General features: G+C 54.7%; 4 protein-coding genes across 12 annotated transcripts; 2 read left to right on the top strand and 2 right to left on the bottom strand.

Annotated features, from left to right (window-relative positions):
- Window positions 1-9,044: 9,044 nt before the first annotated feature.
- Window positions 9,045-24,443, bottom strand: UMAD1 (UBAP1-MVB12-associated (UMA) domain containing 1). 3 transcript variants are annotated; one of them, XM_043969083.1, is made up of 5 exons: window positions 24,338-24,443; window positions 22,154-22,263; window positions 14,087-14,208; window positions 10,594-10,805; window positions 9,045-10,408 (listed from the first exon to the last, which is right to left on the bottom strand). In XM_043969083.1, the coding sequence occupies exons 2-5, from the start codon at window positions 22,233-22,235 to the stop codon at window positions 10,393-10,395; spliced, it is 432 nt and encodes a 143-aa protein (XP_043825018.1). In that variant the 5' UTR covers window positions 22,236-22,263; window positions 24,338-24,443; the 3' UTR covers window positions 9,045-10,392. The 3 variants fall into 3 exon arrangements, with proteins under 3 accessions (XP_043825018.1, XP_043825017.1, XP_043825019.1); XM_043969082.1 differs by having other exon boundaries at window positions 9,045-10,805; XM_043969084.1 differs by having other exon boundaries at window positions 9,045-10,805; window positions 14,138-14,208.
- A 77-nt stretch (window positions 24,444-24,520) lies between these two features.
- Window positions 24,521-26,890, top strand: RPA3 (replication protein A3). The gene is made up of 4 exons (XM_043967770.1): window positions 24,521-24,682; window positions 24,849-24,923; window positions 25,080-25,188; window positions 26,607-26,890. Exons 1-4 carry the CDS (start codon window positions 24,584-24,586, stop codon window positions 26,687-26,689), a joined length of 366 nt encoding a protein of 121 aa, XP_043823705.1. The 5' UTR covers window positions 24,521-24,583; the 3' UTR covers window positions 26,690-26,890.
- Window positions 26,891-31,967: 5,077 nt separating this feature from the next.
- MIOS (meiosis regulator for oocyte development) lies at window positions 31,968-44,783 on the bottom strand. 2 transcript variants are annotated; one of them, XM_043967891.1, is made up of 11 exons: window positions 44,670-44,783; window positions 42,869-44,179; window positions 42,575-42,673; window positions 41,269-41,529; window positions 40,743-40,912; window positions 39,047-39,112; window positions 38,109-38,267; window positions 37,759-37,911; window positions 35,484-35,688; window positions 34,405-34,534; window positions 31,968-33,142 (listed from the first exon to the last, which is right to left on the bottom strand). In XM_043967891.1, exons 2-11 carry the CDS (start codon window positions 44,163-44,165, stop codon window positions 33,046-33,048), a joined length of 2,637 nt encoding a protein of 878 aa, XP_043823826.1. In that variant the 5' UTR covers window positions 44,166-44,179; window positions 44,670-44,783; the 3' UTR covers window positions 31,968-33,045. The 2 variants fall into 2 exon arrangements, with proteins under 2 accessions (XP_043823826.1, XP_043823827.1); XM_043967892.1 differs by having other exon boundaries at window positions 41,269-41,517.
- A 7,121-nt stretch (window positions 44,784-51,904) lies between these two features.
- Window positions 51,905-115,160, top strand: COL28A1 (collagen type XXVIII alpha 1 chain). Of its 6 annotated transcripts, XM_043969425.1 has the most exons (36): window positions 51,918-52,033; window positions 58,864-59,062; window positions 59,543-60,099; window positions 64,780-64,800; window positions 66,934-66,990; window positions 67,775-67,828; window positions 68,574-68,615; window positions 68,903-68,929; window positions 70,874-70,918; window positions 72,410-72,454; window positions 72,890-72,943; window positions 78,781-78,849; window positions 80,362-80,430; window positions 81,505-81,573; window positions 82,016-82,084; window positions 84,087-84,155; window positions 87,887-87,955; window positions 88,533-88,601; window positions 89,162-89,233; window positions 90,056-90,124; window positions 92,516-92,587; window positions 94,058-94,126; window positions 94,716-94,784; window positions 96,307-96,375; window positions 97,696-97,764; window positions 102,842-102,910; window positions 104,892-104,960; window positions 105,358-105,426; window positions 105,922-106,002; window positions 106,091-106,126; window positions 107,107-107,143; window positions 108,035-108,589; window positions 110,311-110,477; window positions 112,629-112,827; window positions 113,980-114,155; window positions 114,675-115,160. In XM_043969425.1, the coding sequence occupies exons 2-35, from the start codon at window positions 58,930-58,932 to the stop codon at window positions 114,150-114,152; spliced, it is 3,462 nt and encodes a 1,153-aa protein (XP_043825360.1). In that variant the 5' UTR covers window positions 51,918-52,033; window positions 58,864-58,929; the 3' UTR covers window positions 114,153-114,155; window positions 114,675-115,160. The 6 variants fall into 6 exon arrangements, with proteins under 6 accessions (XP_043825365.1, XP_043825360.1, XP_043825361.1 ...); XM_043969430.1 differs by lacking the exon at window positions 58,864-59,062 and having other exon boundaries at window positions 51,905-52,033; XM_043969426.1 differs by lacking the exon at window positions 66,934-66,990.
- Window positions 115,161-121,976: the final 6,816 nt, after the last annotated feature.

The raw sequence follows: 121,976 nt of genomic DNA, 5'->3' as shown, positions 1-121,976 counted from the left end.
CTTAGATTGTCAGATTTATTGGCATAAACTGGGCAAAATGTTTCCTAATAATTGCTTTAATTTACTCTTCATCGGTGGTGAATTCACTCTTTTCATTTTTGATCATGGTAATTTAGTTTTCTTCTTTTTAAAAAAACAAATTAAGGGGCAGCTAGGTGGCGCAGTGGATAGAGCACCAGCCCTGGAGTCAGGAGTACCTGAGTTCAAATCCGACCTCAGACACTTAACACGTACTAGCTGTGTGACCCTGGGCAAGTCACTTAACCCCAATTGCCTCACTAAAAAACAAAAAAACAAAAACAAAAAAACAAAAAACAAATTAACTAATGATTTATCTATCTTATTAGTTTTTTTCATAAAAATCATCTCCTAGTTTTATTTATTGGCTTGAGTTGTGGTTTTTTTTACCTTTCAATTTTATTAATCTCATCTTTAGTTTTCAGGATTTGTGATTTGGTGCTTAAATTAGGAATTTAAAATTTGTTCTTTTTCTAGGATTTTTTTTAAAGTGGTATTGTCCAGTTCATTGATTTGTTCTTTCTCTATTTTATTGATGTAAGAATTTGGAGAAACAAATTTTTTCTCTAAGTGCTGTTTTGGTTGCATCCCATAAATTTTGGTATGTTGTCTCCTTGTTGTAATTCTCTTTGATGAAATTATTATTTCTATGATTTGTTCTTTGACCCACTTATTCTTTAGAATTAGATTATTTAGTTTCCATTTTTTTTTTTGGCATGGGGCAATGAGTGTTAAGTGACTTGCCCAGGGTCACAAAGCTATTAAGTGTCAAGTGTGAGGCTGGATTTGAACTCAGGTCCTCCTGAATGTAGGGCCAGTGCTTTATCCACTGAGCTACCTAGCTGCCCCCTCCAATTAATTTTTTTTTTTTTTGGTGAGGCAATTGGGGTTAAGTGACTTGCCCAGGGTCACACAGCTAGTAAGTGTTAAGTGTCTGAAGCCGAATTTGAACTCAGGTTCTCCTGAATCCAGGGCCAGTGCTCTATCCACTGCGCCACCTCGCTGCCTCCCCTTCAATTAATTTTAATCTACCTTTCCACTGTCCTTTATTGAATGTATTTTTATTGTATTGTGATCCCAAAAGGATGCATTTAATATTTCTGCCTTTCTACATTTGATTATGAGGTTTTTATGTGTGGTCAATTTTGTGTAGGTTCCATATACCACTGAGAAAAAGGTATATTCTTTTTCTGTTCCCATTCAATTTTCTCCAGAGGTCTGTCATATCTAACTTTCAAAAAATTCTATTCACCTCCTTAACTTCTTTATTGTTTATTTTGTGGTTAGATTTATCTAGTTCTGGGAGGGGAAATTGAGGTCCCCCACTAGTGTGGTAAAAATTATTGGAGTTTAGCTGACTCATTTGGGAGGGACACACCTGGCCCACCTGGCCCACCCTGAAATTACGTATGCTACTGAGGTCAGAAGGAGAAACCTCTCCATAGGCAGTTTTTGAAGGACCTCCCTTTTAGGAGAGGAAGATTGAACACTCCCTGAGGGGAGGCTGAGTGGCTTCCAGAACATGGGCTTCTCTTCTCTCCTCTGCCTTCCCGGTGGCACTAGCAACTAGCAGACTTCCCAGGTGTGGTGAGTGAACACAATAGCCCTGCATTCCTTTGAATTAGCTTAATTAGAAATGAGCTGGGGATTGTATAGACTTAGGTTAGAGCTAGGAGAATTTATCTGTATTTCTTTTTCCCTACTTCCTTATCTTTGATTTTTATTAATTTCACCTTTGTTGTTTAACTAATTCCCAAGGAATAAAATCTGATCCTTTTGTGGAAAATAAGCTGCAAAGCTCCTTTCTTATTGTCCTGGGAGAAACATCTAAAAGGGCAGTTCAGAGGAAAGGGAGCTTTGATCCTAGAGGTCCCTCATTATTTCCAGGACCCCAATATTTTGGTGAGTCACCCAATTAACTCTCCATATATTAAATTTGGCCCCCACACTAGTATAGTTTTGCAATCTGTTTCCTCCTGTAACTCACTTAACTTTTCCTTTAAGAATTTGTACGCCATATCATTGGGTGCCTATATGTTAAGTATTGACATTACTTCATTGTCTATGGTACCCATTAGCAAGATGTAGTTTCCTTCCTTATCTCTTTTAATTAGATCTATTTTTGCTTTTGCTTTGACTAAGATTATGATTATTCTTGCTTTTTTTGGCATCAACTCAAGCATAATAAATTCTATGCCAGCCCTTTATTTTATTCTATGTGTATCTCTCATTTTAAAATGTGTTTCTTGTAAATAACATATTGCTGGATTCTGGTTTCTAATCCATTCTGCTCTCCATTTCTGTTTTATGGGTGAGCTCGTTCCATTCACATTCAAAGTTATAAGTACTTCTTGTGCATTTCCCATTACCCTATTTTTCATCACTGTTTATCCCTCTCTCTTTTTTTTACCTTATCCCTCCTCCAAAATCTAATTGACTTCTAACCACTGCATCCCTAATCTGTACCCCTTCTAAGAATCTCTCCTTTATCCTCTCCCCTTACCTTCCTATTCCTTAATTTCCTTACCCTTCTAAAAGTCCCTCCCTTATCTTATCCCTCACCCTCTTATTTCTGTGAGCTAAGAAGACTTTTACACTCTTCCAAGTGTATATATTATTCCTTTAATCCAGTTCTGATGAGAATAAAGTTCTAGCACTACTAGCCCTTCACCCCCTCCACTGTAACAGTTCTTCTACTCATGCCTCATTGTATGAGATAATTACTCCATTTTACCTCTTTCTACCCAATTTTGTTTTTTAGGATCATCCCACCTTACTCAGCTCAACCCCAAGCCTTCTATCTATTATGCTTTTTCAAACTACCCACGATAACATTTTTAACAGTTACAGATAACATTTTCCCATATATGAAGCAAACATTTTGACCTTACTAAATCCTTTATAATTGGTCTTTAACGTTTACCTCATTTTCCCTGAATGTAGCGGATCTTTTTTTGTTGTTGTTGTTGTTGTTCAGTTCTGACCGTTTCTTCACAAATACCTGAATGTCCTTTAGTTCATTAAATATCCACTTTTTCCCATGCAGAATTACAATCAGCTTTGCTGAGTAAGTTATTTTTGGTTGTAAGTCCAGATCCTTTGCTCTTCAAAATAGCATGTTCCATGTCCTTCAGTCTTTTAATGTAAAACCTGCTAAATCCTGTGTTAATCTGACTGTAGCTCCACTATATTTAAATGTTTTTTTTCTAGTTCCTTGTATTATTTTCTCCTTCACCTGGGAGCTTCAAAACTTTTATAGTGTTAAACAAAACAAAAACAAAATTTCTATAGTGCTTCTGTGAGTTTTCATCTTGGGATTTCTTTCAAGTGGAGTTTATCTATTTTTATTCTGCTCTCTCATTCTAAAACTTCGGGGCAATTTTCCTTAACAATTTCTTAAAGTATAATGTCTACATTATTATTTTTTTATTGTAACTTTTAGGGAGTCCAGCAATTCTTATATTGTCTCTCCTAGATCTGTTCTCCAGGTCAGTTGGTTTTCTAATGAGATGTCTCACATTCCCTTTTAGTTTTTCATTCTTTTGATATTATTACATTTTGGGGGGGTATCTTTTGAAGTCATTAGCTTCCCCTTACCCAATTTTAATTTTTAAGGAGTTATTTTCTTCCATAAGTTTTTGGATCTCTTTTTCCAATCGATTGACTTTCTTTTCATTATTTTCTTGATTTCCTTGCAGTTATTCTTATTTTTTCTCCTAGTTTTCCCTCAACCTCTCTTATTTCATTTTTAAAAGTCCTTTTTCATGAGTGAGATGAGCAGAACCAGAAGAACATTGTACACAGTATCATCAACATTGAGTGTTGATCTACTGTGATGGACTATATTCTTCTCACCAATGCAATGGTACAGAAGAGTTCCAGGGAACTCATGATAGAAGAGGATCTCCAAATCCAAGAAAAAAAAAGAAAGAAAGAACTGTGGAGTATAGATGCTGATTGAACCATATTATTTCTTTTGTTTTGGTGCTGTTGTTATTTTTTTCTATTTTGAGGTTTTTCATCATTGCTCTGATTTTTTCTCTTATAACAGGACTAATGCAGAAATAGGATTAATGTTATTATGTGTGTGTATAGATATATATGTATATGTATGTGTATATCTATATGTATATGTATATAGATATATAGATATAACCTATATCAGATTACCTGCTGTCTAGGGAAGGGGGGAGGGAGGGGAGGGAGGGAGAAAAATCTGAAATTGTAAAGCTTGTATAAACAAAAGTTGAGAACTATCTTTACATGTAACGGAAAAAATAAAATACCTTATGTAAAATAAAAAAATTAAATTAAAAAAAGTACTTTTTCAAGCTTTTCCAAAAACTCTTTTGGGGCTTGTGACCATTTTGCCCTTTTTTGCTTTGAGAAAGTAGCTGTTTTAATTCCACTATTTTATTCTGAGTTTGAACCCAGATCTTCTCCATCACCATAGATATCTGTGGTCAGGTTCTTTCTCTTTTGTTTACTCAGCTTTTAAAAAGTGGCTTATTTCTTGTCTGTTATCTTTGTGTTAAAGTCAGGCTCTAGTCCTGAGGTATGGGGGATAATATCTCAGGCTTCAGGTATTCTGTGCTATTGTTTTATGAGATCTATCCTGGGGCACCCTCTTTTATTATTTTGTTTTCTTTTTTTCCAAAGGAGATGAAGTTTTGAGACATGTGCCCATATTGCTTTCTATTATTTTTTGTTCATTATGACCTTGAAAAATCAACATGAACATTTTTATATCCAAAAGCATTATATATGTGTGTATAAATCTATTATATAGAGCTTATCAACTTTGTACACGAAATCAATAATATTCAGTCTCAGTAGGCAGTCAGAAAGATGTCTGGGTCTATACTAAACAAAAGAATTTACTAATTTTCTTTAAGCCACTAGCCCAATACCACAAAACCTCTTGCTATAAAACAGCTGCCCCTGTTATTCCTGGCAGCACTCTGTCCACTCCTCCTTTATGCATTTATCATGGTCTAGAATGAATTTTAGTCTTTTGTGACCCCTCTATTAGTCTATTGCTCTATTGAGACCCCTCTAGGGGCAGCTAGGTGGTGCAGTGGATAGAGCACCAGCCCTGGAATCAGGAGTACCTGAGTTCAAATCTGGCCTCAGACACTTAACACTTACTAGCTGTGTGACCCTGGGCAAGTCACTTAACCCCAATTGCCTCACTTAAAAAAATAAAAAAAATTAAAAAATAATTTAAAAAAAGACACCTCTATTAGGCTATAGCCCTATTAAAACAGGGACCGTGCCTTCATTGATCTTTTCAAGAATTCTAGAGAGATTGGAGCAGACATTTTAGAGATGTTGAACCAAAGGGATTCAAGAGCCCTTAATGACATCCTGGGCTAGGTAGGTGGGACTCTAGAAAGAGCTCTGGGGGGTACCCAATTCCATATCCATCACAGACAATGAACCAGCAAGGATACTGAGAAGAGGCAGTTGGACATATGGGAAGAGAAGCAGGAGAGAACAGTGCTCCAAAAACCTAGAGGAGTATCCAGAAAGAGGAGGTAAAGAGTATAGAAAGGTCAGAGAGGATTGGGCCAAGAAAATGCGATTGGGCTGAGCAAGTAATAGACTGTTGGGAGAGGGAAGGTTCTGCAGGAAGAGGAGGCGGCAGGGGGCAGCTAGATGGCGCAGTGGATAGAGCACCGGCCCTGGAGTCAGGAGGACCTGAGTTCAAATCCAACCTCAGACACTTAACACTTACTAGCTGTGTGACCCTGGGCAAGTCACTTAACCCCAATTGCCTCACTAAAAAAAAAAAAAAGAGGAGGAGGTAGGCTGCCCAGGGTTTAGAGGAGAATGAAAGTGGAGCCATCTAGTATAGAAGGCTTTCCCGTGGAGTTTATCCATGAGGGGGAGGAAAGATAGAGCATCATAGCTGGTGGTGCTGGACAGTTCAGATGAGGAAAACTCGATTGTGTTTGTGAACAGCAGGGAAGGACACGGTAGATAGGGAGAGACTATGTAAAAATGGCTATTATCACAGAGGCCATTCATCAGAGATGCCAGAAGGGGCTTATAGAAGGGTGTGCCTTAGGGAAGAAAAGAACCGCCTTTCCAGCTGAGATAAGGGTGAAGGAGGAGGCTGAGTGATGAAGACGAGATCTTTGGCCAACAGGACGGGCGGGCGGAAGGCTTAGGAAGAGAGGAGACATTGGAACAGCCATGGTGGAGAGGGGGGAGAGAATGATTAAGAAGGAAGAGACTGTTTGCCTCACAGCATTTAGGACAACGTTCAGATCAACAGACATAAATTTGTAGTGGGCTGTTAACATGAGACTCATGATTGTCTCCAGCTCCTTCCTCAGCAAAAGTGAGAGGCCAATGGTCAGAGTAAGGAGGTTGGCACTTGGTGAGGTATGACCGGCAGTAGGATGAGGGAACTAGAGAGTCAAGGGTAAAGGGTGGGGTAGAATTCAGCCAGTTCACCCCGGGGTCACAATCAGGAAGAGAGAAGGCAGTGCAGAGGTGATGGCCTGAGGAAGAGCTAAGGGACAGCCTGTTAGTGACCGAGTGCCTGGCTTCCTCTTTGTGACCTTTCCCTTCCCGCTGTCCATCACGGTGCATCCTGCTGATGCCACAGCAGCCAATCTCTCATCTTCACATGCTCCCCTCTTACTATACACACTTATTTCTTCACATTCACGTGCCAACCCCAGTCTGCTCGGCCAGGCCCCATCTGGGCGCCTGCTTTGCTTCTTGTTCACTGGTGTAGACAAAGTGCTAGTGGGACCACTTGGGTCCACTAGAGCAGGAGGGGGGGGGGAAGCTTACTTGCTTTTCTGCAGTAATTTCTGCATTTTGTAAAGATCAAAGCCAGATATCATTCTCTCCATCATCATTTCTACCAACCAAAGCTTGAATCTTTGGGGTCAGCTGCGCCCAGCATCCCCCTTCACAGGAAGGCCGGGCCGTAGGCAGAGAGCAGAGCCAGTACCTGCCACCAGTCTGCTGTGGCTGGGTTTCAGAAGGCTAAGATATCCTGCAGTTGCCCCTCTTCCTGGGGCTCCCCATTTGGAGGGACTCCAGGAAGTAGCAAGTCCTTCCTTCTCAGAGTGAAGCCTCCAGGGAAGGCTCTGGTCTGCCCCAGAGCCCTAAAGACAATCCCTTATGTGCTTCTCAAAGTCAAAGTAAATACAAAACCCCACCCAGTGCTGGCACATTCCCTTCTAACAGGACCTCACTGCAACAGCCAGCATTGGTGGCTGCCCAGCCCTGGCAGCAGCACTGACCTCAGCAAAAGCCTATGGGGAGGGGGGCTCCACATCTGGGTGGGGGGGGGCTCCACATCTGGGCGGGGGACTCCACATCTGGGCGGGGGGCTCCACATCTGGGTGGGGGGGGGCTCCACATCTGGGTGGGGGACTCCACATCTGGGCGGGGGGGCTCCACATGGGGGGGGCTCCACATCTGGGCAGAGTCTCCACATCTGGGCGGGGGGCTCCACATCTGGGTGGGAGGAGGTCGTTGGGGGCTGGCTCAGGGCAGGCTGATCTGGAGGCAATTATCCTTTGACTTACCTTTGATTGCAGGGAATGATGTGTTCCTTTTGTGGGCCTGGGCAGTCTTGAGAAGGAACTAGATTCAGGTTTCCCTCAAGGGCAAAACAAAAAAGTTCTTTCACTTTGTGTTTTCCCCGACTAAACTGTAATTTGATGAGATCGACCTTGTTCCAGAGCACACGCTGGGTCACTGCTAACCAGGAGAAACCTTGAAAACTTTTCTGGACAAAAACAAGTGATGGTGTATGAGGTAATGTGAGGAATTCGTCTCCTCGGGCACAGAGAGTGCTCCCGGCTCTCACAGGGTGGCTGCAGTGAGCTCTCTGAGTCCTCTCTGGGGAGAGGACCAGGGCCTAGCCCAGAGCGGGGCGGGAAGTGTGGAGACATTGCACAGGCAGGAGCAGTGGAGAGGGAGTGGGGGACGGCACCATGAGGCGGAGGGGAAGCAGGTCAGGTGCCCAGAGGGGAGATGGATCCCATGCAATGACAGCTGGGAGGGCCTTGGGGGCAGGGGTGCGCAGTGATCAAAGCCCTGGCCCAAGTGTCCCGGAAAGTTCTGGGGGGACGAGCTATCTGGAAACAATCGTGACACAGAACCAAAGGCAACCACCAAACCCACCCCCTGTATTTAAAGGGAGCAGAGCGTTTGAGCGACCTCACAACCGTCCGGGGCTGGAGTTTCCAATGGCAGACTCTTCACATTCTTACGCAGCAATGAAGAAACTCAAGCCAGACCCTCCTCGGTCCCCGGCACGTGAGGGAGAGCCTCTCTTTTCTTTCACTTCACACTGATCGAGTGCACTTTTAAGGCGAGTGAAGAATATTCAACACCATCCCACTCATGGCTCCCATTAGAAGGTGCCAGAGCCGTGATTATTACCATTCTACAGATGAGAAAACAGGCTCAGGGACATTCAGGGACTCGCCCACAGCCATTAAACCAAGGACTATCAGAGACCTCATTCAAACCCAGGTCCTCTGACTCCAAGGCCAGCAGGTGGTCGATCCGTCAGGCCGCTCAGCCTCTTACTGCTCTGCCAACGGCCTGTGGCATTTATGTGAAGTGCTGAGGGTGACTTCTCTATCCGTGGAACTTGCCGATCCAATGTCTTCACCGTGGAAGGTGCAAAGCGAGGAGCTCAAGCTCCCAAAATGCTGTGGCCTGGGGCAGTCGGAGGTCTGTAAAGCAGAAGGGCCGGCCTTGTCCTCAGAGCCTCTTTAGCTACACCCTCCTGCTCCAAAGGCCCGGGTGGATCCAGGCTTTCCACACACTAAAGCCTAAGCCTCCCATCTGGAAGGGCCCAAGCAAGGCTCCCCCTGCTCGATGCTGAGCTGGCGACCTTTGCCCACCCAGGAGGCCACCCCTGGAGGGGCCCTCCCAGTCCTAGAGCTCAGTGGGGGGTGTTTTTTGTGGAAGACGACTACGCTCTGTTTCTCTGTAGCGTGCCCACCGCTGAACACAGACACTGAATAATACAAAAGAAACTATTCTCTTAATGCTCCATATTTTAATTCTCATTTACTTAAATAGAATCGTAAATGTTTGCTGCAAATAATAGCAAATTCACAACATAGCAGAGAGGGACGAAATGCATGAGTGTTTTAGATAAAATCTGACAAAACATTCAGGAGAACTGGTTAAAGTGTAAAAATAGATCTATTGGGGCATGTGAGACCAGGACATTATAAAAATAATGCTTTCTGCTGCTGATATAAATAGTAAGCCAGGTCCTTTCCGGTCACATCCTCAGGGCTCAGTTTTAACAAAATAATGCCACTCCCTTGTGCGTGTACAAACATCCAGCCTGCCTGCCGCCCTCTCCCAGCAAGTCCACGTGAACCAGAGGTGCCACGTGAAGTACAGGCGCCTCTCTGGGCAGTCTTATGTCTGGCAGGACGCCTCGCTTCTGATGCACCCATGCGCATCCATGACAGGGGCACATCTCCCAGAAGTCTTCTCTCCCTGCCCAAGCAGCCGCTGGCCTAAGAGGGCCATGCTGTGGCACAGGTGGAGGTCCACTGGAGGTTTGCACAGTTGAACAACAAACAGTCTCCTGGGGTTCCTGTCTGCCCCGTGCCCAGCGCGGTCGTCCTGGTTGACGGCTGATGATCAAGATGGAGGCTGACCCAAACCAGCTGATCCATACATAACCTGGGGATGTGTGGTGGTGACGACAACAATAACAGGAACAACGTCTACTAGCGCTGAGGCAGCGCTCTGTCTGCAAATCGCTTAGTGCAGAGTCTCTTACTGAATGCCCAGAACAACCTGGGAGCAAGGGCTATTGTTCTCTCCATTTGAGAGATGAGAGAATGGAGAAAGGCAGAGGGCCAATGACTTGTCCAGGGTCATACAGCAAAGCGAGTATGTAGGGCCAGATTCAAACTCAGGTTTTCCTGACTCTAGGTCTAGCGCTCTCACACACAGGGAAGTGTCAGCGAAAAAGTCCTTGAAAAAGCAAAGCCAGTGACAGAAAGGACAGAGGAAGAAGGAAGGTGAGAGAGACACCGAGGGGTGTGAAGGCAAAGAAAAAAGGCAGGTGGGCCCAAGTCAGCCAGCCTTCCCCGCAGGGAGGAAGGGTGGGCCTCCAAGCCCAGCCCCAGCCCAGCCCTGGGCCTGTGGACACTGAGGTGAACCCACCCTTCCCTCTCCCAGCCATGAGCCCTGTAGTGTGTTGGTCACCAGGATGTCACGTGTCGCAGCTTCTCCAGAACAAATCGGAGGCGCTACATTCAGGTGGCGAATTTCCCATTGAGCTTTTCTCAAACACTGAGGAGTGATTTCAAGTCCCCTTTCTTACAAGGGGAGGGGGCGGAGAACTGAGCCTGCGTCTGGATATCAATGTCTCCAGCTCCTAAACAAGGCGACAACATAAATGCCGATGAAATGGGTGATTCCTGAAGGTCCTCGAGCGAGAATCATGACACGCAAACACTTAAGCAACAAGGTCGGACACGAGCATTCCGCTGGGGCGAGCCAGACGCCCCCAAGGCCCACTACGGGTTGCAGAGCACAGAATTTTCCAGAGTAAAATCATACCAGAACCGAGACAAGTTGTCATTCAGGGCAGAGGTCAGCAAGTGGTTTGGGAGGTCGCTGATGGTGCCCTGCACCGCCAACACATGGGGCGCCAGGGTGAAGGGCACGTCCCTGAGAAGCTCGGATGCCAGGGTGTTGTTCTCCAAGGTCTGGTCTTCCACGGCCTTTGGAGGGTCCGACCCACTGCCACAGGGCTGGTCTCCCACGTCTGCCTAAAGAGAACAAAAATCACCTTGTGGCTGCCGAGCCCTCCCCAGGAGGCCGTGGCCACCCAGATGATGATCCGGGGTCCACAACGGCCACAGACAGCCCCAATCTTCAGGGCGAGCAAAGAGCTCCGCCCTGGAGGCTCCCACAGAGGCCTTGGGGACACCCACCCTGGTACCACCACCCCCAGGGACCTCCTGTCTGTCCTCTCTGGCTGCCTCACAGCCAGGGCAGCTTCTCCTCCCCCGGAACAGCTGCACATGCACGCGTGGCCCATCCACTCACAACACACTCTCACAGACACACCTACGCACACCCACACACTCACACTCATTCACTGTCACCACGCATCCACACTCCCCACTCATGCACGCCCACAGCCATCCATTCACACAATGCACTTTCACACACATCTACATACCCACACCCTCTCATATGCACATGCACACTCACACATACCATCACACACACACACACACACACACACACACACACACACACACACACACACACACACACGCTGTCACAGTCCCTGTGGGAGCCCAGAGGACGCTGTCCTGGGCTCTCTTCCCTTCTCGCTCTATATTCTGTTCCGTCCCTCAGGGACCCACCAGACGGGGGAGGAGGCAGACAAAGCCCCCTGCTCATGGCAGCTTTGTGAGCACCATGTCCTTTATGGGTGAGGACAAGGAAGCCCATGAGTGTGAAGTGACTGACCCGACTCCACAAGTTACAAGGTGGCGGGTTCAAAGCCTGAGCCTTTGGCACTCGTTCACTCTCCCCATCTAGTCTCTCACAGCAGCCTCTTGTTCCAGCCAGACACTGAAGGAAGCCCCGCTGCCAAGTGCTCGGAGCTCGGCCGGGCAGCCCGGCCCTGAGAGCACGTCTGTCTGTCTCTTCACAGCCCCCTACCCCCTGGCTGTTCCGGGTTCTGCCCTGGTTCTGGGACCACGTAGGACAAGCCCAGTCCCTCCTGCACACACAACCAAGCCGGCCCCAGGTTCAGGCTCGGGCTTCTCTTCTCCAACAGGCTCATTTCTCTGGACTGATTTTCAATACCCTTCTCTGACCCCTCTGGCTGAGCCATGGAGCCAGATGTGACCCAACACCAGACACGAATGAGCTCTGGTCGGGCTAGAGAACAAGGCTATGCGACGCCCACGACGCCGCTGCTGACTCAGAACAAGCATATGTCCAGTTAAGCCTCCAGATCTTTTTCAGAAAAAAAGCTATCGATCCCTACCTCCCCTCATTAGACCCGTAAGTTGATTTTTTGTGTCTAAGTGCAAGATTTTCCATTTATCTCCGCTGAATTTGCCATTATCATCCCAATGCTCAGGCCTGCCCAGCCCCATTTGGAGCCTGCCTGTCATCCCCACTGGACCAGCTTCCCCTCCCAGGTCATCCAAGTCATTGATTAAAATGGCCAAGTGCAATCCCTGGGGCACTCCACCGGAGACCTCCTGACACCCTGAATATCTAGTTTGGAAGCCGTGTGATGGTTCGATCCCTCTCCATCTTCTCAGAAAGAACTCTGTGAGACACTATATCAAAAGCTTTGCTAAAATCTAAGTCAACTACATCCCCAAAGGAATGCCAGGACGGCCCCCCACACCACCCGCAGGCCAGACTGACCCTCACTCTCTCCTGTGTAAACTGCCAACAGAGCATCCCACCGCCTCCGGACATTCTGTCTGCACCCCCAGTCCTGCGCTCTCACCACTGTTTTCATTAGCCTTATTCCTCATGAGACCCACAGCAACTTGCTCCTGCTACTGTCTGGCCCATTCCTCCGTGACCTCGGGAACCCACTTTGGGTTCTTAACAAGCTGACCTTGTGGGCTTTTCAATGATTTCTCACCCTTTTAAAGAGATCTGGTTGTTGGAGAGTGAGCCCTAACTAATTCTCAGGCAACAATGGGAGGAAGCGCATAGACCTGGCTTTGACTTTGAGTGCTTATTGTTGTCAGGTGGCTTGGGATTCTGGGACGTTGTCAGCATTCAGAACAAGAACGCTCTGGAGAAGGAAGCACAATGATGCCACCCATGTTGAAAGGCATTAGGACGCCACGAGGCCTCCGTAAAAACCAGGGCGATTCCGAGAGCAATGACCGACCGTGCGTGAGGAAGCCACGGGTGCCCTGTGTTTACAGTCTACATTGGCAGGACAGCAGGACGAAAGGAGGAGGGGATACCAGGAAGGGCGAGGAAAGACCTCGCTGCCCCTCGCCCCCATTCCCGTCTCCCACACAAGTGACCAAAGCCTGCAAGGAAATCCCTTGTTGACCTCGGGGTCAACTGGTTCAGGCCAGTAAGAAACGCTCCTGAGCACAGATCACAGCCTCCACTCGCTTTCCCTTCCTCTTTGCTCCCCATCCATGCAGTCTGCTTTGCCGTCCAGGCACCTGGCCAAAGCAGAGCGGTCATGGAGAGCAGGCCACAGCCCTCACCTGTCTCTCTTTGGGATGGTCACGGAGCAGCTGGAGTATGACCACTTGGGCCTACCCTCTAGCAGGGAAGAGAGGGAAAGAAAGTGGGGAGAGGAGGCCCATCAATGCAGAAAGGGTGGGGTAGAGGGGCAGTCTGACTTCTGACATCCATCGTTTCGTTCATTCATTCATTTGTGGAGGTGTCAAGAGTGCACCCCCAGACCCCAGTAAAATCTGTCCAGCGCTGACATGTGGAAGTTGTGAGTAGAGAAGGAGCCAATGGTGCAGAGGCCTCGTCGTGCCTCCTTCTCAAAGCACGAGAGAGCAAGAGCGAGCGACAGCGAGAGCGCGCGAGAGAGCGAGTGAGCGATCGTGAGAGAGAGAGAGAGGGAGAGAGAGAGAGAGAGAAAGAGAGAGAGAGGGAGAGAGAGAGAGAGAGGGAGAGAGAGAGGGAGAGAGAGAGAGAGCGAGAGCAAGCTCGGAAATGAGTCAGGCTTCTAGGCCAAAATGCCAAGAGCCACAGAAAAAGGAGGGGAAATGACTGGAGCAGGCAGTTCTGGGCACAAGCTATTGAAGAAAGGTCATCATGGAACAAAAAATGAACCCAGACACCCCAAGTTTTAGGGGCTCCCCAGAAATAATGGATGAAAAGACAGATAGGAAAACTGAGGACAAGCAGTGAGTGCCTTCACTTCATGCCCCCCCCCCCGCAGGTGCCCTCCCTCCAACATTAAGATGGGTGCCTAAGACCATCTTCAATAGAGAGGGAGCAAGCCGTTGGCCTGTACCCCCATACCTGACTTCAGAGGAAGAGCAGAAATCAGCACACAAGCCAGCTGCCGCCGCTTGTCCCTCACCTTCTGAGAAGGCTCGTTGCCAAAGGCCAGCCGAGAAGGGGCCCCTCTTACCTCGGAAGGCTGCTTGGCCTCTTCTGAGGGGCCATCTTGTGGTACGGCTTTCTGCTCATTTGCTGTGTCACCTTCAAAGCAAGACAAACAAAGGACTTTACTTCTCTGGTCATCTCTTCTTTGTTGGCTGCAGCTGAAACGCCTTTTCAAGACTTTCTAGAAATCAGCCGGTGGCCAATGTCATGTTTCTCAGTACTGACGGGGGCCTGGGGACACTCAGAAGTTTTTTCTTTGAGAAGCTAAAGGAAGGACACACCTAAGAAGTCAGGGGAGATACGCAGCACCTGGGACATAGATAACTGCAGAAGTGAGGACACCCCCTACCCATTCAACCCTTTCCCCCCACACCGAAAAGGATCTGTCCATTGTCAGGTAGTCACTCCATTCATCCTCTGTAAAAGCTTCGCCCTTTCTCTGTTCTGAGAGGAGAAGGTTTCTAAGCCATCTCCTTCCCTTGTGGAGAAGTCTTCAACTCCCCTCCTGGTCACTTTCTCTAGCGCCCAAATAAAAGCCCATTTTATTCTTTGTGTGTGTGTGGCAATTGGGGTTAAGTGACTTGCCCAGGGTCACACAGCTAGTAAGTGTCAAGTGTCTGACGCTGGATTTGAACTCAGGTCCTCCTGATTCCAGGGCCGGTGCTCTATCCACTGTGCCACCTAGCTGCCCAGCCCATTTTATTCTAATTGGACTCTGTGCAAGAGTGTAATTATTTTTTTTTTCTCCAGTGAGGCAATTGGGGTTAAGTGACTTGCCCAGGGTCACACAGCTAGTAAGTGTCAAGTGTCTGAGGCCGGATTTGAACTCAGGTCCTCCTGATTTCAGGGCCGGTGCTCTATCCACTGCACCACCTAGCTGCCCCAAGAGTGTGATTCTTTAGAGAAGAATACCTAAGGATCCCCCACCACCTACTTCTCCTGTGACAACACCAAGGAACACTGGAGCCCCTTATGGAAGACGTGGGTAAACAGACGTATGAGAAATTACTTTGTAAACAACTCACACAAACACGAGGGTGGACTTTGCTATTGGCCAGGAGCAGTGATGTAAAAGAAGCTAACACCTTGGGGAAACTCGCTGTCTGGCCAGTCTCTCTGTGTAGACAGGAATCTAGGCAGAGGCTCCCTCCAGCATCCTTCCTGGGCAAGAGGAGGTCTGTGATTTCTGCCACATGGAGGGAAGCACCCCTTCTTGAAGTCTTGTAAGAACCAATCCCTGAACCCCAACATTGTGTTCTCCCTGGCACACACTCCCTTGGGAATGTCTGGTCAAGGTCAGAAGGCCTTCTTATCTCTTCACTGTTACTTCTACTTTTTCATGAAGCACATTGGGAATAACAATGAGAAGATATAATATGAAACTAAAGAAGTTCCAACCTAACTGCTTGAACAACTGTGGAAATCTAAAGAGTAGGGAACTCCCCTCAGCCAACTGACACCTCTCATTCCCCTCCAGACTCCCACCATGCTCCCTCTGGCTTCTCCCTGCCCACTATGGGAGGGTGCCCAGGCCGGCCAGGTTGATTCCCCTCCGGGCCTCCTCTGCCAGGTTCTGGTGCTCTTGTCTCCCCGCCCCACTCCCCCTTCCTTTTGTGTGTTATCTTGCCCATTAGAGTGTAGATCCTGGGCAACAGGGGCCATCTCCCCATCTCCTGGCATTTGTATTCCCAGCACTGAGCAGTGCCCCACACACAGCAAGCACTTCGTGGATGCTCACTAACTGGCTGAGTAGTTTAGTGTAGAAGGTGCAGAGGGTGGGAGGGATGGGAGAGTCCACGTGAGGTCACTTTGTTAGAAGGGGAGAAGCAGAAGGAGCGGATTCATAGAAGACCTTCACCTGGGCTAAACAACTGCCAAGGAACTTGCAGCGTCTACAAACCATGAAGCCACTCGAGATGTTCCCAACCAAGGCCCCGGTCTGTGTTCAGGGGAGAGGTGCCTGCCATCACGCCCAAGCCAATGCCCCGAGCTCCTGGTTTCCAGCGGTCACAAGGCACCCGACCTGATTTCACTGACAGATGAGACGAGATGAGCAGGGGTCAGTCTTTGCTAAAGGCTGAGACCTTCGACAACCAACTCTTGACAGCCCATCACAGAGGGGATCAGGATCCAAGTTTTCTGGCAAGAGGGACCAGCACAAGACTCACAACTGAACGTTTCTGTTGCCACAAGAGGCCAAACCAATGGATTAACCAGGATTAAAGTCTTCTTTTCTGGGAAGCTGGACGGTCAAAGCTGCGTTTGTATTTCTAGGCCCCTCACAAAACCGGCTTTCAGAATGACAGTGAAAGGACTTTGCTCACAGTAAATTCTTCATTTACGTTGACTCTATATCTAAGTAAAAGGGACAAATGGCTTAGTTCTCTTGTCTCTGAAAAAAAGTTGTCTACATGGAGAGAGATAGAACAGGTGAGGTGTGTGCGCGCGCACACACACACACACACACACACACACACACACACAGCGAAATGAAGCGAAGAGTCAAATCATCTGGCAAGTCAATGAGGCTTAGAAGAAAATTACAAGAGACGAGCAAATGACTTCTTTTCTCCTCAGAATTTAGGATTTGTCCCATCGCATAGACACCAACTCAAGTGAAGCCGCGGTTACTCCCTCTCTATCTGACCGTGATGTCTTTGGCTCAGTGGAGATAGAGAGGTAAACAGGACATCAACCCTGCTCGAGAGGGTTGGAATCCAGTAGAGGAGGCAGGACAAATACAGGAAAAAAGAAATACAAGCTACCTGCTGAGTGCCTGAGAGGGACAAAAGAACAAGGAAGGCAGTGCTCAGAAGGTCCCTCCATCATTCTTCTCCAGTTTCTCCCATCCCATCTTGTTCATACACAGTTGTTGTGCATCAGACTGTTGCCTCTCTGTGTACCCCAGTGTCCAACATAGTGACTGATATGAAGCAGGCACTGACTGGGCCTTGAAGAAAGGAAGGAAACCAACAGAGAGACCCGAGAAGAAATCATTCCAAGAGTGGGACTTCTCCACACAACATTTTTTGTGTGTAAACAAAGGCCCAGAAAGAGGAAGAGAGGGGAAGATGACAAAAGGCAGAGCTGCCCATTCGAGTGGGCTGGAACAGAGAACTCCCCCCAAGGGGGGCACACAGGGCTGAAAAGGTCAGCAGGATGGAGTAGAGGGCTGAGCACCTCAAGAAAGAACATTAACAAGAGTGGACATTCACGTGGTACTCTCATATCCTCACAGGGCTCTAACGAGGGGATGTCGTTTGCTCCTCACAACCACCCCAAGAGGTAAAGCTTGAAGACATACATAGTCACCCATTTTCTAGATGAGGAAACTGAGGCTGAGACGGGTTCAGTGACTTGCCCAGGGTCACACAAGTAGGAAGTCTCTGGGGCTGGACTTGAACACAGGTCTTCTTGATTCTAAGTCCTGCACTCTGTCCGCTGCATCGGCTGGCCTCCTCTACTTTTGCCTCTCTGTGTATCCCTACCGAGTTCACAGTACACAGTGGGCGCACACACAAAATGCCACCCGGCTGGCTGGCACAGTCAATGATTCATAAACGTTTGTTGGCCGACAGCCCCCCCGACTGGACTTTCCCTCTCTAACGGGATGCTTTTTTCTAAAGCATTGCTCCGACTACAATTCTCCCGGTGGCAGATTGGCGGGTGAGCAAGGGTGGCAATGGGGACATGGGGGCGGGGTGGAATGAGGCAATGGGCTTTCCAATCTGTGCTCTTCTGCTTGGCACTGAGAGTCCTGCCCCAGTGGGAACCCGCTCCCCGGCTCATCGAGACAAAGAGCTGGCAGCGTCAGCAACTGCATAGCCGGGAAATTTGCGTTTGGCACCTGGCGTCTCCACAGCCTCACTCCAATCGTTTGCAGATGTTACAATGACTCAGTCTGATCATGCTGGTCCACATGAATGACACTCATCTCCCACCTCAGGGCTTTTGCCTAGGCTGTCCCCCCTTCTGACCATCCCCTCCTGGAATTCCTAGTCTCTTTCAAAGCTCAAACCCCTTCTTCTACGTGAGGCCTACCGACCCTGACCTGAACACAAATGTGTTACCTTCCAAATGACTTATATTGACTTAAACCACCAGGAAAAATGCTGTATTTGTGAGAAGACAGGTGCGATTCTATTCGGAATTCTCCGCCCGAAGCTAGAAGGCTCATCATCCTCCTCCCTGGTAAGGGAAGAGAGCCGAGGGACAGAAGGGACGTGGCAGGACGAGCCCCTCTCCTCTACCTCCTCTTTCCTGGATCCCCCTATAGCCAGGCTGATTCCCAAAGTGGGTGATCGTGCTTCTGGCCCTCCATTTATCACAGAAGCTTCAGGAATCCCCACAGCCGTGAGGACCCAGCACAGAAACTCCTATGGACAACATGGTCCCCATGTCCTCAGCTGCACGTGCACATGCACACACGCATGCACACACATATACGCACGCACACATACACACACACACGCACGCACACACACACACACACACACACACACGTGCACGTGCGCTCACGGTCTAGCACTCCCTACAGTCCAGCCAAACAGGACCAGCCGCTGTTCCCATAAGCCACAATCCATCTCCTCCTAAGTCTGTGGAGCCTCACGCCCATTGCTGCAGTGTTCCAGCCTTCCTTCCCCTTGGGGACCTGACTCCCCCCAGGCTCAGCTGAAGTCCCTCTTCCTTCAAGGAGTGCCCAGCGTGGGGGGTCCTCCCCTCACTCTGCCCATCTTGTGTGTGCCCCACCCTGACACATATGTGACAGAATGACCGTGGAACCTCAGGTTCCCTGGAAGGACCTCAGAGATCATCAGTATGAACCCCCTTCGTTTCAGAAACAAGGAAATGGGGGCTTTGGGGAGGACATGGGTTATGGGGAAAGCATCTGAGTTCTGTTTTACACATGCTGTACTTGCAAAGCCTGTGGCACCTTCTAGCCGGCAGCTGGCGACACAGAAGACAGGAGAGGGCTCACGGTGCAGACTATTGGATCCTCCAGAGAAGCAGCCACTGGTGATACAGTGGCTAAGAGTGCTGGACCTCAAGTCAGGAAGACTGGAGTTCAAGTCTCACCACAGATACTAGCTGAATGACCCTAGGCAAGTCACTGCAGTCCCTCAGCTCCCTCCTGGGGCTTCACCAAACATAAAACTTCTCTAACGGCAAGTTTTTAGTCGCAAAGTTTCTTTGTTCATTTTCTGTGAGATCTGAAGTTGGTTCCATAATTTCCTTCCTGGTAGGAAGACAAACAGACCTTGGCTGCGCTCCGTGGACACTCAGGGCAGGGAGCAACAATGGGTGAGTCACAGCCCAGAACCCTGACAAACATGTGGCCAGAGCATTCCCAGCATGGCAGCCCAGGGGCAGGGAAGGACGCTCTTGTTCCCAGGGCCTCTGAAGAGAATGGCTGCATCTCCAGCTGTTGGCTGGCAAAGCGCTTCACTGTGCACCGGCCGAGTCACTCCAAAGCCCCCCCACTTGTTTCACATGGAGATGAAGTGACTTCCAATTTATCCAAGGAAACGTGCGACTGGTCACTCTGCTTCTCGGGATCCCTGACCCTGGCTCTCAGCAGTGATTTCTGAAGATAATTTGGAGTCTTCTATGACAGAGCTGGTCTAAGAAGCTGCAGCGTAACCTTCAGAAAAGGAAAAGGCACTTTCTCAGCATTTGGAAAACCTTCCCTGGGGAGGGAGGGCCCCAGGAGGGATGATGTCAAGATCACCCCGTTGTTGGAGCTCGTAGCAAAGGAAGCTCCGGGAGCCCCTGGCTTTGCCAGGGCCCAATTCCAGGCTCCACTTGGGACAAAAAGAGGCCAGCCTGCCCCTCGTTCAAAGACCGACGGGTGAGAAAGGATCCATCTCCAGGCAGGGAATCACGTTTGAACCATGGAACTCAATAATTACAGGGTGAATGGGCATCACTCCCTGGGACTTCACCCCCATCCAGCCCTCTGCCAGGTTTTGTGAGTCAAGTCCAGAGTGGTGCCCCTGGTCAGCAAATAAGAATAAAAGTGAGAAGGTAGGGCATGCGATTCAGCCAGATCCAGACCACTTAATGGAATGAGTCACTGACACTGAACAATGGCAAGTGGACCCAGCAACAGAGAACAGGATGGCAGAAACCATCACCGCCAGCAAAAACCTGATCTTCTAAGTGGAGAGAATGGGCAGGCAAGGACGATAGCAACTCATTTGTAAAACCCACAGGCAGGATGGTGGAAGATCGTGAGGAGTCTCTCATCTCACAAACATTCACAAGAGGTGGAGGCAACATGAAGTGGGGAGCAGTCAAGATGGTGGAGTGAGAAGAAGCCCCTTGACCCAACCCACCTCCTCCAACGCAGCCTAGAAAATGTGCCAGAACATTCTGGTCAGGAGAGCCAAGCAGAGTCACAGGAAGTCATGCGTCCGGCCCAGAGCAGCTTAGGGAGACAGACAGGGAGAGTTACAGACATTGGGGAGCCACTGTGGTGAGGGGAGCCTTCCAGTGCCAGAACACCAGGGCGGGAAGCCCTGGAGCAGAGAGGAAAGTTCAGGCCAGACATCCGTCCAAGGTCTGAGCAGAGTCCAACATTAACGTCAAGTCCAGGGTCAAGAAAACAGTCGAAGGATAAGCAAACACAAAGAGAATCTGACCATAAAGAGCCCTCTGGGGACGGGGAAGCTGAAGACGCAAACACAGAAGGCAATGACTTGAAAACACCTACAAGCAAAGCCTCCAAGAACACTGCAGGTTAGACACACACCCAACCAGAATTCTGCAGTTAAAGCGGCATGACGGGGAAAATTCAGACCGCAAATCGATGAATGAATGGATGGTAAACCAGTACATTCAGGTCACGGTTTCTTTCATTGAGCTCATCAGCCCTCCACCCCTTCCCCCCAACTCAGTTTCCTGTTCATCTTCCCTTTTTTAAATGCTCAGTCAGCCTTCTGGTCCCTAAAACTGTTTTTAGCGGAAGAACAAAGACACCTAGAACATTTTTCAATTAAAATTCCTGCACCGTGCTTCACAGGTACCTCATGAAAGGGAACCTGAAAAGGACCCCAAAAACCATTTCCCAGGATTCCAAACTGAGCTGACGATGGGAAAGAGAAGGAGCCCTCAGGCATTTTGCACTTTGTTTAGGATGTAACGGGAGTGATATCAGCCCCCAAAGAGGGGCCTTTAAAAGGCAAACACAAGAGTCCAGTCTCATCACGGAAGCAGCTCCTAGAGAAGGGCCCTCAGTCAGTCCTCAGCCTGAAGGCCACCACTCAGTGTGGCAGCCAGCTGGGCGACAGGACAGAGGAGAGAGAGGCGAGGCAGGGAGGCCAATGAGGAAGGGACCCCATGGAGTTGGTAGGAGAAGGAGGTGGTGTTGGCAGGTTATTACACGTGGGGGGAGGGGAGGCCGCTGGAAGGATGGCGGTACCTTGGACAGAAGCAGGGCAGCCCCAGTGAGGAGTGGCCTTGGCTTGGGGGTCTCCTGGACCAGCAGATGGAGCTGTGCTGGGGGTGGGGGGGAGGATCCCGGGCTGCAGCTCAGGAGGAAAGGTGAGGGCTGTGCGGGGGGTGTCTGGAGGGGTACGGCCCCGGCTCAGGTGCCCCACGGAGGTCCTGGACAAGGACCGGCCTCTGGCCTTGTTTCCTCTTCTGCCATGTGAGAGACAGACTAAGGGCTCCCCTACAGTCATAAATCTAGGAGCCAAGGGCAGAGCCCTGGAGGTGCCAGAAGGAATGGGGAGGGCCTGGGGGGGGGTGGCGTCTGCTATCAGTCTGCCATGAGTCATGAGCCCTCCGGGCTCCGGGCTCACTGAGGGGGCTCTGACGTCCGGGGGGTCACTTCCTGAGGGTCCCCGGGGGGAACTTCTACTGGGGGCTCACAAAGCACGTCAGCCCCCATCACTCTGAAGTCTAAAGTCCTGTTTTCATTCATTTCCATCCCTGCCCTGCCCTCGGCTTCCCAGAGAGCTACTTCAGGTGACTCAAGGAAGGATGGACAGACGGAAGGGAGGAGAGGAGAGAAGGCCGGACAGCCCGAGCCAGGCCTCACCCAGAAGGACGAATCCATCGGCTTCTCTCTCCACCACCGGCACCTTCTTGGGCTCGGGAGTCTTCCGGAAGAAGTGAAACATGGTCAGCGGCTTCTTTCTCCACTGGGATCTGAAAAGAGAGCGAGGCTACAAGTGTGGGGAGAGGCCAGAGGAGAATCCTCGGGCAGCCCAACTGCTGGAAGAGGAGAGGCCACTGTCCAGTTCTCCATCGCGGTTCCGGATGGAGCAGGTGGGCCTAAGAAATTAAATGGGAATGTGGGCGGACTTCTGTGGGAGCCGCAGAAGGCAGGCCGAGGCCCGAAGGTCACTCAGCCGTGACCAAAATCAGAGCCCCGATTTTACAAGAAGGTGCTGTGAGCACCCCATAAAAGAAAACATTCAGACTCTGGGGTGGGGGAGGCAATGTGGAAGGGATACCTGTGGGGGGGCGTGGGGGTACACAGGAGAGAGGAGGGGCACATACACGCACACACCCTCGCACATCCTCAGACTTCTCTAACACACACGTGCACACACTCATGATCACACTCAGAACATGGTAAAGACACACGGAAAACGAAAGGTGGCCGTGGGGAGGGGGAGGGGGAGGGGGAGGGAGAGGGGAGCAGCCAAACAAACTTGGGTTTGTTAGGGAGGGGCAAGGGAGCAGAGGGAGGTGGGCAAGGCCCAGAGATGCCCCAATTCAGTCCCAGGCCCACCCTTGCCCTCCAGGCTCTGCTGCTTCCCTCCCCCACATCTTTCCTCAGTACTGGGGCCCCTTGGGACCCTCTCCTCCCTTCAGCTCCCCAGGGGGTCTCCTCTTCCTGCCTTAGAATGTGACCAGGGACTCGACCTCGGCCAAGACATGGGAGGCCTGGCTACTACCTGGGGCGTGGCTACGGGGGGGGGGGCACAGAGATAATTCCAGAAGTCAGTCCCCCCCATTCAAGCCTTCCCCCCTCCCCAAAGGAACTGTCCATTGTCAGGTCGCGCCCCCCCCCCCTTCCATAAAAGCTCTGGCCTTCCTTTTGTTCGGGTTCAGATAAAAGCCCATGTTCTTGGGCTATGCCAGAGTGTGATTCTTTGCAGCGGAATACCCAAGGGACCCCCCCGCCCACACCCCAGGAGGGCAGGGACCTTTTCCTTTCTGCTTGTATTTGTCTCTCGCAGCTTCGCACACAGTGGGTGCTTAATAAATGCTCACCGACTTCACTGTCTACACTGACACCACATGGGATTAGCTCCTAAGGGTAGGCAGGTGGCTCAGGGTTAGAAGCACTGCCTGCGGAGCCTCAGATGCTTCCCAATGGGTGAGCCTGGCCAAGTCACACAGCCTGTTTGCCTCAGTTTCCCCATCTATAAAATGGGGGGAGCACCGTGCCAGGTACAGGGACATGCTACACGCCACAACTCCCGTGCTCGCTTCTCTTCTTCTCCCCCCCCCCATTCCTCTTCCCACTGGGGAGAATCAGTCAGGTGAAAATCTCACACGCACATACACACACGCACACACGCACACACACATGCATGGTTTCCTCAACTTCACACAATAGGCAGTTAACATGGCTGACACACAGCAACTTCACACACCTATACAGATGCACACCTACACACCAAACATGCACGCACAGTGCAATATGCCCACACACCACACCTGCATGTACAGTGCAATGTGTACACACCACACATATGCACACTGCAGTGTGTACACACATACACACACCTGCATACCACACCTGCACGCGCACACACACACGCACGCACGCACAATGTGCACGCACGCACGCACAATGTGCACGCACGCGCACACGCCTACACCCCACTGTGGTCGCTGTCTCCTCTCATCTGGCTCTCCCCACCCCCCCAAGGGCCCTCAGACGCGGGAGCAGGCCAGGTGGGCAATGGGCAGCACCCTGGGCCGGGGCCGAGCCCCCTCCCCTCCCCACGCGGGAAGGGAAGCTGCGTGAGGGCAGGCACCGGGTGCCCAGGCCTTAAGAAGAGCTTGTTAAGACCGGACCCCCCTCCCTTCTAAGCGGGGCCCCTCGTGGGCCGAGCCGCGGGGGGCGCCGGCGAACACTCCAGTGGTCTGCGTCCCCGTGGGCCGATGGGGACACTGAGGCGGGTGCGTGGGCCCAACACCCACGTCAGCTCCCAGCCCACTCTCGCGACCTGACCCCGCCCCGGCCGCCCCCGCGCCTCGGTACCTGGCCCGGCCGAGGTCCCGCCTCCTTCGCACTTCCGGGGCGCCTCCCCGTCCCGCTCCTTCCCTCCTCGGCCCGGTGGTTGGGGCACTTCCGGGACGCCGGTCGTCGCCAGGAAACCGACGCCAACTTCCGGCGGGCTGCGGAGGAAGCGGCGGCGACTTCCGGGGGAGGGCGGGCCGGGTTGGGCGCGGCGGCCGGAAGTCCCGCCCCTCGGGCCGGCCCCAGGCCCCAGGCCCCTTTCCCGCCATGGCGGAGGTGCTGGAGCTCCCGCGGACGCGCATCGGGGCCGCTCACATAGCGCACTTCATCGACCGGCCCGTGTGCTTCGTGGGGCGGCTGGAGAAGGTGCGGGGGGCCGGGGGCGCTGCGCGCGCACTTAGTCAGCGCCTGCTGGATAACGGGGCCCCCCGGGACGCGGAGGAAGGGCCCGGGGAGGGGGCCGGAGGGGCGGGGGGGGGGCGCGGGGCGGGGGCCGGGGGGGCCCGTCTGGACCGAGCCGCCGCTCTTTCAGATCCACCCGAGTGGGAAGTCCTTCGTCCTGGCGGACGGGGAGGGCCAGCCGGTCACCGTGGAGCTGACCCAGCCTGTGAGTGGGGGGGCCGAGGCAGAGGGGGGCTGTGCCCCGGGGGGCGGGAGACCCAGCTCCCCAGGGGCCCCGGGGGGCGGGGGTCTGAGGTCGGGGACCCCCTCTTGTGCGCTGAGAGACCCTGGAGCACTGTCTGGGGGGGCTCGGGTTTGTCAGCTGGAAGAGGAGATTTCCGGCGTCCTGGAGGTGATCGGGAAAGTGACGGCCAAGGGCACCATCCTGTGCGCCTCCTACCTGCCCTTCCGAGACCACAAGGGCAGCTTCGGTGAGCGGGGACCCCCACCCCCCCAGCGGCCCTGCCCCCCCCCAGCGGCCCTGCCCCTCCCCCTCCCTCCCTTCCCTCCCCTCCCCCCTTCCTTCCCTCCCCCTCCCTCCCTTCCCTCCCCCTTCCTTCCTCCCCCTCCCCCTCCCCTTCCTTCCTCCCCCCTTCCTTTCTCTCCCTCCCCCTGCCCCTCCCTCCATATCTCCCTCCCCCCCCTCTCTGACACACACACACACACACACACACACACACACACACACACACCCCAACTCTCCGTTGGGGGGGGGGGAGTCTTGGTCCTTACACTAGTGGCTGCCCAGGGAGCGGGGGTGCTGGTGGTGACCAGTGTGATTCACCGCAGGACTTGTCCAGGTTGTTCTGTGCTTGTCCAGCTCCAAGAACGCCTGGTGAGTCGCTTGGAGTTGCCAGGGGGTGAGGTCATCCCAAGGGTGGCTAAGGGTCATTGTTCTGCCAGCCTCAGGGCACCACTTGCCCGTTGAGCCTCAGCTCTAGAAAAGGGGGTTCCTGATGTTTGACCACCAGCTTTAACTTGCCTTTAGCAAAGTAAATCATTCAAGTGAATCTGACCCCTCGGTGAGCTTGTGACCTCGGAAGGTGTAGGTGACCCCTCTCAGGCTCTCCCCACCACCCACCCCATCAAGGAAGAGAGAAGGGAGCACTTCCCTCCCGGGCCGTCTCCTTCCCTCACGCTGCCTCTGAGAGCGGCTTGTCCTGGGCGGTGGCGAGGCGCCCTTCAGCCCCACTGGTTCCTGTACTTGTGCCCAGGACGGCCCTTTCCGTGGCATGTGAACAGGGCTGCTGGTGCCCAGCTGGCCCAAGGGCGTCCTCCACAGAGGAACTTTGGGGTCTGGGTCTGCAGATTGCTGCAGGTCTCCTGGGGGGGCCTGGTGCCCCCTCCTCCCCCAGCCCTGCCAGCCCCTCACGCACCTTTAGGGGCCGGCGTGGCCGCTGATGCTTTGCTGATGGGGGGCGGTGCCTCAGAGCTGGCTTCATTTGCCTCTCTCCCACGGGCCGACGAGGGGCCTTTGTCACACGGCCTGCCGCCGGGTATCTTCTGGCCGCCCCTGCCAGAGCACGGAGCACCAGGGTGATGAGCCCCTGGCGTACCCTGGAGGGGAGCCCTTTGTAGGGGAACCTGATGCAGTAAATGTCAGCTTTGAGCCTTCTGTCTCGGGGTCCATCCTTTGCCTTGTTTGGCCTCGGCTTTTCTTCCATCCGTCTGTCTGTGGGTCATTCTTTCCACCTTCCGAGCTTATCCGGGATAAGGTGCAGGCAGGCCGGGCACTGGCCAGAGACTAAATAACCCAGTGCTGAGATCGATGGGGAGTAGGAACGACAGGTCACCTCGTCAGAGACGTGACTGTCCCCAGCTGATGGACCAAAACCCTTCCTCCCCTTAGATCTCAGGCTCTACAATGATGCTCTCAAAGTCATCCACGAGTTCCCGCAGTATTACCCCTTTGGGGCCACGCAGCAGGACTGATGTCTCCTGATCCGCCCAGACCTGCCCCCACCCCGGACAGGGGCCTTCCGCAGCTCCAGGGGAGCCAGCCCCTCCATCGACCACACACTGAGACCCTGCAGCAGCCTCGGGTGACTATCTGTCTAATGAGGTTAGCTTTGGGTTCCTTTGCCCAGCCAAACAATTGTTTTACTAATAAAAAAGTACAATTATGCTCTTGAATGATGAGTGGAGTCACTTGGTGGAATCCCTCCCCCAGCCTGGTCTTGGCTCGCTCTGTCCCAGAGGGGGCATGAAGCCTCGTGGCTAAGGGCACCCCATGCGGTCCTTGAGGTCCTCTGCTAGGCTCGAGCCCAGCTTGATTTCCCCTTCCGGGTCTCTTTCCTTAAGCCTCCAGACCCTTTTGCATTGCCAGGCCAGGCCAGGCCAAGATCCACAGCACTGCTCGTCCTCATCTCTGGCCCCTGAGGCTGCACCGGCAGCCTGGGGATGGTTGGTGCTGACTCTGAGCCCGTGTGGGCCAGCCAGAGGCCCCGGGTCAGAAAGGAAGTGTGTTCTTCAATGCTTGGGTTTTGGGGCCTTTTCCCCAAGGGTGGGAAGCCCACAATGTTGTCAGGGATGACAGTGAGCTCTCAGTGGGCCCCCAGGCAGGTGAAAGCTGCAGGTGACTGCCACCCCATGCCCAGTTTGCGGGGGCTCTGGAGAGCTCAGCAACCAAAATGGGATGTGGGCGTGTCCTTCCCAGGAGACTCGGTGCCCCCTGCCAGGCAGAAGGTGGCTTTAGAGCAGCCCCGGCTTCTTCCCCTAGGGACCACGGATTTTTTTTTAACATTTTGATCACTACAACAGAAATGCTCAGGGGCCCCATCCACTACGATAGTCACAGAACGCTCAGCCTGGTGGCCCCCATGCCCTCGGGGCAGCTTGCCTCCTTGATGCCAGACACCCGCGGCGGGCAGAAGGGAGCAGACTTCAGACCTCAGGCGAGCAGCTTCATGTCTGCCCCACATCTGTAAAACACAGGGCTGCATTTAAAGGGTGAGCTAGAGGGTGGAAAATGGAGAGCGCCACCTCAAAGCAAAGCCATTGCTCCAAAAACATGGGGCCGGAGGAGGGAATGGGCTGATAGGAGCTGAGGGATGGCCATGGGCCAGTCACGGAGAATCACCTCCCGCTTCTTACTGAGAGCAGATTTAGGAGATGTGGCACTGATGAATGGAGCGAGGCAGCCGGTCAGCGGGTCAGCGGCCAGGGCAGCCTCAGGCACCCTCTTCCGTCCTCCCTGGATTCACAGGCTGATTCCTGACCTGGACCTCTTGGAGGGGCCTCATGTCCGCTGACTTTAATGGGCTGCAGCAGGCCCTGGGCCTCCTTGCCCCAGACCTTCCAATCCCCTCTGCCTCCGGCTCCTTCCCTCTCCTGAGCCCGCCCCCCACCCTGTTTTATGTGGATAAGAACTGCTCACACACAGCACCTACTATGTGCCAGGCACGCGCTTTGTGCTTTATAATATGGTCCCCTGGGACAGAGGCGGCTTTGCTACCCTTTTACAGATGAGCAAACTGAGGCAAGTCGAGGTGAAGTGACTGGCCCACAGTCACCCAGCCAGCAGGCATCTGAGGCAGGATTTGCACTTGGGTCTTGCTGAGTGTGTGTCCTGTGCTCTGTCCACTGCACCACCTGTCTGTCATCATTTAGACAGGCACACAGTAGGCCTTCCCAAGTGCGTGCTGATGGGTTGGTTGACTGAATCAGAATGCCCTTCCCCGCTAATTAGGAATAGAAGACTTGCCTTTAGCAGCAGCTAAAGGCTGCCCTTGTCCTGCCCCCCCCACCCCCACCCCCATAGTCTACAGAGACAGGCGAGCAGCAGCTCCCAGGCTGAAAGCACGCACTCGAGGCGGCTGCAGCCCCGGCCTGGCCAGGAGGGGGCGGGGCGAGTCCTGCAGCTGCCTGCCTGACCACACTGCCTTATTGGGGCCCTGCCCCCCATCAGTCCCATGACTGATGGCGATGGCCTGTATAAGCACCACCCACTGAGAATCCCTAAGAAGGGCTATCTCCCCATTAGAGAGGCCTGGCTGCTGGCAGAAGCAGCGAGCTTGCACATACTCAGCTGCCACCAAGCTCCTGGGACTTCGGGGCACGGGCCTCCCCTCCCACCTGCGCCATTTGGTAAGAACTCAGACACGTTCCCAGCCAGCCGCAGGGCAGCGTGAGCCTCCCCCCCATGGCCAGGCAGGACCCACGGGGAGGCCTGAGCACTGGGCCACCAAAGCCACTTGCCCCGGCAGACAGACTGCACAGCCCCAGGACGACCCAGCCAAGCTCTGCTGGGACACGGCTTACTGCTCTGTGCCCCTGGGGCAGAGGGGAGGGGGCCGGAATTCTGCTCTCAAGGCCCAAGATACCCTGAGCCTCAGGCACCATTCCCTTCATGCTTCTCATCCCAATGGACCCTGAGCCCCTGGTGTGCCCAACCCAGTGCTGGGGGACAGGAGTGGCAAAACATCCCAAGCTGAAAGCCCGTGAGGTCAAAGAGAGTGCACGTGTGTGTGCACACGTGTGTGCATACGTGTGTGCATGTGCGCTGTGTGAGTATGTGTGCATGTGCTGTGTGAGAGTATGCACATGTGCATGCGCGTGCGTGTGTGTGTACGCGTGTGTGCATGTGCGCTGTGTGTGTGCACGTGTATGCACGTGTGTGTGCGGTGGGGCATGGGGAAAACTATTTCCCCAAGTCTCCATACCCCAGCAGAAGCTCACTGGCTGCCAAGGCCTCATGCCTTCACTCTACCTAGGAGGTGGGTGGAGGCAGAGCCAAGGCAGCAGGTACCAACCCTGAAACAGAGCCAACCTTGGCCCAGGAGATGGCTCCCAGCCGGGTTGGTGGAGGCACCTGTCCTGAGCCTGCCTCCAAGGCATAGTCAAACCCAAGACCTCTTCATCGCAGGCCCCTGGACCTCCAAGCTCAGCCCTGTCTGTAATAAGAGCACTTGTACCACCCACAAAATCACAGGCAGGACATGAATTTTGTGCTGACTCGGTAAGTAGATCCCAAACCCCCCCTTTAAGAGGGAATCAGCTGCCAGACTTAAGGGAAACAGTCCTGGAAGCCCACCCACGGGCAGGCAAGTGGGTCCTGGCCAAACTTGTGAAGACCCCTCTGGGGAGGCCACCACATGCCCAGGCCCCAGGCCTAAGAACCAATGTTACTCCTTAATCTGAGTGCCCAAGTCAAGGGCAGACACATGAGCCTTCTCCAGACTTCACTCCAGCCCTGAGAATGGATGAGAGATAGAGTGGTCAGGGAAAAGAAGCCAGCATCCCCAGTGAGGCCAAAGCCTTAGGAAAGAGCGCCCGAGCTCTTCCTAAAGAGGGTTCCCTCAGCACCCTCCCCCACAAGCACACAGATGGCAAAGAGAAAGCCAGGCGCTAAGGAAAAGAAAAGGGAGCCGCCCAGGCCAACGCATCATGTTTGAAGAGGACTGAAACCCAACCCAGTGTAGGCCCCAGAGGCTACTCTGGCCAAGGACCCAAGCCAGGGGCTTCATATCCGCCTCTCTAAGGAGACTGAGGCTGGACTAGCAAAGCAAGGGAGAGAAAGAGCCAGGAACAGGGAGACGGACTCAGGAAAACCATAAAAGGGGGAAAAGCCCACTTGGGGGAGTGTGAGGGAAGGAGAGCCAAGACTTGGTGATGAGAGGCAGGCTGGGACAGACTTCAGAGAGCTTGAACAAGGACATGAATGGAAGGAGGGACGGCCTCAAGGCAACATTAAAAGCAGTCACTGAGACATTCCATGTGAAAAGGTGAATTGAGGCAAGTTCTTCACTAAGGACTGTGGCCACATTTCGTTTCAGTTTTGTTTGGAAAGAGGGATTTCAGGTGGAAAGACCTCAGCTCCCCGTCACAGCCGTCAGTGGGATGCGAGCTGGATCCAAGGGCTGCCTTTCCCTTCCTATGGCCCTCTATGTACTTTTGGGCTCATCACCAGTTTAAGGGTGCTGGAGGGGAAAAGGTCGAGTCTGCCTGCCTTTCTCTGCCCCTCTGCACTCCCCCAGACCCCCGGGCAAGCTTGTGTACAAGCGCACACGAGTGTGCACGAGCGCTCACAAACACGCAGGGATTTGTGAGGGAGGCCTGCAGGGCAGCCAGTTCAGTCACCCACAGAGAAAGGGGGAAGTAAAAGGAGCCAGCCTGTGGCCGGCAATCAGAGCAATGAAGCTGAACTCAACCAGGAACCATGTTTTAGCCTCCAGGCAAAAATGGCCCATGGCCTCACAGGGAATACAAGGAAGCATTTAACCCTATAAAGGACGAGCAGCTCATTGTTTACTCAAGCATAGAGTCAGGAAGACTCCTGGCTGAATTAGATTCTGGCCCCAGACATGAGCTGGGTGACCCTGGGAAAGTCACCTCACCATTTGCCTCAGTTTGCTCATCTGAAAAGTGAGTGGAGAAGGAACTGGCCAGCCACTGCAGCAGCTTTGCCAACAAAGCCCCAGCGGGAGCCATCGAGAGTCAGACAGGACTGAAAGCCGACTGAACAGGAACCCAAAAGTTACCTCTCGTCTCCTGTCGCTGAATCCCTCCCCACCCAATGGCGTGAGGCTGCACCGGGAAACTCAACTAGCACAGGAGGCGTCAGGTCCAAGGTCCCCTTAGCGACTGCTCTTTGTGGCCCGGGTCTCCCGAGTGCCACACCCAACTCAGATCAGTGAAACTCCCTGAAGCACTTGGAAATTGTGAATACCCCCTTCTCACCATCTCCCAGCCTCCTTTGTCTCGAGGCCAGGCTGGAGCAGTTTTAGCGGCATCCCCTTCCTCGCTCTCCCCGCCGGGGGTGGGTGGCATGGCAGCCAGCTTTGTGGGAACGACTTCCTGGGCTCTCTGGCACCGTGTCGTGGAGGGGCGTCTCTCATGCCCTTGGTCCTGAACCCCCTCCCTCTCATCGAAGGCAGAGAATCCGACTGAGCCCCTCGTAGGAGTCTTGCAAACACTGGGGTGTCAGCCACAACTCCTTCTGTGGGCAGGGGTCTGCCGATGCACACGGTGAGCGCGCTGCCCAGTGTGCCCTGAAATGGTCTTTCTGAAGTGATTCGAGGAAGAGGGCGCCCCTCCTGACATGAAATCAGCACAACTTCCTCCCATGCGGAGAACGACTAAAACAATGTCGTCTTTATTAACAAAACCACTTTTACAAAATTTATAAATATCGGCCGTCTAAAGTCAGATTGTCACCTCAGTGACAGAGGTGTCAGCTCCTCTGCACCTGTTGCCCGGGCCCAGAGCCCAGAGCCCAGACCCTCCCCACCGCAGCTGCCTCCAGGTCCCTTGGCTTTGGTGCTGGGCTTCTGAGGTCACCTGATCAGCAACAATGACCTCATGACCTCACCAGGGAGCAGCTAAAGTAACAGCAATGGACAGTCTGAGACTCTGCGCCCCTTCACTCTCAGTGTCTAGCGGTGATTGGCCGCCCTGGGCTGGTTAAGCCAGTTCCCACCCCGATGGTGCCCCCTGCACACACACAACTGTGCGAGAGACCAAATCGTCGCCCCCGGCTGGGCTGATCACCAGGCCCCGCCCCAAGCGGAGAGAAAGCCCGTCAGCAGCCATGGGGAGGCCGATTCCTCCCCCTCTTGTGCTCTACGGCCTGAGAAGCTGCCTGTTTTCAGGAGGTTCCAGAGCAGGAGATGATTCGGTCGTTGGCATCTGAAGGAGACCATCCCCCTAGGGCGGCCGGGGGCAGGGGGAGGTCAGGGGCTGGCTGCACACAGTAGGCGCTCTGCAGATGTTCAACAATGACCGTGGATGGGGGTGGAGGGGACTGCCAAGGGAACCGTCAGGAGCTTCCTCACCTGGAGAAGCTGCTTTGGGGCCCTGTGCTAAATAGGGGGCTCTCGATCCTGCCCTAGAGAACTGAGGGCATACCCACCCTGCCGTTCACCATCTGGAAATGAAGGCCCTTGTGAACGGGGACCCATCCCCCACCAGGACAACGGATCCCTTTCTGCAGGTGTGTGTGTGTGGGGGGGGGGGGTTATTGACAAGGGAGAGGGAGGGACCAGATTCCCCGGGGCCACTTTGATGAGGCCGGCTTTCTGGCCACACTGCTGGGAAATCTTGATGAAGCGTGTCCTGCTTCCCCAGGACAAGTTCAAGGGTCTTCTACGTCATGGGATCAGGAGGCATTCTGGGTTTCTACAGGAATCTCCAAAATGCACTGCTTTGGCCAGTGAGCGGGCCGGTCACTCACTGCAGGAGGCCCATTGAGGGGATGAGGCGAAGGTCCGAGGGACTCGCGGGGTGTCTTGCTGTGTGTTCAGGATGTGGGAGAGCCCTAGCAGGAAGCCGCCCCCTCGAAAGGCTACAGTCTAGGGCTGCACAGTCTCTGCTGGGACAAGATTCCCTGTCGTATCCAACTGCATACACTTACAGGAACACGCAGACACGGGACACTCGGCGTGGTCCCTACACAGAGGGGAAGCATCCGTTAGAAAACCCACTTAACCAGATACAGACAGCTCTCCCTCGCATTCGCTCCCCATCTCCCCCACACTACCAAAAGTCTTTGGGATAAGTGAGAAGAGAAGACCCCAAAGCAAGGAGCCTCAAAACTTACATGACTCACAAACTGAATGAGATTAATTTTCTTTCCAAAAAGCCAAAACTAATTTTTTCCTGAAAGTTTTTTTGCCTATCTGATGAAAACAAATGTTGAAAACTATTGTTCTGGGGCAGCTAGGTGGTGCAGTAGATAGAGCACCGGCCCTGGAGTCAGGAGTACCTGAGTTCAAATCTGGCCTCGGACACTTGACACTTATTAGCTGTGTGACTCTGGGCAAGTCACTTAACCCCAATTGCCTCACCAAAAAAAAAAGAAAAAAAAGAAAACTATTGTTCCATGTAACCGGAGTAAAAAGAAAATGCCTTCATGTTCAAATAAAAGCCAGAGAATTTGGGAGATAAAAACAATGCGAGATACCAATAAAGGGATAAAGAGCAGGGAATTATGAGCAAAGGCAAAAACTGCTGATAAATTTTCAGAAGTTATTACAAGTTATGCAATAAGCCAATTGTTCTTTTTTTTTTTTTTTGGTGAGGCAATTGGGGTTAAGTGACTTGCCCAGGGTCACACAGCTAGTCAGTGTCAAGTGTCTGAGGCCGGATTTGAACTCAGGTACTCCTGAATCCAGGGCTGGTGCTTTATCCACTGTGCCACCTAGCTGCCCCAAGCCAACTGATTCTTTACAAGTTTATCTAGAAGCCCATTATCAATACGCTACGTATCCTAAAATTATGACTAATTATAAGGTATCAGTGGGGAAAATAGCTTACACACACACACACACACACACACACACACACGCACACACACGCACACACATATGCAAACAACCACCCACACAGACCTCAAGACATTGGTCAAAAATTAAATCCTTCTGAAATTCAGCCATTTCTTTGATAACTGACTCAGTTTGGATCATCTAGCCTAGTGGTGTCAACGGCCAATAGAAACGAAGGCCACTATCAGTCCAGGGGATGTGGGCCGCATGCTAACTTAGTTTTCAAATGAAACGTTTCTAGGTTTTCTTGCCTTTTTATTCCCATGTATGTTCCCAGTAACATCTGAATCTGGTCAAGTGGTTGGGAGAACAGAAGAGCAGGCCCCTGGGGTCCTGGGAGCCCAGGCTGGCGGCAGCACTGCCAGCAGCCTCCCTGGACGCAGTTACCTGAACCAGCTGAGCATGTGGCCGGCGTGACCCCCGTGCCTGCAGTTGTGGCACCAAGTAAACCAGTTATTGAATTGGGCGAGCTTTTTGTCCTTGCTGAGGTCCACTTTCTCGTCTGACTTGGATCCTCCTATAAAAAGGAAGGTCTTTCCGTTACTGTATCAAGCCACTGCATTCCGAGGCCTTTAAAAAATGATTCCTAAACATACTGTAGACAGAAAAGCGGAAATCATCCCTAACACCTGTAACCTAGTCACCCACAGGGTCCCGTGCTGAACGACGGGCGAGAGTTCCTCGGCACTTCTCCTAACAGTTTCTAAGACAGTCTGTCAACATGCATTTTTAAAGCGCTTAGTGTGCGCCAGGCACTGCTCTGAGCACCGAAGACACAAAAAGAAGCTTCTGTCCTCAGGAGATCACAATTTAAGACAGGGTTCGCCATGACTGAACTGCCTTCTCGCCTCCCCCAAGTCTCCTTAAATCTGGATATTGAAACCCCATCTACCAACGTGGGCAGGAGGCAGGTCTAAAGAGAGACATGGCTTAGAGACTAAAAAAGGAAGTCTCAGAGCTGGAGACCCTTCAAAGTAACACCACCTTGAGAGCGGACGCACTTCCAGCCCTGGGCCCTGGGCCCTCGGCCACCACCCGGCAAAGACACAGCCTGGGGCCTGACTGCTCCTGCAGGGGCCGCAGCCACCGAAGAACCTGGAAAGAAGGTGCCGGCCACCGGGGTCCTCAGTGGGGCCGTCCAGCGGTTCAACATCAGACGCTGGTGTGAAAGAAGAGGCCCGACTACTGGCTTTGCTACTGCCCCCAAGGACTCTGGGACATCTCTGTGACCGGCAGCTGACCCCTTCCCACAGTGAGAAGGGGAGCTCCCTCCCAGACAGCCGTGCTTGTGCCCCAGTGCTTTGCACATGGTATAGACTTCATGAACAGTTCACTCATTTGTGTGGACGTTATTCTCACTGCACATTCCCAACCTGACTTCAAGGGAGTCAGGTCACTGAGTTATTAGCAAATGAGGCACTGACGAATCCTGGAAGCACCAAGCACTTCCTGGCATCCAGACCTACCTGGACAGCTAGACACGGGCGTCCCCATATTGATGAGGCAGAGTGCGCATCGCGGGAGGGGCTTCCGACAGCCGGGACAGCTTGTGACTTTGGATTTGGTCGGGGAGCCGCTCACGCCATACTGGCTGAAACCCCGGCCCTGGTGGGGCACAGCGGAGCAGCTGTAGGAGATGGACTTCCCACAGAAATTGCAGCTCACAAACACCTGCAAAACGGCCGGCAAGAGAGTCACAGGGAAGCAGGGACGCAGCACCCTCCCCTGCCTGACGGAGCGTGGCTATGGTGAACGGAATCCAAAAGTATTGTGATGAGGACTAGAGAAGCCTGGACAAAGCTCTGGGACCTGCTGCAGAGCCAAGAAAAAACACACAGCAAAATGAACCACGCACACACCCCAGATCCAAAGCGAAGGCGACAGACCATGACCCAGCAACGCCACGACTAGGTCTGAATCCCAGAGAGATCATGAAACAAGGAAAAGGACCCACATGGACATGGCAAAGAACTGGGAGTCAAGGGCATGCCCATCCCTCGGGGAATGGCTGAACAAGCTGTGGTATACGAATGTCACGGAAAACTGCAGGAAACAATGAGCAGGAGGAGCTCAGAGAAACTTGGCAGGACTTAATGGGACTGATGCTGACTGAGAGGAGCAGAACCAGGAGAACATCGCACACAGCAACAGCAACGCTGTGTGATGGACAATGGGGATAGACTTGGCTCTGCTCAGCAGTGCAATGGTCCACGACAATGTCAAAAGACTCATGGTAGAAAATGCTTTCCACGTTCAGAAAAGGAAGTCTGAATGCAGACCGAAGCAGACTGTTTTCACTTTTGTTGTTGTTGTTTATTCTTTCATTTGGGTTTTCTTCCCCTTGCTCTGATTCTTTTCTTACAACATGGCTGATGTGGAAATATGTTTAACATGATAGTAATGTATAACCTATATCAGATTGTTTCCTGGCTTGGAGAGGGGAGAGTGGGAGAAAAATTTGGAAATCAACAAATATCTTTACATGTAATTGGAAAAAAAAATCTTTTTTTAAAGTAAATAAAATTTTTAAATAGGGGAAAAATTAATGTCAAGGAATCCTGAGACTAAAAAGTTGTGCAAAAACACTGGTGTGGTAGGTAACGCTATGGACTTGGAAGTAAAAGACGTGAGTTTAAATACTGGCTTTACCACTTATGAGCTTTGTGACCGAGTAAATTACTTTAACCCCCTGAAAAAAAGAAAGAAAAAAAGGTGACCGCCACAAAATTTAGAAATGAGAAAAGCAGGAGGGGCCAAGGTGCAATCACACACTTTTCTAGTGTCTCGATCAGTCGTGCTGGTTTTATTTCTTCTCTAAAAACACTATTCATGATATGGGAAGGTTCTCTGTGAGGGGGAGCAGGAGAGATACTGGGAATAACTACGGTGACCTAAGAAACAGAAAACACCAATAAAAGGAAAAATTGAGATATAGACCAGACTTGTGATTTTCCTGATGGAGGCAACTCCCTTGACCAATGAAGGTCTACTCCTTCTCTGCAAAGTATAATCTTCGAGAGATACTTGGGTCCTGCAGCCAGTGTGTCAGAGGCAGGATCTGAACTCAGCTCTTCTGAGTCTGAGGCTGGCTCTCCTTCCACCATGCCAAGTGGTGCCTCTCACTCTCTCAGATGAGGCAGACAAACATACACACACATAAGACTCTGCTTAAAACATGATCTTGTTTCGTGAGTCTTTCCTTCCTGAGTACTTCAATATCCTGGACAAAATATGCCCTGGGAGATCATCGAATCATGAGAGGGCTCAGAGTATGTCCAGAAAGCCTTAGAACTGACCTCATCTCGTGAAGAGCTTCCAGACTCAAAGCCTAAGGCCTAGCTGGACCTTCCCAAGTGGTTCTGGGCCACAGACATGCCCAAATCCCAGACCTGTAGCCCCTGGGTGGGCCAAGGATTGTCAAGCTAACAAACATGAATGAAGCTGGCGGTGAGATTCAGAGCCGTTTCCCTTAACGTATTCCACCCTGTTAGATGACAGTCCACGCTGCTAAGAGTACGGCTAGCCAAGTCACGAGACCAGAAAGCAGTGCCATGGGCATAAGCAATCTGGATAAAGAGGTCAGTAGCACTCAGGATGAAGCAGTCCTTAGTAAAAATGGTGGCTTTTTGTTTCTAAGTCTTTAACCTTATCTTTTAACTTCTAGGATGAGCCTGTGCGTCTTTGGTTGCCATAGCAGGTACACTTTCAAATGACATTATCTCAAAACCCGCCATCATTTACCTGGGCTAAGGGCTTGGAACTGGGATCCAGCTTGCTCCTATGAATGTCAAATTCTGCCCGCTTGTGCCAGAAGCGCCATGCATCCAGCAAATTCCTATAGTTTTCAATCCAGTACTGGACCCTCTCATCTTTGAGTACATCCAATGGAGAACCCTAACGAAGGAAAAACAATCATTAGCGTTTGAAATTCCTTAGAATATACCGAAGCCTTCATTGGGCTTCAGCTCCAAGTAAATGCTCTTTTGGTTGGCACGATCCAATGACGAAACGAGTCAAAGTGAACACCAGGAAGAAGTAATTCCCTGTGTAAGAGGAAGAGGCCCAAGGCCCAGGACGGCAGGTACACTGACCTGGAGCATACAGTAGCTTGCGGTCTGGACGTCTCCAGTTCTATCCACATAGCTTTCCATTAAATCGACCCCATCCTTGGTCAGCCCCGTCAGCAAGATTCCTTCTAGGTTTCCTGCCTCTTTCATTTCATTGGTCAGCTTTTCAATGTATCTGTTCAACTGGAAAGTGCCAAAGTTATTTTTTGTTTCCTTTTGTTCTACCAATGTCAGTCCCACTGCATAGCTTCCTTTCAAAACTTCAATGTGTTCTGGACAAATGATCTGGAGAGGGAGGACCCCAAAGCCCTGCCTGGCCTCGTGAGCCCACGGCTTCACACCCATAGAAAGGGTGCCTGGAAGACCATTGGGAAACTAGCTGAGACAAGGCCTGGAATGCTCTTTAGAAGACAGACCCGATTTCCTTGGCTCACAGCTGACTAAGCTTCTGAGCTCAGTCCCAAGAGAGATGGTCAGCTAGGCCAACCTACCCTGTAGGCAGGAGAGGCATCTCAGACACACAATTCTGGTAATAAAGTGGGGCAGCCTGTTAATTCAAGGGAAAGTAAAGTGTGACGCCAGCTGATAAAGAGGAAACGTGAGCTAGACGAGCCGCACCGTCCAGTGAGACGCCTCCGTTTTCCAGAAGAGCCAATCGGGCCTCATCAAAGTGAATGACTCAGTTTCCAGAGCTCGTTAGGGGCAGGTCCTTAGAATCCCAGCACAGTGATTCCACTTCCATTCCAGATGTCACGATTATGAACGGAATGAAGGCCACCTAAGCACCCCTAGAGCCCTAAGAAGGCCTATTCAATCCAGCAGACTTAGCAGCATCGCCCATGGAAGATGTCCTGCTCCAGCGAAGATCACTTTGCATTCTAGGAGAGCCCCGTACAAAGTGCTGGGTCCCTGTAACAGTCACCTTGTGTCCAAGGGGCCCCAACCCTTCCACACGGTCTCACCTGAGCATCACTGAGGAACTTGCAAGCAAATGCCACCCTGTCTCGTACCGCCACTTTATTCTCATACTGAGAAGAAAAAAAGCAAGCGATTACTCAGAGGCGAGTCTGAGCGCATTCCTCCTATTTGTGCTTTCCAAGGACCACTTCCTAAAGTCAGGAGGACGGATCTTCTCCCCGCCATCCTCTCATAGCACCAGTGGCTGGGAGCCACCCAATGACATAAGGGACTCATCCTGGCAACACCCCTACCTCAACATTAGCTTGGGAACTCCCTGTGACTTGGGTGATAGGTCTGAGGCTAAGAGGATCTGACACTCCAAGTGCCAGGTCTATAGACAGACTTCCTTCCACCCCAGCACCCCAAGGAGAAACGCCAGATCGGTGTCTCGGGAATGCCAAGACCCTCCAACGACTGCAGATTTCAGGGATGTGAGCAGCCCCCTCTCCCTGGAGATGGCACTGCCTGTCCACTTCTCCAGGTCCTCCCACACATTCACCCAGGAGGCCTACCCAGCACACTCTGAACAACGCTCAAGGTCAGGGGCACAGTACTTAGATGTTTTTGAGGTTCCACACACAGGTGTGTCTATGGTTACTAGCCAACAACACTGCGGAGGCTTCTCCTGAATTACAGCTGTCTTCCTGCTAAGGCCCCGCTGCCTCTGTGCTGAAGAGGAATGGATCTCGTGTGACCAGGAGGGTGGAGCGGGAGCCCATCAGAAGAGGGCACCCCGAGGGCCTGGTCTCTGGTTGTGATCATGCCCGCTCCCTACGACTGGACTGAACCCTGCAATCCCCACATTTCTACTACTGAAAGACATCGGCGACAGTGCCCACCCCTGCTCCCTCCTTGTGTAGATGGCGATAACTGACCAAGGGCTTCGGGGTCTGGGAAGCCTTTGAAAACACGACCTCTGAGGAGCCTTATGGTCGCCCTACGGGTATCATCCACACCCAGTTTGCAGGTGTGGAACCTGAGAGGCGCAGGGCAGTTAGTGCTTAGGGACAAAAGGCCCTCTCACTGGTCACGAGTAGACCCCCCTCAGGCTGGACCCTGTCCCCACTGAAAGAGGGGCGAGGCACTTCCAAAGAGGCTGCGAGTCTGAAGAGGAATGTTCTAACACTTCTCCTGTAAAATGAATGGGGAAGGGGCAGCTAGGTGGTGCAGTGGGTAGAGCACCAGCCCTGGAGTCAGGAGGACCTGAGTTCAAATCCGGCCTCAGACACTTGACACTTACTAGCAGTGTGACCCTGGACAAGTCACTTAACCCCAATTGCCTCACTAAAAAAAAAAAGGCCCCGGGCTGCACCCAGCCCAGGGCTTCCCACATCATCGGTGCTTAATAAAGACTTGGTCACCCCTTCTGGGGGTACTACGTCTAGGAGAGCTGCGTGAGATTTTTAGGGGCGTTCATGGGTGGGGGGGGCCGCAGAAGGCAGGGAAGTGAGGTGTGGCACGAGGGCGGCCCTGGGAACGGATCCCAGAAGTCACACAGGATGCTGGGGTTTGGGGCTTCTATTAGGCTGCCCCTGTCCCCGCCCCCGCCACGTGTCACTGTGCTACAGGAGCCAATCTTTACCTCCTCCAAGTGCACAGACGGGGTCATGGGCATGAGACAAGTCTAAGTGGGCGCCAGATCTGCCTCAGTGTCTAGGAGCAGAGAGGAATGACCACACAGTCAATCCCGGGACTTACCAAGACGCCGTCGTAAGAGCCGGGCTCGCTGGTCAGAAAGGCAAACATGACGCAGAGATAAGGGTCGCTGAGCTGTAAGCGCAGGGTGCTGCACATCTCCCTCCACAGGGAGTTCTTCTCATCTGTGTACCCCGACAATGCCATGGCCACCACATTGAGGTTCAGGTCGCCTGCAGATGGGAGATGGCCCCGGGCAGAGTGAGGAGTGACCCCCACCTCACCACTGGGCCCATCACGGAAGAACGTGCCCTCTCCCCTCCTGCCATGCCCTGTCCCTGCAGGTGGCCCTTCCTACGGGGGTCCCTGGGGAGCAGCCTCAGGGGCTGGGGGGTCAGTCTGGACCCACTGTGGCTCCTGATCCTTTTCTCTACCACAAAAGTCACCCCCCACTCCCCTCAGACCCCCATGGGCCCTTCCTCTGTCCCTCAGACAGTCAGTGGACTCCAGGAGGGCGTTAGATGATGTTCAGACTGTTGTGCTTCCCCTGGGCCCGAGAAGCCGTCCCCCGCAGTGGGCCCAGCCCTACCTTTCTCAGAAGAGGCCCCCTCGTTGAGGATCTGGATGGCACGCCGGATGTCCAGGTTGAACAAGGCCACGGCGGCGGCTCGCTCCCATTCTCCCTCCTGCACGAGGGAGTTCAGGAAGGGCCCCACGTCCACGTCGGTCCCCTTGGTTATCCAGCCGCAGAGCTGCAGGGCCAAGACCCTCTCGTCGCTCAGACTCTGGCCCTCGCTTGGCTTCTCAGACGCCCCGCTCCAGCTGTGCCTGCTGCCGCCTTCCGCCATGCCTGCAAGAGGCCGGCTGAGAAGGGGCTTCTCTGCCCGGTGGGAGTGCGCCCTCTCACCAGGAGGAGGGGGGATCACGGGGGGAGGGGGGGGGGCCTGAGGGCACCAGTCGCACACAGGCCGGGGAGCGGGCATCTCCTCAGGTACCCTCCATCACGGCACTGCCACCCAGATCAGAGACCTGGTCTCTTCAAAGGGCAGATTGGATACTTTTAGGCAACTTTAAAGCCTCCAAGGCTGGGGCCGGCCTAGTTCTGAAGGCGGCCACTCTATTAGAGGCCGGGCGCACAGGGTAACCCTGTCATTACAGGGCTGGGGAAATGGGCTTGTAATTAGGCCTGCTGGACCTTTGATGACAACCAGCACCGCCTGCCGTCTGAGGGCGAGGTCCAGCACCCCAGGAGCCGGGGGGCCTGACCAAGAGAGCCACCAGCCCCTTCTGGGCCAAAGTCATGTCATATGGGCACATGTGTGTTGCTATTTCACTGATCATAGCAATGGGGATAGTAATAATCATAAGAACGATTATTATTATATAAAACCCCCCAGGCAGAAGCTTCCTGCACCCCTGCGGAGCCCAGAGAAGTAGGGTCACACCATCAGCAGGTATTGGGGTAGGACTTGATCCCAGAACTTACTGCTTCTCTATGCACTATGACACACTGCCTGTCTCCTTTACAGGACAATTCCTAATTAGGAATCAACCAAGAGTCTCGTCCTTTTCTTAACACAAAAGGGAAATGATTTTAAAATTCTCATGTGGAAGCCAACTCTCGCTGACAGGGGCCAACAGCATGAAGGGAGGGGAGGGGGCTGAGAGCAGAGTGCTTACGAGAAGCCCATCCTCAGGGGGTCTCTGTGAAGGCTAGGCACAAAGCTTGGGCGGCCAGGAGGGAGCGTCATCTGCGGCCCGCCAAGGAGGCGGCGTTTTGGTGCTCCTGGGAAGGGGCCCGCCAGGCAGCCCCCTCCCCCCCAACATCCTCCCTTCGTCGCTAAATCACTCTCCCGGCCCGTCTAAAGGGTGCTGCGGAACAAGAAAGAGCTCACCCAAAGAGGACTTCACGATGGTTTTGATGCCTGCATAAACCAGGGACCCTTTGTGGCCTGGGGATTTGGGGTCCAGCTCCTCTGTGTACTGCTTCATGAGTATTGAAATACATAGGAAACACTGCTTCCTTCTGAAATGGGGCAACCGCAACAGACACCCCCAAGGCCTTGCCACGCCCCCTCTCCCTCCTCCACACTCGGGGCAGCCTCCTGGGCCCCCGCCCGCCAGGCAGAGGGCACTTCCCTAGACGCCGGCCGGCACCCAGAGCGCGCCGGCGGTCACTGAAAGGATATAGTACAGCGTGTACCAGAGCGACTTCAGCTGCGGGTCTTCGTTCCCGGCCAGCACGTGGTTCCTCCAGACTTGCTCGGTATCGAGGCCGTAGCGGGACAAGGCCCGTAGGCGCATCTTGGTGGCGATGTCCTTCTCCAGAGAAGGGTCGTTCCCTTCCTCGGCACATTCGTAGAGGTGCCGGCCACAGGCCCACATCAAGGAGGTGACCGGACTCCAGGCCAGCGAGATGCGCTCAAACACGGTGAAGTCGGACATGGCGCGGTTGGGCGTCACCACAATCATGCGGTTCTGGCCGGTGGGGTGCCAGGCAAAGGAGGCGATGTAGTTGTCGCACGGCTGCACGCTGCGCTCGATGATGGTGGGTTCGGTCTCATCTGCGATGGGCGTGGGCGTGTGCTGCATGTCGTAGAGCCTGATGATGTCACTGTCCCTGGTGAGGGTGGCCAGCAGCCCCGTCCTGGTGGGGCACCAGGCAACCTTGGTGAGGGGCTTGGGCTGCTCCGTCAGGGTCAGGACGGGCTTCTCGAACTTGCGGAGATCCCAGATGGCCACCTGGCCTTCGTAGAAAGAGGCCACGCGGTCGTGGAAGTGGGGGTCCACCGTCACGCCCTGCACGGCCTTGGTGTTCACAAACATCTTCTGGCTGGTGTTACGCAGGTCGAAGATGGCCAGGTTGCGGTGCATGCCGGCCAGCAGCAGCTTCTGGTCCCGGGGCAGCCAGCAGAGGGACAGGCAGGCATCATTCTGTCCTAGCTCGTAGAGGGGCTTGGTGACCACCAGCCCCGCCTCGGCGTCGCCCCCCGACAGCCTCACCTTCTCCAGAGGGACCGCGGCTTCTGGACTGTGCTTGCTGCAGATGTCCCAGATGAGCACGGAGAAGTCGGCGCGGTGCTTGTCCAGGCCGGCGGCCAGCCAGCTGCTGTCCAGGGGGTTCCAGGCCAGGGTGTTGCACTGCCGGGCGTGCTTGGGAACAAACTCTTTCCCGATCAAGTCTCTGAACTTGGAGTTGTGGTCCTGCCCCAGGCTGGTGAGCACCACGCGCCCGTTGGCCTGGCCCACGGCCAGCAGGCACTCGGGGTCGTAGCTCAGGTACCAGGCCACGCACTTCATGTACGGGGTGTCCGAGTTGATGGACAGCAAGGTGGCTGCCGTGTCCTCGGACAGGCGCAGAGACCCCGCTTTGAGTTCGGAGCTGCCCGCCGGCTCCACCTGGTAGAGGCTCAGCTCCGAGTCACACACGACAAAGCGATCCGCCTGGTGCGGGGCCCACAGGATGTCGGGCTTGGAGCCGCTCATGCTGGCAGGAAATCCTGCACGGAAGACGAGAAGGCGGTCAGAGTGGCCCCTCGGTCCCAAACCACCTGCTGAGTCCCAATGAGCCCCGCCCCCACCCCGCGGGTCTCCCCAAAACAGATCACTGCCCCCCCCAGGGGGCCTCCTCCAAAACTGACCCCCGCCCCCACCCCGGAGTCACTCTGGCGCCCAGCCCAACGCTCATCCCCATCTCCGGGGGCTGCTTTAGCCCGGCTGTACACAGCAGGCGCTCACTAAGTGCTGGTGCCCAGAGAGGTCGAGGCATTTACTCCAGTTCAAACCCAGCTGGGGGAGGGGGAACGAGGAGTGCGGCATGAGGAGGAGTCCGTCCCGGGGTGGGGCCTCCAGGACACCCGCGGGACCCCCCGGGGCCGGGGGCACTGACTCCGGAAGGCTCTCCGGGGCCCCGTCCCAGCAGCCGCGAGCCCCGGCCCGAGACTCGCCGCACCCCGCCTGGGGGAGGCTCAGCCACCCTCTCGGACTCACCGGACGCAGGAGCTCCGGGATCCAGCGGGGCCTGGGGCCGACGGGGCTCCACAGCCCAGCCAGCGAAATCCCTCCCCAGTAGCCCCGGCCGCCTCCGGCGGGGCCTCGGCGCACGCGCACAGCTCACTACGGAAGCCGAATAGGCCGGAGGAAGTCATCGAGCATGCGCGCTCGGCCGCCACGCCCCTCCGTGCATGCTCACTTTCCACGTCCTTACCCTTTTCTCGTGGGTTGGAGCGGAGTCGGACCTGTGCACGCCCCGCTGGGTTCCGCCCCTCGGTCAAAGCCCCGCCCCATGACCGCCCACGCGCTCTTCCCTTGCTCCAAGTCCGATCCTGGACCCCGCCCCCATGCCTGCTTCTAGTTCCGGGCCCCGCCCCTGGAAGTCCCCGAACTCTCCTGTCCTTCCAGGCCCCGCCCCCAGAACAGCCCAATGCTCTCCCCTCGCCACAGGCCCCGCCCCTCGGTATGGGCCCCGCCCCAAAACTATCCCCATGCACTCCTCCCCTCCCTCGCACTCTGGTCCGCCAGTCCAACTCCGAGACCGGTGTGGTGTGGGGGGCTGGGGGAGGGCACGGTGTGAACTCCCCCCCCCCGCCCGAGGAAGGTGGGGGCTGGAGGGGCCGCGGAGCCCAATGGGGCCCTCCCCAGGCCACATGGTCAAGGACGAGCTGACCACGCACTGCAGCCGGGGCCTCAGTTTCCTCCTCTGTGGATCTGCTGCCCCCGATGTGCCCGAGACCCCGCTCTGTCCCGCCCCGGCTTCCCCGGCCTCCGGTCACAGTGTGACCTCCCTTCAGTCTCACCCCCCCCCCCCCGCCCCGCCTGCGGTTCAGCTGGGGCTGCGGCCTTGGTTGGCAATGCACACAGCAGGTGTTCCATAAATGTCTGTATACGAGCTGAATTCAAGGAGGTGCCTCGAGCGAAGCCCCGAAGCTCCAATATGGAGCAGTCTTGCATGACAGCGCATTGCTGGGTGGGGAAGGGGGGGCGACCGGCCCGGGAACCCCCGCCCCATTGGGCTCAGGCCCTTCACTGAGTGCCCACTAGGTGGTGCCCAATCCATTTCCAAGGCAGTCCAGCCAAGCCCTGCCAAGGGGCGATCAGTAGGAATGGTCAGGAAAGTTCTTGGTCCTTCGAGGTGTGCCCGGGCCAGCCAACCCCGAGGCCCGGAGGGTCAAGGCCAGGATGGGCATCAGCCAAACAAAGGGAGCTGGGCCTTAACCCATCTGTGCAGGTGGCTGAGTGAAGGTACATACTCAGTATGCCACGTGTGCACATAAGCCACACACCCCCTGTTCCTTAGCCAGCCCCCCCCCCAAGGTGTTCACATAAGCCAGTCCCACCTCCTCACCTGCACCTAGAGAGGGTATGTTGGCAGGTGCTGTGGCCAGTCATTACGCCCTTGGCTGACCCTCTGCAGCTGGCCAGAATATTTGGGGCGGGGCCCATCCGCAAGCCCTTCCAGCCTGGCTGAAGTAGGCAGAGCCTGGGCTCTGAGCAGCCTTGAGGACGGAAGAGTGGCTTCCTACGGCCTCCGTCCTTTCCCAAAAGCCTTCTCTTCTTCTGGTCTCAGGGAGGCGGCCTTGCCCTGGGCCTTCCTACCTCTGGTCTCTCCCCTCCCTCTGCCAGCCCACCCTGTGCAGAGGTACTAAGGTTGTCTTGGTAATGGACGGGCGGGTTTGGCCATGGGTGTTGTCCCTCTTCACCTCTGCCTCCAAGACCTAATTCAGGCTGTCCTGGGGAAACACTGGATATCCCTGTTAAAGAATTCACTCTTGCTCACGTTCTGATCAGAGATAGTAAGTTTTTGATTCGGCACGAGGGGATGTGGTGGAGAGAGGGCTAAGACTTCAGCTCCAGGGGAGGAGGAGATGTAAGACATCTTCCTCCCAGGGCCAGAGAGAAGACGAGAGTTTTAGTGGGGATAGATGGAGCAAGTCCCAGCTACTGCTGAGTGGGGATGCTCGCCTGCCTAGGGATGGTCATCACCACCTGGTCCTAGCCAGGCAGTATCTGGGGGGTTAATGCCCTGCTTTTCCAAGGGAAGAGCACCTCTCATTGACCCCCACAAGTTGAGCCTCGTACTTGGTCCAGGCCTCCCACTACAAAATCACACCCGTGCTTCCCGAGGAGGCTTTTCAGTGTCGCCCCAGTGCCATCCCCTGAGACCACCTTCTCCTTGGTCCCCATCCGCCCTATATGGACCTACTCACCTGCATAATAACTGCACTCCCAGAGGGAGGGGACTTTTAATGAATGCTTCTTGACTAAGTAACTGATGGTACCCTTTCGCTCAAAAACATTCCTGGATCCCTACTACTTACCAAAACAGGCACTCCTTGGTTTGGCATTCGAGGCTCACCAAAATCTAGCTCCAACCCATGGTTTCCCTCCATACACTCGGTTTCAGCCAAAATGTTCTCCTGGGGGGCAGCTAGGTGGCACAGTGGATAGAGCACTGGCCCTGGATTCAGGAGGACCTGAGTTCAAATCGGGCCTCAGACACTTAACACTTACTAGCCATGTGACCCTGGGCAAGTCACTTAACCCCAATTGCCTCACACACACACAAAAAAATGTTCTCCTGCCTTGCCTATGCCATCTCCCTTATCTGGACCTTGTCTCCCCCTCCCTTCCCCAGCCGCTGCCTCACCCTGTAATTCTGAGAGGCCCTCTGGTTGAGAGACCAGAATATGGACTTGGTGATGGGAGACCTGGGTTCAAATCTGGGCTCTGCCATCCACCAAGGGCTGATTTAGTTCAATTCTACAAGTGCTTATTAATCACTTCCTAGGTGCCAGGCACTGTGGATATGAGTGGGGAGGGAAATCCCTGCTTCAAGGAGCTTTCAAAAGGCTCCACTGGGAAGTGTGGAGTTCAGTTCCTCATCTGTAAAAATGGGGACAACCATCCTTTCGCTCTGTCTCTCACAGGGCTGCTGCATGATCATGACCCTTCCTCTGCTTTAAGTTCCACCTCCTCCTGCATGAAGCCTTCCCTGATTTCACATCCCACCTCCCCCAGCTCATGGAATCTCTCCCACCTCTCTCTCTTTTTTTTTGCAAGGCAGTGGGGGTTAAGTGACTTGCCCAGGGTCACACAGCTAGTGAGTGGCAAGTGTCTGAGGCCGGATTTGAACTCAGGTACTCCTGAATCCAGGGCCGGTGCTTTATCCACTGCGCCACCTAGCTGCCCCCTCCCGTCTCTTTTTGAGAGTCCCAGAATCCCAGGGCTGGAAAGGACCTCAGAGACTGTCTGTCTGCCCTCCCTGACACATTCTCCACAAGTCGGTGACCCAGCCTCTGCCAGTGGAGACTTGCTCTCTCAGGAAGAAGGCGCAAGGAGTGGGTTAGGAAGATGCGAGCTTGAATCTTGCCTCAGGATGCACTTACTAGCTAGCTGAGTGATGCTAGGCAAATCATCCACCTTCCGTCGGCCCTGGTTTTCTCGTCTGCAGAATGGGCTTGATAACAGCACCTCCTAGCCTTTTGTGAGGCTCAATGGGACAACCTGTGAAGAGTCTTCTTTGTCATTAAAGTTCTGCACGAGGAGAGCAGACTTATCGGCTCCCTCTCCTCCCCCTCATCTTCCCAGAACTGACCGCAACCTGCCCGGCCTGCTCCCAGCCGGACAGCGCGTCCCGGGGCTCCCGGCTCCTTCCCCTCCCGCAGCGGCTCGGCCTCCATGAGGGCGGGGATTTCACGATTCCCGAAGCACGCCCATGGTCTAGCGAGGGAGGCGGCATGGAGAGAGCTGGGCGCACAGATCTCGGAGTGCGCAGGGAGGCGGGCGTCACAGGGGAGCCCCGGTGCTGGGGAGGAAGACTGCCCGGGCAGCCGGGAAGGGAAGAGGTACAGGCGAGGGAGAAGGGCGCTCTGCCACCAGAGGCCGTCGAAGCGCCTCCCTCCGTGGCAAGCGAAGCGCTAGGAGGCTGCGAGTCCACCCATCTTCTTAGACTGCTGACATCCCAGAGCCTTGAGTGGCCGCGCATGCCTTAGCGCCTCTGCCCGGTCGTGTCACCTGCATATTTGATGAATATGCTCATTTAAAATAAACATTTTAAATGTTAATTTTTATTAATTAAAAATGCCCCGTATTGGCCTACAGTCAATCTTACAACATTTTATATCATTACAAACATGAAATATATAACATAACCTCCTTTTGCTGTAACCGCTACTTGGTTTACACAATTTGGCTCTGAGTCCATCAGAATTTGACCCATTCCTAAAATCTTCACCACGAGGGTTACCTTTGTATTTATTATATTAGATATCATGTACACTTGGGGAAATCTTCATTTTTCCAAGGCTAGCTTTGAGGATAGCTCAGAAGCTTCCTTTTTTCTTTTTAATTCAATTTTCTTTTCTTTCATTTCTGAATCCTCTCCTCTGACCCCCATTGAGAAAGCAAGAAAAACAAAACCTGTTACACATATTTATAGTCAAACAAAACAAGTCGCCACATTGTCCATATCCAGCTCTGTGTGTGTGCATGTGTGTATGACTATGGGACGGGTGCATGATGTGAATGGTGTGTGTGTGTGTGAGAGAGCATATCTGTGTGTGCATGTTATTGTACGGGTATATATGTATTGCAAGAATGTGCTGTGTATTTGTTGCACATGGATTTGTTTGTGGCTATGGCGTGTATGGTGTGTTCTTTCTGTGTATGTGTGATTGTGTATGTTGTTTGTGCATGCATTGTGTGCATATGTGTGTAGCATAGTATGCATGTGTGCATGTGGGTGGTATATGTGTGTATTGTGCATGCAGAATAGGTGTGTGGTGTTTGTGTGTAATTTATGTGAGTGTGTGGGGTGTGTGTGTACGTGGTATATGTGATAGTGTGTGTGCTCCCGTCTCCCCTCTGGGTCTTTCAGTTCTCTAGTTGGAGGCAGGCAGCATATTTCATCTTTAAGTCCACTGGAATTGTCGTTGATTCCATTGTGTTGCTCAGAATTCCTAAGTCTTCGAGCTTTTTGCTTTTATAATTTTGTTATTGTATAAAGTGCTCCCTTGGTTCTGCTCACTTCACTTTGCATTAGTTCATATAAGTCTTCCCAGGTTTTTCTGAAACCTTTCCTTTTATCATTTATTACAGCGCGATAGTATTCCCTCACAGTCATTTACCACAACTTGTTCAGCCATCCCCCAAGAGATGAGCATCCCCTCAGTTTCCGATTCTTTGCCACCACGAAAAGAGCTGCTATCAATATTTTTGTCCATGTGGGTCCCTTTCTCTTTTTTATGATCTCTTTGGGTACAGACCTAGTAGTGATACTCCTGGGTCAAAGGGTATGCACAGCTTTATCGCCCTTTGGGCATAGTTCCAACTTGCTCTCCAGAATGGTTGGCTCAGTTCACAGCTCCACCAACAGTGCACGAGTGTCCCAGTTTCCCCACATGCCCTCTAGCATTTGTCATTTTTCCTTTCTATCACATTAGCCAATCTGACGAGTGTGAGGTGATACCTCAGGGTTGTTTTAAATTACATTTCTCTAGTCATTAGTGATCTAGAGGAACTTTTCATGCAACTATTAATAGTTTTGATTTCTTCTATTGAAAACTGTTCATATCTTTTGACCAATTCTCAGTTCTCTTATTTTTACAAATTTGGTGGTTCCTCATATGTTTGAGACAATTATCAGCAACTCAGTTGTTGCCGAACATCCCCTGGATACAGCCCTTGGAACAACACTTTCAATAGATGTTGCCATAATGATAGGTAGCATGTATATACTGTTTTAACGTTTGCAAAGCATTTTACAAACATTGTCTATAACTGTGGGAATTGGGTGCTACTGTCAGCCCCATTTTGCAGATGAAGAAACTGAGACTGAGAACTAAAGGGACTTGCCCAAGGACACACAGCTAATAAACGCCTGAGAATGGATTTGAACTCAGATTTTCCTCTCTCCAAGTCCCGTGCTCTATCCACTGCTCCATATTGCCATCCCAAATACTCATCATTTCTAAGCCACATGGGATGAGGAACTTTCAGAGCAGAGACTTAGCAGGTAACACAAAAATCAGTGGGAGCAGGATGAGGAACACACCATCCTGCCTGCTTGAGAGGCAGGTCAGAAAGCTAAAGAGCAGTGAGCTCACAGTCCACTCGTTTGAATTAATGCCAAAAGAGCAGCCATTTTATCCAACTCCACAACAGTCTTCTGACCATCTCTCATTGGTTTACTGCCTCTGGGGAAGGCTTTGTTCATCTGTGGGCACTGCTGTGGGCTTTGATGTGAATTTTAGGAACAAGTTCTCCGACTGGTCAGTTCATGGGTTTCTTTTTTGAGCTCCGTGAGCTGGATGCTTGTAAGGGGACTTGGTGGCAACCTTCCATCTGGTTTCAGACAAATAATTGTCAGGAGAGGTGAGTGGGGACAAGGAGCTAGAACAGTTCTGTCAAACTCAAATAGAATGGGGGGGGCATTAAACTGTACATAAGGGTCCCTGTGAGCTGCATATTGACTTAGAAAACCACGTTTATAGATTTTTTAAAAAAATCAATATGTCACCACATTAAATCCAGAGAGGAACTACATTTGAAGTGTGTTTGGGCCACATTCTGGCAGCGCGTTTCAACCTATGAGCTAAAGAAGAATGCCCACAAATTGGTGCCCAGTTTATTCATGTCAGAAGAAAGACTCTGCACAAGGGATGGATACAACTAATCTGTACACTCCCCTAGGGGAGGATTAGCTAGCTGATAAGGCAGCTAGTGGCACAGTCCATGAAGCACTGGACTGGGAAGGGGAAGACCCGAATGCAAATGTTCCCTCATGTGCGCAGGAGCTGTGTGACCCTGGTCAGGTCTCTTAATCTCTGCCTTCCTGTAAAAACAGGGTTAATAATAGCCTCTAACTCTGAGGGCTTCTGTGAGGATCAAATGAGAACATAGGTAATAGCACTTTCGGTCTTGAAGGTTCCAAGTGAGTATTGTTGTTGTTATTAATTATTATCTGAGACTTCAGCCGTAGGAATGGCAAACAAGAAGAGCTGGTCTGCCACAGTTGGACACCCAGGCAGAGATGCAGGGCAGAGCCCTGTGGTCCATCTGGAAATAAGGCTGGGAGCACAGCCTGTTCCTAAAGGACCCTGTGCCTTTAAATGGCCTGGTGCTCCCACCCGAATCTCCACCCTGGCACCCTGCCTGACCACTCAGCATCCAACTGAGGCTAATGAGCTGACCCAGGCTCACCAGAGTCCAGAATCAAAGCTCATTCTCACTTCCAACAGACCAGACTGTGCCTGGGGCTGTCTCTCCATGCACCCCACTCCTCCCTTCTTGGCTGCTGACATCTGCTCAGAGGCCAGAACTACTCCGTAGGCAGGACTGCTGACACCTGAAGCTAGGTAAGCCTTGCTATGACCTATGTGAACTGGACAGTCGAGTGGCTTGGCACCAAGAGAGACTTTCCAAGGGTGCTCCCTCTCTCTCTCTAGCCCCTGTGTGCTCCCTCCCTCCCTTGAACCTCAGCAGTGCTCCCTCCCTTAGGTCCCTGGGTCCTCCTCCTTGAGTTTCTGGGGGCGCTCCCTCCTTTGTTCTCCCCCAACCACAGCTCACTAACTGGATATGGACTGAAGTAGTAGAGGAGGGTCTGTTTTTAAAAGCTACCTGCCCATGGGCTTAACACTGTTAGCCTTTGGATCCCCCTGCCATCCCAACACCTCCAGAAGGAAGGGGGCTTGGCTTTGGGAACTGCTTCTCCCCAGCATAGTGGGCAAGCTCAGGATTAGGGGAGGCTGGAGCCTCCTGTGGAGGACAGGAGCCTGGCTGAATCCTGGCCAAGAACAGGCATCTAAGTGTCCTTCTCAGGGGCAGCTCCTGGGCAGGTCAGGGACACACTTGTCCGAGAGTGATGGCACCCTCCAGGAATCAAAGGGTGGCCTTTAGCCAAAAGTTTCTTGAGGGCACCTGGGCAGACTGGAGCAGAGGCAGAAGGAGTGATGATTTACAGAGGTTCCGAGGCTCAGACAAAGGCAGGAAGACTTTAGAGTGTGTGTGTGTGTATGTGTGTGTGTGCTCGTGTGCATGTACATGTGTGAAGGGCATCCTGAAAGTGAGAGGGAAGATGGGCTAAACCCCAGGGGGACACTTGGCCTAACTCATGTCACCCTGAAAAAGACAAAATGGCCTCCAGAAACTGAGGCCTTGAAGAACTAAGGAAATAGTAGACGGCAGGGTAGCAGGAGGTGATATCTGCAGGATGCAGGGCTGGAAGAGACCTCTGCACCGCTCCAGCCCACTCCTCATTTCAGCTGTGGGTGCTAAGGCAGAGACTCGAAGGGCCAGCCCTAAGGCTACATCAGAAATCACACAGGGGGTATGCAGGAGTGGGGTGGAGTGGGGGTCACACAGGGGGTTCCCCAGGAGAAAGCCCTCGTCTTCCATCCCAGACCTCAGGCTCCTCACCCACCATCCTCCACGTCAGGCCCCTCTCACTCAGGCCGAGCTGAGCAGTGAGGACCGGCTTGGGATGACAGGACAGCTATGGTATCAGAGGCATCTCATACCACAGATGACTTTGGGCAGTGTAGGGAGTACCCACAAATACACTGTAAGGAGCTGGTGAATCTCCTCTGCTCAGAGGAGATCTCTGTGGGATCTCTGATTTATACCCAAAAAGGGTGTGGACACACCCTTGGGCCAGGCGTCAGCTCCAGGGCTACTGTGCAGGGGGGCCAGGCTCTCCAGGGTTTCAAAGATGCCCCAGAGGGCTGACAGCACCCCTTCCCAGTCCAAGGTGCTCCCCTTCCCAAGGGCCTCTGGGGGTGCAGAGACCAAGGATGGAGGTGGTTCTGAGCTCAGGGTGGGCTAAAGAGAGCAGAGGGGCCTGGGCTGCAGGAAGCTGGGGAGGGTCAGGACTGGGAGCCGGGAGCCGTCTGTGGGAGGCAGCAGACTTTCTGGGCTTGGGAGCCTGCCTGCCCAGGCCCTACTTCGGCACCACTTCAGAGCCACTGAGCCTGAAGGGTGGGGATGGGGCCTCCCCGCGGGCTAAGGACGGCTGGGCTCCCTGAACTGTGGGGTCCTGCCCGACCAGCCCCTGGCAGCAGCAGAGAAGGTGGGCTCAGGATTCCCTAGGCCCCAGGCAAGGAGGAAGCCCTCCTTCTGCCCCGACCCTTCCTTGCCTTCTGACTCCCAGCCACTGTCCTGACCTGCAGCCTGTTTTCCAAGAGTCAGAGAGGGTGGGGAAGAGGAGAGGCAGTGACAGTAATGCCCAGCCTGGAAGCTCTGCCAAGTGCCAGGGAGGGTCGTAGGGGGGCCCAGATATGTCATCGAGGGCACAGCCCCTTGAGAGATCCCTTAGCACTTTGGGGACCTCTGGTGAGCTCAGGATACTCAGCTAGCGACTCACCTGCATCTCCCTGGACAGTGAGCCCTTTGAGAGGAAGGCCCGTGTGCTTCATCTTGAGCTCCCCATGGCCTGGCACCGAGCATCTGCCTGAGAAATGCTTGCTGACTAGATGAACAAGTGAGTGAATGAATGTGTGTGTCAAGTGAAGTCTGAGGAGGAAGGGGCACAATGCCGCAGGTGAAGAGAGGTCCCTGCGAGACTGACAGAGGTGCAAGCCTGTAACCCACAGGCTCTGCTGATTTTTGTCTTTGTTCCCATACCCAACACATCGCAGGTGTTTACAGAATGCTTTTTGAATGAATGAATGAATACATGAATGAGTGAGTGAGTGAATGAATGAATGGAGTGAGTGAAGTAACTGAGTGATTGAATGAATGAGTGAACTAATGAAAGAATGAGTGAATGAATGATACTGAGGTATGCCGCCCACCCCACCTCCCACCTCCGAGCCAAACTCCTCTTCATGATTTCTCTGACATGTGGTCATCCAGCCTCAGTTCAGTCCTCCGGGGAAGGGGCACCCACTTCTTCCTGAGTCTGCCCACTCCGCTTAGGGGGTAGTTTGGAAGGATGGAAGGTTTGGGTCATCAAGCCCTTGGAGAAAAGGCCGGCTCGGGCAAGAACGTAGGCCTTAGATTCCAAGGAGTTGAAACTTTTCTCAGTAGGTAATGGGGAGCTCCTGGTGATTGGAGAGGAGAGGGTGTGACCCCGTCTGTGTTCAAGGCAGATGCCAGGTATTTACAAGGCGAATGGGAGCACAAAGAAGGAGGGAAATAGATGGGCCTGGCCCAACAGCCCGCTGAGGATGTGGGTGAGGAGCACAGGAGCCAGATCAGGAGCGGCAGAGGGAGCGGGGCGCCGTCTGCCCAGACGTGGTCATTGAAACCCAAAGTAAGAACGGGGAGAAAAGCCCTTTCCCGACTTCTCGCAGTTGAGCCTCACGGTGCTCTTCTGATGCCCATTTTAGAGAGCCGGAACCTGAGGCACAGACAGAGACTCCGCTACTAAGTATCACAGGCAGGATTCAAACTCAGGTCTCACTGACCCCAGCCTCAGAATCGAGAGCAGGCATGAATGAGGAAGGGGCCAGAGAGAGTAGGAAAGAGAAGAAGCCCGGACCCTGAGAAAGGAGCAGGGACGGAAAGGAAGGGAATTGGGTCAGTAGTTATCCTTCCACCCCCTCCAACCCCCCCCCCCCAGTCTGCATTGGTTCTTAGTCCTTCCTGGCGTGTTTACAGTATCTTATTGTAAAGTTTGACCCATTCACATATAATGCCGGATATACGTTCTATGCATTTCTGAGTTGTGTCATCTGCTGCCCTCTGACGGATGCTGTCTGTGGCTTCTGCAAAGCTCCCCCAAATTCCCGTTTGATTTCTTGTGCCGACTCCGATAGATGGAAACCGAGATGGGGAAGGGGCGACTGTAACCCTCTGCCAGAAGACTGCTGCCCTGTCTCCTGGGCTGGGGGGTGGAGGGGAGAAGGGGGGCTCTGCCTTCAGGGTCTGTTCCTCCCTGCCACGGGCTCCAGCAAACCAAGCCTCCGAAATAGCTTCTCAGCGCCACGGCAAGCCACGGGCCCCTCAGCTCCCTCCGGCCCCTCCTCCAACCTCCCTCCAGCTCCTCCCCACAGCCTCCCTCCCTCCAGCCCCCTCCCCACAGCCTCCCTCACAGCTTCCCTCCTACCAACCTCCCCCACAGCCTCCCTCCCTTCAGCCCCACTCTAGCCTCACTCCCTCCAGCCCCCCTCCAGCTTCCCTCCTACCAGCCCCTTCTCCACCCTCCCTCCCTCCTACCAGCCCCCCCTCCAGGCTCCCTCCGGCCCCTCCCGCACAGCCTCCTTCCCTCCAGCCTCCCTCCCTCCTACCAGCCACTCCTTCAGCTTCCCTCCTGCCATCCCTTCCCTATCCCCACTTCCATCCTGCAAGCCCTTCCGCTCCTCGTGAGAACACCAGATGGACAGCAGCAGGTCTGGCTGGGAAAGATGGGAAAGAGAGCTCATTCTGGGGAGGAAAGAAGATGAGGGCCACAGCAGAGAGAGCCCATGTGGACACTCCACAGTTGCCCAGTCTTCTACCCCCCCACAATAATCCCGAATGGCCAGAGTTGGCCAGCCTGGATTAGAGAGCCATAGAGACCCATTGCTGGTGCTCCCTGACCCAGACTCCCAACCACCCTCATCCCTAGTACCTCCACTTTGTAGAACAAACACTGTGTGGGCTGACACATCTTCCTTTGCCCGTATCAGTTCATACCTCCCTCATCATAGGATCCTGGAGAGTGGAGGGGCTCCAGTGCTATCCAGCTGCTCTTTCTCAGTCTCCTTTTCCCGCACTGTCTTGCTGGGTGTCCTAGCTCACCATCATCTGTGTTCCTTGAGACTTTGCCCTAGCTCCTGCCCTCCCCTCCCTTCTCCTCTCCTCTCATCTTCTCTATACTCTCTCTCCTGGTGATCTAACCAGCTCCCAGGGGTTCAGTTATTATCAGTACTTTCATCCCTGGTTTCTCTTATGAATATCTGTTTGAAATCACTGGCTACCTGATCGACATCCTGGATGTTTGGTCTCAAATTCAACATGTCGAACAAAGAGCCCATTATCTTTCCCTGGAACTGTCCTGTTTCGGTTATGGGGTTCACCCTGGTACTAGTTACCTACATTTGTAATCTGAGAGTCATCCTTGATGCTTTCAGATCCTCTTCCCCCATGTCCACATCACTCACAATATTTTGTTGCTTCTTTGTCCTCAAGATCTCACCATACTGAGGAAAGGTCTAGCTATCCATGTGTTTTCTAAGTTTTTTTCTTAATATAAAACAGAAATGGGTGTTGGGTTTTGTCAAAAGCTTGTTTCCACAACCATCAATGTAATAATATGGTTTTTCTTGTTCTTGCTATTCGTATAGTCAGTTGTGCTTCTAGTTTTCCAAATATTTGACCAGCCCTGCGTTCCTGTATAAATCCAGCCTGGTCATTGTTTATTGTCTTTTTGATAGGATTCTTTAGATTCCTTGCTAATGCTTTATTTACAAATTTTGCATCAATGTTCATTAAGGATATTAATCTCTAGTTTTCATTCTCTGCTTTGATTTTTCTGGTTTAGATATCCAGACCACATTTATATCATGAGGAATTTGGTAGTGTTCTTTCTTTTCCTGTCTTTACAAGTGGTTTGTGTACTGCTGGAATCAGTTATTCCTTAAAGGTTTGATAGAATTTGTACATCCATCTGGTCCCACTTTTTGTGTTTGTTCATCTGTAAACTTGTTTATAGGGTTAATGTGAAACTCAAACAGATCATGTGCATAAGTGCTCTGAAGAACTTAAGGCATCACATATGTGCCAGTTGTTGTGATCAAGTTGTTTCTCTGATCATAATCCTTCAGTGGATTCCCATTAGCCCAGTATCAAATCCAAATCCCACCCCATGCCATCAGTCCTACCCTTCCTGGTGGTCCAGGGCTAGAAGGGAAGCTCTCCGAATTCTAAGCAAACCGCTGAAAACATGGTGTTTCCTCTCCTGCCCAAGCTGCCTCTGTACCTGGAGGGTGACCCCTCTTCCCATCTGTCTCTGGGAGAGTCCAGCTCCCCTCCAGGGTCATCTCTGCTCCTCCAAGGTGGCCCTCATCCCCCTCCCTCCTCCAATGACCTTGTGCTGAATATCAACATGCACAGCGGAAGTTCTTGGAGGGCAGGGGAGGCTGTGCTTTGGTCTCTGTCCTCAGCACCTTGGGCAGTGCTGGGAACCTGGAATCTTCTTTAGATGAAATCTAAATGCTGTTGCATTGAATCGAGTGAGGCTTGGCTTCAAGACGAGGCCAGGTTAAAGTCAGGAGCACAGTTCTCTGTGCGCATCTGTGTGCTTATGGATACACGTGAGCATGTGTTTATGTATTTGTGTGTAGGTATATGTGTCTCTGTGTGCACATGGGGATGTGTGTTCATGTGTGTGCATGCATGGTGTATATGTGTACCGTGTGTATTGTGTGCAGATGTACATGTACGTAATTAAGTACCATGTGCATGTCTGTGCACTTCATTCTGTGTATGCACGTGTATGCAAAGATATGTATCATGCATATATGTACAGTGTGTATGTGTGTGCTTATGGATACACGTGAGCATGTGTTTATATATTTGTGTGCAGGTATATGTATCTCTGTGCGCACATGGGGTGTGCTCATGTGTGTACACACATGTATGCAAATGTATGTGTACATACATTGTGCGTATCTGTACCACGTGTGTGTATGCATACATGTGTGTAATTACAGTATGTGCACTACATTCTGTGTATGCACGTGGATACATGTCTGTGTTAGTATATGTGTATATGTGTGTTTCTGAGTGTGCATATTGTGCATTGTGTGTGCGTTGTGTACATGTATGTGTATATATGGGTATGTGAGTACTGCTTCTATACTTGTGTTGGTATATGTGTGCTGTATATGCATGTGTATTGTGTAGGTAGGTGTATCCATCCACATGTGTATTGGTGTGCATGTGTGTTCATATGTACGTGTGTTATGTGGTATGTGTATGCATGTACACATGTATGTTGGGGGGAGAGATGCCTATGAGAGCAGAGAGCAGGAAGGGGACTCTTATTTTCAGGGCTCGCAGGTCCGGTCCTGGCCCAGCCACCAGTTGTTGAACCAGAGAAGAATGCCTCCTTCTTGGCCCCTGCTGGCCCGGGGTGCCCAGAGCTGCCCAGAGCTGCCCACGGTGGTCGGCTGCGGCTAAGGAATGCGGTCTGGCAGCCTCTTCTAGGGAGATCTTCCCCCGCTCAGCCTCCTGCTCAGGGCCAACCTCGCTCCCTCATTTCCAGGGGGATCGCTGCCTGGCCCCCATCCCCTGGTGCCACGGAGCAGATGCTTTTGTGTCAGGTGCCGCGATGAGGACCCCCAGCCTTCACGTTCTGCCCCTGCTCCTTTGGGTGGCTCTGGTAATTGTCCAGGTGCATGGCCAGTGGAAGAAGTTCCCACAGGGAAACCCATCATCGTCCTCCAGGAGAAGTGACCTGCAGGGTGAGACACTTTTCTTAGCTAGCTCAAAGGACGCTGTGAGGTTTTGCACATCTCCAGGTGAGCCGGGAGTTGTCTCAGTGCGCACACTCTCCTTGGGCTTCACCGAGAGGCACGGCCGTCCACTCCCCACTGCCCCGCTGCCTTCCTGGGTTCCCCTTGTCTCTGTGACTTCCAAAAGAGAACATCCCAGAAGTGCGTGGTCTGGGAAGTGGACAGGCTGCTGTTTGCCTTGGAGTCTGTCCTGCTGGGCAGCCTTCTGGGAGACCACCACCTTTCTGTCCTGCCCCTCCCCCTCCAGCAGGATGGCTAGTGGGCTGAGGCTCAGCAGACATGTCTTCCTTGGGTATTGGCAGGGCCAGGAGGCAATGAGCCCATGAGCCTGGAGAGGGTCTTCGAGCCCATCTCAGGCAGCCTCACGCCAGGAGACAGCTCTCTGCCCTCAGGGAGGGTTCCCGCCCCTCACCCGTTCCTTTGTTTCAGGCTCCACCTGCCCCATTGACGTACTCTTCATCGTGGACAGTTCAGAGAGTTCCAAGATCATCCTCTTTGACAAACAGAAAGAGTTTGTCAATAATCTCGCTGACAAGATTTCCCGTCCACCTCTGGGCTCGCCTAGGGAAGACGACGTCAGGCTGGCCGCCCTGCAATTCAGCAGCTCTGTCCAAGTGGACCAGCCCTTTGCCTCTTGGAGGGGGCTGCAGAGTTTCCAGCAGAGGGTCCGGTCAATGAACTTCATTGGGCAAGGCACCTTCTCCTACCATGCCATCTCCAACGCCACGCGCCTGTTTCAGAGAGAAGGCCGCGATGGCAGCGTGAAGGTGGCTGTGCTCATGACCGATGGCATCGACCATCCCAAGAACCCTGATGTCCGCGGCATCTCAGAAGAAGCCCGGAATCTGGGCATCTCATTTGTCACCGTTGGCCTTTCCCGGGTGGCCAATGAAGCCAAACTTCGGCTGATATCAGGAGATTCCTCTGGTAAACCCATTTCCCTGCTGAGTGATCCTAACGTTACTGAGAAAGTACAGCATCAACTGGTGAGTCAGGCATTCAGTCACTCACTCACTCTCTCACTCACTCTCACTCACTCATTCACTCACTCACTCATTCACTCACTCACTCTCTCACTCACTCTCTCATTCACTCACTCACTCACTCACTCACTCACTCACTCACTCTCTCACTCACTCTCTCATTCACTCACTCACTCACTCACTCTCTCACTCACTCTCACTCACTCACTCACTCACTCTCTCATTCACTCACTCACTCACTCTCTCACTCTCTCACTCACTCACTCACTCACTCACTCACTCACTCACTCTCTCACTCACTCACTCACTCACTCTCTCATTCACTCACTCACTCACTCTCTCACTCACTCACTCACTCACTCACTCACTCACTCACTCACTCACTCACTCACTCTCTCTCTCACTCACTCACTCACTCACTCTCTCATTCACTCACTCACTCACTCACTCACTCACTCACTCACTCACTCACTCACTCACTTACTCACTCACTCACTCTGGGCTTCTTCTTTGAATAAGGGATGGGGCCCCTGGCTCACCCTGAATGCGCTCAGGAGTGGCATTGGTCTCTCGGGGCAGCAGAGGGAAAGAGTGTCTCTGTCTCTTTCAGAGGTGGGACAGTGCATTGAACAGTGATTGGGGATTCGGCATCTGCCTGCCTGGTGGTTCTCCTGACTAAGCGTCACCAGTGCTTTCAGGTGGCAGGACGGTCACTTCCTAACCTTCTGTGTTCTCTGGGACTTCCCAGACCCAAACTTCCCTTCTCTGACCATATCCCCGCCCTATATAAGGTCAGGGACTGTCTTGAATCGGTCTGTCCTCGGAACCTGGTCCAGTTTCTGCCTCCTAATTGGTGCTTATAAGACCATTATTCTCCTCACTACACGCTAGCATCATATTAGCCTTTGATGGAGCAGGAATGACACTGAGTCAACTTGTGTTCCACTGTGGCTTTGGGGTCTTTTTCTGCTTTATCTGGATGTGGTCAGACTTTGACCTGACCATGTCTTTGGAAACTTGGAGGCTTGTTTTATCTCAAAGCAGGCTTCCATAGCCTGCCGTTATTTCATCCCAGGAGTTTTAACTCCCCTTCGTGTTTCTTTCCTTTGCTTTGGTGTTAACAACCTTGCCTAATGTAGTGCCCCTTGCATACCTCAGCCAAGGGAGAGTCTCTGTCCTTTCGTGTTCACTAAACGCTCGTCTACCTGGCCTTGTCCTCTCAGTCGGGGGTACCCCTTGCTACCTCTGGACAGCAATGGATCCTTCCAAAGTGTTTCTTAAACTGGAAACCTGTAGAGATGAGTCCTTTGATCCCATTAGCCATGACCTGCTCACCTCTGGGCTTCCATTTCCAGAGCAGAAGGAGGTGCCTGTCATGGCCCCTTTGAGCCGCGCCCCCCCCCCACCCAGGGGGTGCTGGCAAATGCTTGACAACTCCAAAAAATGTACACGTGGCACATTATATGATGTCATCTTCATTCACATTTTCTCCATCCCTTTCTTAAGTTTAGACAAAGAACAAAACAAAAAATCAGGGTCTGATTTGCAGTGTTGCTGATTTCTGAAGCATAATCACTGCTCTCACTATAATGTTAACAGTCATCTCTCCTGAGCTTGGGGGAGCTGCCTCCAGCCCCTCCACTCCTGCCCCCTACCCTCCTCCGGGAGGTCAGGCTCCCCTTTGGGGCCTCCGAGCCAACTCTGTCCCTTGGCCTCAGACGGTTCCCTCCCTCTGTCCCTAATCCTACCGTCTCCTGGGTCACAACGGGAGGTAGGAAGGCATCGATCAGGAAGATGGCACCTTTTAGTACGTCTCCCCCACAAGGAGTCCAGGCTGAGCCCTGCTCCCCCTACACACTTTGCCCGGTTCTATCATGTCTGGTCAGGTTTCTGTTCCCTTCCACCCCACCCCATCCCCGTCACAGACACACAGTTCTGGGAGCCTGGAGTCCCCACCTCCCCTGACCCCAGGTGACCTTGGGCTCTTGGCTTCCACCTTTCCCACGGCCTTCTCTGAGCAGGAGGCTTGTACCTGCTGAATCAGCAACTCCTTGTGGGCAGCAGGTTTCCTTCTTGGGACACAGGACTTTGCCTACAGCTTACAACACTTAACGGACAATATACTTTAATTTATTCACCATTGCACACCTCTAAAGCCTAAGTGAAGTGGAAAGAGCATGGAATCTGCAGGCAGAGGACCTGGGTTCGAATCTTGGCTCTGCCTCTTACTCTGGTGTGATTTTGGCCAAGCCACTCAGCCTCTCTGTGCCTCAGTTTCCCCCTCTGGAGGGTTTGGACTAAGTGTCCTCATAGACCCCTTCTGCCATGAATGGATGAGCCTGTGAGCTGAGGCTCTCGTCTTCCCTTTCCGACTATTTGTTGTCTATCTCCACAGTCCTCAGCTCCGCTCCCCCAGCCATCCTTTCTGCCTCCACGTAACCTAGAACCCCTCCATAATGTCATCATCTACTGTGGGACTCCCCCCTCACAGTTCCCCCTACCTTCTTCCTCACTGCTCCCTTTGTCTTCTGAGACCCTGACCCTTTGCCAATAGCTCCCACAAACCCACTCTTCTGGGAAGTAGCACTCTCTCTGTCTCTCAGCCAAGGTTGGGCTCCTGCCCACATGACTGGTTCTGAGTGGTCTAGATAGTACAACTGGGCCCTATAGCCATTCCCTGACCCCTGCTGCCCCAGGGACCCAGGGAGGGGGCGTGGGGGCCTTTGTGCTTTGTTCAAAATTCCCTGGTCCATGGTGTACCTCGGGCTGCTGGTATTCTCATAGAGATGGTGGATTCTAACCTGCTTGAGATGCCAGGATTTTCAAATTTATTTAGTCATCACCATTATGATTTCAATTGCCCACAGACTTTCCAAACCAGAGTCAGAGCCGTCCCAGACCTAGAAGAGACCCGGAGGCCCCCTAAGAGCTCATTGGCCCCACTCCCACTGGGTGTGGACACTCCTCTTGGGCAGTTCCCTCACTCTGCTCTAGATTCTGTCCTGGGGGCCAGTCGAGGGCTCAAGGACAATTCTCTGGTCTCCCACCCCCTGCCCCTTCCCTGGGGGCCTTCTCTGCCAGCTGCTAAGCATCTTGGTCCTTACCCAGGCAGGTCTTCCCTGGACCACACAGTCCCTGGCGCTGACTTCGTGAAGCCGTCTTAGAGCAGCTGCATGTGCACTAGGTCTCTGGATGTTGGGGGGTGTCACGTTGTCACCTGACCTCTGGCCTCAGGGTCCTCAGGGTCCTCAGCTGTAGAATGAGATTGGGCGCGGGGCCTTCCAGCGTGAGACGAGGGACCCTGTGAAAGTGGAAACTTCCCAAAGCAGCAGATGATGGGGAGGCGGGGGACCTTCTCACCTTCTGAGACCCCCACGGCAGTGACGAGATGGGGTTCTCAGGCATGAGAAGCGGGCCTTGACGTGCTGAGGCTCTCCTTGATCTCTAATACTTGATTTACCAGTAGACAGCCCTTTGGTTTGCTCAGCTCTGGGCAGAGGCTGGGCCTCTTTGGGGGCTGGGGGGGTAGCACAGCCCCGCTCTCTCATCCCTCCTGGCCAGGCTTCCCCAGGCCTCCCCTCCAGGGGCTGCTCCCGGTGTGAGGAGGCCGTCCTCAGCAGCTGCCTGGCCAAGGCACCTCCTTTCTGGGTCCCATCCATCCTTGGTATCTTCAGGCTGCTCCTTTAGAAAGCTTGTCGATGAGGTAGCTCCTACTGATGCCATTGGGGCCACCCGAGAGCCTGCTGGCCTGTGTTTGCAGACCTGGAGCCACCCTGTGTGAAGGAGCTGGTGGGTGATGGTTTGGGGTTGCTGGGAGCGCTCCTTAGAGCGTCCCTCCTGTCGGCCAGCCTGGACTTGGCATTCCAGGCCCCACTCTGCACGCACAGGCGGGTGGGTGGTTTCCATGGGATGCCCGGCATCTGCATGGCCTGAGCTGAGCTACAGTTCCCTGCTTTCCGACCTGGGTGGGTACATTGAGTGTGGACAGAGTGGCCTGTGGGATCTTTGTCCCGAGAGGTGAAGGGACGGTGTTCTGGGCCCAGGTGTTCTGGGGTCAGACCCATGGTTCTCTCTGCTCTTCCACACTTCCCCAAGCTGCTCATCCCTCAGCATCTGGGTCTTTGGGGAGCCAAACCTGGGAAGCATCAGGATGTGAGGGGAGGAATTCTGGCCATTGGCCACCAGAGCACTTGGGTGTGGATCCAGGCTCTGCCTTTGGGACCTCATTGCCTCATAAGCACCTTTGGGCTCCAAACCCCCTTCCCTTGGAGAAGACTCTGGTTGGAGTTGGGGTGGGGGGAGAAATGGGGGCAGTGTGGGATAGTGGAGTCACAGGATAGGAATGATGAGCGAATGAATAAAAGATGCCGAAGCCCTTGCTCTGTGCTAAGTACCAGGGATACATACAGGAGGAAAAGCCAGCCTCTGCCCTCCTGGAGTTTCCATCTCAACAGAAAACAGCCCACGTGGGGGAAGAGGACCCAGGAGGGACTTAGGCTGTGGGTGAGCCGACATATAGGACAAGCCCTTTGCTGCAGGACCCAGAGTCAGAACTGGAAGTCGGGTGTCCCCTCCTCCCCACCACATGCTGAGGTCTGCACACGGAGGGGCAGCACCCATCCCAACTCCAGAAAACTGCAGTCACGGCCCAGGGTAACGCGCTTCCTTTTTCTTTCTTTCCAGGAAACCCTTTTTGACAAGAAGGTGAGCACGACCACCTGCTTTCCCCTGCCCCCCCTTGGCACACTGGCATTGCCCCATGCCCATCAGGCAGCCCCAGAAAGTACCTTCTCCAAGGGGCTCTTCCTCTGACTCGGAAGGGGTTTCTTTATCATTTTCAGAGAGATCCAGGCCTCTCCTGATGGGGCTGAGAAGGGCAGTGGGCAAAGGGAGAGCACAGGCAGCTTGAGAGGCAGCCCTTGTGCCCAGACACTCTGGACTGAACCTGGGCGCAGCTTCTCCTAAGCCCCAAACAGCAGAGGGAGAGAAGGCCGCTTCAGATTCACAGAACCAACCAAGGAAGGCAGACCCAGACCTCATTGGTTCTCTTGGTCACTTCTCGCCATGTTGGGGAGCAGTGGAACCACACACACACACACACACACACACACACACACACACACACACACGAGCACACAGCACACACGTGCACACATGTGTTAACATATACACACGTGTCATGCCCATGTATGTTTGCACACATGGGCGCACAGACACATACACATGTGCACACAGTTGCACATGTGTGAGGAATCCCAGACTGCTGCAGCTGCTCTCCAGAAACCCATCCATGAGTCCTACTTGCCTCTCCTCACAGAAGACCTCTGACCAGCCAGCCTGAGCAGCCCAGCACTGCTCCAGGGACCCCTGCCAATGTAGTAGGCTGGCCAATGCAGAAGGGAGGGAAGCACCTGGCATCTTCCTGGTGCCAGGTTCCACCCGATTCCTCTGGCCTCTGCCTCCCACCCATCATCCATCGTTCAGTCTTAACAGCACAAGAGAGGGTTGTAGGTTAACCTCTGATTATGATGGACTAGACAGAAAATGTGCCCTTTGTCACCCATCACCTAGAATGTGAAATGCCAGGTGGTACAATGGATAGAGTCCTGGGCCTGGAGTAAAGAAGACCTGAGTTCAAGTCCTGCCTCAGACATGGACTAGCTGGGTGACCCTGAGCAAGTCTCTTCACCATCACTTGCCTCAGTCTCCTCAACTATAAAAGGAAAATAATAATCATATCTATCTCTCAGGGTTGTTGTGAGGAGCAAGTGAGATATAATGATGATGGTGGTAGTGATGATGGTGATGGTGATGGTGATGATGATGGTGGTGATGGTGATGATGGTGGTGATGGTGGTGATGGTGGTGATGATGGTGATGGTGGTGATGGTGGTGATGGTGATGGTGATGATGGTGGTGATGATGGTGATGGTGATGATGGTGATGGTGATGGTGGTGGTGATGATGGTGATGGTGGTGATGGTGGTGATGATGGTGATGGTGGTGATGGTGATGATGGTGGTGATGGTGGTGGTGATGATGGTGATGGTGGTGATGATGGTGATGGTGGTGGTGGTGATGATGGTGATGGTGATGGTGATGGTGATGGTGATGGTGGTGATGGTGATGGTGGTGATGGTGATGGTGATGGTGATGATGGTGGTGGTGATGGTGATGGTGATGATGGTGGTGATGATGGTGATGGTGATGGTGGTGGTGATGATGGTGATGGTGGTGATGGTGGTGATGATGGTGATGGTGGTGATGGTGATGGTGATGGTGATGGTGATGGTGGTGGTGATGGTGATGGTGGTGGTGATGGTGGTGATGGTGATGATGGTGGTGATGATGGTGATGGTGGTGATGGTGATGGTGATGGTGATGATGGTGATGGTGATGGTGATGATGGTGATGGTGATGGTGGTGGTGATGGTGATGGTGGTGGTGATGGTGGTGATGGTGATGATGGTGGTGATGGTGGTGATGGTGATGGTGGTGATGATGGTGATGGTGATGGTGATGGTGATGGTGGTGGTGGTGGTGATGGTGATGATGGTGGTGGTGATGGTGGTGGTGATGGTGATGGTGATGGTGATGGTGGTGATGGTGATGGTGGTGAACCCAGGCAGATGGAAGTGAAGTAGTCACTTAACTATGGCTGGAGTCACACAGCTAATGAGGATCTGAAGCTGGAGACAAGCTTAGGTCTTCCTGACTCCAGGTGCAGGATCCTTGTGACACAGCTCAATGCGACATGTAGAAAGGGCTTTGCAAACCCCTAAGTTCCAAGTCAGTGCTGGCGATTTGGCATCTCAACATGACCCCTCCATGTTTCAGTGCATGCTGAAGACCTGTGAGTGTGAGAAGGGGGACCCGGGAGAGCCAGGACCTCCCGTGAGTATCTATGTCCCTAGCACCCTGGGGCGGGGAGGATGGAGCCTGAGGGTCCCCCAGGGTTTCAGTAGCACAGGAAGCTAGGAGGCTCCGCTTGGGAAAGGGGTGCAACCTTTCCCAAGGGCAGCCCCCAGGAGAATGCTAAGCCCAGCCCAGCCCAGCCCAGCCCAGCGGTACTGGCTGGAGTTCTAAAATGAGCTGAACTTTAGTTAGACCCAAGCCAAAGAGGAAGGGGTTTTGTGGGAGTGTCCTGCCTGGGGGTGGGGGTGGGGGAAGATCTGGGAAGCCAGAGTACCTGGCTTTGGATTTCGTCTCTGCCACTGACCACACACGTGTGACTTTGGGCAGGTCATTTCCCCATTCCTGAGGGTCTTCCCCTGGCTCTCAGTCTCTGGATGCATCTCGAAATGAGCCAGGATTAGGCCCGGGTGGCAGAGGGAGCCCTGGGGAGCTGGGGAGGGAGGGCAAACCCTTGTGATCGAGGACAACAGCCACCCCATCGGGGAGTCGAGGCTGGGAGAACCCTGTGCCCTGGTGCCCACCTCCCTGCCATGGCCACCTGGCTCCCTTTCTGGGGGTCACAAAGGGGTGCTGCTCAGCTGAGCAAAGCCTGAGTCCAGAGGAAGAGGTATTCTCTCCTAAGCCCTTGCTGTGCCCTCTGAGGGCCCCATCTCTTCCAGGCAGGCTGTTGGATAAACTGCCCTCAAAGCTCTTCTGGCTCAGGGTGCACCCAGCTGGGCAAGGGGAACGCCCCTGTTCATGACTATATTTCGTCCCCGCACAGGGCACCCATGGCTATCCAGGAAGCAAAGGGGAGCAAGGACCAAAAGGGCAGCCCGTGAGTCTTTCCTTCCAATCCTGTCCTCCCTTCCCCACCATCTCCCCTTCCAGTTTTATTTAAAACATAAAAGTCCACATTCTCTTGGAGCTGCTCAAACTTGGATGACTTTTGGGAGAGTCCAGCACCTGTTGCCCACGCCAAGAGCCCGGCTTGGTCTCTCCTGGGGGCCCTGGCACTCACTGCCTGGTGCTGCTGAGGGCAGTGATTGGAAACAACACTGCTTGGGGAGGAAGGGCCGGCCCTGCCGATGCCACCCCGAGCTGGCACAGGTTGGGAGAGAGGGTCTATATTGCCCGTCCTTGGCAGGCCTTTCTCGGGAGCCATGAAGCAGCATGTAGTTCGCCCATCCCCTGCCAACTAAGGTCAGATGCTCCAAGTCCCCCTTGTTCCTACCCAGAGAGAGCTCGGACTGTTTTCCAAGTATGGGAATGCTCAGGGTCTCTCTCTCTCTCCTTTGGGGAGGCTGGGCACACAACCAGGCTGTGCACTCCTTCACGCATGTACACGCGGCCCCTGACAACATGCAGGGATGATGTGGGCTTTCGGTCATCGAGGCCTGTCCAGGGTTACACGGATAGCTCCTCTCACAAGGACGAGGCTGGGCTTAGAGTGGATGGCTCCTGCCCTTTGCAGGGAGCAGGGTCCTGGGTCGGTTCTGAAGCTGGTCCTGCTGTCAAAGAGGACTGGGGGGGAAGGCATTCTGAGCCCCTGTATCTCTGACTAGACTGCTCTTGTGTGACAGGGTGACGCCCAGAAAGGAGAGGCCGGAGAGAAAGGCCCCCAGGTAAGTGCATAGCATGCCTAGTCCCAGGCCTTGTTCTCAGGGCTGGGACGCTGCCCTCACCGGGCTCCTGAGGCCACAGGGCTACTCTGTCCAGTGATTTGGGAACGTGGGGCCTGGGAATGAGGCGGGAAAGCAGAAGGGCAGCGGGAAAGTCCCTTTTCCTCCCTGGACATTCACACTAGAAGCTGTTGCATCAGGCAACTTGTTGGTGCATTTTGACAAACGTGGGTTGGAAAGGGACTGGCTACTGGCCTTTACTTATAACCTCTCTTCCCTTTCTTCCTCAGGGAGACCCTGGGTACAAAGGGGACAAGGTAAGATGTTCATGTGACCAATAACCTTGGGATAGGGGAAGAAAAGTGACCCTGAACCTCCCAGGGAATGCTATGGGTCCCAGACAGAGAGCTGGACAGAAGGCACTGAGGCATGTGGCAGTGAAGTGACTTGCCCAGGGTCACACAGACAGCAAGTGGCAGATCTGGGATTTGGAGGAGGCCCTCTGCCCCCAAAGCCACTGCCTTCCGTTGACCCTCCATAACCGTGGGCATTCCACCAAGATGCCTGGCGCCACCAAAGAAGGGGAGCCCTTTGCTTACAAAGAATGGAGAGGGGAGGACAATCTTTTTATTCACAGAATCTGCCTTTAACACAAAAACTGGAGCTCCCAGATCTGCCGGCCAGTGGAATGTGCATTCCTGGCCAAAGACTCATGAGCCCATTTTGGGCCCTGCCCTTTATCATGCTTCCCGTTTGGGGACTGACTCACTTAAGCCTCCCCTCCCATGACCCAGCGATTGGCTCCGGGGCCCTCTGTCCTGATGGACACTTTCCATCGGATTCCAGCACTCACATTTCTCTCTGAGGGTCAACTCTACTCCCCATGGGGTGTGGGAGGAAAGTGGTGCAAAGGGCCCCCTCCAACCCCGGGCGGAGCTGGTGCATTCGAATGCTTGGGATGGCTCCCTCCTCTTCCTCCTCCTTCCCTGTAACATTCATCTTGTAAATTGCGAATTCCAAATTCTTTCCCTCCCCCAGCCCCTTCTGCACTCACTGAGAAGGCAATTGATCGATCGATCGACATAATATCAATAACACGTGAGAAGCCAAAAAGCAAGGAAACCAAAGGAAGGGGGGGAGCCTGGTGCAGCCTTCCCTCGGAGCTCGGCCGCTCCCTCTCTGGCTTGGGGAGACTTTTCCTTCCTGGGTCCTTGGGAATCTTTCTGGGCATTGTCTGGCCGGAGTAGCCGGTCTGTCACAGCTGACCCGTGTTGCTGAGTACAATGTTCTCCTGGTTCTGCTGTCTTCCCTAGCCTCGGTCCTCACAGAGTCTCTGAATACGGCCCCTGACCATTTCTTTCCGCACAATAGTACCCTCCCAGCCATTTACCAACACAACCTGTCCAGCCCTCCCCCAGCGCACGGGGTCCCCGCCGTCAATATTTGTGTACAAATAGATCCCTTCCCTGTTCCTTCATCTCTTCGGGTCACAGAGCAGGTCCCTTCTGGGCACTCTGCCTGCCCTTCCGCTCCCTCCTTTCCGGGGCCCACATGTCCTCCCCTTCCCCAGCAGTGAGGAGAAGAGCTTCGGGATGGGAAGCACCTGGGGCCGGCCCTGCTTACCCCAACCCTCACTCTGAACCCGCCCAGCCTCCATTTTGCCAAAGGAGGAGGCTGTGATTCATACAAGGTCACCAGCCTGTAGCAGTCAAGATGTCCCGCACTCTTGACGATTCTTTTTTTTTTCTTACTTTCTGAGGCAATTGGGGTTAAGTGACTTGCCCAGGGTCACACAGCTAGTGTCAAGTGTCTGAGGCCGGATTTGAACTCAGGTCCTCCTGAATCCAGGGCCGGTGCTTTATCCACTGCTCCACCTGTTGCCCCATTCTTGACGATTCTTGATCGTGTGCCTTGGGGTCCTATGGGCCCCACCCTGCTTTGTTGCTCTAGGCTAGAATGACATGGTAAAAAGGTGGCTGGAGGTAGAGGGAGAAGGGCATCCGAGCCCAAGCCCAGATCTGTCTTTCTTGGGGAATGTGCCTCATAGTCCCCAACTGTGGGTGACATGCGCCTAATCTGTGCCATCTTTTCTCTCTCTTGGGGACCGGCAGCAGGGGCGTGTGGGCATCCCAGGGCTGGGGAAGACATTGGGAGCTCTCCACAGACCCCCGGGTTGTTCCCACTGCACCGTAATGCAGCACAGCTTAACAACTCCAGTGCTGAGCCATGACCACTTTTATGTTCTCTTCATGTTTCTCCAGGGTGAACGAGGAGAATGTGGCACCCCGGGGATAAAAGGGGACAAAGTAAGTAACGCTTTAGCTATGTCGTGCCTGGGATTCCCATATGGGAGAGCCATCTGTGGGGGCGTCCATTTTGCTGAGCTCAGCTCCATCTCTCCATCCTGCTGGGAGGTCCCTGGAGCTGAGAAGGGCAGAGTGACCACTGATGAAGTGGCCCACTGCCATTCCTGGAGTCAGGAGCTGTCCTGTGGGGTGAGCTGGGCCAGGTGGGGTGGTCAGTGGGCCATGGAGTTCTCTGGCTATACCTCTGACCCAGTGATGCCTCCCCGACTCTGCCTGGCAGAGGCCATGGCCTCCAAGGCCAGCTGTGCCAAAGCCCCAAGATCCCCTCTGGGACCTCGGTGCCCTGAAGTGGGCAGTAGGTGGCCACAGGGGCTGGCAGAGCCCACTTTGGCCAAACAGAAGCAGGTTCGGGGGAGCTTGACCTTCGTGGAGAGAAAGCTCCAGTTTTTCAGTCACTTGAGTCACCTCGAGGTGTGCATCTCTTGTGCCTTGCGTGCATGAGCTGGGCCTGGGGAGGCGAGGATGGCCAAGGACACGGCCGCTGTTCTCCAGATGTTCATAGACCATGAGGAGTCAGGGAGGGGCCGGGGCTGGCACAATGGAGAGTTAGGGAAGTACAGGCAGGGGGTGGATCCCCGCCAAGGAGAACTCAGCCACCATCACCAGGAGATCTGAGCAAGTGCCACCTGGGGCGTGACTCAAAGATGCTGGCAGAGATGGAGCTACCGGGAGGGGCAAAGGCAGGCCTTACTACAAGGGGCTGCTAACCTCCTCCATGCTAGTCCTGCACAGGAAAAAGTCAAAGTCCCCTTGGCCCGAGGCGGGTGGGGGGGGGAGGGGAGCCACACCAGAGCACACCTAACCTGGCATCAAGGCAGATTCGTGCCCCAGCTAAGTGATAGCTAGGTGGTCCCCTGAGCCTGGAGTCAGAAAGACCTGAGTTCAAATCCAGCCTCAGACACGTGCTAGCCTGTGATTCTGGGCAAGTCATTTACCTGCTGACTGCCTCAGTTTCCCCATATGTAAAGTGGGGATAATAATAGCACCTCCCTGGCTCTCAGGATTATGGTGAGGATGAAATGAGATGGTCTTTACATAGGGCTGAGCACATGCTGCCCTCAAGCTGCTCTGTGCACAGTGGGAGCTGAGGGTTCAGTGCAAGTAGGAAAGGGTGGCCCTTTGGGGGAGAAGACGCCCTTCTGAGCGGTTACCACCAAGGCCAAGGCACTTCACTCAAATAAAAGATGTCGGACACCAGCACCAAACAGCCTTCCCTCCAGAACTTCCACTGTCCTCTCCAGAGAGGGCAGGGGTGGGGAGAGGAGGCTCCTTGCTTAGAGAACGCTTGGCCCCTTATTTCCAGGGTCTTCGGGAGGAGCTCAGGCCTTCACCCTCACCCCGTCCCCAGGTGCTAGTGTCTCAGTCACCGCACCTACGTCTGGTCTCATGAGCCGCTGCCTTCTGACCTTGCGGTCTCTTCTTATTCTCTAGGGACCACCAGGCCTCTATGGACCCAAGGGCCCCCGGGGACCTCAGGTAAGAGGCTAAGATCGATCTGCATTGGGGTGGAGCAGAGATACCCCTCCCCCTCTGCACTGGGAGGAGCAAGGAGGTGGATTCGAAGTGCCTCTGGCCCCAACGTGGGGAGGGTTAGATAGAGGCTGTCTAGCCGGCCGCTCACCCCGGGTGAGGTGACTGTGCCCCACGTTGGGCTCCCTTCATGTGGCTGTGTCTGGGCTCAGCATCCCCATGGGGCTGCCTCCAGCTCAGCACGCCGGGAGCCCCCAGCCCCACGAGAGAGTCTAGCCAAGACCCTGAAAGCTCTCCCCTCCGCCATCTCAGAGTCAGCTCAGGGTGTCTTCTCTGCTCCAGCCCCGAGCCCACTCCCAGTTATGTGGCCTGTCCTCTAGCCCAGTCACCGAGGGGCCACTGATGTGACCTAAGCTCATTCTTGGCTTTCCTATTGGGCAGGGTGTTCGAGGGCCACCAGGTGAACCCGGGCCAAGAGGCTTTCAAGGCAACAAGGTAACCCCAACCCTTTGAGACCCCTGTGAGTGCCCTAGGACCAGCCTTCAGGGGCTGTACACGCAGGCCCTTGGGCGCATAGCTTTGTCTCCCTGTTCCTCCCACGTCCTTCCTGCCTGGGGTCACTCAGCCTCTCACTGGGCAACTTGCTTCTAACAAGAGGGAGGGAGCTTCCATCTGCTCCTTTTAACTCCTTGGGTGTGACTCAGGATGTTGGTGCTCTCCATTGTAAGAGGGAAGTTTGCATGCCAGAAAGCTGGGGTGGGGGTGCAGGAGCAGAACGTTTCTGTTTGGGACCTGCTAGGTTCAAGATGTCCTCTTTGGGAATTCGCTCTGAGCTGCCCAGTGGGTAGTTGGTGATGGAGAAAGGAGAGAGGTTGGAGCAGGATAAATGGAGCCAAGAATCATGGCAGAGAGGTGACCATCAGCCCGTGGGAGCTGGGGGCCCCCAGGGATCAGACTGTGGATGTGCTATGGCACAAAAGGCCGGCTCCCAGACCCAGCTAGGGTCACCCTCAAAGGCCAGTCTTCTGGTGCTGAGCTAAGCTGCTCTGATCTCATGAGATGATCCCCTCTGATTGCGCCAACACTGATGTCCATTTCAGTCATCGACTGGGGCTTGGGCTCTGGGCCAGGCCTTCCTCCAGGCACAGGGTGCCCCTGACTTTTTCCTTGGACCAGACCTCCCCTCAGTCTGGGGTCCTTCAAGGCTGTCCAAGCTTCCTCCTCAGCATCTGTTAAGGAGAGGCACTGGGCGTGTAAGGACTGATGGAAAGGGACTCAGCCCTGAACAAGCTTCCATTTTCTTGGAGCAGAGGGAGGGAGAAGGGTGTCACAACCCACTTACCACAACTCACCACCAGATAATGTTTGGAAGGAGAGGGACCAAATGAGGGTTACCAGAGAAGAGGGTCTGACAACTGATGGACAGCACAGGCTGAGGCCCCCAGGGGGCAGAGGGACTCAGGCTTGAGGACAGGAGAGTGGTAATGAGCATGTGTGAAGGGGAGAACTAGGAAATGTCTGGCAGGGACCCAGGGGCAGAAGGCTTTCCATGCCCAGGTGAGAGAAACTTCCGGAAATCCCTTTGACAGCGTGGGGCCGGGGGGGAGATGGAGAGGAGAAGGGGGGATGGGAGCTGGGGAGGTCATTGAGGATTCGAGGGGGGCCCCAAGGGGGTGGCTGCCAAGGGAGATGGGGGACCAATGGAAAAATGGGGGGTGGAACCCAACAGACTCCAATCGCACATTCTGGGCGGAGGCTGGGGAGGGGCGCCACAACGCCACGGAAGCTGCAGACGCAGGACGAGTGGAGGAGCAGCGGCTTTAGGGGCGGGGCCAATGCACGCTCCTTTGGGCAGTGATGGTGAGGCTGGATTGTTTACCCAAGAAAAGCCGGTATCTTCTTGGAGGCCTGCGGGTCTTCCCTCCATTGCGCAGAGAACTCAGTGTTCTGAAGGCAGATGCACCAGCATCCACGCCTTTCATTTGAGAGTGTGAAAACAGAGCCGGCCTCCGGCCTCCGGCTTGGAAGGCACATTTCCTCTCGTGGGTCCGGCATCTGCTGAACACCTAAGAAAATAAGGGGGCTCCCTCGCTCCCCACGGCCCCGGGCCCAAACCTGGCCGCGCCTTGCCTCCGCAAAGCCTGAGTCAGACCCGCCGCGGGCCTCGGCCTCTCTCGGAGGTATGAATGGTCTCTTTCAGGGAGCGCAGCTGCCTTTCTCCCGCCTGCTCCATCCAGTGTTTTGCATGAAAGGCGGCCAAAAGCGAACAAAAAGGAACATGAGTCAGGTCTGGGAAAATGTGATCCCGGCCCAAGTGTCGCAGCCTTTTCTATCAGAAATGTTTTCCACATGTGCCACGGCCCTTCCTCGGCCCTGAATGGTCTGGTGGCCTGAGAAACCAAACAGAGACGTCCCTGACAACAGGGCCTGGGTTCCCTGTGTGGGCGGGGAGGGTCCCCGAGTCTGGGCACCAGGAAGTGTTTGGATTGGGGACTCCTTCCGAGGGAATAGCCCTCAGCCCACCTGGGCCCCCTCCCATAAACGTGCAACAGCTACCTCCACACCTGCACGATCACACCCCTCTTCCGTTCAGCTTGGGGGGGGAGGTTAATGTCCCAGTGCAACCTGGGAAGTTGCAGTATTGGGGCCTTAGCCAGGACTAGACTGTAAGCGCCCCGAGGGGTCGGTATTGATAGGAGAGAGGGTGTGGCCCGGCTCACACACCCCAGGCGGACTGCTGGTGATACCTAGGGGACATACGGGCTGTCATCTGTCAGTGTTCACTCCAGCCGGGACTGAGAGATCCTGTGGGAGAGCGCTGGAAGAAGCCTCCTGAGGCTCCAGGGAGGGAGGGACCACCCTCCACTAGCACTGGTGGCCCCCTGTCTACACCTCAGGCTGCTTGAGGTTCAATGGCTCGCCCAGGGTCATATGGCTCCTCCGGTGGTAGGTGGGATAGAAAGCCAGGTCTCTCTGTCTCCTGGTCAAACGCTTGGCGCCCACTCCGCCAGGCCTTCCCGGGATGCTTGTAGAGGGTGCTGCGACCCTCACGGCGCGTTTTCCTGTTGTAAGAAGAGAGGATTCCCGGGCACCGTTTGTGGCTCCCAGCTCGGCGAGCACTGCCTTCCCGAGGGCTCTCTCTGTGTGAGTGGGCCCGGGCCACCTTTGCACCTGAGCATGTGCCTCTACAGGGCAAGGTCAGGTGGCTGCAGGAGAGCCCCCGACCCGATAAGACGCTCTCTGCAAGGTGCGAACCAAGGCCCTGGCGCACACGCGGGCTGCGCGGCCTTTCTGAAGCTGCCCTCCCGCGGGTCTCTTCTTCCGTTCCCCTCCCCCTGCTCCCTAGCCCAGGTACAAGTCCTCCTCATCGCCATCCCCAAGGTCGAGGGGCCTTGGACTCAGCTCGGCTCCTGGAAAGCGAAGAAAACATCAGCGAAGCCTTGGCCGAGTCCACTCAGCACCCGGAACCACTTTGGGCAGTAAAGGACGGCCAAGGAACAGAGTGTCCACCCCAGATGCCTGGGGCATGTGTGTGCACACAGTGCCAAATGCTTCCGCTCTGAGTCACGGTGTTCCAACTGAAGATTGGAGGCAAATTCAGCCAAGGGCTTCTTGTTAGAGCCCAGCGTCACCCCTTCTAGAACCCTAGCCCCCGACACTGTGGGGACGCCGGGCCACTGCTACAGCCAAAGAGAAGACATTCCAAAGCTATGGACAATTTACAAGGTAGCCCCAGGTAAGGAAGCCTGCAAAGTCCGTCTGTGGAGAGATGCTCTGCATGAAGAGGCTACGCGGGGACCTGCAGCCCCTCACGGAGGAAGCACAGGGCTTTCCAAGGCTCGGAGCCAAGTGGAATGGAGCAAGCGCTAAGAATGGTCAGTGAGCCCCCGCTGCTTCCGTGCTTTCTCTGGGCCAGGCTGGTCTGTGCCCGTGTCTCAGGGCTAACTCCCCCTGCCCCATGTGGCCATCCTGCTTCAAGGTTCTCAGGGGACCTGAGAAGGACAGGGGGGTAGGGGGCCAGGATGGGTCGCTGTTCCTGGGCGATGTGGCCATGAAATGCCTCTGGGTCTGGAAACTAAGATTCTCCTCACGTCTCTTTTATACCATTTTGGAAATTCCACTTGTTTCTGCCCCAACTCGCATGGACGCCTTGCCTATAACTGGGAAGATGGGTGGCGTCCTCTTCTGACAGTGCAGGCCACGTTCCACCCGCCCGGCCCACCACTCTCCTGAGAGGAGGGAAGAAGGTCTTGTCCTCTGCTCTCTGGGGGCAGTTCTGTTAGCAGGTGCAAGCATGGTGGCTGTCCAGCCTCTGTCCTGCTGTCTGGCTGTCGGGCTGGAGTGGAGGCCCCCTTCTCAAAGGGAATCGAGCTTAGCTCATCCCAGGGCGCTGGCCATGAGTCCGTTGCTTCAAGTTTCCGAAAGCTTCGAGAGGTTTAAGAAGTGTTTCTGGAGACCAGAGCTCAGGCAGACGAGTCTTCCTGACTCCAGGCCACGCTCTCTATCCATTGTGCCACCTCGCTGCTTTGGTTCACATAGAAGATAAGATTTGTAAACCGTGCTCGGCTGGTCTTTAGGACAGTTTGTACATGACTTCCAGTTTCCCTGTTGCAATCTTGTTTTCTGCTATTGCCCCTTTAGACCTGCTACTTATAAACTTACTATTACACTGACTGGAAGCAGGCTGGGGTGAGGGGGACCAGAGCAGGGTACAATGAACACCCACACATGCATGCAGAGAGATGCCCATCCACCGGGAGCTCCAAGGCACGAGCAATTCGCCAGCTCCTATCCCACCATGCCAAGCTCTTCTTCTCAGCCCCCAGGTGAGGGCCCAGTGAGTCCCTGAGCCCCTTCGGGGTACCTGGGGCAGAAGGGCCTGTGGGTCAAAGTTCATCCTGCCTTCTCTCTGTGAGAGTCCCTGGTTTTCTCCACCCTCACTGCCTTTGGTCCAGTCCAGGGCTAAGTTCGGGGTTCAGACGCCTGCTTGATCCAACAGCTTTGTCTGAGTCCTCATGCAAGGATCTTGGGGGGCAGAAACTTGACTGGCCTTGGCTGGCCCCCTTGAGTGCAGGGACCCTCAAGCTGGACGGGCTGGGGGCTGGCCGCCTTCACGCCAGCACAGGCCTGCTTCACATTCACTGGTCTTTCCGCCCTTCCCCAGGTCCCAGGGAGAATAAGAAGGCTGGGGCATCACTGGGACACTGTCTGGCCTGCCCTGTCACCAGTGCCCAAGAGCTTACTGTCTCCCAGTGGCTGCCAGGCCCCAGGCTTCACCCCCAGCCATGTCCCTCTGTTCCCTTGGAGTCTGGGAAGGGAGGAAGATTCAGGTGTGGTCCATCCCCGAAGCTACCTCCCTGTCCCCTGTCAGCTCCCAGCAGCTGGAGAGGGAGGCCAGGGAGATGGAGGGAGAGCCGGGAGGTCAGCAGGGGAGCTGGAGCTGCACCAGAGTCAGCAGGAGCGTTGTGGGGGGACCTGGGCAGCTTCTGGAATCTGCCCCAAGTGATCCTGGTGGAACGCCTGTGAGGACAGGCTGCCTGGGGGGGAGGGTTGTGCACTGCTGGGTAGGTGGGGGGGGTCTGTGAAGAGAGGCTGCCTTGGGGGGGGTGTTTGGGACTGTGCCCTGGGACCTGATGGATTCCCCCTCACACACATACCAGCTATGCCTTTGTAGACTGAGCTATGGTTAATGGGTCGATGACCAAGATGGGGCATCTGAGCTCTGTCCCAGGCCCAGCTTGGACAAAAGATGCCTGGGGGGGTACCCCTGTGCACTGGGCATCAGGACTCAGCAGAGGGCCAGCTTCCATCTCTTCCTCTCTGTCCATTATTGGGTTGGTGCATTGGTGAGCCCACAGACATGAGAGACCCTCAGAAGCCCCCTTCTTGTCGGATGATAAGGTCTGACAGCTCCTGAGGGTGGGCCTTTCACTTGTTCTCTCCTATTTCTTCTATGGGTCAGCGTAAAAGGGTTGGACAAGGCCGGGATTCCCCTCCTCGACCGGCCCAGTCCCGGGAGCACTGCCAGTGACCGCTAAGGGAAATGGTGCTGGTGTTCCAACCTCGATGCCGGGCTTGCACACACTCTAACTGCATATTTTTAGAACTGAAATGACTAATGGAAGGGAGTGTGTCTGCCTGGGACCTTCACGCCCCCCTGAGCCTGGATGTGAAGAGGCATCTCGTGTTGCCAATCCATGCCCAGTGTTCAGTGGCTGTAGTGAGAATATGGAGCCCTTGGATGGGTACACCCACAGAGAATCATGGGAGATGGTCACTATGTGACGGTGATCAGAGTAATTGGCCTAACTTGGTGCTGTTTCTTTTTCCAGGGTGAGCCAGGCCCTGCTGGCCCTTATGGCCCTCCTGGTCCCCCTGGCATCGGCCAACAGGGACTCAAGGTAAGGATGCCCTCTGTGCTGGAGCCAGGCCCCTGCCCTTGGGCACCGTTCTAAGACGCTGGGCTGGCCTGGGGTGGGCAGGGAAGGCCTGCTCCCACATTTTGGGGGTGTTTGATGTAACCTGAAGCCCTCCCCTCTCTCCTCCAACGGTCTGGGTTGCAATTACCCCCCGAAAGCCGGTGGGAGCGACATGGGTGGCCGTGACCTAGGTCCCCAGCACCCCCAGGCTTCCTGTCGGCTGGGCAGTAAAACATGGGGTGGGGGATTCGTTTGGCCGCTGAGCGGGTCTCTCTTCTGCCCACTATGCCCATTTTGCCCCTCACTCAGAGCAGACAAGGAGGGCGCCCTTCCTTCACCCATCCCCGATGCAGTCCTTTGCATCACTTCTCATGCCCTAGGTGCTACTGTTAACAGCCGGTAATAAAATGTGAGGCCAGAAGAGCCTGGGGAGGTCTTCCGAGGGGCCTGGGCCTAATGGGCTTGGGGCAGGTGTAGGCAGGGTGAAAGGTCACTTGGGCAGCTGGGTTGTCAGTAGACAGAGTCAGCATTTCCCAGCCACAGACACTGACCAGCTGTGAACTGGGGCAAGGTATTTGACCTCTGTGATGATTAAACATTTGAGAGACATAACTTCTGGGTAATTCAATCGTTTTATTAATAAGGCTGGCAGGTTATCAATAAAAGGATGGGCACCAGCCATCTCTCTCAGACCAAAGGCCATCATGGTGATGGGGCATAGAGCTTGTGTACCCTTGAAACAGTATGTGGTCAGCGGGGCTGAGAGATGACCGCCCCCCCAGAAATGATCTCCAGCTTTGGGCTATTGATTCAGTTTGGGGGGGTGCCCAGTGACCCCCACCAAAGAGAAGCCTTCAGAAAGCTCCACTGGAGCTTGAAGAGAACACCCTAAGCTTCCCCACCCTAGATTACTTGCAAGCTTGGGGTGGATCTGACCAAGAGGAAGCAATCTTGTTACCAAGGGGAAACTGGACCTCCAAAAGTCAGGATGGAGGAAGTAGGGGAAGCTCTGAATCTCCCCAATAGCCATGCTCACACCTCTGTGTGCCTCAGTGTCCTCATCTGCAAAGTGGGGGCACCAATAATAACACCGGCTTCCCGGGCTTGTTGTGAGGATGAGATGTTATAGTCAGGCCCATTGCTGGCCTCGGAGAGCTCCAATCATGCCAGCTGCTCATACCCTGCTCTCAATGCCTGAGGACGTCTCTGCCAGGGTCATCCTTCCCCATCGTGCCTCCTGGGCCCTGGAGGCCAAAGAGCCGGGCCGGTGGGAGGGCTCCTTTCCCTGCCCCACATGGGCAGCTCCATGGCCTCCAATGGCAGTGCTGTGCCAGCTGGATTTGTGGTTTTCAACGGTTTCAGGTAGCACTGACATCCTCCTCCCCCACTCACCTGCCTGCACACCTGCCGTGGCCTGGACTGTTCTGCCACCCCTTGGTGGCTTGAACAGTAAGAAGCAGGCACAATGACTCAATGTCCTCCCTTTCTTGTTAGGGGGAAAGAGGCCAGGAAGGCCGGCCCGGGGCTCCAGGACCCATGGGCATCGGTGAGCCAGGACAAACCGTAAGTAGTCACCAGGCATAACCAGGAGGTAGGAGAATGACTGAAAGGGAAAGGTCAGGCCTCAGACCTTTGGGGATCCCCCAGGCAGAGGCGAGAGTGGAATAGAACCACACTGCAGAACATGGACAAGGACAGAGAAGCTGTGAGGAGGCAGGGGCAATAGCAGAGTGAATCATGGCCAAGTAGGTGGTGGCTGAGCATCTGTGCCCTTCTCCAGGAGGGAGCCAGCTCTGTGTCCTGGCCGGTACAGATGCCAGGCTCCTTCTGGCATGTGCCACAGTCAGTCTGAGCTTCAGCTGTGGCTTGAGGACATGGGAGGGGGCATGGATGAGACCCTGCTCCTGATCTGACAGACGTCACTCCCGCCTGGGACACTTGGCTCGGTGACTCTGGAGTCCTTGGTCTCCTCCTTGTGGAAGGGGACGGTCACCCTGCCCTGGGACAGAGTGTGGACGGCTGAGTCAATGGCTCACTGTTATCTGAGAGGAGAAGGAAGAAGGACGCACACTGAGGCGTCCAGAATGCCCAGCGGGCTTGGCTCTTCTCTGCAGTGGGGCTGGGGCGGGGGGCGGTCCTCTCCCAGCTTTGCAGTGCCCCAGGGGGCACCCACACCCTCCCCTTCTCACCCTCTGCTTCTCCAGCTCTGGGCATCCAAGTTAGGGGACCAGGCGCCCATCTCTGCAATGCTGATCAGGAAGGCAGGGCCACCATCCAGGACCCTTGTTATCTGAGCATTCTCCAGGCTGAGCAATCTCAGTTATTTCAGCCTTCCTTCTAGGCCCTTCCTGGCCATACCCTCAGCGCCTGCCTCCACGGAGGCTCCCAGGACGAGAACTGGCATCCCAGTGAGTCCGGCCAGCAGTGGCTAATGGATGGCAGGATGTCTTTGTGGCTGCACCTGCCACTTCTACAGATGGGACACAGCCAGACTACACACAGGGCACCCCAAAACAGCGACCCCCCTCTGGTGACTAGAAAGCCCATGTGATCATCTCTTGCCCTTCCCCTCTTGCCCTCCCTCTTTCTTGCCCCTCTCCCTCCTCCCTCTCTGCTGCTCCCCTCCCTCTCTAACAGGGTCCCCGGGGTCCTGAAGGAGTCCCCGGAGAGAGAGGCATCCCTGGAGAAGGACTGCCAGGCCCCAAGGTAAGACCCAAAGGGAATGTTCGGCAGGCTTGAGTCAGAGACGAAAATATGGGGTCCCCGACGCATCTCCGACACGCATCTCACTGATGTCAGCTGGGTGATCAGGACAGTGCTCCCCAGCTGGGCAATGTTTGCAGGCCAGCCAGGCTCAGCCCCCCGTCAGAAATCCTTCTGGGTCGTCCCATCAGCCCGGACATCTTCCGTGCTGCCCCGTGTTTCAGTTGCCCTGCTCTCCCGGCTGTGCCCGCAGATGCTACCCAATGGCTCTGTCCCGAGGAAGGGAGCCAGGACAAATTGGATATCTGGCCCCATTCACAGCAGGGGCCTGGGCAGGGGAGGGGGAGGGGGCAGATTTAGAGCTCGCAGCCATTTATCGGGTGTAACACGACTGCTTCCCAAATCCTGGCCTGAACTCACTGATCCACGGTCCTGTTGTTTCCAGGGTGAAAAGGGTTCTGAGGGACCAGTTGGCCCCCAAGGACTACAAGGTCCGTCCATCAAAGGGGACAAGGTATGTGTCTACTCAGATCACACATCAGAGAAAGCTGCTCTGAACCAGCGAACAAAGGAATGAACGAATGGAGGGAGGGAGGGAAAGAGGGAGGAAGGAAGGAAGGAAGGAAGGAAGGAAGGAAGGAAGGAAGGAAGGAAGGAAGGAAGGAAGGAAGGAAGGAAGGAAGGAAAGAGGGAAGGAAGGAGGGAAGGAAGGAGGGAAGGAGGGAAGGAAGGAAGGAAGGAGGGAAGGAAGGAAGGAGGGAAGGAAGGAAGGAAGGAAGGAAGGAAGGAAGGAAGGAAGGAAGGAAGGAAGGAAGGAAGAAAGGAAGGAAGGAAGGAAAGAGGGAAGGAAGGAAGGAAGGAAGGAAGGAAGGAAGGAAGGAAGGAAGGAAGGAAGGAAGGAAGGAAAGAGAGAAGGAAGGAGGGAGGGAGGGAAGGAAGGAGGGAAGGAAAGAGGGAAGGAAGGAGGGAAGGAAGGAAGGAAGGAAGGAAGGAGGGAAGGAAGGAAGGAGGGAAGGAAGGAGGGAAGGAAGGAAGGAAGAAAGGAAGGAAGGAGGGAAGGAAGGAAGGAGGGAAGGAGGGAAGGAAGGAGGGAAGGAAGGAGGGAAGGAAGGAAGGAAGGAAGGAAGGAAGGAGGGAAGGAGGGAAGGAGGGAAGGAAGGAAGGAATTGATGGTGTCACATTGTCACATTGTGGGAAATCCTCCACAAGCCAGGTGTCAGAAGTGAAGAATGGGTTAATTCCTCGTAAGTAGAGGTCACTACTGGATATGTTGATGCCCAGAACGATTTCTAGTAAAGCCAGAAAAGCTGCCAGGCCTGCCCACACTGGCTGTGATGATGCCCCACTCACTAGATTGTCAGACTCCAGATAACTCAAACCATCCAGCTTTGGGCCAGAAAGAGGGAGCTGTGGCCTCTAGCTGGGAAGGGACCCCCCAGCCCCGGCTGGGCTAGAAGGGCCTCTAGCCTCTGGGCCTTCCCCAAGGCAGCTGACTGGGACGTAAAGTTTGGCTCCTGGCTGAATGGGCTTGGTGTCTGATCCCGATGGAGAGCTGGGGCTGGCTGTCAGGATGGGGGGCACTGGAGGCACCCAGACAAATTATTAGTGGCCCAGGACAGGGGAGGGGACAGAAGAACTTTGCAACGCGAAAAGTAAAGAAGAAAATCAGTCTGGGCTGTTTAGGGTGTAAGCAAGTGTTACCTCCCCCAATCCCCACCATGGGAACCCAGCCCCCCAACCCCAAATAAACATTCCTACCTCGGCTCCAAAAATGGCTGCTGCGTCCGCTTTCGCCTGACAAGTCACAGTCAGGTCCCAAGTCATCAAACAATGTCCCCTGTCCTGTGGTTAATGGGGAGCAGGGGGATGGTGATAACAAAATCGGGCTCTCTCATTTTGGTGTATGCCAAGTCGGCAATCCTTCGGCCTCCCTTCCTCACGAAGGGCCAGCATTATTTTGGCTTTGGTTTGGGGAGGCTAATGACGCACCCCATTACCCAGGAGGTCCATAAGTAGAAGTTAAAATAACATCCAGCATTGCTCTTACCTGGCAGGGGTAGCTAGAAGAAGAGCTGGGTCCTGAACCCAGGGCTCTGGGCCCCACATTCAGCCACCATTCTTTCCGCTCTATTATGAGGGCTCTGGGTCTGAAGATGTGGGTTCAAATGCCGGCTCAGCCCCTTCCTAGCTGTGTGACCTTGCAGAAGCCACTTCCTACCTGTTTCCTTGTGTGTGCATTGGGAAGTGGGAGGGAGGTTAGAGCATTCCTCCCTCGAGGTAGTGAGGACACGTTTAGGAGTGTAAAACAGCACAGCCCCAGGACCTTATCTTAAATTTTTTTGTGTGTGTGAGGCAATTGGGGTTAAATGACTTGCCCAGGGTCACACAGCTAGTAAGTGGCTGAGGCTGGATTTGAATTCAGTTACTCCTGACTCCAGGACCAGTGCTCTATCCACTGCGCCACCTAGCTGCCCCAGGACCTTATCTTGACACAAATTGTCTTCCTTTCCCTGCAGGGGGATTTGGGACCTGTGGGACCCCAAGGGCCAAGGGGGACACCTGGACTCGGGACTCAAGGTGACCAGGTACATGTGAACTTTCCTTTCAAGTTCAGTAGAGAACACCCAAGAAACCCCCTCCCACTGAAGGCCCCTGATGGAAGGCTAGACCCTGCCCACGGACATATTCTTCCTCCCAGACATGGGACTGAGATGCAGGAATCTGTCCTGTAACGCAGCAGGACATCTCTGTTCCCAGGTGCTTCTGCCCCAAGGTGATCATTGCCAAGTAGTCCCTGGGGGGGAGAAGCTGTGTCTGGGCACGGACTACTCCCTGCTGCCCACCAGGCTGCCCCCAGAATAAGGAGAGGGAAGAGGCATTGGGGAAGAGCCGAACTTCTCTGTGAGCTCAGTCGTACAGACCACGGAGAGGGGCGGTCCCCTTAGGCTTCCGCCAGCCACTTAGTTACCTTAGAAGCAGCCGCAGTCACTGGGCACCAATGCAGGGTTGTCTGTGTTCCCTAAACGAGGTGCCAACACTCACAGCCATACTCTATGGGGGCAGAGATATGTTCAAATCAATTGGAGAGTGAGGAATTTCCCTTAAACATGGTAGAGGGAAGAGGAGGAGGAGGAGAAGGAGGAGGAGGAGGAGGAGGAGGAGGAAAGGAAGGAAGGAAGGAAAGGAGGAAGGGAGGGAGGGAGGAAGGAGGGAAGGAAGGAGGGAAGGAGGGAAGGAAGGAAGGAAGGAAGGAAGGAGGGAGGGAGGGAGGGAGGGAGGAAGGAAAGGAAGGAAGGAAGGAAGGAAGGAAGGAAGGAAGGAAGGAAGGAAGGAAGGAAGGAAGGAAGGAAGGAAGGAAGGAGGAAAGGAAGGAAGGAAGGAAGGAAGGAAGGAAGGAAGGAAGGAAGGAAGGAAGGAAGGAAGGAAGGAAGGAAGGAAGGAAGGAAGGAGGGAGGGAGGGAAGGAAGGAGGGAGGGAGGGAAGGAAGGAGGAAAGGAAGGAAAGAAGGAAGGAAGGAAGGAAGGAAGGAAGGAAGGAAGGAAGGAAGGAAGGAGGGAGGGAAGGAGGGAGGGAGGGAAGGAAGGAGGAAAGGAAGGAAGGAAGGAAGGAGGGAGGGAAGGAAGGAAGGAAGGAAGGAAGGAAGGAAGGAAGGAAGGAAGGAAGGAAGGAGGGAAGGAAGGAAGGAAGGAAGGAGGGAGGGAGGAAGGAGGAAAGGAAGGAAGGAAGGAGGGAAGGAAGGAAGGAAGGAGGGAGGGAGGGAGGGAGGGAAGGAAGGAGGAAAGGAAGGAAGGAAGGAGGGAGGGAAGGAAGGAAGGAGGGAGGGAGGAAGGAGGAAAGGAAGGAAGGAAGGAAGGAAGGAAGGAAGGAAGGAAGGAAGGAAGGAAGGAAGGAAGGAAGGAAGGAAGGAAGGAAGGAAGGAAGGAAGGAAGGAAGGAAGGAAGGAGGGAAGGAGGGAGGGAGGGAGGGAAGGAAGGAAGGAGAGGAGGAGGTGTGGCCAAAGTGACTGTTCCGTTCAGGTATCTAGTGGCGCAGCACCCAGAGCACTGCTGGAGGTCTTCTCAAGCATGGGAGGCAGGGGCAGTGTGGGAACTATGGAAGGAGCACAGAGTCCCGGACCTCATTTTAATCTCATTTAATCTGGAAGGGTGCGGTTTTGCAGACCTCCTGCCTTTCCCCTTTGGCTTTTCCAACTTGAGTTCCCAAACCCCATGGGTGGTTGGCCTCCCCTCCCCGCTCCTGCCCTTCGGGGGAAGTTGTTCCTGTGCCACTAATGAGCTGTTATCACTAGAAGTGTTCCTGGCCACGCCGGGGGAACTTCGGGATGGAACAAGCCAGACGAGCCTGGAATGCTTTCCTACGCGCTGGTGTCCATCCGCGATGGCCCCCTGACCACACCGTGGTCCAGGGCAGTCCTCAGCCCTGGAGGGAGCCCCTTGGCTGGCTTGAGCCGGGCTCCCATGTGGCTCGCAGACAAGGCCCTGTGGCCGAGGTGCCCCACTTTGGTCCGCTCAGGGGCCTCTGTCACAGAGCTGCGGCTCTCGGCTTCCCGCACCGTGAGGCTGAGTCCCCGACAGCCTCTGCGGAGCCTTCTCTGATCCCCGAGCCCCGGGTGTTCGGCAGCCCCCCTCCTTCCTAGGGAGCCCGGCGCCGCCCCACCTCCCTCGACTGCCATGCGCCGGTGTGGCCACCCGCTGATGGGCCTCGCAGGCCGCAAAGAGAGAGCCGCTCGTTAAACGGCGGCCATGTTTCCTTTGGCGTTTTCCCGAACTCGGGGCCTATTTGGGGGCCTTTGAACTTCTCTGTAGCCGCCCCTCCTTTTTTGTAGAAATGCCCCCACGGGGCACCTGCTCTTTGCCCAGGTTTCTTGGCCCAGTAGAGCAGACGCTCCCTGAAGGCAGGGCTCGGCTTCTCTTTGTCTTTCATCCTCCTTTGGTCTTCCCTGGTTGGCTCTCCACGCGAAGCCCGCTGTGGCCGCCCGAGCTTCTCTCCTCCCTCCGGCCCCTTCCCCGCCCTTGCCCTCCGCCCCGGAGCCACCCCCCGCAGCAGCCGGCTTCCTCCCGCTCTGTCCTGGTAGGAGGCCGAGGCTCCAGCACCGCGTTCTCGTCCGTGCCTGGATCCTGCCTCCTTCAGCCTCCTCTTCTCCGCGGCTCCTCCCCAGCTGCTTTCAAACAAGACTCTGCCCTGAATCCTGCGGTCCCCCAAAGCCGCCATCTCTCCGCCCCGTCTCTAGCTCGCTTTGCGCCCGCCTCCTTCATTGCCTCTCCGGCCACGTCTCAAACCCTTGGGTCTGGCTCCTGCCCCACCCCTCGCCCGCCCCCGCCCTCTCCAGGGTGGCCATGACCGCCTCCGGCCCTTCTTAGTCCTCAGACACCTGGACATCTGCAGCGTCGCCTTTCCTCTTTGGGCTTTTATGACCGTGCTCCCAATTCATTCTCCTCCTATCTTTTGGACTCAGTCTCCCTTGCAGGATAAAGTACCTTACCCTCTTGTCTCGTACATAGACATTCTGTGTCTCAGTCTCTCCCTCTCCTTCCCCCTCCCTCTCCTTCCCCTTCCCTCCCCTTCCCTTTTCCTCTCCCTCTCCCTCTTCCCCTCCCTCTCCCTCTTCCCCCTCCCCCCCAGTCTCACAGGTTCACCTTAGATCTCTTTGTAGCTGATTCCCAGATATTGAGCCCCTCCCCCTCCTGAGCCGGAGCTCAGCCCTGCGTCCCCAAGCCCCTCCCCCAACACCTCTACTCCCTAACCCAACCCTCCTTCCAGCCTGCCTTTTGCTCCTTCCCAACAGTCAGGGGCCATTTCTGTATCCAGGCACTCAGCACAGTACTTGGCACATAGTAGGTGCTTTGTAAATGTCCATCTTCCCACCCCAACAATATCTCTCATATATTTCCCCCCTCTTACACCAACAGGGCAGAATCTGTCCCGACGTAGCACAGAGGCCAGCATGCAGTTGGTGCTCAATAAATGCTTGCTGAATTGGCTTGAGCAGCCTGAGCACACCAGCCCCACTGGGCATCTTCCTGTCTCTGCCTCAGTTGCTTCTGTTGCCTTTTAGATTCTCTACAGAAAACCTTTCAGACTGAAAACAGATGCATGACCTTGGCTGTCCTCAAGGTCGGGATGACCTCCCATCCTGTTTAGAGTGGAGCAGACTTTTACTTCTCACAGGTGCTGCACTGCCCCAGGCCCCTCTGGAGCAGCATGAAGCCAAGTTTGTGAGGTCATTTGTTCATTCTAGAGCCTGTGCTCATCCCACAGAGGGGAAACTAGCCCATTACTTTCTTCTTAATCAAACACTTCTCTTTTTCTTTGAAAGGGAATCCAAGGTCCAAGCGGCCCCCCTGGCCCCCAAGGCCCCCCAGGCCAGGGCTCTCCCGGTCCTAAGGTAAGGCCCCAAGCAAGAGAAGAATTTAATTTGTCGCTGAGTTGGGTCAGCAACTAGGGCCCCAAAGCACTCAATCATTTAAAACCAGTAGCATCCCCTGACCTGGCCTACAAGTCTTGTGGGGCCTCCCCAAAGGCTGGCATGTGTGACCATTCTTTGGGCCACAGAAACTTTGCTTTTATTGAGTCCTCGAAGATTGCTCGTCTTCTGTTGTGATACTATTGACCAGCCCATCTGACAGCTCAGGCCGAGATCGGTACCACTGACCGACAGCCGGTCAGAGAGATGTCTGTGAGCCTCATCTGTATTTGTTGTCAGGATCCCAGGCAAAGAAACCCAAGGCGTTTTTCTTCTGTGCGCTGGGGAATCACCACCTTCCTTTGGTTTCAATCATGAGTGACCTCACTTGGGCCCCTTCTCCGTCCTCAGGAGACAGAGGACATGAATGTTGTCTCTGTGCATGGTGGGCAAGAAGACTGTTGGAGACTCATGGAAGACAGCCCCCTTCTTTGACACCAAGGAATGGAACCAGGGCAGCCCTCGAGGTCCTGACTTCTATCTGTTCTCTCCCTTCCAGGGAGAAGTAGGCCCACCCGGACTTACAGGGCTTCGGGGACCAGCGGGCATTGGAGTCCAAGGTCCAAAGGTGAGAGTGTTCAGTGGCCTTCATTACTTAGAGCTGCTGTTGGCGTCCTCTGTGGGATTGGAGTGGGGTCAATGCATGGCCCTTCCTAGCACTACTTACAGTGCCAGCAGAGCCCACTACTACTTCCTATGGGTTCAAAGCAGACACGATTGGCTATGCTGATGTGGTCTGTCTCTCTGGGGAGAAGCAGCCTTGGTGCCTTGTGCCTTATCCCAGAGCTTCAGTACCCAAGGCTCTATCCTTGAACGTCAGTGTCCGAGGGGCTCTCCCAGACTTTGGGGTCAGTGCCAGAGCACCCAACCTCAAGTTGGCTGCTTGGACCTTGGATTTCCTTTCAAAGACCTCAAGTCTATCCCAGAACTTCCGTGTCAGAGGAGCTATCCCAGTACCTCGGTCAGAGTACCTACTCCAGCATTTGATTGAAGACCTCCAAGGCTGGGGTGGGGGGGGGAGGGTTAGGAGGAGACCAGGCTGCTTCCTGTCCCCCTCCCAGGCGGAGGGTCTGTTCTCTGTCCATCCTTGGCAGGAGCTAAAGGTGCAACTCTTCTCTTGACCACTAGGGGGAACCAGGTTCCATGGGGCTGCCAGGCCAGCCAGGCTCCCCAGGAGAAGATGGAGCCTTGGGCAAGAAGGTAACCCTCTTTCCTTTGGTTCGTGGGAAGCTGCTCTGGAGCCCCAGCCTACCCACCCACCCAGTCCCAGCCCCCAGCAGGGGGGCTCAGTCAACCAGCCAAAAGACAAACAACTTGCCTCAAAGAGAGGGCTCATTCTGGGTGTGGGACCCGGCTGAGAGAGCCAGCAGGGTCTGGCTGAGGGCTGAGGGCTGAGGGAAGAAAGGAAGGAGGCAGGGAGAGAGGGAGAAAGAAGGAAGAGAGAGGGAGGGTGGGAGGAAGGGAGGAAAGAAGGAAGGAAGGAAGGGAGGGAGGGAGGGAGGGAGGGAGGGAGGGAGGAAGGGAGGAAGGAAGGAAGGAAGGAAGGAAGGGAGGAAGGAAGGAAGGAAGGAAGGAAGGAAGGAAGGAAGGAAGGAAGGAAGGAAGGAAGGAAGGAAGGAAGGAAGGAAGGGAGGGAGGGAGGGAGGGAGGGAGGGAGGAAGGAAGGAAGGAAGGAAGGAAGGAAGGAAGGAGGAATGTGGAGGGGGAGAAGGAGGAAGGAAGGATTAAGCTGGGTAACTTGGGAACTGGGTAAAAGCCGTCACTGGACAAGCTCAGGATTTCTTAGAAAAGACTAGTTCCCAACGTCCTGATTTCTTTGGTCACCAAGCAGCTCCCCGGCTGGTTGGGATCTTCTGACCCAGCCTGCTCCCTGGCCATTGGTTACTTGCTTTACTCTGGCCAGACTTGTGAACTTCACCAGATTCTGTTCAGTCCTGGGGTGAAGGCTGGGCCCAGGCCACTCATCGTTGGGGCTGGGGCTGGGGCTGGGGCCCATGGTCAGCAGTCATGTCTCCCCTCTAGGGGGAAGCTGGACTTCCAGGGGCGAGAGGCCCAGAAGGAGCCCCTGGCAAAGGACAACCTGGCCCAAAGGTATGGCATCGCCCTGTAATGGTGTGAGGCCGCTCTGGAATGGCTGCTGTTCAGGGTTCTTTGGAGGGTCCTCTTGTTGTGTGAAATGTGGTAGAGAAGAGGCCGCCATTAGTGTCAAGGGCGAGGGCTCAGTTAGGCTGGACCACGAGAAACAGCCACATGTCAGAACTTCAAGAGTCCATGATTCCTTGGGTGGGGATACTCCACTGATGCAGGTTGCAACTCCTTTCCCCACTCCAGCATCCTTGAGAGCCGCTGTGGCTGGAAACCTTGTTCCCTGCAGCCAAGAAGCATCCTTGTGTGACAGGACCAGTCTCAGGCCCCTCCTTACCCTTTCCTACTTGCTAGGACTCAAAGGACTTCCCCACCATGATGAGGCATCAGAGGAGGATGCTTGGGAAGGGGAAGAGGCCTTGACAAGAGCCATCAGTTTGGCCCCCAGATGTCACAAAATCCTGGCCTGTTTGAGGTGGAAGGAAGAATCTAGGAGGGCCTCCTGTAACTGAGGACCCGAGCCCAAGAGGCTGAGAGCACAACCTGGTTTCTAGCCCAGCTGGGGCCGTGCCCAAGACTTGAGGCCGGTGATCATTCAGTCACACCACACTGATGAGTAATGGCCTCATCGGCATGTCCGCTCTGCCTGGCAGTCTGGTCCAAAGGAGTCCCTGAGTCCCCAGAGAAGTCCCGCTGTCTGTAGGCACCCTCTGTGAGTTAGTGTGTGATACATCCCCCACACACATGGGAAACCAAGGGCCATCCCCAAGCTCAGGGGCTAAACAGTGCCCCAGCCTCCAAGGAGGCAGGGCCCCCAGAGTCCTCGGGTAGAGGTCATTCCCCACAGGAGCTCAGCGATGGCCATAAGGACTTAGGGGCCAGGGAGCTGGAGATCCAGAGACTCCCTCAGGGCACTCATATTCTGTTGGGGACTCTATGTGCCTGGGAGAATAGAAAAAAATACAAAATTGAGAACGTTTATTAACTACCAACTGTACATGTGTATCTGCACACACGTGTGTACTTGGGAACTGGATCCTTAGTCTCTGCCAACATTGTCATGCTCACATATACACACAAATATGTGTAGACATGAATAGTGTGTCCACACACATGCACACAGAAAGTCTCTTCTTAGCTCTCTGCTGCCCTGGAACAAGGTTGGAATAGAACAGGGTCTCCCAAATATGGCATTAACCCATTTCCTCAGCTATCAATAGCAGGACCAGCTGCTTGTGGCCTGAGAGGAGTGTGCGTGCGTGCATGTGTGTGCGTGCGTGCATGTGTGTGCATGCACGTGTGCATGCACGTGTGCATGTGTGTGTGTAAGAGATGGACAGAGAGTTGCTTTGTATGTTCATTGGTCTTTTCTTCATTCATTCATTTCTCCCACAAATATTTCTTCTGGGCTCTTCAGTCTGCAATGACACAGCCCCAGGGAGTCCTCAGTAGCTCCCAGAGTACACAGGCTGACACAGCCGGTGATGGTCTGGACATTGGCCGCCCAAAGCAGACTAGCTGAGCTATGGGGAGGGGATTGTAGGATCCACATCTGAAATGGGCCTGGGCTAGTCTAGGATAACCCACCCACTACACAGATGCCCATCAGCTGTTCCTGTCTCAGATGCTGACATATCTCTAATAAGCCAGGGCAAGGATCTCCAGAGATCCATAGGTCAGTCTTAATCTTGGCTCTGTCTGTATCATTTATCGATCTAGGTATCTACTTTTATCAGTGATCTACGTCATCCATCCATCCATTCGTCTACCTGTCTATCTATCCATCTATCCATTTATACCTCTAACATCTCTCCGCCTACCTATCTCTCTTTATCTTGATCCATTCTCGTCCTTTCCATCTGTTGGAAGGGGCAAAAAGACTGGAAAGGTAGGATGTAGGGAGGGGGTGAAGGGCTTTGAATGGCAGGCATTTGGGCCTAGAAATGAGGACTCCTTGGAATGGGTTGACTGAGGAAGTCGTGTGGTGGTTGTTGTCCTGTCATTTCAGTTGTGTCCGGCTCTTCACGACCCTATCTGGGGTTTTCTTGGCAAAGAGACTGTAGCGCTCAGCCATTTCCTTCTTATTCATTTTACAGATGAGAAAACTGAGGCAAACAGGGTTAAGTGACTTGGCCAGGGTCACACAGCTAGTCAGTCTTTGAGGCTGGACTTGAATTTGGGACCTGCTGACTCCAGGCCCAGCACTTTATCTTTGCACCTAGATGTCCTGTCACATGGTCAGGCTGCCTCTTTGGGGCAGATCACTCTGACAACTGTATGGAGGATGACTGGAGTGGGGAGGGACTTGAAGCAGATGTTTGAAATGTGAAAACCAGGCATTTCTTCGTGGGCGTCGTTGGTTACTGGATATTGATGTTTTCATCCTTGTATTTCCAGGGTGATGAAGGGAAAAAGGGGAGCAAGGGCAATGCAGGGCAGAAGGGCATTGCGGGGCCCGAGGGTCCAAAGGTACGTTTCTCATGTTTCTGGCGTGTTTGCAGTAGCGGACGGCTTTAGAAAAGGCTCCCTTAGAAATGAGGCTGACAAGGCATTTTCCCTCACTGACAACCCTGGGAGGGAGCATTACTCTCCCCATTTGACAGAAGAAAAAACTGAGGCAGAGAGGAATGGCCGCTTGCCCAAACCCACAGGGCCAACACCGGCCCTCCAGGTGAAGTCTCCTGAGCCTGCGGCTGGAGGTGCCTTTTCTGCTCTGGGGTATTTGGGATTCGGGATGGGACGGGAGAGGAGGAGAGTCCATTTCTGGTGCATTCCCCAGTCAGAGCTGCAACTGTCCTGCCAGGCTAGCGAATACCATCGGCCCGGCTGCTCGCTCGGCCCAGACGATGGTGGAGGAGTGGAAGCTTCGAGAGTGCCCTTCCTCTGTGGTGTCAGCTTGGATGCCTCTGACCTCGGCGCCTGACAAGTCAGCTGCGATGATCTCATCAAACAAAGGGGGTCACCTGTTACCTCTGGAGAAGCCCAGTTGGGACCTTGGCCAAGCTCATGCCTCTAAAAAGGCTTGTGGGCTCCTGCCTCCCCCTCCCCTACTGCCCAAAATTCAGGGTGGGCAGATGGGGCCAATGTTCAGGACAGAGCTGCTTCAGAGCCAGACTGGAGGTCTAGACGGGTCAGGGACAGACAGCTAGTAGTGGTCAAGGAAGGTTGGCTCAGACCCTAGAGGGTCAGGCTTGGATGAGCCAGGGGCCTCTGAGGAGTCGCCCCTTGGGGAACAAGATGGAGCTGGTGTTCTTTGAAATACCGGCCAGCAGCAGGAAGGGGGGGAGGCAGCGTAAGCCGTGTGGGCTCAGAGGGGCCGGATGTTGGGGGTGGGGGTGGCTCTGGCCCACGCAGTGACCTGCGGTACAATCTTTGGAATCCTCTTGGAGGGGTTGCTTGGGCTTGGCCAGGTCAGGATCTGTCCCTGTCCTTCCAGCCAAGGGAGAGCTGACGGTGATGAGCAGCTCCCCCAGTTAGAGGCAGGACGGGATCATGCTCTGGGCATGGGCACACTTGGTGCCCATATCCTGTGACTGATTTTTGTGTGGAAGAGCCGCAGAGTGGCAGAGCACCTTAGGGCTGATTTAGCTCAATCTTCTTTTATAGAAGAGGAAATCAAGGCTCAGGGTGTTCAAGTGACTTGTGCAGGGTCACCTGGCTCCCGCCAACCTTGCTCTGCCCCCTTCTCTGGTCCTTGCAGAGCAGAAGCCAGTCTGTGCCAGGACCGAGTCACAATTAGCCTCCTGGGGTGTCTTTGACCTGACGCAGCACAGACCGGGTCTGACCTCCTCCTCTTTCCATAGCGACACTTGCCAGCACGTTGGACCAGGAGACCAGCCTCCAGGGCCGCAGGCCTCCGGGGCCTCTGGTCTGTTTTTCCCATCAGTGCAGAGCTCTCGCACCTTTGTTAAGGGGGTCTTTTGGTTTTCTCACTCTCAGGGCGAACCTGGTGTCATGGGGCCCTTCGGTATGCCCGGAGCGTCCATTCAAGGACCTCCTGGGCCCAAGGTACGGATGCTCTCCTGGTTGTTTGAGGGGAAGGGAGGAAGAGTCGGGTCGTCCGGGGGCAGAGGGAGAGGCTGGGCAAGGGCCAGGCCAACCCTGGGCTCCCACTGGCCTAAGGTGGCAATGGTGAGAGAGGCTGCGTCACGGACACCTGGGGATCCTACAGGGGACTGGGCCTAAGGACACGCCCAAGATGTGAGAAGGGGAGCCTGTTCTCCCTACTGTCCGCAGGCCGCAGGGGAGAGGGGAGGGGGGCTCTTTATGAGCCCACAGAAGCCCAATGGGGGGGAGGCGGCTGTCCCCCTGGCAGCTCATCGGGCCTGGGAAGCGTCCCCATCCCCACCTGTCCAGTGAGCCCAGAAAGGGCCGTGGGCTTGCTTTGGTCACATGGCCCATTCCAGCTGGGCCAGAGCCCGGGCTTCCTGGTCCCTGGCTCAGGCCATGCAGCCCCCTTTGGGCGGCCCCTCGGTGGACTCCCGCTGCTTTGCTCCTGGCCTGCCCCGGCCCCTGGCCCCCGAGGCTGCCGCCCAGCCTGTCTTATTCGGGTCTGGGCAGCTGGGAAGTGAATGACTGTGTGTGTTTGTGTGTGCAGGGAGACAGAGGAGAGATGGGGATACCGGGCTTCAAAGGAGAATCTGGACCTGCCATCCGAGGCCCCAAGGTAGCCATCAGCTCTGTTCTGTCCTCTCTTCTCCCTCCAACTCTCAGCAGAAGGGCTCGTGTCTAGATGGCCAGAGGAAGGGAGAATCCACCTGCACCCCCATGTTGTTCTGGGGGGCACAGGGGAGCTAGGAAGACCTAAGTTCCAGTCCTGCCCCAGATGCTTGCTATGTGCCCCTGGATAAGTCACTTGTCCTCTGCCTCATGGGGAAATAATAGCTAATAATAGCACATACCTCCCAGAGTTGTGAGAATAAAATGTGGCAGTTATTGCAAAGTGGCAGAGAGATGCTCTTACCACTGCCATCGGCCCTGCTCCTGCTGCCAAGACTGAACTGGACAGTGGAGTTTCCAGCCCAGGTAACTTTGGTGGGACGCAATGACCATGTGCTGTCCTGTAGCGCTTGGGAACACGTGTTCTTTAACGTTCTTGAATTTGGTCTCTGCAACCCTGTGAGGCGGTGGTTCAGCCTCGTCCTGACCCAGTCTAGGGTTCCGGGAGCGGTCGGCCATTCCCTGCTCCAGCTCATTTTACGGATGAGAAAACTGAGGCAAACGGTACAGTCACGCGTCCAGGGTCACACAGCTAGTAAGTGGCTGAGGCCAGATTTGAACTCAGGAGCACGAGTCTTCCTGATCCCAAGCTCAGGGCTGTCCTTTGCACCACCGAGTGGCCCAAACTGAGGTAGGTGCCATTATTAGCCCCACTTTATAGATGAGAACACTAAGTCTGAGTGAGGGTGCTGATATGTCCAGCATCACAGAAGGAGAATATGGAACGGTCACATGGGCTTCCTTCTGCCCCTCCCCCCACCTGCTATTCATAAGGCGAGCAATGCCCCTCTCTTCTGCCAGTCCTAGCGTGAAGGGGCAGCTGGTAGGATGTGGAGGGAGGGATCCCTGGCCCCTGCTGCCCAGCCCAAAGCCCTGGGATCCCAAGCTCCCTTCACCAGAGGCTTTTCTGCCCCGTCCATCACCCTGTGAGTCACACCTTCTGTCAGCCCCTCTGTCCAAGCCCCGCTGTTGTCAGTCTGTGCAGAGATACGGGGCTACCGACCACGGCCAGTTCTGGAAGGAGCCTCTTTCCTACCCCTAGGTACCCTGGCGCTCATAAGCTCTGCTTTCCTCTTCTCCTCTCCCTTAAACGTTCTCAGATTTGAGCATTTCTAAGACCCAACTTGGGCGCCTTGGAATTTCTCACCTCCGTGTTCCAGACCCGGCTGAGCTTGGACGATAAAAGCCCAGCAGCGTCTCGGTGGCCAGTTCCCTTTCCTCCCACTCAGCCTCTGGGCACAGCTTTTATCCTGGCTCTGGTCCAGTTCAGCTCCTGCCCCATTGACTCCAAAGGGAGCAAGCACATCTATAGCCTGGGGTTATCTCTGGGAGGCCCATTGACTGAGCCCGGAGCATTTCCTGCACCTCCTCCTTGGAGCAGAATCTGACAGGAACATCTCAAGCTCAGCACCGTCCTAAGCTTTGATCATGGTGTCACTAATCCAGCATTCGGTGTGGGTTCTCCCCAGGGTGCCCAAGGTCCCCGAGGACCCGAGGGGGCTCCAGGCCCCAAAGGCGATGGCTATCCTGGCACAACGGTAAGGGTGCAGGCTGCTTCTCCCTCTCTGCTGAGAGGTGAGGGGGCACTTCTGTCAGAAGGGTTAGTGGGAAGTGCAGGGGCAGATGCTTGGTGGGTGGGGTCTGCAGGGTCTTACGCTTAGCAAAGTGGGCATGTGGGAGAACCGAGGGGGCAGGGCGTGTCCATAGAGGACTCACCTTTCAGAATGCACCGGGCCCAAGGATCTGAATCCTTGGATGACGCCTTGAGCCCATGAGGGGAGCCCTGCTTCCAGCCTAGCCCCCACTGCTCGTGCCATGAGATTCTTGCCCATGTCTCTTTGTAAATCCTCCCAACCCAATCCACCCAACGCACAGGCAGCTGCCTGTGATTGCTTGTGGCCGACTTAAAAAAAAATTGAAATGGAGAAGATGAGAGCAAACATTTTTCTAAGAAAAAAGGAAATAGTGTGAACCTATTAACCTCACTTAAGGTAAAATGATAACACCCAAAGGGGAGACATGGCCTGAGAGCTCTCACCCGAAGCCCCTATAGGCTGGGTGTTGCCCACCTGTGGAGGGCAAATCGTCGAATCAATAAGTATTGCCTGTGGATGCCCTGACTCTGGCCTGTCCAGAACCACCAGGACAAACCTTGTATCCCCTGGATTGGCCAGCATCCTTTCTTGTGTTGGGCATTGGATTGACAGAAAGGCTGCAGCAGGCCTCCCCTTGGGATTCCTCAGGCTTCTGGGTACCCTGGGCTCTCGGGGAGCTCTCTCTGGGGAGCTTTCTGGGGGCTCTCTGGGGAGCTTTCTGGGGGCTCTCTGGGAGGGCTCTGGGGGGGGACTCTCCCGGGGGGTCTCTCTGGGGGTCTCTCTGGGGAGCTTTCTGGGGGCTCTCTGGGAGGGCTCTGGGGGGGGGACTCTCCCCGGGGGGACTCTCCGGGGGGGGCTCTCTGGGGAGCTTTCTGGGGGCTCTCCAGGGGGCGACTCTCCCCCGGGGGGGCTCTCTGGAGGGGACTGTCCCGGGAGCTCTCTGGAGGGCCTGGGGGGGCTCTCTGGGGGGCTTTTGGGGGGCTTTCCGGGCGAGGGGGCTCCATGTATCCCTCTACCTTGCTCTGACCCTCAGGATCCTCCTGGTCCTGCTTCCACGTCCCCGAGCCTTGGCTCAGTGCTTGGCACATGCCAATGTGTTGGATCCATTCTTGGCACACTGAGGTGGGGCAGTGGGGCGGACCCCCTGCTGTGGCAGCACACACAGGAACCAGGGGACACGAGATGCCCCTGACTGCCCCGGCAGCAGAGGCCGCCTCTGGCTTCAGGCAGCTCAGGTTTTCTTTGCCCTTTGCCTCACATCAGGGACCTCGAGGACTCCCAGGACCCCCTGGACCCATGGGCTTACGGGGAATAGGAGACCCTGGAGCCAAGGTAAGGGCAGAAGCCGCCCCACCGGGAGAGATTTGGACAAAGTCTCTCGCTTCGTGGCTGGCAGGGGTGGGAGGACATTCCCTGGGCCCTTGTGGCCGCAGGGGTGCCTGCTGGGTACCTACAGGGGGAGCTGACTTCTCGTGCCATGTGCTGCTTGTCCGTGTTCCCCAGTGATCCCCAGGGGCTTGGCACGCCTCCTGGATGGCACGGGTGCCAGTGTGGCACGTGGTCTCTGCCTCTGCTGTGCCCTTCTGCCTTCCCTCAGGATGTTTCCCTCACTCATGCATCATCAGTGGCGATGCACCAAGGCCGCTGTGTCTGCCACGGGCCACTTCTTGGCCAACTCTATGAATTTAGGCCAGGCAGCCTTCACTCTCTACTGACTTGACTGGGACGGTTTGATGGTCAGCTTCTCGCACTGGGAGCCACATGGCTTCCTTAGTCTTCCAAGGCCTTCCCCACCATGTTTAGGGAGCCGTCCCTAGGCCCGGATACTGTCAGAGATGGAAGCCCCCAGAGGCCCATCCTCAGGCCCGGCCGCTTCCAGGTGCTGCCCTCAGAGGAGGGGGCATTGGGGCCCAGCCCGAAGTCATGCAGCCAGCGTGAGAACCACGGCCCCTTCTTTCCTCTCCTCTCGCTCTCCTCCGTAGCTGCAGTCATAGAGGCATCTCCCCTCCTACCCCAGAGGCGGAGGGAAACCAGCCTCATCATCTTGGCCCTGAGCTTGACTGGGCTCCCAGACAACCAGACTGACCGAATACTCAACCAACACACGTGGGCACGAGCCCCATTCCACCCGCCCACCTCTGAGACAGAGGAGGCGACCCTGCTGGGGAGCACAGGTGGGACACAGTGGATGGACTCGCCCATCTCAGAGAGGAGGCAGCCAGAGCTCAGAGACTGTCAGTGACCCACCCGCGGTCCTCCAGCCGGCAGGGTGGAGCATTGCTCTCAGTGGGCCGTGGGCAGGGTGCTCAAGGGTCAAGGATGGTGGAAGAGAGGCACGGGGACGGGGGGCATCTTGAGGCCCGCCCAGAAGTGAACATGTCAGGCTTTGGGAGGTTTGAAGGAGAAGGAGCTGCCCACACATTTGCAAAGGGTGAGTCAGGAGAGGGGAAGGACAGCCATGGAAAATGCCACCACGCCAGAGGCAGGAAGAAGCGAGACTCGGGAAGAAGCGAGACTCGGGCAGCGCCACATCCGGGGCTTGCGGCTCCGCTAAAGCAGGGGATGTCTGAGACTTGGGTGTGTCGAGGTGGGGGGGGGGGGCTGGATGTGACCAGGTGAGCTTTCCACCAAGGGATTACTGAGGCTGTCCCTGCTTCCGGCCAATGCTGCCATGGCCCCTTGGCAGCAGAGCAGACCCACTCTAAAGCTGAGCCCTGGGGTTATGTTTCAGTCACTGGGCTGTGTCCGACTCTTCCTGATCCTGTATGAGGTTGTCTTGGCACAGATGCTGCAGGGTTTCGCCATTTCCTTCTCCGGAGGGTTAAGTGACTTACACAGGGGGGCAGCTGGGTGGCACACTGGATAAAGCACTGGCCTTGGCCTGAGTTCAAATCCAGCCTCAGACACTTGATACTAGCTGTGTGACTCAGGGAAAGTCACTTAGCCCTCATTGCCCTGCAAAATAAATAAACAAACAAGCAAACAAATATATATAAAAAAAGTGACTTACACAGGGTAACACAGCTGGTAAGTGTCTGAGGCTGGCTTTGAATTCAGACCTTCCTGACCCCAGGCCTAGCACTCTACCCACTGAGCCACCTTGCTGCCTCTAAAGCACGTGCTTACCCTAGAATTCCACATTTGAAGTCTGGCCAAGCTTCCTTTATCCATCCCATGCATTGACCTTCACTAGGGGTTTTACAAGAAAATTGAGCAAAGTCCCCCCCCCCTTTGTTTCTTCCAGCCTTGCAGTCAGTCAAGGGCGGGGGGGGGGGGCACAGCTCGTCTTTGTCAGCAGAGAGAGGAGATTCCCTTTCCATGGCCACAGGCCATGGGCCACTTGGCAGGGCCACAAGGGAGGGAGCAGTCCCATTCCCTCCTCTTCATCTTGCCTCCTGGCGGGGGCAGGGGAGTCAGCCACCTGGGCTTTCTCTCCTTGGGCTAGAAGAGTCTTGTCAGGTGAATCTTGAAACGGTTCAAGGGCTGTGCCGAGCAGGGAGCCGGGTCCGACGTTCATCCCGTGAATGGAACTGGGGCAGGGCACGGACCAGGGGAAGACAGCCCCTGCTTCCTCGTCCGACCTGGGTTTGAATCCTGCTGCCTCCTGTGGCTCTGAGCACCAATGTGGCAACTCCTTTCATCCTCTGCATTTATATCAGGAGCCCGGCCCAGAGTCTGGCACTTCCTGTGGACTGATTGGAACGAGCCACTCCATCTCCCCAGGCCTCAGTTTCCTCATTTTTAAAAGGAGGAGGCAGGAAACCTGTAGTTCTGTAAGGGTGGGTTTGTGGCAGTTTGGAAAGAGGTCTCCTGTCTAGCAGGGGCTGCTGAGTGAGGGCTTGGCCTGCGGGTACCAGGTTGGCCAGTTATCTTTGGCATTCCTCCCTTCCTGAGCAGCTGTGACTCTCCTGCAATCAGAAGACTCTGTGTGCTCAGGCCGTAGGTGTTGGGTAATTTCTCAGCAAACTGGGGACCTGACTCAATCCCCCTTTTCTGCTAATCTTTGGTAAAAGGGAGGTGAACAGTTCAACTTTCAGCAAAGGTGGCTTGTGGGGGTGGTGAGATGGGAGGCAAATGCCCACAGAGCCCCCCCTCCTTCATTAGAGGGGGAGGGTGCTGGAGAATGATCCCCTGGCCTGTGTATCCATCTATGTATGCATATATATGTGCATGCATGTGTGTATGTATCATCTCTATTTCTCTATCTCTCCTTCCCTCTGTCCATCCATCTATCCGTCTGTCTGTCCATCCATCTGTCCATCCATCTATCCTTCTCTCCATCTATCTATCCATCTATCAACCCATCCATTTCTCTGTTACCTCTCTATCTACCCATCCATCTACCTGTCTATCTACTGCTATCAGAATCACTTTAACATCTCCAATTCTGATGGCAGGACTTCTCTGTGTACCTGTAACTGCCACGTGCTTTCCCAAGCCAGCCTTTGGAAGCGACAGCGTGTACATCATTGTTAAGAATGGCTCCCTTGTTCTCACACAGACGCAGTGCTTTCAGGCCCCAGGTGCCTGACGTGTCTGTTTCCCCCTCACACTTTATTTACTTGTCTAAGCTGCCAGGAGGTGAACAGCCTGTTCCAACAAGGGCAGGTCCTGTAAATGCCCTGACAGATGACGCAGCTAACTCAGTGGCTGCGCAGCTGCTGCCCCTGCTCCCAGATAACCTATGACCCGCATGACTCTTTGGAAGAAGGTTTCCTGTTCTTTGGGGTATTCATTCCCTTGTGTTCTCCAGCGGCTGATCCAGGTCCATGAACAATCTCTCTTCCCTACAAATGGGCAAAACTTCTTACTGATTTGATGTCACCCTCTCTCTCTCTCAAAAAAATCAAGCATCGAGCCCTTCAGAACACAGAAGAGCCAAGCAGCTGAACAGCATTCAGCATCCCAAGGACCTGTGTGACATTATCTAATTAAATTCCCTCAGCTTTATTGCTGGAGAGACTGAGGCAAAGGCTGGAGTGGCTCACTCAACCTTCATTGCAGCACCAATCATTTTACGATATGCCCTTTCCCAGTGAATGAACCCTCTCCTAACAAAGAAATGCAATGAAGCAGAACTCAGGGACACAACAACTGAAGGAGAGGTAGCCCCTCCTCTCAGATTCTCAGGACAGGCCTGGATTCAAGAAAAGGACCCACTCTTAGCAAGGCTTTGAAGAAGGAATCGCTTTTGTTAAGCCAGGTGTCTCTCTTGGAGATTTTGAAAAATATGGCCAGAGTAACTCAAGAGAAACACAGGAACAGACACAGACACCGGCCCAGGCCCGGGCACAGACAATGAGAGTGAGCCCCGAGCCTTGGGCTCCCTTCCGGCCATGTCTGCTCGGCATAGGTCCGTCAGACCTCTGGTGAATTTCTCCCCTTCCATTTATTACTTTACACTTCAAAAGCTAAAAGTATAAACCAAAGCAAAAATTCCTGAAATCCAAAGGAAAGAGAATGAAGAGAAACCCAGCTGGCTCAAATGTCTGGCCAATCTGCCGTGGAGACACGAGTGATTTCCTTGGCAGAGTGGCCCACGGTCAGCCGCTGGAAGGCAAGCCAGTGGGACGTGACTTTGAGCATCATTATTCTGAGCCTGCTCCAAATGGTGAATGGGCCCCTCTGTTCTCGGGGCTGCCTATAATAGTTCGTGCACAAACCAGCAGGAAGTGGGAAGACAGAGGCCCGATTCACACAAGAAACACAGCAGGAATTCCATGTGGATTCCCAAAGTCAGTGGACAGGAGCGATGCCCAGTCCTCCGTCCGGCAGAGAGAGGTGTTGTTCCTGGGCTGGGATGCATCAAATGCGGTGGATGGGAGCTTCCTCCCCTGGGCTGGGGTACAACCCACCCGTGCCTTCTCATGCTGGGCTGCTGTGATCACGGGTCCCACGGGAGCCTGACCCATGGGGTGGGGACTTCCTGTAATAAAGGGTCCCCCTCTGCCTGTCCCTCGCCCCCTAGGCAGCCCTTACCTGGTGCTGCAGGGAGGACCAGAAGGCTGAGGAGTGGCTGCAGCGAGTGCACAAGTTGGGATCTAAAAACCAGATCCTTGCCCCAAATACAGCATGAACCTGTGATGAAAGCCTCTTTAACTTGGTCTGGTCCAGGTTTCGCTTTCTTCGGATGGTTCGAGATTGACAAAGATGCTCTGTAACTATTTCAGGGGCAGCTGCTAAGTGGGCAGGGGTCAGGCTGGCTTGACTGGGCATAGAGACAGAGATATGCCATGGGCCAACAACACGGGCCAAGCCAAGCCACTGGGGCCCAGAGAACGGGCCAAGGCTGGGCCTTCACGCTGCCCAGAACTTTAGCCCCAGTGTTGAAACATGGCTTTTGGCCCGAAGTATGTTCTGTGATATATACTCAGAGTGCCCAATATCCCTCTTTCCGGTGTCTTTTCAGGGAGATCCCGGTGTGAGAGGCCCTCCTGGACCCTCTGGACCTCGGGGCATAGGAATCCAGGGACCGAAGGTCAGCGTGTGGGAGCGCTGGGCAGGGCCGGGAAATCAGAGTTGGGCCCATGACAGAAGCGTCTCCAGGGACTTCCCAAGATAGTTTACTCTCTCTTTGGGTCTCTGCTCATTCCTGGAGCTTCTCCCCCTCACTACTCCCATCCCCCCAGGAGCTTCGGAGAAGCATCACTGTAGGGAAACCAGAGAATCCAGGCCCCTTTAAGCCAATTGGTTGTAGTGCAAAGATGCTGTCAAAATGGCGCCTTCATCAGCTAGATTAGGTTTCTAAGACAACCAATGAGTGCCTCTGGAGGAAGGAGCTGTCTGGGCTGCCAGAGATGCCCTGTGTTGGCCTCCACTGGGGAGTGGCCAGAGATGCTCAACCCAGGCGGCTCCCGGAAGAGGCCAGTGCAGTTAGCCTATCACACAGGCCCCTGAAGTGGTCGGTCCTTCAGGCCCCCCTCCCAGGGATGGCGGGAGGGTACAGACAAACAGATGGGTGGTGAGGGAAAAGACAGAGATACAGAGAAAGAAACAGGGACAAAGAGACAGGGAGAGGGACACAGAGATAGAGATAGAGACAAAGAGAGACACAGAGAGAGACCAAAAGAGAGACAGAAACAAAGAGAGCGAGACAGGAGAGGAGTTAAGAGGGAGGCAGGGGACTGGCAGAGACTACACAGAGACACGGGGATGGGGCTTTCTCCTCCAAACCAGTGCTGAACAGGGTCAGGCTTTCTCTGGCTTGTCCTAGGAAACAGTCGCGAGGCTGGCGCAGCAGCGCTGGGGTCTGTGGTTAACCAGACAATCCAAGAGACTTCTTTCCTTCCCTGCCCTCCCCCCAAGCCAAAGAAGGAGGTGTGAGTGTGTGCATTTGTGAGTCTATGTGAGTTTGCATGAGCTGATGCTGACTGACAGGGGCAGATCCAGAAGAACTCTGTAAGCAGTAACAACAACATTGTGTGATGATCAACTGGGACAGCAGAGAGTATAAGTGAGTGTTATGTGTGAGTGTGTAAGTGTGTGAGCATGTGAGTGTGTGAGAATGTGTTTTTGTGTATGTGTGCGTGCACGTGTGAATAGCCAAGTAGCCTCGAATGCCAAGAACACACACTCTGGTGAGGAAATCCAGACAAAGGGAAGCCTCAGCAAGGAGAGCTGCCCCTCTGGCACACAGCCGTGCTGGTGGTGATGAGCTCCCCACCCCAGGATGGATGTTCAGCCCTTGAGGGAGGGTCTCCAGGGGATTCTTTTGTTTTGTTTTGGTGAGGCAATTGGGGTTAAGTGACTTGCCCAGGGTCACACAGCTAGTAAGTGTCAAGTGTCTGAGGCTGGATTTGAACTCAGGTCCTCCTGAATCCAGGGCCAGTGCTCTATCCACTGCCTGTCTCGAGAGGATTCTTGCTAGGATCTGGATGGACCTGGGGAGGCCTCGGAGTCCTGCCTCCCTCAGAGATGCTGTGATTCTGCTGCATTTTGCCTCATACCCAGGCCAAGCCTGTGCCTCTGTACCTCTGCCCAGCCATAGCCCCCAGCCCTGACCTCCCTGCTCCGTTCCATGGCAGGCCTTCAAGTACTTGAAGCCAAACACGAGGCCTCTGCCCCAGCCTTCCATTTTCCAGGCCGAGCATTCCCAGCCCTTTCAACAGATCCTTTTATAGCATGGGATGGTGGCCCTTCCTGTGTGGGAGTGTTTGTGGGCTGGGCTATGGAGAGAAGGTGAATCTCCTGTTATAATAGAAATCCCCCTCCTGCCCAGTTAGGCCTCATCAGCCCTTTACACTTTAGTCTGAATAACCCTTTCCTGAGAGCATGCCCTTTTAGGGGAAGGGGAGAACGTGAAGACCCTGGATGTCCAGCACGGACAGCCGGCACAGAAAAATGCTGCAAAGGCCTTCTTCCCAGTTGTTCTTCTGCTTGTCCTGGTCAGAGCCAAGGATGGTGTTGGGGGTATCAGAGACCAGTGTGTTTCTTGCTCTCTTGCTCTCTCTCTCTAACAGGGCGTCATTGGGCAGAAAGGTTTGCCAGGACCCCCGGGCCCCCCAGGCTATGGCACACAAGGGATTAAGGTGAGTTGGGCATGTCTCCTGACTGGGCACTTTCCTGGGCCCAAGGAGATGGATTGCAGGCATGAAGGCTGGACACGGGGCCCTCAGTAGGACTGGGGCATCCTGGCTTGGAAAGGAAATGCCCCCTCTAGGTGGGGCACAAGCTGCTCAGTGGATGATCCAACCCAAAGCTTGTGAGTGGGTTCAGGTCACCACCCCACATGTGTCCTGGCCCACCGAGCTCATGTGAAGGAGGCCTGTCCCAGAATTGGAGCCTTAGGTGGCCTATCTGCTCCAGCCCCGAAGCAGATCACAGGATCTACTGGGGTGTGCAGGGAGATCTGCTGAGATGCCCAGGGGGACCTGCCCCCCTCTGCAGACAATGGTGAGAAAACTCATTCTTCCTGTGTCATTGCAGGGGGAGCAGGGCCCCCAAGGCCCTCAGGGGCAGAAGGGTACCGTGGGCCTCGGCCTGCCTGGCCAAAAGGTAAGTGTCAGTCACGGGATCTGTGACTTCTTCACTTCAGCTCTTTTCTTTATGTTTTAGAAAAACTCCCAGGCCTGGACCAGAGATGCCTCCCTGCCAAAGCTCCTCCAGTGTCAGAACTTGAGAGAGAGGGGATCGGGGGGAAGGAGGGAGAGACAGAGAGACCGGATTGCAGGGAGACAGAGACAGAGGAGTCAGGCAGACAGAGAGGCCCGTGTCCCTGTGTTCCTGCCCAAAGGTCAGGTCCCGGGCCAGGGCATCTCAGACATAGCAGCTAATCCCTGGGCAGCCTAGCTCCCATGTCTGCCCTTCCTCGTGAAAACTGATGCAGGCACCTGAGAAGTGCGAGCGAGCTGTCCCAGTGTGGGGTTGCCTTGCGCACATGAAGGAAGGCTGCCCACCCTCGGTGACTCTCCGACTGTGGAGCTGCTCCTGCCAGGGAGTTAGCGGGTCTCCGTCCTGCAGTGAATGTCCTGTCTTTGCTGTCTTGTCCAGGGTGAGCCCGGAAGCCCAGGGGATGTGGGGAAGAAAGGGGAGAAGGGAGAGATCGGTGATCCTGGAGCCCCAGGAAGAGAGGCAAGTTAGTCTGTGCGGTCTCTCGGTCATTTCCTAAAGAATGAGGGCTGCAGCAAGTGCTCATGGGCACTGTCTTCCTACTTCCCAGGGGCTGCCGGGACCCAAAGGGGACCTCGGACTCACTGTGAGTATCTGTGGTTATTCCCATGACCACCCTGCGCCGACAGTTTGAGGGCTTGCTTTCAGGCACCACCCCCTACCCCCTTACTCCAGTGGGCTTTGAAGGGCGCTGGCCCATGGGTCCTAACGCTGCTGTGGAGGCTCTGGGAGCTTGGTGTGGATGAGGAAAGAGAACTCTGTGAACCAGAACTAGGATAGAGAGGCTGGGCTTTGTCTCAGGGTGCAGAGGTTGAGAGGGTGCTGAGAGCGCTTGACGACCTTCAGCCACCTAGAAACAAAGGCTCGGCACCTAATTAGCAATTATAATTAAGTAAAATAATCAGCTGCCCAGCTAGGCTTCCTATCCCCCAGTGCCCCAAACCCTGGCTGCACCCCAGGTACTTTCTTCTCTGCCCTTCCCTGCCTGACTGTCCTTCTCCCTCAGAGCGCTGACTTGTCCCTTGGGCAGTCTCCCTTTCTAAGGAGGGAGAGCAGCCTCCTGGTTCCAGGCATGAGTGGGACCTAGCGCTCTGGCTGGAAGGAGTCAGGGGACTGTTCTCCCCTCTTTCTGGGGAGCCCGTGTGTCAGTGGACAGCCAAGATGCTCACAAGTCAGGCTAAGCCTGAGCAGCCAGATACTGGCCTGGCAAACAACAGAGGGAGCCCCCCACCCCAGTACAGCAGGCCCAGGAGCCCCAATGAGCAGCGGGCTCTCAGATTACTGGCATGAGAACACACACACACACACACAGATGAGCACACACAGACACACACATACATATGAGCACACACACATATACCTACACTCTCACTCACACACACAGACAAGTACACATAGACACACACAGATGAGCACACACATACATACACACACATACTCACACACACAAACAGATGAGCGCACACACACAGAGACAAGCACACATGTGAGCACCTGGAAGCTCCTGGAAGAGTCAGATCTGTGCAGTTTGAACCAGTGAATGATGCTCTTTTTTTGTCCTTCCAGAGAGAAGAGATTATCAAACTGATTATTGAAATATGTGGTAAGATTTTAACTGGGGAGGGAAGTGATAACTCTCTTTCAAATATCCACATAAGCTGCTGATGGTGAAATAGAACACTGGCCTGGATTCAGGAGGACCTGAGTTCAAATCTAGCCTCAGACACTTGACACTTATAGCTGTGTGACCCTGGGCAAGTCACTTAACCCATCTACATCAGTTTCCCCATCTGTAAACACCTCCCCCAGTCTCTGCCAGGATTGTTCTGAGGATCAAATGAGGGAATAATTATAAACACAATGGGCCCAGGCACTCAGTCAGCACAGTATAAATGGTAGCCAGTGTTACTAACAACAATGATGTGGGTAGACACCAGTCCCCAAATCCTCCCAGCCCAGAAGACTGTCTTAGGGCTGGGCCCCGAGCTTAGGACCCCCCCCCACACACACACACAGGTCAGTGATAGACACATGTGATAGAAAGTGCCCAGAGCTGTGGAAATAGGACCGATTTCCCAGGACAACTTTTCTGGGGCTCAAAGAGCCAAGCTGAGCCTGTCGGATGCCACACCCTCATAGGAGCAAAGATGCTCATCTGAATGGTCTGAGGGTGTATGTGAGTGTGTGTGGGTGAATGTATGTAGGTGTGAGGGTGGGGGTGGGGTGAGTGTGACACTTTAGCTGTGTGTATGTGTGTGGGTATGTGTGTCTGTATGAGTGTGTAAGTGTGAGTGACTGGGTGAGTGTGTATTTGGGTTTGAGTGTGAGAGTGTGGGGGTGTTTGTGAGTTGCGCCCCCTCATTGTTCTGCCCTCCTCACTTGGCTGCCCTCTGAGCTGCCCTGTTTGGCAGTGTCCGGTGCTCTGGGCTCCCAGGACCAGGTTCCCCCCTCTCTCCCTACCACCTCCCTTGTACCGACCGTGATGGTCTTGCAGGGTGTGGGGCCAAGTGCAGAGAGAGCCCCTTGGAGCTGGTGTTCGTGATTGACAGCTCCGAGAGCGTGGGGCCGGAGAACTTTCAAATCATCAAAGACTTTGTCAAGAAGCTGGTGGACCGCGTGGCCGTGGACCACGCCACGGCCCGCATGGGCCTTATCAACTACAGCCACAAGGTGGAGGTGGTGGCTGACCTGCGGCACTTCTCCAGCACCGACCGCCTCAAGAGCTCCGTGGACAGCATGCCCTACCTGGGGGAAGGCACCTACACGGCCTCGGCCCTGCATGCTGCCAACGCCATGTTCCAGGCCGCCAGGCCATCGGTGAGGAAGGTGGCCTTGGTCATCACCGACGGGCAGGCGGACCCCCGCGACGAGATGAGCCTGGAGCAGGAGGTGAGCAAGGCCAACGCCTCCAGTGTGGAGGTCTTCGTGATCGGCGTGGTGAGGGAGAGTGGCCCCGAATTCCAGGTCTTCCGCCGAGAAATGGAGCTGATCGCTACCGACCCTGACAGTGAGCATGTCTACCAGATCGGTGACTTCCAAACCCTCCCAGGTAAGGGGAGTCCAGGCCGCACCCCTTCTTCTCCCCTCTCCCCCGTGGCCCCAGGGAGGCACCTACAGGGGTCCCCAAGGAGCCCCATGCCTGCGAGGAGCCCCCTCCCCCGCGGCCCCAGGGAGGCACCTACAGGGGTTCCCAAGGAGCCCCTTGCCTGCGAGGAGCTCCCTCCCCTGCGGCCTCAGGGAAGTGCCTACAGGGGTCCCCAAGGAGCCCCTTGCCTGCGAGGAGCCCTCTCCCCCACTGCCCCAGGGAGGCCCCTCCCCCAGCGAGTTGTGAAAGCCGAGAGGAAGAGGGAGGACAGGCACCGCCTCTGTGTCCCCAGGGCCTGGTATACACTTGGCACTTAATAAGTGCTTGCTGTGTAGCCATTCTCTACAGACTCCCCGGAGATGGGGAGCTCATTACCTCAAAGGCAGCCAATTCCACTTTGCCTTGGAAGGAGCTGATGTTGGCCACCCCCAGAGCTCCTAGCTCTACCCTGTGGTGCCAGGCAGAAGGAGGGTATGCCCCTTCCGTGCGAACATCCTTCAGAGCCTGAAGCTGCTAAGCCTGAATCCCTTCCCTCTCTCTGGCTAGCTCGGGGGTATCATTAAACCCTGCAGCTCCTGGTGCCCAGCGCCAGCCTGTCATCTGCATGGGCACATTGGGAGGCTCTTTGCTTTATGGCCGTCGCTAGCCCCTGGGAGCGCCAACACAGCGCCCCCTTTACCCCGTGCTCTGTTGAGCCAGTAAGGAAATAGGAGGTCGGTGCTTCCCCTGAGCGGGAAGGGGAAGTACTTCCAGAGACAAGGACTGTCTGGAGCTTTGGGGGCTGACAAGCAGCGTCAGAGAAGGGGGGGCTCTCCCCATTTAAAGACTGAGGCGATGCTCAGCCAAGGTCACCCAGCCAGTGTCCCCCCTTGGGATTGGTGGCTCTTGTGGGAGGGAGAGAGGGTGAAAGAGGAGCAAGGCTCCTATTTGACAAAGATCGAAGCTCAACCCACCTACCCAGGCCAGCTGCTCACGTCTGCGCCCCACCCTTCCCCCCCAGCCAGACATGCCTGAGCCAAAGCCACAATTCCTAGCTTCCTGCACATCCTAGTTTCAGACAGGAGTCTCTCACCTGGACAAACAGAGGTGAAGTGACTTGCCCAGGGCCACACAGCTAGTAAATATCTGAGACTGGATTTGAACTCGGGTCTTCCAGCTGGGATAGGGGCCATCTTCCTCACATGACCTTGCAGGTTTAATATCACGTGTGTTTTATTTCAAATCCATGCGGGTGAGGCTACTTCCCAACCACCATCTGTACCCCAGCCGGGCTGCTTCCCCTAGCCATGGTGCGAGGCCCTTCCCTTTCTCGCCTGCCATCCCTCCACACACACACACACCCCACCATGGCCATCGGCTCACTGGCTTGTCGCAGCCTAAGCAATGCCAGGTCTCTTGGGCAGGCCGGTGCCACCTGTGGGCAGAATGCCTCCAGTCCCCAGTAAGGGCCTGGAATGGGGGCAAGGGGGCTCCCCACGGGGCCCCGTGGCAGGGGGGGGGCAGTGCTGCTGCTCCTCTCCTCTGGGCTCTCGCCCTCAGCTGGAAGAGCGGCCGATAATGCTGGGGAGGCGCTCACTCTTCAGGGGCACCTGCCTGCGGGCAGGACGATGCCCCCTCCCCTGTGCCCCCTGAGACCCTGGCCCAGAAGGCTGAGGAGAACTGCCTCCTCCTCTTTCTCTCGGCAGCCCTGGAGAATAAACTGTTCCAGAAAATCTGTGAGGACCCACACTCCTACCTGCACCAAATCCTCGCGTCCTCGGTTCTTCATCCTGGACCTGGGTTGGGGGCAGTGCTGAGGGGGACGGTGGGCGCCCCCCCTGCTGAGGTGGCGGAGGTGGAGAGCGCTGAGTCGGTAAGTCTGCCTCTTCCCAGCTGGAAAGCACGGAGCCAGGCTTCCCAACCCTGTGTGACCCTGGGCCAGTCACTTAACTTTTTGGCCTCAGTTTCCCTGCCTGGGAGAAGTGAGTGGGCTGTGCTCCGGGGCTCCTGGGCTGGCACTGCTGGGTCTCTCCAGATCACAGGTGCAGCGGTTCCCTAATCTCACCTTGGCCCTCACACAACAGCCAGACGCTGCCTGCCCACGGTGGTGCTGACCGGGCCAGGAAGGGTTTTTACTCAGGCACGGAGGCTTTCCCGTCCTGCTCAGATGAGCTTATTGGCATTGTCCCCAAGTGTCCTGACCCTCTTCTCCCCCACCGTACCTCCTGTCTCCTGGTCTTCCGGCTCCCAGCCTCAACCTCCTCCCATGGATAGCTGCCCTGCCATACCAGACAAGGACAGAATAGTGCCTGCCTTCAGGGAGCTTATAGTCTCCTGATAAATGTTGGGTTGGACTGATTCCAATGGGGTCTCCATGTGCAGAAGAGTTGGAGGGCAGGGTGGCTGCCCTCCACCTGCATGGAACAGCCTTGCCTGGGTGTCCAAACGCGCCCTGCCCAGCAGCCTGTGGGGCTGCTCCCACCTGGGTGCCTCAGAACCCACTCTCTTCTTCTATCTGTGCCCCAAGGCCTTTGGCCAGGATTCCCGCAAACTCCCAGCTTCTTTTCCTCCTGTGTTTCTGTTTGGGAGCAGAAGCAAACCCACCATCCGGGTGCTAGGGATACTTGGGCCCCCCAACTCCCCACCAAGGACCGCTCCCACCCTCTGCACCCCGGCAGTGCTGACTTCTGGTGCCTGTGGCCCCCAAAGACCACATTCCAGGCCAACACATCATGAAAGGTCAACAGGGAACCGGTGTTTGTGTCTGAGCTCCTGGGTCAGAAGTGAGGGCGTCCGGGCTGTTATTTCTGTAGCATCTGTGCTCTACCCTGATGTGACTAAGCAGAGCACTGGTGGGGGGCGGGAGGGACCCCGAGGAAGAAGTTCTGGGCTCTGCCTCATCTCTGACCCTCTCTGCAGGGCAGTCTCGCTCAGGTCTAGCTGATGCCTCAATAAGTCAGAAGCTGCAGGGACCAACGGAGTCTCTGCTGTGGTAGGGGTGCAAACGATGGGGATGGGGGGGCGGGGGAATGAGTGCTCCAGCTTGGAATGACGGGGAGAGTTGGGAAGTGACTTGCCTGTCCCAGAGGTTTCAGAGGATTCCAAGAAAGGGTGGACAGGATCCCATGGACAAAACTCCTCTTGGAGAAGGAAGTTGGCCGGAAGGGACAGCAAGGGGCACTTGGGACACGCTTCAGAGGAACAGAGAGAAGAGGGGTTATTTAGAGACTGGAAACCTTTGCAGTCTAGTTCCTCCAGGGCTGTCCTCAGCATAAGTCCACATGCCCAAGTTCTCCATCCTCCTGTGTTCCTGGGCTCGCCCCCACCTCTGCTTGCTCCAGGGTCACAGGGGCGAGGGGGGACAGCCCTTACCTGGCACCTCTGGGGGAGCCAAGTTCCTCCAGAGAACCTGCATTTTTAAGCAGATTTAATATTAGACATCAGTCAGACAGTCAGTCACAAGCATCCATTAAGCACCTACTATGCGCCAGGCTCTGGACTAAGTGCCAGTCCCTGCCTTCAAGGAGCTCCTAGTCATTTGAGGAGACAACAGGCAAATGACTATGCACAGACAAGATGTAGACTCATCACAGGGAAGGCTCGAGCATTCGGAGGGGTCCCTGGGGGAGGGGAGCAGGGAGTGTCTTATGCCAGAGATGAACTCTGCTCCCCCCCCCATGTGGGTGCAATGGTTGTTTCCACCATTGTGCTCACAAAAGGTTCTCTTCAAACAACGACTGTGACTATAGAGGCATCCATAATGTGTGTGTGTGTGTGTGTGTGTGTGTGTGTGTGTGTGTGTGTTCCCCTCCTCCTGGGGATCTCAGGTCACCATGGGACTCAGGCGGATGACCCCTAAGAGGGGTCTCTCTTGTGCCTTCTTCGTCCGCCAGTTGTCACAAGCTGGGGCAGTGCAGATGCCTAGAAGTGGTCACTGATTGATGGGGTCGGCGGGGGGAGGCCTCCTGGGAGGACAAGGTTGACTGCAGTGAGGAGCGTGGGGATTCACTCCGTTCTCCTGCAGCTCGGCCCTCCAGAAGCCCAGGAGGAAGGACCTGGATTTTCCCCATCACTCTGGAGTGGAGGCCCTACTGTGGCCACAAGCAACATGCCCGTGGATCACAGACAGTCGACCCGCCCGTTGGCTGGTGGCAGGACACAGGATGAGGACAGCAGCACTCAGCCCATTTTTATCATGCCCCCTGCTGAGACCGCACGCCAAGGTGAGAGGGCCGGCCACTACCCGTGGGATCTTCCCTCTTCTCGTGTATAAAATCTACAATCTTGGTCTAGACCGGCTAACTTGCCTTTGAATGGGATCGGGAGGGTGAGCAGTCTTTATTTCTCCTCTTTGGTGGGAGAGCAGGCACTGATCTCCTGGTTTCTAAACTCCATGGGCTGGGGCTTGGGTTGGGGCCAAGAAGTTAGGGAACCTGGCAACTGATTCCCGAGAACCCCAGGATCTTTCAGGGACTACCTAGTCTAACCCATGTGTGAACAACATCCCCAATAAAAGGGCATCCGTCCTCATTGCCCCACAAAAAATAAAGAAATAAGGCATCTAGCCCCTCCCAGGGAGGAGGTCCCATGTGTGCCGGGGGCCCACCCACCCCAAGAGTGCCTTGGCTTCCCCCTGGGGAGAGATGAGAGCCATAGAGAAGGTGGCCTGGGATCGTGGGAAGAACAGCTGTGGGGGCCAGCCCTGCCCGTGGCTGGCTCCCGGACCCTCGGGGCACTTTTGTGCTTTGGCACATCCTCATGATCCATTCCTGCTCCACCTGAAGGGGGAGCCACCCCCACCCTCTCTCACTGGGCCCCAGTCCCAAGATATAATAAGAGCTTTGATGCCCTGGCCCTCGGGAAGAGCCTAATCCGTGTTTTCTCCCTCTTTATAGAGATCTGAGGGCTTTCCTTACCCCCTCCCTGTGAGGCAGAGTGCAGATGTTGTTACTGGTCAGCATTATTTATGAAGGGGGAAGCTGAGCCCTAGAGAAGTCAGGTGACTCGCCCAGGGTCACACAGCTGGTGAATAAACACTGGGGCCAGGACTCATTGTTCATGGGCTGCACGCCTTCCCCTCCGGTACACGTGTGTTCGGGAAGCCCTCTTTCAGTTCTGGGTCCCAGAAAGGGCCTGACCCACATGGGCCTCTCTTTGTTCATGCTCCTTCCTGCCAGCCTTTGGTCTAGAGGCTGGTTGCTAGCTTAGCTCAGCTCACCAAGCGCCCCATCCCTGGGGTCCCACCTTTTAAGCCTCCCACTGAGACCCAAGCTGCCTCCTTCTGTCGTCTTCCTGTGACTGAGGACAATGAACACCTCTATGCCCCGTCTGTGGAGGAAAGGCTAAGCTGACTCCCTGGATTGGGGCCCTCCTAGATCCACAGTGCCTGGAAGCCCTGAGACCTGGGAACTGTGGGGAGTACGTGGTCCGGTGGTACTATGACAAGGAGGTGGACGCTTGTGCCCGCTTCTGGTACAGCGGCTGTGGCGGCACCAGCAACCGATTCAACAGCGAACAGGAATGTCGCAGAACCTGCGTTCGAGGGTGACAGGTAAGTGAGCCTGGGGTCCCTGCCCGGCCCCTGCCCCAGCCTGTCTAACAGCCCTGGCAGGGAGCCCAGAGCACTCGGCCCACTCCCGATGGGGGCTATCTTGTTAGGCCGCCATCCCTGATTCTTCCTTCACCGGACCCCGGCCCAAGGAGCCCCAGGATGGGAGGCAGGAAGAAGCCCAAAGCGCCATCCGAGCCACCTGGGTGTGAAAGGCATGGCAGGGGGCCTCCCCTCCCCCTGGGAGCTCTTGTTGTCCATCCTGAGCTCTAAGGGCCTTCAGAGTGGTGCTCAGCTTGTTCAGATCTGGCTTCAGACACTCGCTAGCTGGTGGGGCCCTTGGCAACCCCTTCATTTCTTCCTGCCTCGGTTTCTCCAAATGTAAAATGTGGACAATCGCAGCAGCCACTTCCCAGGGTTGTTGTGAGGGTCAAATGAGATAAGACGCGGGTAAAGCACCTGGCACAGGGTCAGGCACCTGGCGGGCACCTGGCAGGTGTTTATTTCCTTCCTTCCTTTTAGATGCAGCAGCGGCCAGTCAGAGAAGGGGGGCTCGTGGAGAGGACGTGTGGGAGACGGGCCATCCCCAGGCACCAGAGGATGCTGCATTCCTCCTTCCTGCCACCTGACTTGCTTCTTCTAATGTCCCCTGCATGCCCAGCTGATGCACGGCTCTCTTGGCACAAGGCACAAGCTATGCGCATTAACGTCATATATCCAGTATCCCAGGAGCTGGGTCCTGGTCCCCCCACCCCCATCCCTGTCCCACCTCTTCCACCAGCCTAGGGAGCTTCAATGGATAACAGTCAGCATGTGTCCGAGCAGAGACAGCGGGAGGCCGGGGGGGGGGGGGGGGGCTGGAATCAAGACCCTTGGTCAGATTCTATCTTATCTTGACAGGCAAGAAGCCGAGCCGTGTGTGTGTGTGTGTGTGTGTGTGTGTGTGTGTGTGTGGTGTGTGTGTGGTGTGTGAGTGTGTATATGTGTGTGTCTCTGTATGTATGTGTGTGTATGTACGTGAGTGTGTCCGTGTGTGGTGTGTGTGTGTGTGAGTGTATCTGTGTGTACGTATGTGTGTGTGTGTGAGTGCGTGTATGTCTGTGTGTGTATGTACGTATGTGTATGAGTGTGTCTGTGTGTGTTGTGTGTGTCTGTGTGTATGAGTGTCTGTCTGTGTGTGTGGTGTGTGTGTCTATCTGTGTCTGTGTGTGTCTGTGTGTATGTCTGTGTGTGTCTCTGTGTGTGTATATGTGTGTGTGGTGTGTGTCCTTCAGAGTGCAATGGCAGGGGCAAGTGGGCTGGGGGTGTGGATGGATGTTCTCTGTCCCTACAGAGCTTTCTGGAGGGGATGCAGGCTCAGGGACATCGCTGTCTCCCCTTCCCCTCCCACCTCCCTACCTTTAGAGAGTCATAGGTCGGCCTGACCGCAGTCACATCAGCCTAGGAACGTTGTGAGAGGTTACAGGAAACAAGACAGGCAGAATTCTGAAGGACCGACCTACTGGGAATAGGAGTTTGGTTGGGAGGGAGGCAAAGCTGGAACGAAAGACAGAGACACCTGGTTCTCTCTCCCTCCAGCCTGAGAGAGGGGCGCATGCTCATGTCCACTCAGTGCAAAGCCTGTGTCCAAAGCAGTCTCCCTTGGCTGTGAAGATGGAGGGGGGGAGGGGGGCGGATGTCTCTGTGCCGTCAGTTGTGAAACTGATGCTAAAAGCAGCGAGCTTCATCCCGACATGTTGGATCATCCCCCCAAAAAAAATTCAAGGAAGGCTTCACCTGGGTGTCTGGACTAGAGGAAGCGTGGGCACAGCACTCTGCCAGCTTTGGGAGCAGACCCGCCCTGCCCCAAGATGAGGCTGGACATTCTGGGGTGAAGCACTCCTCAAAATGAGCCCCAATTTCATCGGGAGGATGACCAGGCCCACGGATTCCCGTCAGCTGTGCTCCTAAAGGTCCCATTGTGTTGGCGGCTGCTTGGCTGGAGCCTCGTGTGTGGACATGAAATAGGCATTCATTGACCATGACTAACAACAGCACCTGTGCACTCTTTCTCCTTTTGTCATTCTATTCCTGTCACCTAGCACTGTACCGAGCATTCAGTAGGGGCTTAATTAATGCACGGGGCATTGGGCTGACTTCAATAAAGACCAAAGCAGTTTTGGATTACCCCAGTGTAGCATCGGTGTTCATGGACCAGGAAGCTTCTCCGTGAAGATCAGTGGGGGGGCCTGGACAACAACCACAGGGGCTGAGCCGCCTGGGTGGAGGGGTCACAATCTGCTGTGGTGGCCGGAGGGGCTGCACTCACTGGGGAGCTCACAGATGTGCCCACGCAGGTATAGCGCTGGTTTACCCGACCTTGGAGCAACGTGCTCAGAGCTTGTTCTCTGGGGCAGCCAGGCTAGTTGTCACCACAGAGGGAGGGCAACTCGTCGACCACTGTACAGTCTGGGGGGGGGGGGAGGGGGGAGGCAGAGATTCCCAGGCTCACAGGCACGCGGCTCAGGAAGGGATCTTAGCGAAGCCTTGTCCAAACACCTTTTTTGTGGGTCAGGAAGCTGAGACACGGAAGGGGCCACTCGCGGAAAGCAAACCCACGTGCTTCCTCGCAGGATGGGTAATCTCCAGTGGTGGCGATCGCAGCCCCTCAGGCATAATTCCGAGGCAAAACAAAATGCTTGAAAAGAAGCCGGAGACCAAGACTCCAGCGTGGACGTCATTAGGGACCATTCTTCCCCTGCCCTTACCTTGGCAGCAAGGTGGCGCACAGGGCAAAGAGCGCTGGACTTGGATTCGGGAAGACCCGAATTCCAATCCGGCACTCCAGGCTGTGTGAGTGACCCTGAGCAAGTGTCTGCCTTTAGCCCCCACATCTGTAGGATGGGGCAGTAGGAGCAAATGAAGTAGCATTATATCCATGCTAGCGACTGCTCCTAACTATTGTAGTGATCGTGACGATACCAGGGGAGGGATGTCTGGTGGTGGGCGTCTGTGGGAGGGAGCAGCACAGCAGAGTGCTGGCAGAAGCAGAAAGGTCCCCAGAAAGGGACCGGGGAACCCGGGCTTCATGGCGGAGCGAGAGCCAGAGCCGGCCAGAGCGAAGCTTTAGAGAGAACAGGGTCTTTCACCATCCAGCCCAGCTGAACCCATCGGTTCCTTAGCCAGCACCGCTGTCCGAACTTCAGGGGCGTGTCCTAGGCCACCCAGCCCCCGCCATAGCGCCGGGCCTTCCTGAGCTCTTCCCCCTGCGTTCCCCGCTCAGGGTCTGACCTTGGCAGTGACGTGGCCCGAGTGCTTATCGCTGATGGCAAAGCAACCGCAGCCGGCTTCCCCAGGACTGGCACGGGCCGGGCTGCGCAAGGGTTGTCGGCTCTTCCTGGAGCCGCGTAGCTGGAAGCGGCTCATGGGCTGGAGCCGGCGGAGCAGACAGGTGAGCAGGGGTACGCCGCACCTCGGGAGTGAATTCTGTAGGGAGCCGCGGCAGGCCAGGCCCTCTGCACCTCCCCCCACCGCCCAGGCTGCCCAGACCGCTGCACCTCCCCCCACCCCCCACCCCCAGGGCTGCCCAGGCCCTCTGCACCGCCCCCCAGGCAGTCTGCCCCATCTCCCTTGTCCATGAGCAGGCAGGTAGCACGCCAGCTGGCCATGCCTCTGACGTCTAGCACAATGCCAGGCTTTGTGCTTCTGATGTGTGATGGAATTTGGGGTCAAACTGATCGTGAGTCGTCCCAAAAGAATTACAAGACTCAGTGACTCCGTTTCCCGAGTTTTATTGCAATACTGTGGGGGACCCCAGGGAAAGAACCAGAATATTGGAAAGGAATCTCTCTCGAATAGTAGAGCACTCACGGCATCCCGGGCACGGTGCTAGGCACGACAGGTGACCTCTAGAGCCTCACAAGAAACTAGAAGCTATTTTTATCTCCACATTCCAGTTGAGGAAACTGAGGCAAACAGAGGTTGAGTGGCTTGCCCGAGATTCCCTAGCTAGTAAGAATCTAAAGTCATATTAGAACTCAGGTCTTAATACTGGTCATTCAGAGAGGTAGGGAACAAACCTTAAAGGGAAGGCAGCTGGGAGAGCTGTGGCTGAAGGGAGACGGGCATTCTGAGAGGCAGAGGAAGAGGAGGAAGGGGAGGAAGGGGAGGAAGGGGAGGAAGGGGAGGAGGAAGAGGAGGAGGAAGAGGAGGAAGGGGAGGAGGAGGAAGAGGAGGAAGAGGAGGAAGGGGAGGAAGGGGAGGAGGAGGAGGAAGAGGAGGAGGAAGAGGAGGAAGAGGAAGAAGAGGAGGAAGAGGAGGAAGGGGAGGAGGAGGAGGAGGAAGAGGAGGAAGAGGAGGAAGGGGAGGAAGGGGAGGAGGAGGAGGAGGAGGAAGAGGAGGAAGAGGAGGAAGAGGAGGAGGAGGAGGAAGAGGAGGAAGGGGAGGAGGAAGAGGAGGAAGGGGAGGAGGAAGAGGAGGAAGGGGAGGAGGAAGAGGAAGGGGAGGAAGGGGAGGAGGAGGAGGAAGGGGAGGAAGAGGAGGAAGAGGAGGAAGAGGAGGAAGAGGAGGAGGAAGAAGAGGAGGAGGAGGAGGAGGAGGAGGAAGAGGAGGAAGAGGAGGAGGAAGAGGAGGAAGGGGAGGAAGGGGAGGAGGAAGAGGAGGAAGAGGAGGAGGAAGAAGAGGAGGAGGAGGAGGAGGAAGAGGAGGAGGAAGAGGAGGAGGAAGAAGAGGAGGAAGAGGAGGAAGAGGAGGAAGAGGAGGAGGAGGAAGAGGAAGAGGAGGAGGAAGAGGAGGAAGGGGAGGAAGGGGAGGAAGAGGAGGAAGAGGAGGAAGAGGAGGAAGAGGAGGAGGAGGAAGAGGAGGAAGAGGAGGAAGAGGAGGAGGAAGAAGAGGAGGAGGAGGAGGAAGAGGAGGAAGAGGAGGAGGAAGAGGAGGAGGAGGAAGAGGAGGAGGAAGAAGAGGAGGAGGAGGAGGAGGAAGAGGAGGAAGAGGAGGAAGAGGAGGAAGGGGAGGAAGGGGAGGAAGGGGAGGAGGAAGAGGAGGAAGAGGAGGAAGGGGAGGAAGGGGAGGAGGAAGAGGAGGGCACTCTAGGCTCACCAGAGAGACATGGCTGGAAATGGAGATATGGGAGTCATCTGCACAGAGGTGGTGGGTGAGCCCAGGAAGGCTGATGGAATCATTGAGGGAGAAGAGGGGAAGAGAGGGGAGGGGAGGGGAGAGGAGGGGGAGAAAAGGGGAGGGGAGAGGGGGAGAGAGAAGAGGGCAGGGGAGGGGAGAGGGGGAGGGGATGTCCTGTGACACAGATGTGCACAGGTGGGGGGATGCTATGAATGGTAAGACAGCAGACACTGAGAAGGAGCCCACATGGGGAGCCACAGGGCAGCCAGATGTGTTGGGTGCCACCGAGCCCAAAGGAGGAACAAAACTGCAGGAAAGGGACAGAGTCGTGGTGGGGCTCACAAACAGCGCTGGGTTTGGCCACTGGGTCACCTTAGAGGGAGCAGTTTGGCAGAGTTTGTGAGGTCAGAAGCCAGATTTCACAACCAACCTGTGGCTAATTGATAACAGTAACAGTAGCTGATGTCTGGGGCTGCTAGGGGGTGCCATAGTGCGCAGAGTGCTAGGCCTGGAGTCAGAAAAACCAGAGTTCAAATCCGACCTCAGAGGCTTACTAGCTGTGTGACCCTGGGCAAGTCACTTCACCCTGTGTGCCTCAGTTTCCTCATTGGTAAAATGAGCTGGAGAAGGAAATGGCAAACTGCCCCAGTATCTTTGAGAAGAAAAGCATTAGCCTGCTTTGGTCCACAAGGTCACAAAGAGTTGGACACGACTGAATGACTAAAGAACAAGCCAATGTCTGTAGGGTTCAGTGCTTTGTAACCTGTGGCCTGGGACCCCCTGGGGGACCACAAATGAAGAGCAAGGGAACCCAATCCATGACCAACCATGGCCGCCGGTTTTTATTTAGCTCTGACAAAATACAGCCACTGAGGGGCTGGGTGCTGAGGAACGGGAAGACACGTTGATGTTACCAGGGGTCTCGACCGCTGCAAGGCTGGGGGAGACCAGGGCTGTGTCCCGGCTAAGCTCTGCTCTGAGGAGAGGGTAGCCTCTGATACCCTGGCGAGATGAACAGCCTGGACAGCATCCAGGGGCCTCCCCCTCCCCAAGGGATCCCCCCCCATCATTCCTAATGCTTTTGGGCAGCACACCATAGCACGCTAACCCAGTTGAAGTCCCGGGCTCTTCATACGCTCTGCCCTCTGGCTCCTCCCCGTCCTCCCTCCCACCCCCAAGTCCTCATGAATCTGGTCAGAGGGCAGCCGGGGCACATTCGAGTGAGCCCGAGGTCACCCCACCATCCCACCGCCAGAGCCCCAGCCTATTCATTGAGGCCTTTCCTGAGGGGTCTGGCTCACTTAAGCAGAGCTGGGGGCAGGACTTCTGGGATGGAGGCCAAGTGTAGAGATGGCTGGGGGGTGGGGGAGGGGACAAGAGGAGACCTCAGGAGGACAGCCCCAAGCAGAGGACCAGGAAGCTCCCTCTGGGGGATGAATCCTGAAGAGGAGGGGGTTGGGCCAGGGGAGAAAAGGCCCAGGGTTGTCAGCTCCAGTACCTGCCACCTCCTTCTTCTTTGCCATCACCTATGGCTGACGTTCATGGAGACAACATGAGATGAGACATGAGATCACAGCCGGCTCACCCAGTGCCACTGGGCCACGGGATCCGTGGTGGAGCCAGCTCTCAGAGAGAGGCCAGGATGGTCAGGCAGCATAAGCGTTACAGCTGAGCTCTTCCAACACTCCCCTTTCACGGAGGGCTTTGAGTCAAACTCTGGGGTGGCAGGATTGTCCAGAGACAATGTGGGAGGTCAGAAGGAGAAGTCTTTGACAGCCTCGAGAGTCACCCACCATGGGGCTTGGAGGTGGCGGCCATGACACATCGCTCAGCTCGGAGGAGGAAGGGGATTGGAGAACTGGTCCAGTGGAGACAAGGAACAACCTCAATGACTTCAGCAAAGGTGCAGCGTGTAAGTAAACTACACCCACGCAACTCAGCAGCATTTCTAGGCACTACCAACAAAACACAGCAGGGAGAGACAGAAAGAGAAACTCCATGGAAAGTAACTGCAGGGGGGCAGCTAGGTGGCGCAGTGGATAGAGCACCAGCCCTGGAGTCAGGAGGACCTGAGTTCAAATTTGGCTCAGACACTTGACACTTACTAGCTGTGTGTCTGTCCCTGGGCGAGTCACTTAACCCTCATTGTCCCCCCCCCCAAAAAAAAAGAAAGTAACTGCAGACCACATTCCATATTTGAGAGTCTACCTACCAAGACAAACTCAGGGATTGTTTGGACATAATTACAAAACACTGTTCACATGAATAAAGGCAGAGCTAAACAACTGGAGGAATATGAAGCAAGTTAAGCTGATAAAATAAAAACCAAATTCATCCAGAAGAACAGCTCAAGAATATCAAGGGAATTAATGAAAAAAATGTGAAGGGAGGCAGCCTAGCCGTACTAGACTTCAAGCTGTATCACAAAGGAGCACTCATCAAAACTATCTGATATTGGCTAGGAAACAAAGGAGTGAGTCAGTGGAACACATTAGGTACACAAGACATAGGAGAAAATGACTGCAGGGTTCTAGTGCTTGACAAACCCAAAGATCCAAGCTTTTGGGGCAAGAACTCACCATTTGACAAAAATTGCTGGGAAAATTGGAAAGCAGTTTGGCAGAAATTTGGCTTAGAACAACATTTCATACCATATATCAAGATAAGATAAAAAACAATACATAATTTGGACATAAAAAATAATATCAGAAGCAAATTAGGGGAACC

This window comes from Dromiciops gliroides, chromosome 5 (assembly GCF_019393635.1).
Source record: "Dromiciops gliroides isolate mDroGli1 chromosome 5, mDroGli1.pri, whole genome shotgun sequence".
NCBI classification, from domain to species: domain Eukaryota; kingdom Metazoa; phylum Chordata; class Mammalia; order Microbiotheria; family Microbiotheriidae; genus Dromiciops; species Dromiciops gliroides.
The sequence above is the reverse complement of the archived record's forward strand: the minus strand, read 5'-3'. Positions and strand labels throughout refer to the sequence as shown.

What these genes read in the sequence shown, in the direction of transcription:
- RPA3 (XM_043967770.1), top strand. Translation starts at nt 24,584, where the DNA reads ATGGCGGAGGTGCTGGAGCTCCCGCGGACGCGCATCGGGGCCGCTCAC. An exon ending in TCGTGGGGCGGCTGGAGAAG is followed by an intron (nt 24,683 to 24,848) that starts GTGCGGGGGGCC and finishes CCGCTCTTTCAG; the next exon opens with ATCCACCCGAGTGGGAAGTC. An exon ending in CCGTGGAGCTGACCCAGCCT is followed by an intron (nt 24,924 to 25,079) that starts GTGAGTGGGGGG and finishes CGGGTTTGTCAG; the next exon opens with CTGGAAGAGGAGATTTCCGG.
- COL28A1 (XM_043969425.1), top strand. Translation starts at nt 58,930, where the DNA reads ATGAGGACCCCCAGCCTTCACGTTCTGCCCCTGCTCCTTTGGGTGGCT. An exon ending in AAACCCTTTTTGACAAGAAG is followed by an intron (nt 64,801 to 66,933) that starts GTGAGCACGACC and finishes TCCATGTTTCAG; the next exon opens with TGCATGCTGAAGACCTGTGA. An exon ending in TAGGAATCCAGGGACCGAAG is followed by an intron (nt 102,911 to 104,891) that starts GTCAGCGTGTGG and finishes TCTCTCTAACAG; the next exon opens with GGCGTCATTGGGCAGAAAGG.
- MIOS (XM_043967891.1), bottom strand. Translation starts at nt 44,165, where the DNA reads ATGAGCGGCTCCAAGCCCGACATCCTGTGGGCCCCGCACCAGGCGGAT. An exon ending in GGGGGCCTCTTCTGAGAAAG is followed by an intron (nt 40,913 to 41,268) that starts GTAGGGCTGGGC and finishes TCCCATCTGCAG; the next exon opens with GCGACCTGAACCTCAATGTG. An exon ending in GTTCCAAGCCCTTAGCCCAG is followed by an intron (nt 35,689 to 37,758) that starts GTAAATGATGGC and finishes GCCGTTTTGCAG; the next exon opens with GTGTTTGTGAGCTGCAATTT.
- UMAD1 (XM_043969082.1), bottom strand. Translation starts at nt 22,235, where the DNA reads ATGTTTCACTTCTTCCGGAAGACTCCCGAGCCCAAGAAGGTGCCGGTG. An exon ending in CGATGGATTCGTCCTTCTGG is followed by an intron (nt 14,209 to 22,153) that starts GTGAGGCCTGGC and finishes CTTGCTTTGAAG; the next exon opens with GTGACACAGCAAATGAGCAG. An exon ending in GCAACGAGCCTTCTCAGAAG is followed by an intron (nt 10,806 to 14,086) that starts GTGAGGGACAAG and finishes TGTTCTCTTTAG; the next exon opens with GCAGACGTGGGAGACCAGCC.